The sequence below is a fragment of the Pipistrellus kuhlii genome, unplaced genomic scaffold (assembly GCF_014108245.1).
Source record: "Pipistrellus kuhlii isolate mPipKuh1 unplaced genomic scaffold, mPipKuh1.p scaffold_m20_p_1, whole genome shotgun sequence".
In the NCBI taxonomy this organism is placed as follows: domain Eukaryota; kingdom Metazoa; phylum Chordata; class Mammalia; order Chiroptera; family Vespertilionidae; genus Pipistrellus; species Pipistrellus kuhlii.
Window position 1 is genome coordinate 28725997 of NW_023425404.1, and position 144179 is coordinate 28870175.

At 42.7% G+C, this 144179-nt stretch overlaps 1 protein-coding gene and 1 long non-coding RNA gene across 16 annotated transcripts; one reads left to right on the forward strand and one right to left on the reverse strand.

Annotated features, from left to right (window-relative positions):
- Nucleotides 1–15095: 15095 nt before the first annotated feature.
- On the reverse strand, nt 15096–94351 carry FRMD6 (FERM domain containing 6). 15 transcript variants are annotated; one of them, XM_036436910.2, is made up of 14 exons: nt 94212–94351; nt 54131–54374; nt 47418–47508; nt 44308–44387; nt 43263–43339; nt 40208–40394; nt 36500–36655; nt 33144–33209; nt 32298–32366; nt 28991–29165; nt 23962–24297; nt 22464–22595; nt 20350–20441; nt 15096–17958 (listed from the first exon to the last, which is right to left on the reverse strand). In XM_036436910.2, exons 2-14 carry the CDS (start codon nt 54227–54229, stop codon nt 17674–17676), a joined length of 1845 nt encoding a protein of 614 aa, XP_036292803.1. In that variant the 5' UTR covers nt 54230–54374; nt 94212–94351; the 3' UTR covers nt 15096–17673. The 15 variants fall into 15 exon arrangements, with proteins under 15 accessions (XP_036292803.1, XP_036292783.1, XP_036292793.1 ...); XM_036436890.2 differs by having other exon boundaries at nt 15096–17985; XM_036436900.2 differs by having other exon boundaries at nt 44284–44387.
- An 11535-nt stretch (nt 94352–105886) lies between these two features.
- Nucleotides 105887–106854, forward strand: LOC123652224. The gene is made up of 2 exons (XR_006741431.1): nt 105887–106188; nt 106648–106854. It is a non-coding gene; the product is annotated as an uncharacterized LOC123652224 (long non-coding RNA).
- The last annotated feature ends 37325 nt before the right edge of the window (nt 106855–144179 follow it).

Here is a 144179-nt window from a genome sequence, read left to right on the forward strand (position 1 = left end):
GGTTACTCTGAATTGCCCCCCCACCCCCCTACCTGCCTGGTCACCCTTTACTGCCTCCCCCCAACTGGTCTGGTTGCCTCTAATTTCCCCCACCCCATTGACCTGGTTGCTTCTTACTGCCCTCCCCTGCTGGCCTGGTTGCCCCCAACTTCCCCCCTTTACCAGCCTGGTTGCCCCCAACTGCCCCCACCCCCACCCCACCCCCCCGCCGGCCTGGTTGCCCCTCATGGCTCCCCTACCAGCCAGGTCACCCCATGCAGCCTGCTTATTCAGTTGTTTGGTTATCCCTCACTAACCCCCCTGCTGGCCTGGTTGTAGGCAGCCATCTTGTGAGGGCATAATGGTCCATTTGCATATTATTACATCTTTATTTTATAGGATAGTGATTGACAGTATGGTATTGGCATCAAGATAACAAACAGATCAGTGAAATAGAATAGAGATTATGAAAATAGAGTTACACATACCTGGCCAATTGATAGCCAAGAAAATTGCAAAGGAAATTCAGTGGAGAAAGGGTAGTCTTTTCAACAAGTGATGCTAGAATATCGATAATTAAATATCCATCCATTTTCTAAAAAAGAAAAGAAATGTGGGTAAATAAAAAGAACCTCAATATATATCTCACATCATTTTTGGTTAAAAAATCATAATAACCATAATAAATCATAGGCCTAAAAGTAAAGTCCTGAACTATAAAACCTCTAGAACTTTTTGACTTCATCAAATTTAAAACTTCTACTCTTTTTTTTTTCTTAATTCTCACCGAGGATATTTTTCCATTGATTTTTATAGAGAGGGAAAGACAGAAAGAAATATTGATGACAGAGCAACACATCAATTGGTTGCCTCCTGCATGAACTCAAATGGAGGCCCAGGCCAGGGAGGAGCCTATAACCAAGGTAGGGGCCCTTGATCAGAATCGAACCCAGGACCCTTTCTTTTACAGGCCAAAGCTCTATCCACTGAGCCAAACAGGCAAGGGCTACTCTTCAAAAGACATTAAGAGACTAAAAAAACAATCTATAGAATGTGAAAAACATTTGAAAAATCACATATCTGATAAATATTCATAGCCAAAATCTATAAAGAACTCACAATATTCAATAATCAGCAAACAACCCAATTTTTAAAATGGGCAAAAGATTTATATTGACCCGTCACTAAAGAAGATGTATGAATGGTTAATAAGCTCATGAAAAGACACTTAACATCATCATTAGTCATTAAGAGACTGTAACGTGAAACCACAATGAGATAGTATTACAGACCTATGCAAATGTGTAAAATGGGAAAGACTGACCATACCAGGTGTTGGCAAGGATGTAGAGAAACTGGAGGTCTCATACACTGCTGATACGTGACAGGTACAAGCACTTTGGAAACAGTTTAGCTATTTCTTAAAAAGTTAAAAACATTCCTATCTTCTATCCCAGGTATTCCATTTCTAGGTATTTACCTAAGAGAAATGAAAGCCCATGTCCATTACAAAAACTTGGGCATAAATGTTCACAGCAGTTTTGTTCATAATAGCCCCAAAGAGAAATAACCCAAGTATCTACCATCATGAGATAAATAAGTTGTGGTTTATCGATATAAAGGAATATTCTTCGAGAATAAAAGAGAATGAACTAGTGATACATGCAGCAACATGAATGGATCTCAAGATACATATGCTGAATGGACAAAACCAGAACAAGAAGGGAGCGTGTACATGCCATATAAATATTTTCATTTATATAAAATTGTATAAAATTAAAGTTAAGGTACAGAAAACACATCAATGGTTGTCAGGGGATGGCAGTGTGGGGGTGGAGAGAAAGCTGGGGGTGGGGAAGGTGGAAGGATTCCCAGGAGAACTGAAGACATCTGTGGGGATAAAGGATATGTTCATTATCTTGATTTTAGTGATGGTTTTATCACTTTACATCTGTCAAAATTTACCAAATTTTACTTCATGTGAGCTCCACTGTATGTTAATTATACTTCATTAATGTTGTTTTTAAAAAGGACTGTATTTCCCTAACCGGTTTGGCTCACTGGATAGAGTGTTGGCCTGTGGAGTGAAGGGTCCCAGGTTCGATTCCGGTCAAGGGCATGTACTTTGGTTTCAGGCACATCCCCAGTAGGGGGTGTGCAGGAAGCAGCTGATGGGCGTTTCTCTCTTATGGATGTTTCTAACTCTCTATCCCTCTCCCTTCCTCCCTGTTAAAAAAAAAAAAAATCAATAAAATATATTTAAAAAACACAAAATAATAAAATAAAAAAGGACTGTGTTTAAATCATAGTTGAGTGAACTCGAACAAATTTCTTAGGCTCTCCATACTTGAGTTCCCTCAGGAGCCAAACAGGGACAATAATAAACATCTCAAGGAGGTGGTGCATCGACCCGGCAGTGACAGCCCTTAGGGAAGCTCAGCATCAATGGCCAGGAGGACATCTTGTCCTCCCTGGAAAGGACTTCATGTTCCTATTAATCCCTCAGTCAGGGTTCTCTCTCCAGGCGGTGTCTTTTATGTTTAGAAATCAAAGAACATGAGTTTTCAAGCTTAGGTACTTTCATCTCTTAAGATGCCTTTATAAACAACGTCAGATGAGGGGGAAAATGAGAACACACGTAGAGTCCATAGCTTTGTTGAGTGCTCAGGTGGAGACAGCTTGCCTGATCAGCAAGCGACCCAATACATTCAAGCCATCTGGCCTGGGTGTGAACACCCGTATCCTGCCCCTCCACCACCACACGCACATCCATAGGATCAAACATTATAAAAGTATGCACCTTTAGAAAAAGGACTATATGCTTTGGAGTCAGATCTCAGGTCAGACCTTGACTCATCACTCATGGGGTCTGTGACCTTGGACAGACCTTGGACAGCTCACTCCCCTTACTGAGCCTCAGTTTCCTCACTTACAGAGCAACTGTCCTGTAGGTTGGCTGTGAGAAACTGAAGAACAACCATGAGAAGTACCTTGGACAGCACTTGGCACCAGGAAAGCACAGTGCTCAGTAAGTTTCCCTAAGCCTAAGGTAACACACTGCTTTGTACCAGCGCTTGGGTAGGAACCTCCTGGCCCCAAGCCAATGCCCTTTCTATTGTATTCTGTGGTTAGCTCACCTGTCTGTGGCAGAAGGGTGATTGGACACCAGGGGTCTTAGCGCTCATTCTGCTGTTCTTGCCACTGTGCAAGGTCTTTACTTATTTTTTTCTTTTTAAATAAGCACCACGAATCAGAATTAATTTATTAACGCTGGGGAAATGGCACCTAGAGATGAAATCATACTAGTGAGAGACCAGGAAAAATCCCTTTAGACTATAACCCACTGCTATTAATGACTAGTTCAGCCCCTAGTGCCTCTCCAAGGTGCATTCTCTGATTGCTGTTGCCCCTGAACCAAAACCCTTGCTAGGGCTTTACATCCAGGAAGCCCCGTGCTGGACTGGGCGGGATGCTGTGAGTGCATAACTGTTGTTGTAGCGGCCCTCCACCACAAGATGGCACACGACTCTCTTCTTTCAGAAGAGAAAGGCTACTAGCAAGGCAGTGGAAGTCTGAAGTCAGGCCTGTTTCAAATCAGATGAAAATGCAGTTTGTGCTTTAACAGGTGCTTGCCTCACTCTTAAAATGGTACAGAAACACCAAAGATCATGAAAGGAGACTCTGTGGAGGCTCAGGAGACAGTGGGAGAAGGGGAGACTGTTTGGGGGAGAACCTGGAGAACTGGTTGGAAATTGTAAGATTTGCCATCTTGGTGCTTATACTTGGCCTTATTGCTCCTTCTGTGGCCATATTCTTGTCAGAGCTCTACCTTCAAAACGGGGTAGACCAGGGTTCTCTGTTCCTGACCCAGCGTTTATTTGAACCTTGACTAAACATTAAAACCACCAAATTCCTCCCACAAAATGTGAGTGCATTCCTAAGCTCTTTCCCCACAACGGCGAGGGCACATTGTTCCATGTTCTGCCCTTGCATGTTCACCGAAGGCAACATTTCTTGTTGTTGCTGTGCCAGGGAAGGAATACGGGAGAGGAATTAATTTCCATCTCACTTCACATACACCTGTGCTTGGGTTGCAGGCTTCCTGCCTAGTCTCAGAGCCACGGCTCCATGTAGCCCCTCTACAAATGGGGCAATCATTTCTCTCCATGTCCTTCCTCCTCACATAGAAGCTAAATGGCTTATAAAAAGCATATTACCGAATCTCATGAATTTGGAAAGTCTCCTCCGTAGCTCATAAATCTCACGTTATAAGCAAGAGAATGTCTTGATTGACTAAAGTGAGGAAGAAAAAAACGCAGTCCATGACCTATGCAGCTCTGCAGTGCCAGAGAGTGAGTCACAGAGTAGGCAGTTGCTGGACATGGCCGTAGTGTGCCATACAGAAAGGCTAGGACTCCTGCTCTAAGTGGTGGACAACCGCAGAAGAGTTTGATGAAGGCGGTTCATATTTCCAATAGAACCCCCAAGGTGGAGGACAGGTTTAGGAAGGATATTCCTATAGGTAAGGAAATTAGCTAGGATGCGATTATAGTAATTCAGGCAAGAAAGGATGGTGGCCTGACCAGGATAGGGGGAATGGTAAAGAGAGGAGCATTTACAGGACTCACTCAAAAAGAGCTTATCAACCAACTGAATGTGAGAGATCAAGAATGATTCTAAGTTTCTAGCCTACAGGAATAGGAGGAATGGCAGCAGGCAGAAGAGTTGACTTAGAACAGTGATTCTCAACATTTCTAATGCCGCGACCCTTTAATACAGTTCCTCATATTGTGGTGACCCCCAACCATCAATTATTTTTGTCGCTACTTTATAACTGTAATTTTGCTATGTTTATGAATCATAGTGTAAATATCATGACCCACAGGTTGAGAACCGCTGATGTAGAGCCTAAGCTTATTGGAAAACACAGATATTTACATTACGATTCATTAACAGTAGCAAAATTACAGTTATGAAATAGCAACGAAAATAATTTTATGGTTGGGGGTCACCACAACATGAGAAACTGTATTAAAGGGCTGCGGCATTGGAAAGGTTGAGAACCACTGCCTTAAAAGGAAGGTGATAAACCTGATTTTGTGCCTGTTGAGTTGAACTGCTCCAAGGACATCCAGGTGGGGGCACCCAGCAGGCAGAGACACACAGCGGGAGCTAGGGGAAGGCTCTAGGCTGGCGGTATTTATTGGGGAGACAGCACAGGCAGGTACAGGTCAAACCAGGAGAGTGGCGGAGAAGAGGGAGTGAAGAGGGAGAAAAGCAGTGGAGAAGAAGAGGTTTCTGGGAACAACGACGTTTAAGGGGTAAGTAGCGGAAGGGAGCTGTTGGAAAGAGAAATCCACAAAGGAGACAGAGGAGGAATGGTGGAGAGGTGTAAGCAGAAGCAGGAAAGTGCATTGCCAGAGACATCATGTGATTAGGGACCCCGAGGAAGAAGGACTCAATGGGTTCAGATACAGCAAAGAGACTGGTAAGGAAGAGACTGCCACGCCCCACACTCCGTTGCAGAAGTGGGTGGCCATGGACAGGAGCGAAGGGAAGTTGAGAAAATGGAGACTGTCAGGGTGGATTACCTTCTGGATGGCATTGGGTGAGAAGGGGGGGGAGAGAGATGGGTGATGGGGATAGTGGCTGGTGGGGTGGGGTGGAGGGGTGGGGACTGGACAGGGCTGACCTGGCTAGAGGGCAGAGGGAGCTTCTGTTTGGTTGTGTTTTATGGGTTTCGTTGGCAAAGGAGAGCCTTTATGTTTATGGGCTGTATTGAAAGGAGGAGCAGCGGGTAAGTACTAGAATGCCCAGGAGAGAGGAGACGAGTGGACGGAGTCCTAAGAGGGCTGGAGGAGGTGTGCGGGGTGATGAGTGAGCTTTGACAAGAGGATGTGCCTTATCCTCCGAGACTGGAGGAAAGGGCTTCGGGATGGGTCGGTGGGTAGAGATAAGCTTGTAAGTGAGAGGGTGAGAAGCTGACTGTAAACAAGAGAACAGAGCGGGGACAAGGTTAGAGGTGGAAGACCCTGCGGGACATTGCCACCGGATGGCAGCAGCACGGGCTTGGATTCCAGGCTGACCCGGATCCGGCTGCCGTCCCATCACTCAGCAGCGATTTGACCTTGGTACGCTCTGATCTCCCTGAGGACTCGATTTTCTCATTTATAAAATGGAGAGAGAATAGGGCTCCCTCTCTTTTAGGGTGACCGTGAGAATTAACTATGATTCTATGTACTCTATGCATGGGTGACGCTGGTGATCATGCAGCAAGTCAAAAAGCTAAATATGCCAGATAAATTCGTGGCCCGAACAGTGCGACAAATTTTGGTTTAGATGTCTTTCCACTGCCTCCCACAAAACTGAAAATAACTCGAGGGCAGGAACCATATGTCTTATTTTCTTTGTCTCCCCGACATCCAGTCCAATGCCTGCCTCACGGGGGGCGCCAGTAAGGGGGGTTCCGCGCCTGGGTAAACGGGCGGCGCAGCGTGAGCCCAACGGCAGCTCAGGCTCCCGACTCTCGGAGGCGTTTCCCTCCCACCCCAGTCCATCCTGGTCCAGCTGCCCCTCTCTGTGCTTGCCTCCCTGCGACAGTACTTACTCTGTCTTTGTGGTCACTAGGCCAAAGAATAAGAACTCCCTGATTTGGGCCGAAACCAGTTTGGCTCAGTGGATAGAGCATCGGCCTGCAAACTGAAAGGTCCCAGGTTTGATTCCGGTCAAGGGCATGTACTTTGGTTGCGGGCACATCCCCGGTGGGAGTGTGCAGGAGGCAGCTGATCGATGTTTCTCTTTCACTGATGTTTCTAGCTTTCTATCCCTCTCCCTTCCTCTCTGTAAAAAATCAATTATATATCTATATCTATATCTATATCTATATCTATATCTATATCTATCTATATCTATCTATCTATATATATATATAAATAGATAGATAGATATAGATATAGATATATATACACACACACACACACACACACACTCCCTGATTTGGGCTCTATACAGGCACACTGCACTTTGTTGCACTCCATTTGACTGTGCCTCACGGACGTTTCATGGTTTTTTCACAGATGTCATCCTTTTTAAAAACTGAAGGCAAAAGACCCCACCAGCAAAGAGAAACAACTCAATCTATTCTGATACTTAATGGTGGCGGCCTGGAATGGAACCCTCAATAGCTCTGAGGTAGGCCTGTCTTCAGTTCTGAAAACACAAAACATTATTCATCATCATTAAAGCCAGGAGATCTATTCCAATTAAACCCAAATTCCCCGGATTTAAGAAGGAAGAGAGAGGTGATGGCTGAAGAGGCATCTTTAAATGGCCTGCTTTTAGGACCACCAGCACCCCACGTGGGACTGAGCTTTAGGAGGCTGACCAGGTTCGGGGTCCAAATGCTGAGACCCAGCCCCAGAGGGACAGAGGAAGGGCAGCAGCAGCAGGGAGCAGCCCATTCCACCCCGGGGCGCCAGGCAGGTGAGCAGGCGGGTCTGGGCCCTGAGAAAGGCACTAATCAGCATCACCTGCAGAAGCCACAGGTTATCTGTGTCCAGTTGCCAGTTTGCTCCCCTTGGCTACCCCCTCCCCAAACTTTTATAAAAATTAATGTATTTTGAAAACACTCTCCTCCTCCTCCTCCTCCTCCTCCTCCTCCTCCTCCTCCTCCTCCTCCTCCTTCTTCTTCTTCTTCTTCTCTCTCTCTCTCTCTCTCTCTCTCTCTCTCTCTCTCTCTCTCTCTCTCTCCCTCCCTCCCTCCCTCCCTCCCTCCCTCCCTCCCTCCTTCCCTCCCTCCCTCTCTGTCCTCCCTCAGATGAGATGCAGACATGCAGCTAAAGTGCCACCTACAGACATTCAGAAGTACATGTGCCAACAAATGAGTACATAACGGAGACAAAACAAGGAATTTGGAAAATCCATAACCTGCACATCACTCCCTCCTCAGATCATCCCAGGCTTGGCCACTGAGTCTTGCAAGCGGAGGTGGAGTTTATAAGGGTGTGACTTTCCCCCAGAATACCAAAAAATCAAAGGCTCTGGGTTCTTCATGCCAAACCACTCGCTGACCACCAGAGGTCAGGCTGCAGCTAAGAACAGACAGTGGACAAGCCAAAGCCGAGTGCTGTCCTAGTTCCCGCAGGCCCCGCCCCACATGCCAGCGAGCTCACCCCAACCCAGGCTGAGCCAACAAGTGGCCTGTGGGGTTCCTTTCCCATTTGCAATAGAAGCTGCTGGGAGTTGAGTTAGCCCCCAAGCAAGTCATCCCCTCCTTTCCACTTGTTAAGTTTGGGAACCCCGCACCTCAGAATCATGGAGGGGGAGAAGGGAGGAGCTTATTAAAAACCTAGCTGGTTTGGCTCAGTGGATAGAGTGTCAGCCTGTGGACTGAAGGATCCCGGGTTCGATTCTGATCAAGGGCACATGCCTGGGTTGTGGGCTCAATCCGCAGCGGGGGGGCAGTGCAGGAGGCAGCCGATCAATAATTCTCTCTCATCATTGATGTTTATATATCTCTCTCCCTCTTCTTCCTCCCTGAAATCAATAAAAATATACATTTTTAAAAAAGCAGACACTGAGCCCTGCTTGTGGAGGCCAATTCTGGGGGTGGGGGTGGGGGTGGTGGGATTGGGCCCAGGAATCTGCATTCTGTGCAGACTCAAGCGGTCCTGCTGCCAGTGGTGCAGGACCAACTTCAACAGACGATGCTTATGCAGATGTTCAACTGGGGCAGTCCCAACGCAGAGCCTCTGGCTTTGTGCCATGCCCAGGACTCCAGCAGAGTCCTCAGGGCTGCAGGCCATCAGATGTGCATCCTGAGGGGACACAGCTATAATATTTCTGGCTGCATGAATAGATGTGGGATGAAGAGGCTGGGGATGGAGGGGAATTCTTAATGCCCCCGCAGGATGAAGACCACAGCAGGCTGCCCCGACTACTCCCAGGGCCTTTCCTGCTCCAGTTCCTTCTGGGCGCTGGGCCCATTATTTTTCCCTGTGATGTTCCTCCCTCCTCCTCGCCGCTCAGAAACAGCATCCTGGAAGGAATTAGAGGCAGCTTCGTGCTCTGCTGAAGCAACCCTCGTGTGTTCTTGTTGGTGCTAAGAACCACCTACAACTCGAGCCCCCTGATGTACTCACAGCTTTTTGGGGAGGAGTGAAGCGAAATCCAACATTACATGTGCACACCCACTGGAATCTAGAATCAATGAAAGGTATGTTTTAAAAGTAAGAAAATTCTCTCTTGCTTGGTTCATTCAACTCAAATTCATGGAATGCTGCCGTACCAAGCACCTATGCTAGGGGCTGTGGGAGGGCTGAGTGAGTGTGTGAGGTCATCGCTCTTATCCCAGTGTTACGGTGTAGGAGGCAGACAGTCAAAGAACAATATGTAAGTGACATGGTGAGTCAGTTGGAGAGTAGGACCAGGGCCACAGGTGCAGTGGAGAAGCCAGTTTCAGGTGGGGTGTCCAGGGGTCGGGAGGTGGGGTGGAGAGACAGACCAGAGGAAGAGGGTTTCAGGCAGAGAGGACCACCTTGTGGCGTTTACCACGCCTACCTGGCACCGTGGCCCACGGCTATCGAACTTTCATTCGTTAAGTCCAGATTCCTTAAGCCCCTTGTCTAGCTCTCACCATGCTAGTGCCTCGGGATACAGTTGTGAGCAAGAAATCGCTCTGCCCTCGTGCAGCATATAACCTCGTCCGGTTTTTCGAGATTAGGTTCTCTGAAAGCTCCTCAGTCCCTAAGTTTACCACGTATCTTCATCTTAGAAAATCTAGTCTGAGATTTTGGATGAGCATGGCCTTGGTGAGGAGGCTTTTGTGACGACAAATACCAAACCCAATGGGAAAATCATCTACGGAGGCCCCAACAACCTGAATACAGTTCCTAGTGGCTCAGATTAAAAAAAAAAAAAAATTCAGCCACCATTTCATGCCCTTGGGGGAAAGAGCTTCCGTTTACTCGCTAGGATCCCCGGGGCTCTCTAATGTTCCTCTCACACCACCCCAGTTCTGGGTGAGAAGAAGAAACGGATTCTGAAAGCAGAGCTCAGGTCTTCCATAACTGCATGCAGCCCATCCAGCCATTGCCATTTTGGGTTCCATCTCTTGGTGCTGAACAAAAGCATAGCAGCCTGCCCAGCCAGTGTGGCTCAGTGGGTGATAATCGACCTATGAACCAAGAGGTCACAGATGGATTCTCAGTCAGGGCATGTGGTTTCCAGCTTGATCCCCAGTAGAGGGTGTGCAGGAGGCAGCTGATAGATGGCTTCTCTCTCATCAATGTTTCTATGTCTCTATCCATCTCCCTTCTTCTCTCTCTAAGTCAATAAAAACATGTTGTTTGTTTGTTTTTTTAAATGCACATCAGCCTGGCCAGCCCCGATCCCCTCCCCCCCCCCATCTCAGATCTTTCAGAGGTTCTCACTGAAGATGGATGATGCAGAAAAATGGCAACAATCTGTGGAAGAGCTTAGCTCCTACCCCTCCCAGGATGTACCTGTTCCCTTGCAGCCCAAATTCATAACTGGCAGATGCTGCCAACCACTGGCAGAAACCAGACCTTTACATCTGGGTTTCGGCAAGTTCTCACTGCCTCTGAACTGCTTACAAAGAAGGAAGAAGAACAGCTCAGAGCGGGAGAGGACCGGTTGCTTTAGGATCACAGGCAGGCGTGCTCTGGAGCTGGCCCAAGGTATGGAGTGGGGAGAAGAAGGGAGTGTGTCAGAGTCCGGGGCTTTACCCTTAGAGGTTTTGATCAGCAAGTGTGGTGTGAGGCAGGGAGATAGAGCTATCTCTTTAAAAAGCTTCTTTGGAACTTCTGCTAATCATTTCGGTTGGTGAACCTTTGAATGAGGGATCGAGGGATCGACTGAAGAACAACCTCCCACTTATAGCTATCCTCCCATCCTGACACCCTCTGTGTCTCTACCCGCTCCTCCAGTTCCAGGCCTCAGGCTCACGTCTGCCCCACAGGTTGTCACCAGTCCCCAGGGGCCCGAGGCTGAAACCCAAGCCAGCCCCAGCCTCCTGCCTGGCGGAACAATTGACTTGGGCTGGTTCAGGGAAGGCTTTGGGTTACCAGACACCCATCTGCGGGCTGTTCTCACTGGGGAAACGAGAGCCAGATCACTTTCACTGGGCATCAGCCCCGCACTTCCCAGCGTGCAGGGAACAAGAGAGGTCCTCCCCCCTTCTGGCGCCCTCACTACACACAACTCCCTCGTGGTTCCCCAAAGCTCTTTTCATGAATATCTCAACACCTCCCAGAATAGCCTGCAGGCGTTGTCAGGAGGAGCCCGCTTCCAAAGGCACAGCAGCCTCCCTCTCCCATTCCGCCTCCTGGGCTCGGTGCCCATGTCTTCTGTTCACCGGACACACGTTTCACAGCCCACTGCTCAAAACACCTGGCTTCCATCTGCTGGTCCTTCTCTCTTTATGGTCCCTGGGAGCCCAGGGTTCTATGCTAGTGACTGGAATTTTTGTCATCCTGAAAATAAATTTAAAAACATTTTTTTAAAAAGTAATACATCTGCCCGGCTGGCACAGTTCAGTGGTAGAGCATCCACCTATGAACCCAGAGGTCGCGGTTTGATTCGAGATCCGGGCACGTGCCCGGGATGCAGGCTCAATGCCAGTGAGGGGCATGCAAGAGGCATCTGACCCATGATTCTCTCTCATCATTGATGTTTCTATCTCTCTCTCCCTCTCTCTTCCTCTCTGAAATCAATAAAAATAAATAAAGACATATTTTTTAAAAGTAATACATCTATATAATTTGAAACTCAAATGTACTATAGCCTCCAATAAAAAAAAGAGTAATTTCTTCTCCCTTCCCTCTACAGATACTAACACTTTCAGCTTTGTTAGGCAGGACCAGTACAACTGTCAGTCTTGGAAAATGCCCTTCTGAGAATTTCATAAGATGGCCACAGAGTGTAAAGTTTTTTCACTCTAGCTTGTGGAAACACAAACAATTTCTGGTCCTATGGGAGCTCCAGGGATTGTTTTACTCCTTCCTCGTAGTTCTCTCCCCAGCTCCAAATGCTTTCCTCACATGTGTATGCTGATCAGCATTCAGCTGCGGACTTGAGAAGAACCTATGTGTGCTCTCTCTGTTTCTCCTCTCCCGCTCCCTCCTGCTCTGCACAGCACTCCCTCTCTCTGGTACACCGCCTTGTGAACTCATTACATTGGTCTCCCTAAATCCTCCCCTCTGCATCTCAATTCAGGGATACCACTGGGGTCCATTTGGGTTCCTTTTCCTTCATTGTGCCCTGCAACCTCTCCAGACAGTAAGCTAGACAACAATGACGCCCATCTTGCTCCTCTATTTATGGAGCTTGCTCTGATGCACTGCCTATTGTGAAGTGTCTAAAAGACTTTTTATATACAGCATACATTTTGTTGCCTCAGGTTAGAGGTCTCTATTACTCCATCGTTGTTAAAATATTTCATTGGGTTCTTTAAAATTGATGGGAAAATGTGACATTTACGTTATTGAGTTTTTATTCTGGGAACATGGTATAATATTTCAATTTACTTAGGTCTTTTTTTTCTTTCTTTCTTTTTTTTCAGTTTCTCCAGTGAGTTTTATGATCTTCCCCATTCATACTGGTGTTGTATTTAAAGGCTCCAGTATACTTCGCTCTGATAGCATCTTATTTAGACCCTGAAGCAGCAGCAACGTGGGGTCATGAAAGGAGAACCTGGCTTCTGCTTAATCCTGTGGATCCTAGACCCACCCTCTTCCTCCAACTGCAGATCAGAAGAAGGGACCTGTTACCAGATCTGCTGGCTTAGTGCCTGGTCACTTTCATGATGGCAGGGCCTAGCTGAGTGCTTCGGACTGGGATCTGGAGTCTGGATGAGAAAACACGAGGAGCAGCCATCTTAGAACCCCACGGTGATAGCAATTGACATGGAGCCTTTTCATTTTGGCATGGCTTGCCTGAAGCTTTTCTCTACTGTTATTTGTAGATGGGCGTGGATGAACTCTGAGAAGTAAACCCCAAAGATTGAACTACTGGTCTATTGGGGGTGCCTTCATCTCTGTCTGGTCGTGGGGTACTTCCACCTCTCTTATTTATTCTCTGGGTCACTTCTTTAAGAGATGGTTACTGATGCACAGAAAGCATGATCTCTCATAATCCCTCTGGGCCAAACAGGCATTTGTGAGCTAGTTAGAGAAGTTGGGAATGTGTGTTCTAGATATCAGACAGCAAATTTAGAAGCAAACTTGGAACATAAGCCATTCCTATGCTGGGAACTCTCTCTATTTTTTTTATCACTCCCTTATGAAATGCCCATGTTTTTCAGGAAGAGAAAAAAAAGTCTCTCTCCACACTTTGGCTAGCACTGCTCCCAGTATTTCTTAAGCCCCAGACACATCTTTCCTCTCACACCCTCTTCAGTGGATCCTCCCATCCAGAAAAATCTGTGTCGTCATCTGGGGGCACAAGGCCTTTCATGATGAGACTGGAGAGAGTCTCAGCGAGTCACAGGTCCCTTGTGGGTCCTCGCAGGTCCCTTAATGAGCAGTTGTGGCCACTTCTGAGCCTTTGCCTGGATAGCTGGTACCTTATCCCATCCTGCCAGAGTCCCCGTTCAAGGCTCTTCTTCCAAGTAAAACCTTCTCTGATCCTCCCACTCCTGTTCCCACTCCCTACATCTTCACGGCCTGTGCTAATACCTATATAAACCTTGAGAGTGTCTGCCAGAGTGAGTGGGTGCTAAAAAAAAAAAAATAGTGCATGAACAGACATTTCATTTATCACACCATCAAAATTTTAAGTCTGTCTTCCCCATTAGATTCAAAGTTTTCTCTAGAGCTGTGGGTAACATGGTATGTAATACAAAAAGCAAAGCTTTGGGAGACAAGTTTGGGTTAAAAACTCTGCTCTGTCATTTACTAGCTGTAGGATTTTGGACAAGTTTAAGAGTTTCCTCAGCTACAAAATGGGAGAGGATTAGTTGTGAGGATTAGTCATGATGTGTGTAATATCAGACACATAGTAGGCAAACATCTATTTTTCCCCCTTGCCTCCAATTTACTTAACAATTTACCAAATACTCTGCAAAATTCGTAACACTGCACTAGAAAGCTTGTGTTTGGGATTTTATGCTTCCAGGTGACCCAATGTCTCAATTCTATAAAAGTTCACTGTTCGTCAGATTTGAAAACCTTCCTTTTTTTTCACTGTAGTCATCGAGGGCATATTATACCAATTATTTTAGTCAATCCTCAATAGTTCTTTGAATTATTATTTCCACCTTTTTTTATAGCCAAGAAAACAGGAGCAAAAAGAAGGTAATGCATTTTCTTTAAGGAGGGCTAGGGCATTTCAGAATCCTGTCCATGGACTCGAAGTTCTGGGCTCTGTCCTTCATGCTTATTTCCCTCACACTCAGTCTTATGAATGCTTGCTTTTAAATGCAACCACTGCCCAGCTGGTGCAGCTAAGTGGCTGAATGTCGAGCCATACACCAAGAGGTCATCAGTTTGATTCCTGTCAGGGCACGTGCCCATGTTTGCAGGCTCAATCCCATTGAGCATGCAGGGGCATGCAGAAGGCAGCCAATTGATGTTGATGCTTCTCTCTCGATATTCCTATCTCCCTCTCCTTTCCTCTCTAAAGCCAATAAAAACATATTTTAGAAATAAACAGGTAAATGCAACCACCAAGCTTTTTGAAGTTAAAACTAACACTCCAATGATGATTGTTTTAAGGGCAAAAGTTATAGTAGTTAATTTTAAAAAACTAAAAAATATATATTTAAAGAAGTTTTTTTTCAGCCCCATAATTTGGAACTGAATAGTGGCTGTCCCAGCCTCTCTGACTGGACTCCACCGCTTGGAGCCTTGGTTGCTTCACCGCTAACTTAAGAACAACAATAGTACCTGCTTTCTGTGAACACGAGGACTACACGCTAACAAATGCACTTCCAGCGCGGGCGGAGCAGGCCAGGCACAGGCAGGGCTCAGCATCTATCTGATGGGTACGTGAGGCTGTCCTGTAACGTGCTCTGTCACAGGAAGTAAGACACAGAGGAAACATTCACTCTCAAACACCTCTTTCTTAGTTGAGAACTAATAACAACAAAATCAGCCAAAGACAAATAAAAAGTAACTTTATTGATGTTGATCTTACCATGAAATGCCTAAAAGAATAATTACAAAATAATGCAGTTTGTTTTTTTACACTCTTTTGGTATCATCCCGCTATGTCGATCCTTTCACAGAAAGGATTCTTTACAATTTGTGCAGATAGAAAGCTCACTGTTGCAAATACAAATGCAGAAGCAGTGCATACCAAATCAGTACACGAACTCAGCAATGGACATTAACAAATGCAGAATAAATAACAGCTTTATACTTTTTTTTGTTTGTTTTTTTTTAAAACAATTTCCAAATACAAAAATGTAGGTATTCAAAATGGATTTCCATATACACATATATATAATTCTGCTGCAAACAGTGGATCACAAAACAAAAGTGTCCTCAGCATGTTTCATTCTTGAAAACCTACAAGGTGAGGCATCAATCCAATGAGAAAGAAGGTGTGCAAAACCACCAACTGTGCTGGCAAAACCCTGAAGACGTGGCTCAGCTGGAAGCTGAGAGAAAATAAAGTAAAAAGCGCTACCTAGTAAATACATTTATGTTTTTTGTTTTTTTCCTTGATCTTTGCAAGAAACACTGAGAGCTGAGGAAACACGGCATGTAGTGACCGGGGCTCTTTCCAGTCCAACTTCCCCAGGACCTGTCCCTCCCGCATCCACAGGAAACGGTGAATTCGTGATGGTGTCTAAGAAAAACAGTCACTGGATGATCCTTTTGCACCTTCACCCTTTTATACAGAGGCTGAGATACTTTTATACATTCTGATATCTGAAACTTTGGTTCTTTCAAAACACTGGATAAAAGTACAATGATTCCATGACTCTAGAACTCCACAGAATTTCTCCTTTTTCTTCTGAAGTGTCAAGTTAGACTGACTTGACCAGGCTTGTGTGCGCCCGTGTGTGTCTGTAATACTGACTCCCATCGATGGGTAACAAACACTGCGTGTTCTGCCGTCTCCTAAGTCTATATCTTTGTTACCTGAAAACTTAACTTTGTATAAAAATATGACTGTTTCTTTAAAAATAATAGTGTCGCTTCTTCTTCTTCTTCTTCTTTTTTTTTAATAAAACCTGGTAGGTAGAAAAATGGTATATCAAAATATGGTAAACAAATGCTTTAAATATGAAATCATTAAAAACATCTCCTAGAAAGACACTGTGCTAAAGTTCTCTCGTCAAGAGCGAGCAAGGCCATTACTGAGTTCATTCCCTAGACTCGGTTTCCTTCTATCCCCTAAGGGCAGTGGCAGAAACTGTCTTTGAAATGGCCCTTTCTCAAACACTAACGTATTCTGGATGCTTTTATGTCAACATTAAAAAGACATCCTCTGGATCCGTGGTTTTCAGCTCTGCTGATACGGGCTCCCTTTGGAGAACTTTTCAGGAAAAGGCAGTCCGCCTGGGTCTAATTGAATTCACTGGAGGTGGGACCCAGGCATTTTTTTTAAAAAAAACCTCTCCAAATAATTCTATTATGCAACCAGGGTTGAGGATCACGGCAAAAGACACATGAGAAATAGTCATTTTAAACTACATGAGTCAACGGATTGTCTGTAGGTATCATTCATTCAACAACGCATCCTCCCTGTTCAACAAGACCGGCCACGTAACGTAAGACAGCCACGGAAGCTTTACGCACATAAAAAACACGCACCATCTCATGTATTTATATATGTATACTAACATCTGGGGAGAGTTAGGGCGGTTCTGGTGAAGCAGAAACTAGCATTCCCATAATTTGTTCTTGGTTTATTTAAAAAAACGAACACTAAGCACGAACATTTTCTAAGACGTTTTCGTAGTTTTAACAGAAAACAGAGTTGGAAACTCTACAGAATACACTGTGACATGAACACAGCTGCTCCGTTCCTTTCTGGAAGGCAGGGGGGGGGGGGCGTGGCACTGGGCACGGAGGAGTCATAGGCGCCGCACGCAGCACGCAGTCAGTCTTCAGGTACCGCTTCGCTCACCTGCCGGTCCTCCCCGGCCTGCACTTCCGTCGGGTACATCTCTTTGGCTTGCTAGACGCACTGATCTTGACTGCTTCGCCGGTGTTCACGCTGGGACAGCCCCAGGGAGGCGGCGATGAGTGTGGGCTAGGCCACAGTCTCTCCAGAAAAAACGGAGACTCTTTTCTCCTCCCTCAAAACATGGGCATTTCATGAGGGAGTGATAAAAAAAAAAAAAAAAAAAATGTACAGGCACACAAACACCTAACGCCATCCCCATGATAAAAACCATGATGCTATTCCCTGTGATGGAACTAAAAGGACAGAACGGTGGGCAAACACACCGCGGTTCAACGTCCTGAAGGCGTGGTAAACCAGAAAAGCACATCTCCTCCCGAAGGATCCTGCACTCCAGGCACTTATCTTGCTGTACATTCCCTTTCGCGTCTGTGTGACGCTTAAAGTGCAGTTGTCCCGAGGCTTTGTTCCCGTTGCAAATATAAAGCGAGGGCTGTGTTCTGGGGGAGGGACCTATGGCGCGAGAAACAGGAGGGAACTCATGGCTTTCACGGCCCCCGGGGGACGGCGGGCCGCTGCAGAGCTGCTCGCAGACGCTCTTTATACAACAAACTCTGGAACTTCATCGTGAGTGAGGTCCAGAGAAAAGTATTTGCTGGTTCTTTTGGCGGGGAAGGCGTCCTGGATGTTGACGCACTGCTGGGCCAGGCAGCTGTTGCAGTAGAGGCCTTCCTCGTCCAGCTCGTGGCCGCAGCCAAAGGTGTAGCTCTGCGCCGTGTCTTGACACAGGCCGGCGATGCGCAAGAAGTCTTTCTGGTAAAGCCTGATGTCATCGAGGCTCAAGCTGTGCCGGTCCGTGGAAGTCTTTGGTTTTCGACAGATCGTCTGCAAAACAAGGGAAGTCCGAAACAGCTTTAAGAGGACAGGCTCAAGGGGAAAGGTTAGCAATACCGGCATCTGCCCCGTTTTAAAGAAGAGGGGCTGCGAAACTATTTAAGGAGTTAAGGCAGTGGTCGGCAAAGTCATTAGTCAACAGAGCCAAATATCAACAGTACAACGATTGAAATTTCTTTTGAGAGCCAAAATTTTTAAAATGTAAGCTTCTCCTAACGCCGCTTCTTCAAAATAGACTCGCCCAGGCTGTGGTATTTTGTGGAAGCGCCACACTCAAGGGGCCAAAGAGTCCCATGTGGCTCGGGATTAAGGAACCCCCGCCTGTCAAAGAGGTTTCTCATCTGAAACACCAGAGCCCCTGAGAATAAAAATATCAGCATCACCAATAACAGGAAGAGCAGCTAACGTGTCCTGAGCCTTTAGTAGGTGGCGGTGGGCCCGGATATAAACACACTACATGTATTATCAACTCAGTCTTCCTATGAGGCGGGTGCTTTTATTCTCCCCAATTTTACTAATGAATAATCCAAGGCATAGAGACGTAAGTGCAACAGGAACCCAGCTCTCTCGAGTATCTCAGAAGTCAAGCAATTGCCTTAAAACAAGGCTGCATAGGTAAAGAGGCTGTTTCTTTAGAATACGGCAGTTCGGTGTGCCAATGCTTTCATGCTGAGGTCTGCTATTATGTTAATAGGAAATGGAAAAACAAATTCATGATTCCCCCAGGAACAAAGACTGGAGAACCGTTTTTTTGTGAAAGCCAGAATTCTTGGGGTGGAAGAATAACCGGTGCAGGGAAGGCTGGGAGGCAGGTGCCAGGACGGAGAGGCAGCTCTTGAGCGCCCCAAGGGGCCGAGTTCTGCCAAAGGCTCCGCGCAGCGGGTCACAGACTCCTGGAGCTCCTTATCCCAAGAGGTGGTACCGGTTGAACACATAAATAGTGTGAAAAATGGCTCGGATAATTACATAAGTGGAAGATACTAAATGGGTTATTAATGGAAACGAGGCGTTGTTCTCTCTCACTTATGCTGCGGGACACCACCAAGGCCAACATCGCTGTGAGAATTCAGAGGCAAAAGTACCAGGAGGAGAGAAGAGGGTCCGAGCCCAGAAATATTTTACCAGAAAGTGTCACGTTGGAGCACTCCCTGGAGGTGACCATCCCTTGTACTCATGTTCTCCCAGGCGCCCGTGGGCTTTCACACGGAGAATTCTGTAGGTCACTACCACACGTCCTCAAGGCGGGCACAGGAATGCTCTCCCCACTTTGTAGGTGAGGACTCTGATCCTTCGCGGTGCCCCACAAACATGTATGTACCATAAGAGCTAACACTTAGTGGCCCAGCAGGGTGCAAACCCAGGCAGTGGGACCTTGGAGTTCATTCCTCCTAAGCATGCGGCACATACTGCTTTGAAAGTTACGCAGGAGAGCTTTCAGAAAAATATCTGTTCTTAAATATGTTTTCATTGATTTCAGAGAGAGGGAGAGAGAGACAGAAACACCAACGATGAGAGAGAATATCTGATCGGGTGCTTCCTATATGCTCTCTACTGGGGATTGAGCCCACAACGCAGGAACGTGCCCTGATGGGGAATCAAAGTGTGACCTCCTGGTTCATGGGTTGATGTTCTAACACTGAGCCACACTAGCTGGACTCAGAAAAATATTTAATAAAATGTCATTTCAATCGCTTCTCGGCCTTTTGGCTAAAATCAAGTGTAAAATGTCATTTCACATTATGACTATATAAATGAAAAAAGAAAGGGCAAATAAAAAAAAAAGAGAGAAAAAGGCAATAGGCAGAAATTACCAGAATGCAGGGGTGGGGTGGGGGGGGAGAAATAAAAGAAATACACAGAAGAAAAAAAAAAAGAGAGAGAGAGAACCCAAGAAAGAGATAGCAAGCACTCAGAAAATAGAGGTCAATATGAGTTGTACATTTTATCCAAATACTGCAACCGTGAGTTTTAGAGTATGATTAGGTTATCATTAGTATGAGCAGGTTATCAAATATCCTCCCACAGTATACTTTGAAAGTTTACTCTGAAGGGGAGAATTAGAGTGTGGAGCAACACCTCTACCCAGCACATCTAACCCGTTGTTGTGGTCCATCAACACACACACACACACACACACACACACACACACACAGAGTCAGCCTGAGGTCTGGACACCTGGAGTGTGACACAGGTGCATAATTTATCCAAAATCAAATCCACTCCAAGCTAAATGGAACCAGCAAATCAACTGGAAGTCAGTTCAGAATGAAACCGTAATGCATGTATCTGGTAAGAATCAATTACTCAGGATTTTTAATTTTTGCCTCTTTAGATAAATTTGCACGGTGACTTGCTATGTAGAGTGCTCAGTTCCCTCCATACCTGTGGGAGAGAATCGGTGCTCTGGCCACGAAGTTTGACAACTGTTTCGGAGGAACTGGAGGTGGAAGAACCGATTTCTTTCACAATCAACCCTAAAGTAACACAGAGGAAAAAAAGCAATGAAGATTTCACATTATTCTTTACACATACACTGCTGCTACTGAAAAGGAAAGATAAAATATTAACCATTATTGGAAAAATCTCACAGTGAGTCTTTGGTAGGAGAAACCCATTTGATCCTGTATCTTGTAGGAAATTGGGGTGAAGGGTAGGTTGAGATGAATGTGGGGTTTGAGTATAGGAAAAAATTTAGAGTCTGAATTTTCTGAAATAAACTTCTCACAAAGCTATCTATGACGAAGTTAGAAGTGAAAACAAAGACCGCAGGGTGGAGGAGTGTCTTTGCTAGCTCTCCTGCAATCTTCCCACTTTCCACATAACACCAGCTCGGAGCTTAATCCCAGCCGGACAGTGACTTCTCAGTTTGGTCCACTTGGATGTGCAGTGGGTATGTGTGAGGGCTCTGGTCTCTGGAGTCGCACAGATCTGGGTTGATCCTCGGCCCAGACAAGTAATCAGCTGTGTGTCCTGGCCAGGTACCTAACCACCCTGCGTCTCACATACAGGGGGCTGACAGCAGCACCTACCAATAGTTTTATGACGATCAAAGAGCATGTGCATGACAAGCACGAAGTACCGGGCCTGCACAGGAAACACGCTCTTCTTAACTGGCAGGGACACTGTGGCCCATACCTCCTGCAGCCAATCCCCCTCACTAGTGAGAGCCTGAAATCGGAGGCCGCAGGGAAGATCGGCAGGGTCCCTAGTCACCCCAGTGCTCAGGGGCAACCTGCTGATACTTGGAAACGCAAATCCAGGGCTGACACTTCCTTATGAGACTGCAGCGTGTGGGTGAATCATCCCCAAGAAATGTTTCAGAAGGTAAAACTGCCAACAAGAGCTGGGAATGTATGGGAAGATCACTGACATTTTTCTTGCAAACAGGTGAGTAATTTAAGTACCTGGAACCTTATTAAAAACAAAACAAAACTGGAATGTGATTCTCATTCAGCCGCTGCTAGTAACCTATAGAAATAACTTCCTGTGTTAAAGGCTTCCCTTGCACCCACTCCCCACAAGCACTTTCGTGTACAATGTTTCATACACACACATGCACACACTCACAGAGAGTGAGTGTGCTGTCTGTGCACCTATAATGTGCATATAATTATGAATTTATTTTAATACACATTGAAATGTTACTTGTAAGAAAAACTCAACCCATTAAACAAACGGACAGAAGGGAGGAAAACTGGGTGTAAGAACTAAGCTAAGTGTGCCCGGAGCGCTGGCCCTTGTTGGTCAGGCAGAGGATCCTGCCATCACCACAGGTCTGTTCCTGGCAGAGCACGTGAAGGCCAGGGTGCTGCTAGGCCAGCCAGTGGGATTCTCCCATATGGTCCCTCCTGCTCTTGTAGAGTGAGTGCCAGGGTGGGGGGACTGTGCTGGCCTTATTCATCTGATTCCCTGCCCCATGCGCATGGAGGAGGCTCAGCATCGGGGACTGTGGGTCTTTTTTATTTTTTTAAATATTTTTACTGATTTCAGAGAGGAAGAGAGAGGGATAGAGAAATAGAAACATTAATGGTGAGAGAGAATCATTGATTGGCTGCCTCCTGCATGACCCACACTGGGGACCGAGCCCGCAACCCAGGCATGTGCCCTTGACCAGAATTGAACCCTGGACCTTTCACTACACAGGTCAGTGCTCTATCCACTGAGTCACACCAGCTAGGGTGGGATTGTGGGTCTTGACAGGGCAATAGCAGTCCCTCTAGCCCTAACTGGGTCTCTCACTCAATCAAAGCTCTGAGTGGCATAACAACAAGTGCCCAGGCCACTTGGACAGTACTTGCACTAAGGCTCGTGAGCCACAAGTGGCTCGCAAGCTGCGGTTTGCCACTCTGTTGACTAATGAGTTTGCCAGCCACTATACTAAGGCATCTTTCTCTAAAGAACAGAGATTAATTCATGACATGTGACAGAAACCGAAGGTAACCGAGGTTTAAAAACAAAACCCATACTGCTAAGGGAAACTCCCTGGGAGAGCTCACCAGAGTGTCCATTGAGCTTCCTCGACAGGAGCATGTCCTCCGTGATGTAGATGCACATGTCTGGGCTGACCTCCAGAGAGTCTTCGTTCAGCTGCTCCAGGTCCCTGGGGTCATCAACCAACATCTCTATTTCTGACACAGAAAAAGGAAAAGACATGTAGCGGCATAAAGGGAAATGATCACCATACTGCAAAGCCACATTCTAAGGGAGACTATATGTCTGCATTAATAAGAGAAAGATGCAAATTGACAGTACCTTCATGATGCCCACCAGCCAACCAGGAGTGAGTATGCAAATTAACCCAACAAAGATGGTGAGTTAATTTGCATACACAGGTGCCAAGTGGCCATTGCAATAACACAGGCATTCCACACTGTCCCAGACACTCTGGACTCTGGGTAGTGTGATAAGGCAGAAAGGTGGCTCTGGGCCAGAGCAAAGGCAGTGCTGGCAGCCAGGGGGTGGAAGCCCATTCTTGCAGGAATCTTTGTGCATTGGTCCTCTAGTTATCATATTTGAAAATAAGTTGGCTTATGAGGCTCTACAGCAGTCCACTCTTGGGACAATTCTCAACCAGATGTTATTTGTTCTCTTTCTCAAAAGACTGCTGTGTTCTCCACAGGTCTTCCAACACCATGACTTGTCAACTGTTGTTTACCCTTTAAGAAAGAAGAAAACCTATCCTACCATGCTTCAGTCACAGGGCAAATAGAAACCGATGGGTCATTTGGCTAATGCCAAAGCAGACTGTTGACAGAGAATGAGTAGTTCATGGAGCTCCCCACTGCCCGTAGCTGCTTAGTCTCAGGGAAGTTAGTGACTCAGTTTGGTTACTACATGAATTCTAAAGTAACCAAACATGTTCTGCAGCTTTCCTTAATGGAGTCAGTTTCTCTTCCCCAAACCTGAATGCTATGGCATTTATTTGAGGCGGAAAAATAATAAAAAAGATGTAAACAAATGCTAATTTTGGCTGATACAGGCTGTATATCTTTATCTTATTTCCTTACCACAGTTACATGGCCAGATGCTGTGTTTCTTTTATACTCCCTAGTGTTCTGGTGACATGAGAAGTATTTAAGAAATACTAATTAATCAAATAGCCTGGACTCAAAACTTTTTTTAAGTTCAAGGCATTTATGTCACTATCATTGAATCCAATCTGTAGTCCTAACCAATTTTTATTTCATGTGGAAATCAAAAATGCAGACCCAAGGGCTGTGGGACTAACTTTTCCACATAAAATCCTAAAACCTAGAATCTACAACCACCCAACCCGGTGGTGGCAAAGTTTCATGACTAGAGGGATGTTTTGTTCACAAACAACCCAATCAAGTCATTGGGGAAGGTGGCATGACACTTCTCTATTTTACTACTTCTTAGCTGTTGTGCAGATATCACTTCTGTAGAACCGAAAAACAACCAGGAGAGAAAAAGAAATGAGCCATTAGGACGGGGGCTGTCCTGTCGGCATGGAGGGCCCGGGGGAAAGGTTACCATCATCCTGCGAGTCCTCTTCCAGCCGGTCCTTGCCGCCACTCTCCACCCCTGAGGTGTGGGAGCTGCCATGGCTGGTCATGGAGCTGCAGGTCTTCAGCTTGCGGTGGATGGCGCTGCCCGAGTAGCTGTCCTCCGGCCCCGGGTCCCGGGGCTTGGTGTCCGCCTCGATGCCCGAGGTGTGGGAACTGCTGTGGCTGGCGGTGGAGTGACGAGACAGGCGCTTATGCTTGATGCTGCCCGCGCTGCTCCCGCTGGCCCGGGACCGCTCCTCCAGCTGGTCCATGTCAAGGTCCAGGTTGTCAGTGATGTAGGATTCCCGGTACTGCTTCTTCTCTGCGTGGGAAGAAACAACCGGTGGCCATCACACTCAACCAAGACACGGGGATCGGATGGCGAGCTTAAGTGGGTCAGCCATCAGGCCAAGATCAAGTACAAGTTCACTCTCAGAATCTTCCGACAGGCTCTCCCCTTAAGAACACTGCCAAGTGAACAAAAGCCAGGGTGACACGTTTGAGGGGAGCACTTTTGAATTACTCAGAGTTTTAGAGCTTCAAACTCCAGAGAAAAAGGCTGCTCCGTGACTGACCGCCTCGTGTAAGCAGACTGTCATTGGTCCCACAGTGAAATAAGTCCAGTAATTGAGACTAAACATTTAGAAAGTTTAATTAAGAATAAACATTTGAGCAATCTGACATTGTCATGGCTGCCACCATGGTGATTTTTGTATTTTGCAGAAGTATCAGTCCACAGTGGACTAGAAATTTAAAAAAAAACCTGGTCCTTCCCCACAGGTAATTTCAGAAGCACTACTACAGGAGACTGTTGAATAAACGTAATTATGCTAATTGCCACTCATTTCATTTGTTCATTTGGTCCACTGTTTGTTTAGCTCTAACTTGTTGAATACAATTTAAAATAAAACGGTCCTTCTGAGAATTTCTTTCAGGTAATTCTAAAATTTAGGTTTACATTAGCGAAGACTGCTTTTCTCCATCGAGGCTGAATTAGTGAGACTTTCTCATCTAGTTAGAAAACACAGTGATCACGGCTGGTGTGTCACATGGCTTCTGATGGGTAGACATGTTCCTGAACGTGCCAGTGCTGTTCTTTAATGCAGAGACACGTCACTGAAAGTCCCTGTCATCAAGTGCTAACCTAATATATAAAACATATATTTTTAAAAATTATAAAAAATATATAAACCACATTATAGGTGCATAGAAAGCTAACCTTTCTGCAGTGCTAAAAGATGGAGAGACCTGGCCCCCACGTCCCCACAGTCAAACACAAGGTTACAGCTGAGGTGCAGGGGCACACCTGACACAAAAATGTTATCTTTGTGCTTCGCGTCGGAAATTTAAAACAAAAAGATAGTTTAGCTTCCTTGTATTTTTAATACGGATGAGAAATGACACATTAGAACAATGCTAACAATAGAGAGTGCATCTGGGAAACATTAAATTGATATTATCTCAGAAGCTGCTAACAAGGAGACTAATTGGGTCCTCAGGGGGCTGATCATGGACTTAATTGTCTTGTTTCCTGGTTAGGTTAAAATACTCGCACGGCTGATGTCTGGTTCCAGCTCTGAAGTATCGTCACCACAGGCTCCCGAGAGGGAGTGGGCATCAGCAGAAAGGGAAGATGATGATATGCTTTGCTGGAGGCATAACGGGAAAGATGCTAGGGGAAGGCTGGGCATGCACTTCTGGGCGCCAGCCCCTTCCTGACAATCCTACGGAATCGGGCTGAAACACCGGGTAGGCATGTGTGTGTAGCCACAGAGAAAGCAGAGTGGGACCGGACAACACAGCCCAACACGCACCACTGAGATAAAAGGGCACCCGACCCATTTTTTAGGGTGAGCCTGGGTTCTAATGATTCCTGCTTTCTGCAGGCAACGGGTTGACATGAAGATGAGAGCTGAAGGCGTTTGCAAAGTTCTCATACAATTATTACTTACTGTACTTTCAAAATAATAGATAGCCCGGTGACCCTCAGAAGGGTGGCAAGTGAAGGAAAAAAAGTAATAAAACAAAAATAGGGGAAAAGTTCTATAGAGTATTTATTAGAGGTCTGAGGCAATTGGGAATCATGGATCTGATCATTTAAAAGCTTTTCTAGTCCAGCTGGCGTGGTTCGGTGGTTGAGCATCCACTGAACCAGGAGGTCATGGTTCGATTCCCAGTCAGGGCACATGCCTGGGTTGTGGGCTCGATCCCCGGTGTGGGGCCTGCAGGAGGCAGCTGATCAATGTCAATGATTCTCTCGAATCATTGATGTATCTCTCTCTCTCTCCGTCTCCCTTCCTCTGAAATCAATAAAAAAAAAATATATATATATATATATATGTATATATATTAAAAACTAATCAATTAGCTAACTAACTAAAAATAAAAGCTTTTCTACATCTTTACAAATAGTCTTTTTAACCCCAGCCTCCAAATAGGTTTGGGGCCAATCCTAGTCTCCCATACTCACTAGCACAGTCCCTGTGGTACAAGCAGTTGCCAGTCTGCGCTCCTGCTAGGAGCCTAGTGTACATATTCTTCCTATCAGACTGCACCACGAGGCTCCTTTGAAATGAGTGTTACATCACTTAGACTCTCTGCAAACATTTAAGAAGTTTCACACCACTCAGTTACAGACAGAGGGAAATGCTGAAGTAATGCAGAAATTTGTTCTAAGAAATGCAAAATACAACTTCTCGTCCCCCTAGCAATCACTGGCCTCCACAGGAAGATGGTCGACATGCCAGTGTGCTGTTATCCCCCTGTGGGAAAAGCCCAGCGACCGCAAAGGTTTTCACACATGATTTTAAAATAGAAGGCAGTCGATGTGACTTCTGTAAATATGGCTTAAGAATAAGCTCTAGCTACTGAGTAAAGCTGGCTTAACATGTTTCCAATGACAAAGGCACTTCTCTTTTATGCACTATGGAAGAATTCTTGTGATTATTTTCTGCTATAAAACGCTAAAACGGTATTTCAGACAAGGTGACTCTAAACGAAATGTAATTAAGAAAAATAAGACTCTTTTTGTGCTGCTCCTTTTGCTGAGCCAATACTGAAAAGGGGCTTTAAGTGCGGGTGAGATACGTGGATTCAGGCCAAGGCTGGTCCAGAGGAACTTAGTTCCAGTGTTTCCTCAGCCCTGGAGGGATCTCTAAATAGAAGAAATTAAATGTGTTTTCCTTGGAAGAAGAAGAAGAAAAAAGACTTCCCTTCCAAATCTATTTACACTTGATCAAATAAAAGATCCAATTTACAATTTTTCCATTCCTTCATTGCCCTGTACATGTAAGCCCGGTACCATGCACCCGGTACCATGCTGGGTAGTTTACCTTAGATGCTTTGGTTCATTCCCTCTTCTGGGCTCTGAAGAGCAGGCCCCTAAACAAGAATTTACTGCCAAAACTGGTTTGGCTCAGTGGATAGAGGATTGGCCTGTGGACTGAAAGGTCCCAGGTTCAATTCCAGTCAAGGGCATGTACCCTGGTTGTGGGCACATCTTCAGTAGGGGGTGTGCAGGAGGCAGCTGATTGATGTTTCTCTCTCATCGATGTTTCTAGCTCTCTATCCCTCTCTCTTCCTCTCTGTACAAAATCAATAAAATATATTTTTTTAAAAAGAATTTACTAACAGGCGCTGGTGGAATAAATGAACTTCTCAAGGCACCCACTAGGAACGAGGCTGACTTGGCAGACAATGGGCTCTGCAGCCCCCTAAGTCTCCTCCCCATTCTCGCAAGTTCCTCTGGCACCTTTTCCTGTCTGAATTCTCTTTCATATTCATGTCAGCATCGGAGAGATATATTTGTCATACCGATGAGTCACTGGAAGAAGGACTGGCAGCCTGGCAGCAGAGGAAGCCAATACACCTGACACTTTTACCCACTCTTTCCGAAGGCAGGTGCAGCGTGGTGGCAGACAGTGGGAGATGATTCACGTTCTAGTCGCTAATTAAATGACAGGGACATCTCCAAATGGGGTCTCGTTCAGACAGAGGCAGCTTGGGAAAGATATCAATCAGATGTGCAAACCTCTACAAGGTTTTTTGCTTGCCCGGAGAGAGCAGGCATTGCCTTGTTTCTGGGGGAAAGGTTGGATCTGAGAGGTCAACATCTGTTTCAGACATGGACCTCCGATGTGAATCTGCATCCTAATGATCATGCAAACCCCCACAATCTACTAATCTAATCGCATTACCAAGAATGAGTACAATATGAATTTGCAAAATAAAATGGAAGGCATTAAAAAATAAACAAAAATGCAAAGTAGCATTTTGGGGGATCAGAAGTTGGAGCGTTGAGTGTAGTGACCTCAGGTGTCATTAACTCAAGATAAAGAGTTAACCACGAGCTTAATACTGTAAAGCTGAAGCCAGCCCCTAGAAGCCCTCTCTGCCTCCCTCTTCACCACCCTGTGTCTCCTTTGGCCCAGGACTCTGGGGCTCCTCAGAGACTGCTCTGTTCTGTCTGTGTCTCAGCCCAGCCCCCACAGGACTGGCTGATAAAATCCTCAGATGAAAATTTCTCCCTCCTTTGTCACCCTTGCTGGGGCAGACATGGGGGTCTCTCTGCAGTCAAGAAGAGAGACTACAGTCATTTCTGTGCCCCACTTCATTGGGAGCCATTTCAGATTGCCTGCGGATAATGGAACCAAGGTTGATCCGTGTCTACACGGAGCTCTGAGGTGCAGATACACCTTGGCCTGAACCTTCACATGGTGGCTTTTTCACAAGAATTTTCAAGTCAAGCGTGGGACAGGTGAAAGAGACTACACAAGGGGCAGCTAAATGACGGGGATCACCTCGGCATCTGGGATGGTACAGATGCTGGCACCACAGTTATCCCTTTGCCTTCTGGAACAGCGCTGGGATGGAAAGAGGATGCTGCGCTGAATCTGGAGAGACCTGGCCCCCACTTCCCACCCCACAGGAGCCTAACACCCAGTTCATGGCAGCTCTAGAGCAGGGGTTACGGCGGCAAAGACACCCCCTTCCCCCCATCCGGGAGCCTGCGATACCTTCGTTTTCCTCCAGCTTCCGGATGTGGCGCAGGATGGGCTGCAGGTTCATGTAGAGGCGGTGGCTGTTGCTCAGCAGCTGCAGGAGGTGCCTGGAGCGCAGGGGGCACCCCGTGTAGTAGATGAGCTTCCTGGCTGAGGGCAGGCCATCTGGCAAAATCTCAAATTTCTTACCCTGGGGAGGGAAAACATAAATTAGACTCGGGAAGCGACGTCTCTGATTTGCCCAGGCCCCCTTCGTTGTCTACTTGGTAAGGAAAACTGCAGATTCAGAAAAGGATGGGCAGCAGGGCCTCGGGTAACGTTTCGTCACAAGCGCTGATGAGATGCTATGGGAACGCGACTCTTGTTTCTGTCCATTAGCCCAGTGTTTTCCAACCTTTTTTGGGCAAAGGCACACTTGTTTCATGAAAAAAATCACGAGGCACACCACCATTAGAAAATGTTAAAAAATTTAACTCTGTGCCTATATTGACTATATATAAAGTAATTCTCTTGAATAGGAATCAAATAAACACAAAGAAAGTATTTTATAATGACTTTATTATGAAATATTAAGTAAACAAAATAGTGAAAAATTATAAAATTCTTGTCTTGTCGGCACCTACGGCACACCAGGCAACATCTCTAGTGTGCCGCGGAACAGCGGTTGAAAAACGCTGTATTAGCCTACAGTACAACTGGTTGTGCGATACTACGTCCTTTTGCTTAAAGTTGCAGTACCTGTGGATGACTTTGAGTGAGGACTTACCATAAAAAGCTTTATTCAAAATTTGCTGAGACATAAATCACTGTGTTCCCTTTCAAAAGTGTCACAGACAGAGGTTTACCCAAAATTCAGGAAAGGGTCTGGCAAGGGTCTCCTGGTAACCACTGACTGGGTACGAGAATTGAGGACTATCTTAGGTGTCTCTGGCTGGTCAGGCCATTTATATGATGGAGGAGACAAGGGGCCATCATGCAGCATCCTCAAATGAATCCCAACACTTAACTCAGCAAACAAATTCCAGGAGCAGGATGCATTCAAATATTTGTGAAACACGTGCTGTGTACCGAACCCTACGCTAGAAAGACACAGTGAATGGGACAGACAAGCTCCCCACCCTTCTGGAGACACATTCTGGTGGGACAGATGGCAAATTAACACACACAGAATAATTATAGCTTATGATAAATTCCGGGAAGGAAATAAATAGAATTATGATGCTGAAAAATACTGGCTACCTACTTAGGGTTTAAAAAATATATATAAAATTTCTCTAGCCGGAAGTTACAGAGACAGTGGTGGGATGGGACGAGAAAGAGAAAGAAGAGATACAAGTGTCTATCACTAGAGACATAAGGGATCACATTCTTTAGGTCTGGGATCATTAACATAGAGTTCAAGGATGAGGGTGAGAGTCTGGCAGGGTTCCTTACAGTTCTGGAATATTTTGAATTTCTTTCACTTTCCTAACAATGAAGAAAGCAGCAGAACTACAAAGTGAAGTATTCCAGACACAACGATTCTCAGCGGGAGAGGAGAAGTGAAGCAAAGAGGGAGACATACTCTTAAGTTGAAGTTGGTACAAATCAGGATGGGTTTGTGTAACTCAGACAGCGATAGAATTTTTCACCTCTAGACTTCTTTAAAAGACCACCAGTGGATCCCAATACTAGAACAGTAATAACTGATACTTAACAAACTGTCAGCATTTGTAACTCATTAATCCTCACCATCAATCTGAACTGAAGAAACTAAGGCACAGAGAGATTAAGCAATTTGCTCAAGGGCACACAGCTAGGCAGGGCTGGGCTGGCTGCATCTGGGAAGTCTGTCAAAGTAGATTCCTCCTCTCTAACCCACAGTCACCGAATCAAAAATCTCTAGTAAGAGAGGAGGACGAGGCACAAAAGTCTATAACGTCAACACGCTCCTTGGATGAGTATGACGCAAAACTAGATTCACTGAGCCCAGGACCCTTAAAACACTCCGTTTCAGAAATGCATTTTATGACTACTTAGTGTGGGACATGAAAGGAGCAAGTTTGGCAATAATGCACTCATTTTCAAACAGCTCAGATCCTTTCACAAAGAGCTGGAACAAAGGAGAGCCAGTAGGGAGGAGGCAGGCCGGCCGTGCTTAACATTGAGTAAAGTGAAATCAGATTGAACTGTGCCCAAGTAATTAAAGTAATGTAAAGCCAGGAACAGGTCTTTTGACTCACAGGGCAGCGTGGAATCAGTGCCCAGTGCTGTTTGGCAATACAACCCTTTATTTATATAGGCCATCTTCCTTCGGGGAGAGACGGCCATGTGCACAAATCCTTATCTTCCTCCTCTCTTTGTGTATTTTTTCAGGAGCTTCTGAACAAAAGGAAATTGTGGATTTTCATGACTACTAGACAGACACACTATTAACTGTAATTCTTTGAACTCTATTAAGAAATGGAGATAGCTAGCAAAGTAAAGAAACAGCTGGAAAAATCATGAATTTGCTCTGAGAAAAAAAGGTGACCATCCTCAATATTCTAAAAATAGAGGTATTTGGCCGAAACCGGTTAGGCTCAGCGGTAGAGCATTGGTCTGCGGACTAAAGGGTCCCAGGTTCGATTCCGGTCAAGGGCATGTACGTTGGTTGCAGGCACATCCCCGGTGGGAGGTGGGCAGGAGGCAGCTGGTCGATGTTTCTCTCTCACCGACGTTTCTGGCTCTCTATCTCTCTCCCTTCCTCTCTGTAAAAAAATCAATAAAATATATTAAAAAAATATATTAAAAAAATAAATAAATAAAAATAAAAATAGAGGTATTTTTCCTGGTAAGAACTATAGACCTTTCTTTATAATGATGAGTTTCAAAGAGTCAGATATTAATAGAAACATCTTTTTATATCACTCTTTATTACTTCTTCAAAGGAAGTAACTTCCAAAAGAACTGGCCGGCCCCACACGAAGAAACCTTACCCTGCGATTATGGTTCTCTGTTTTCTAATCCCTCTGCCGAACACTTTTAACAACAATTCTACTTGATGAACTCATCTTGTACTTTTCTCACTACATTTCTTTTGCAAGTAGAGTAACGTAGGGTAGTGTGGTGAAGACCGGGCACACAAATTAAAATTATTAATTTATTTTGCTAGAAAATTCTTTAATTTTAGCTTTACTACTGATGAGTGACATAAGGATATAAGAAATCTATCTTCACTACTGACTTTTTTAAAATATCAACTTTTGGGTCTGGGACAATATTGTCTTAAAAAACAAGAAACGACAAAATTGCAAAAACAAACAACTGAGTAATTTATTTTAGCCAGTTATTTTAAACTTACCACAAATACCAGCTTTCCAACATTTGTCCAGGGGAAGTCATAAAGTAATTGTTTCTCTTCATCTAAATTCTGTGGGAAGAATTATAATGCATATAGAGTTACTGATAAAACTGACAGATACTGAAATTGCTCTAATTTATCTCCCAGAAAACTGAAATATATTAATTAAAATCTGAAAGAGGTCCTCATCTCTCTTTGGAGATGTGCAGACAGTAATTAAAAGATTAGTGATACGATTCAGTTTCCGGTTCCTGAGTGACTACATCATTAATTGGCCTTTTCAAGGCAATCTTTCCTCTTTTGGCCTATCGCTAAATTTAAATAAAAAGTCCGAAAGACTCAGGCATTTGGGAGATGAGACAAGGTACTCAGACTTTCATCCTTGGATATTTTGCCTACATCGAAGGAAAGATATCCTGATACTCTCCTAGCTCTCCAGAAAGAGGCTCTTTCTCCCCCTTGTCAATGGCTGCAGCACCATCCCACCTACTTACTCAAGGGACAAGCTTTATCAGAAAATGAATATGTCATCTTTAGAACTATAAATGCTCCAGAGGACAAAAATACACTAGAGTATACTTAACGTCAAGGACACACACAGGAAAAGGGATGAACTGGGCCAATCTTTGGCTTTTTGTTTTCTGTTCTGGAAGACTTGTTACTACATGGTTTAGACTGGATCCTTTTGTCTATCCCACATCGTCCACATCTGTGCGCACAAACGGGAAGCAACGACCAAACATGGCCACAAAAGGGCCCGCCCAGCTATCACAGGACCACAGAGGCACGCTGTCACTGTGAGCCAGAGCAGTGCCTACTGGACACTGAGTTCTCCCCTTTACTCACCTGGAAAATCTGTATTCCCCGCATGGTTAGCCCGAGGGTCAGGGACGCTTCAATCTCCCTTTTATCCTGGGGGGATACAATTTTATGAAAATGTAACCTTGAATATAAAATCATAGTTACATTCTGAGATGCACCAGACTTGATATATTAAAAAGTGGGTAAATCTCCCAGCTCAGAAGCTAAGATTACAGGCAAGCCTAAATACTCAAGGGTGTCTCATGAGGACAAATAATAAAGCTGTAAAAGTTTTATATCGGTTAATTGTTTTTTAAAAAAAGTATTTATTTTTTAAATGTTCAATTATTACTTACCAAAATGGTATACATTCTACCAGCTAACTCACAAACTATAAACAATAAAGTATAACTACATAAGGAAAAAAATTCTCCAATTAAGAATGTACTCAGGTGGGAAGAGATCAACCAAAGAACTTGTTTGCATTTATGCATAACCCAAGGACACAGACAAGAGTGTGGTGAAGGCCTGAAGTGGGTGGGCTAGAAGGGATCAACAGGGGGAAAAAATGCTTGCAACAATAAACACTTAAAAAAAAAAAAAAAAAAGAATGTACTTAGAACTTGGGCCACATCTTTTTAAGTGGTCATCTGTAAAAGTATGTATAAAATATAAAGTATAAAATAAAAGAGACCTACTATTATTAAGTAACTAAACTATTCTCACCATAAGATTTCTCAGGAAAAAACAATAAATATGTACAGATCTTTATTACAGTGCCATTTCCTCCATGAACATGGTTAAGAAGTATTTTTTGAAAATGCAGCCTCACCAGGCACAGAAAAGAGAAGATATAGCCTATTTTTACTCTTTGGGTTGTTTTGGTCCAACCAAGATATTTTTACATCACGAAAAGCACAGATAGTAAGAGAAACTAATCCATCACTATGAGTTTAGGCCAATTTCCCTTTCAAGGCCGTTCTCATTGTTTCCTGAAGTAAGACTGTGCTCATAAAAACACCGGCTGTGCATGTATGAGGTGTGCAGTGCTGGAAAGAGAGCACAGATTCTTTTCTTTTTTTCTTTTTCAGGACATTTCCTATTGTCCACCTACCTTATTTCTATTTTGTAACCAGGCCTTAAATGAAGCGGTTTCAGTGGCTTCCAGTCGACTTCTCCAAAGAATAAAAATTCTGCCCATGAGGCAATAATATCTATTTCCCACTTCATTCAGTTACATTACTATGATTAATTATCTCATTTTAAGCAGACTAGAGTCATTTTCCATGCCATGTAGAAGTACCACACTTTAAGAAAGTTTGAAAGATTTTTACACAAGATAAATTGAGGATATCTACTTCACTAAATGGCTCTTAATAGGATTTTTAAAATTTATTTTAGAGAAAGAGAAAGAGAGTGAGAGAGGGGTAAGAGAACATCTATTTGTTCCACTTATCTATGCATTCATTGCTTGATTCTTGTATGTGTCTTGACCAGGGATTTGAACCTACAACCTTAGGGGATGCTGCTCCAACTAATTGAGCTATCTGGCCAGGGCCAATAGGATTTTTTTAAATACTAAATTTCTTTATCAAATAAGAATCACTAATGTACTAGACCCTCCACCTGGTTATTTCAGATTCATTATCTCATAGAATTTTCCCCAACCTTGGAAATGTATGGAATCATTCCCACTTAATAGATGGCTCAGGATTACAGTTATATTTACTTAGGATCCAGTAATAATCAGTAGTAATACAGGGTTTTTAAATGACTAGAGGCCAAGTGCACAAATTTGTGCAGGGGTTGGGACTGGCCAGCTCACCCTGATGGGGCCAGGCTGGCCAGGGGAAGGGGACATGGGAGGTTGGCAGGCTGGCCCCAACCTAGATCAAAGGGAGGGGGAGGGGTGATTGGGGGCAGGGGCGGGCCTGGCTGGGGGGGAGAGGCTTTGCGGGGTTCATTGAAGTCCCAGTTGAGGGGGCAATTTGCATATTAGCCTTTTATAATACAGGATATCTGATTCCAAAGCCACAGTCTTTTCAATGCATTCTTAGTACTTATCATACAGTTTAAAATTATAAGCTGATTGTCAAACATGTCATTTATTTGAATTTTCTCCTATAAATTGTCACAAATAAAATTTAAGGAAAAAAACGAACAGATAGCTAAGTCCTTTAGGAATTTAGCCAAAAAGATATGATGGAGCTCAATTATGCCTTTCCAGGATGATGGGGCATTCACAGTGAACCTCTTAAACATGGAAGAGAGAAGAATCACCACCGCTGGTTCCTTGCTAAGTTTTCTGAACCAGGCAACATGCTCGCCATCAGTATATCCAATGGTCTAATCTTACTGCAAAGAATATGGAGCGATACCAAGCATAGTAACAGAGACAAAGGTAACAACTGCTTAAAGAACCTTTTATCCATTGTCCTTTACCAATTCAATGAACCTCAGAGGTAGGCCATTACCATCCCCATCTAACTACGGGAAACTGAAGAAGAGAGATTAAGTAACTTGTCTAAGGCAAGAGGTGAAGCTAGGAGTCAATCCCACAAGTGGGGCTGGACAGACTACACTCTGTACCGCTTCATCCTATTTGGTTGGAGAATATACCCCTGGATACAGAAGTGGGGATTTAGGAGTGAAATACGGCCATGAGTAGGGAGGAGAGAAGACAGGATCCCATAAAGGTAGTGTGAGGGATTCCCTGCAGAGCCTGGCCCCAACTGTTATTTGGGTGTGTGACCTCTGACCTCTGAAACAATGAGGCTAGACACAAAAGGGAGTGACAAACATCAGAGAGTTCGGTGGAGAAAGCACACAGGCTCCGACTTCAAATAGACCCGGGTTGAATCCTGGCTCTGCCACTTACTAGTTTTGTGGCCTTCAGTCTGGTTCTGGTCTGTAAAATTAAGATTATAGTTCCTATCTTACAGAATTGTGAGGATTATTTTTTTTAAAGGATAGATAGAAAGGGTGTCCCATACACACAGGACTCACTAAGCATTAGCTGATGTTGTGACGCTCTGGTCACTAATGGATATGATACTGTATGACTTTACTTTGGGAAATATTAAAAACTAATGATCGAAGAAGTTGCCAAGGTCACTCCCTGAGACAGAAGTGCAGATTTGGAGAGGAGGAAAACAGCCCTGGTGTTTCTTTTCACTGAAAAGCCAGGTTCACAGTGTGCAGCTCCATGTTATCACAACATTAGAATCACCCTTCTTCCAGGCCGAGAGAAAGCATCACCCCCCCGAGGTGGCCTGCGGAGACAAACAGCGGTCACGGGAAACTTTTGAAAGCCCTTTTCTCAGTGAGAGGAGGGGTTCAGTAAAGCCCCCTGTGAGGGGGAAGGAGTTTTCCTCGGAAGCAGCGGGCACGGCCGCCTGTACCTTATACAGCCTGTAGTAGTGAACGGCCACGTCGTCCAGCCGGACGGCCTCTTTGATGTATTTCAGATGAGCCTCGGAAGCGGTCAGTGCAAACTGATCTTTATGCATGTTTGGGATGTGCTTCAGGATGTAGTCCTTCCCCCTCTTGGCAACAACCTGTTGGAATACAACGGGCACGCAATGTGACATTTGTCGGGAGGCGTACACTCCTGCGAGTGACAGAAGGGCAGGGACCTAACTAAACCACATAAACTAGCTAACATCCACTAGAAAATCCCCCCTTTCAACTCTGCTTTCATCGGTGATAGGACTAGGCTGAATCAGCCAATACTCAAAGTGACAAAGACAATGGAGCTGCAGTATTGAGCAGCTATGAAGAAAAAATAATAAGAAATGGGAAAAATATGTTTTCTTGGCTTTCCACTCACCAAGAAACAAACAAACAAAAAAAACCACATCAAACCAAAAACAAAACCATGCAAACTTGCAAAATTTTGTACGCATATCATTCCTTCTTGCAAAATTACTGGTATCATGAAATACATCTCCTGTCAGCACATCTTCAGGTTCTGGATCCTACTTAACTCTTCCAAAATCACAGCCACAGCGTGGGAGACTCAATGTTAATCAAAAAAAAAAAAAAAAAAAAAAAAAAAAAAAAAAAAGCAGGGGACTGCAAGAAATTCTCTGAAACATGCGGTTTTTGCACAAGAGGCTGATATGAACAGTCTCTTAGAACACTTATGAGGAAGCAATTTATTTCATACATTCATTGTAATTCACTGTGACTTATGTTTTCTTCAGACAGTAGTCTGAGCTTTTAGATGTCAAAAGCACACAGCATCCAGCGGCTGCAGGCTAAGACAAAGGTGTCGAATAGTTAAAGGTCCTACCTGGTTTCATAAGGATTATCAATTGTGGGATTACGCAATGTAAACCAGAGTAATGTTTAAAATCATCAGAATAAAAAACAAAACAAAACTAGAGCATTTTAGTTTTACTAGTAAACTGTTTTATAAATACTGACGTTTTGTTTCTATTGAATTAAGCATGATACATTGCTGCCAATTTTCAAGTTTTACTGAGAACTCAAATTACACATTTTTCTGTCTAGATGCCTTTTACATGAACATCATCTATGTCAGTACCTGCCAACCTTGTTCAGGTCAGAGAACACAGAGAAAATAGCATTTGTAGGGCCACTGAAGCAGTGACTTTGGTGACCCCAAGGGTTGAGGACACTGGGACCTGGACACTCTGGATGCCACAGCACGTTGCTGGGAAGCTCCGAGGTAAATGCCCAAGGCTCAGTGAGCACGTGATGACAACGAGGGATGTAAAAGCAGGCTAATTTTGGCCCAACAGGCATGGCTATGTAAAAGCTTGACACCCTTTGCGGTTTCTCTCCCAACAACGGAAGCACTACCGATCAACTGTCAGTCGGTCAACAAAAACCTACACTGAGCACCTCAATGTGAAGCGCTGAGCAAACAGGGAAGGTTACATTTATGTCTGTCCTTTGGAACATACCAAGAAACACTAAGTTTATTGGGGTTGGGCCAAAAGATAAACAGTTATTTGAAAATAAGATGCAAACACCCCCACCCAGTGTCTTGTTGAGCACAGAGGAGGGGTGCTGGCACCGGCCAGGCTGCCCCGAGGAAGCTCCCCCTGAGCTGAGTGCTGGAAGGAGCGAGGTGAGACAGGGAGAGGGGCTGCACAGGCTAAAAGAATTGGAGGAAGACAGGTCGAGTGTGAGGCACCTCAGGTGTGGGGACATGGGAATTACAGGATGAGGCTACTGATAAAATTCAAGGCGTGGGACAGTCAGAAAGGAACCTGGAAAGGCGGGCAGGGGCCACGTCCTGCAAAGCTCCTCAGGCATGCCTGGGAGGGGGCTGCACTCCGCAGGTGACAGGGGAGCCCTGGAGGCCTCCATCGAAGCAAAAGCAAGCCTCCCCAGCAGGGCTGTTGAGAACTCCCAAGAGCTGGGAGGTGGAGGAGCAGTGGAATAGGAAGGGATGTGATAGATAGACAAACATATAGGCAGTTAACAAAAATACAAGATAATTTTAGTTCTTAAGCTGGGTGATGGGTTATCAGCTGTTTGTGTAAGAAGACGTTCTGGTTGAGTGGATGGGATGGGGAGAAGGAAGGGTGATCAGGGAGGGAGCTCTGTGTGACCCTCAAGTTCCTGGGTGCCTGGGTGGACGGCAGTGCCGCCAGCTGAAGTTAGAAACACTGAGGCAGGAATCACAGAACTGAGGTGGTGGGAAGAAGATGAGTCTGACTCTGCACATTCTGAATCTGAGATGCCTCCGGGTGAACTGCTATCTCACGGACACAGGGGAGAGGTGGCTGTTAAAAGCATTCAGTTGGATGAAATCTCCCGTGATCGGGAGGGTTGACGTGTCAAGGGCAGCTGAGAAATTCAGGAAGTGAAAGTGGTCACTGGATTTGGCCATTTAAAGGTCACTGGTGACCTGAGGGACCCATGAATGGAGCGGTGGGGCGGGCAGGCAGATGGAGGTGGGTTGAGTACATGTGGGAAGCAAAGAAGCTAGAACACCAAATAGACGTCACTTTTTCAAGAAGTGTTACTGAGAAGGGAAGCATTTTCCTTTCTCCCTCTCTCCCTCCCTCCCTCCTTTCTTTCCTTCCTGAGGATGGGGATGCAAACCAAGCATGTCATGTATGCTCTGACTGAAGAGCAGAGGGTAAAGGTGAGAGAAAGCAGTTACAGCAGAGATCTGGAGGAAGGACAGGACAGAGCAGACTGGCTGGGGTAGGGAAAGTAGAGTTGAATGTCATGCTGGAATAACCTAAATTTTCTCGCTGAAGTAAGGAGATGGTGGTCAGAGCAAGGAGTTGACTCACACACATGATGGCTCGACTTACGATTTCTTGACTATGGTGTGAAAGCAGAGAAATGAACTTCAAATTTTGAAGTCCCCCCCGCCCCCCAACTAGTGATCTGCAGTTCAGTGTTCTCTTGTGATGCTGGGTGGTGGTGGTGAGCCACAGGGTCACAGAGGTAAACAATGGACACTCTGTGCTCACTGAGTCACCAGCATTTTTTTAATTTTAGTTTTTTTTGCTTTAGTTCAAGGCTTCACACACACTCTGGGCTGTGTTCAGCCTCCAGATGTGCTCACTAATGCTGGGGACCCAAGCAACCATTCTGTTTTTCACCTTCTGTACAGTATTCAAAAAATCACAGGAGGTTACAAAACAGGCTTTGTGTCGATGACTTGGCCTTACTGTAGGTGAGTGGAAGTGTTCTGAGCACATTTAAGGTGGGCCAGGCTAGGCTCTGATGTTCAAAGTTAGGCGTATTGAGTGCCTCTTGACTTAACCATATTTTCAATTTACAGTGGGGTTGACTGGAAAGGAGAAAATGCTGCTCAAATTAAGAATAAAGAAGATCAAGGCCCTGCAAACACCAAACGCGGGCTGGCACCCTCCACGCTCCAGCATGTTTAGAATGGAGAGCAATCTCCTTCCGCACTGACTGCAAGCCAGCCATGTCTACGAAGACAGCGTGTGTCTTAAGATTTACACTTATATTTTGCGCATCATGAAGGGTTTCCCTGGCCACAAAACATCTGGGTTCCCATTTCCTGAAGCAGCGTGAGTCGTGAGTCACAGCACAATGTCGTAGAAGCATGCTAAGAGAAAACACTTTAGAATTTGAAAACAGCGCCTTACCCAAGATGGGAAGTAAGCCTCGGGCTCGAAGTATTTTCCAAAGTGCTTATTCCTTTTGAAGTTCCCAAGGTCAGCCTGCAGGGCGAAGGCTGCCAGCAGGAAGTAGGCCTCCTCGCGGAGCACACACTGAGAATGGAGCACTTGTTTTCTCAGGTGCCAGTAATAATAGAATCTTGCTGCTCTGTCACTGGGAGAATAAAAGAAAACACATTTTGATGGTATGATCCAATGGCATGTAAACAGAACCCAGATCCTGCCACCCGTCTGCTGACAAGGGCTCTCTCTGTGTCTGCCCCCTGCTCCCCGCGCCTTCCCGCTCACGGGAACAAGGGGAGGCTGTAGGAACCCCTGATCACCGCCTCCCTGAATTCTAAGTCAGGCTACCCCGGCGGCAAAAATCACATTTCCTAAGACCCGGAACAGTCGATTCATTCAGAGACTGGAAAAAACGGTCTGAATCCTTCCACTGTAATATTTCATGAAGCAAGGATGATAACAGAAGCCTAGGTATTAGTTAGTTGTAGTAAGATGATTTTATCACAAAATGCTGTACACATCATATAAATAAGGACAAATCCGAGGGGACAACCCAACCCTGGCTTTAATGTTTTGCTATTCTTTTTTGTTTTTCAGCTGAGCACATTACAAATGCTCTACGGTCCCTTTAAAAATGTTTATGAGACTGTCTAGAAAAAAGAAAATTAACTACAAATGGTGTGATTCCCCCCACCCCCTTTCAGAATGAATGAACTGAAAAATGTTTCCCTTAAATCTTTTTTTTTTTATTGTTATTAAGTGGGTGTCACTTAATGGGTGTGCTTTAATAGGCACATGTTATGACAACCACGATACTCCTCAAAAGTGGAAATGCTAGCAGGGCGCTCATTACAGTCCACTGAGGTCAGACATAAATACAGTCCCCGTTAGACATGTGGAGCAGGAAGTGCTGACTGGGGGAAACGTGGTCTAGCTCCAAAAGATGTCACAGGCACACAGGACACTTCTGTGATCAAAGCAGAAATGCAAGAAAAAACGTAGGTGTATATTTAATGCGCTTATTGGCCTCTTTATTACTGTAGGCCGAGTGTTTTACCTTAGATTCATAGTACAATAGCGGATGATAATAAAAACATATGGGTTTATTGGAACCAACATCGTGTTTAAGTTATGAAGAGTTTAAAAATAAAGCATTTGACAGGAACAAACAAAAGAGAATAAAAATAAAACCGTTTATGTAATTTTTTTCTCCCCTTGGCACGGAGTACTTTTCAGAGCACTTCTTTTTATAATGCTGACCACACAGTGTTTGGACTAGTTCATCCCAGCGGGGAAAGGGCAGAAGTATTGGGATGAATTAAACATTCATTAGCCCCAGGCGGTTAATGCCATACTTCATCGGTAAATGGAGTAAAGTGCATTCCATACGTAGTAGGTAAATTGAGTAAGAACTTTATATAAACTGAGAATAATTAAAAACTTTCTCGGTCTTTAAAAAGTTCTTTATGGACCAATATATTTTACTTTGTAATGTGCCTATGGTGATGGTATCAATATTAAGAGCGAATTTTCACATGTAACTCACTAGCCAAATGTATCTGTTGTCTGTTACAAGGGGTTTCTCAAAGTTTAATAGGAAATAAGTAAAACTCAAGAGTACACATTTCTAGTATTTTCTATCAACTGACAAGATCACCTCTGAACGTTTCCAGCACTGACTCCTCCTAAGCTTGCTTTTAAAATAGTGAACTCTGAGTGTGTATCACGGGCATAGTATTATTGTTCAGGCAGCGATGTCCAGACAAAGAATCAATTACCTGCCCTCGCCAAATGGCATCTAAGATTCTCACAGGATGACTCCACCGGGCATAACCATAGCTTTAAAGCTACTGCCAAGAACAGAGTAAGACCCCCACAGTGAAAAGAAAACCAGACTGCAAACACCCATGCGTTTTTATAGGAGAGAGTTCTTGCTGCTGCCCTCGACCCGCCCCTCCTCCCCCCCAACAAAGAGGAATGTAATCCTTTCATCCATTACTCTTCACAAAAGTGCTAGTTCCTTCCTGAAGTATCTTTTTGGTGACTTATGTGTTATTGAAGATGTGAAGTGCAGCCCTAGCCTGGTTTGGCTCAGTGGATAGAGCGTGGGCCTGCAGACGAAAGGGTCCCAAGTTCGATTCCGGTCAAAGGCACATGCCTGGGTTGCGGGCTCTGTCTAAAGACAGGTTCAGACTCTCAGGCAGCCAATTAATGATTCCCTCTCATCACTGATGTTTTTTTCTCTCTCTCCCTTTCTCTATGAAATAAATAAAAATATATTAAAAAAGAAAAAAAAGAAAATGGGGAGTACAGAGAATGTGAGTCAGCTAGCCATTCACTTATCTAACAAGTATTTACTGAGTGTAAACTGTACCTTTATTGGAGGACCTGAGGATGCATGCACATGCAAAAAGACTTTAAAAAATAAAAAAATCCACTGCCCTAGCCACTTTGGCTCAATGGATAGAACTTCAGGCAGGGCTAAGGACTGAAGGGTCGCAGGTTCGATTCTGGTCAAGGACATGTACCTCTGTTGCAGGCTCAATCCCCAGCTCCGATTGAGGCACATGTGGGAGGCAACCAACTGATGTGTCTCTTTCACATCAATGTTCTCTCTCTCTGTCTCTCCCCTTTCCTTCCATTCTCTCCAAAAATCAATGGAAAAATATCCTCAGGTGAGGATTAACAAAAAAATTAAAATAAAATAAAAATGAAACCTATGAGACAGCACGGCTGGTGTGGCTCAGTGGTTGAGTGTCAACATATGAACCACAAGGTCACGGTTTGATTTCAGGTCAGGGTACATGCTCCAGTTGCGGGCTCGATCCCCAGTGAGGGGTGTACAGGAAACAGTCAATCAATGATTCTCTCTCATCATTGATGTTTCTGTCTCTCTCCCTCTCCTTCACCTCAGAAATCAATAACATATATATATATATATTCACACACACACACTGGTTTGTGTGGGAAGATGAGTGCATGGGAAAGACAGGTTCAGACTCTCTCGCTGTCCTCATACCTGATCAGTCTGCCGTTTTCCACATAGTACTGTACTCGGAAGTGGATAATCATAGGAGGTCCAAACTGGTCAATTCCCTAAAACAAAGTCACATAAAAAAAATCAAGCTATTTTTCAAAAGTAATAACTTACCACTATTTACAAGCTACTTTTTAAACACGGAAAGGTTTTATCTACCCCTGGTGAGTGTGGCCTTGCAGGCAGTGGTTCCATATGGATACCAGACTCAGGCAAAACCAGGAAGTCATAAAGCATCATTACTGTATCTGATACTCATTCACTGTAATGCCAATGACAACAGAAGGGGAGATAAAAATAAACGCCAGTGGAAATTTCTAGCTGGGATCCAGCTCCTTTCTCAGCGCTGTCCCCTGTGGTGACCATTTGCTCCTCATTACAAATGTTCTCTTGTGCCTCTGACATTCCACATACCAAATCCTAATATGCTGTTTGTTTACTTAGACATTCGTGCTCCCTGCTTTGTAGTTAGCTTTGAAGTGGCCTTCCAGTTTATTCCAGGAATTCTTAAGTACAAATTGGAGGCTCTAGGGATTTATTCCTGACTTAGGAGGGAGATCCTGAGAACACAAGGTAAATCCCCGTGAGTGCTCCCCCGGGTCAATAGATTCCATGTTTACTGAGGAGAGGCACCAGTGCAATCAAGTAACAAAGTATCAAATGGAAGGGCAGTAAAAGTAGATGCAAAAGTTGTTAATCCTGCATAGAACATCAGTTTGCACAACTAACACAGCCACAGAAGAGCACATGTACCTTTCCATGTCAACGCATTATCCCATGGTTATCGAAAAGTTATTATCTAGCATTACTTAAAACAGATATCCCAAATCTAGTTGGATGCTATTAATACTTCATCGATGTGACATTTTGGATCTTTAAGAATCCATTTCCCTTTCTCATTCTCTACTGCATAAAATGCGGTTTAAAATATTTTTAATGTAGAATAGCTCAAATTAACCTTTTAAAAAAATCAAAGTAATTTTGCTCATAAATGTAATCTCACCCAAGAGACTTCGTATGGTCGTACCTTGCTGGCCTCTTTCTTCCATTCTTTCGGACAATACTTACAAAGCTTCTGTGACAGCTCCATATACACATGCTCATTATCTGCACGTTAAACAAGGAGACAGGTGATAAAAAAAATGTTTATTTTTTTTCTAAAGGAAAAGAATACACAAAGAAACAGGTTTTTCAAAGAAAGCCTCAAGACTTATGAATGCACTCTGAATTCACATACTACCGAGAAAACGCAACAAGATACGAAGACATAAGTCCTGCAAGCTAGACATTAATGAGGCCCTTTATGAATTATTTGCTTATTGTAATACAGCACACAAACTATTAAAGTATGTAATACTTAGAAGAAATACGGTTTCCTATTTATACTTAGTTTTGAGGGTCATAACTTCCAATACTGGACATTACTTGTTTTACAAAAAAACGTGCTTTTGTCTAGCTCTCAGAAGGCGCTTCCCACCACGCAACAATAATGAAATGGTGCAGAAACGCCATCCTCACTGCTGCACAAGAAATCAGATAACGCTGATAATAACCACACGTTTCCAAGCAGGGGGCCTGGCCCCTGCTTTATGAAGAGCAGTCCCCGAGTATATTCTCCCGTAAAACACAGCGTGACAGAATGATGAGCCATTACTCACACTGCCTTTGGGATTGATCTTGTGGGAAGAGGAGAAGAATCTTAGGCAAAACAAGAATGAATGCCAACATAGTTCTTCAAGACGCACAGAACACCAGACTGCTAAAAACCCATGTCAACATGATCTAAACATGTGAAAACAAGCTAATAAAAATATAAGAGTTTTTCAGACTTCTCCAAGAGACTGGTTTAAGGGAGATTTATTTCACAAGAAAAGCCTTCAGCATTCCTATCTTGCACAAAAGTTTTTAATCTTCCCCCTCCCCCCCCCCTTAAAAGCTCATTTCTTCTTCTCTCATCCTCACCAAAGGGGCAGGCTCATGGGAAGCTCCACTTAAAAATGTACTCCTTCTGGAAGGGAAGTGTATTTCTTGGACCCCTCCAAGGAAGACACACTTGGCCACACTGTCGCTCCTGGCTGAAAGCTGGGGTTCGACTAGAAAAGTGCCAGAAGAGAGCAGGAAGGGGGAAACTACTCTCTGTCTATAACTGGCCACATGAAACCAACCAATGTGATTGACGGGGTAGGAAAAAGGTGCCCGAGAAAGAGAGCGATGCTGCTTCAATCCACTTATCAGACTGACTAACAACCATGGCTCCTCTTGCCTGTGTTACTGATTAAACACGAAATGGACAAGATCAGACAACCTTCCCGCTGAACCTGATTTGTTTGGCTCAAGTTCGCGTCTGAAGATGCAGCCCAGGGAGTAGAACTGAGACTGCTGCTCACCACCACAGCACATGCCTAGTTTCCAAGTGCCCCTGCCCCTGCCATCAGACAGTCTGGCCGGAGCTTTGTTCTTTGAGAAATCTGAAGCGCACACACCAGTCCCGCGAAGCAGGTGGCACAGCAGTTCCCATTCCACAAGCGAGAAAACTGAAACGGGGGAAGGCAAGTGACATGTCTGAAGCCACATGGTTAGCAAGCTGCAGAACCAGAATTAGAACCAGGTCATCAGACTCCTGTCCCAAGGTCCTTTCGCCATGTTAGTCTCTCTTTTAAAAAGAACACCTTCCAGATCCTTCTTTCGAATGAATCCAAAGGAAGCTGTAAACTGGTTTTATTAGACTGACTTTGTTCAACAACAAAGACCAACAGTCTGCCTGTGCGGTCAGAAGAATGACCCTCAGAGCGGAGTGAACGTGAAGTTATTCAGAATCCACAGGGCGTCTTATATCCTCCCAGGCTCTTGAAAGAATGACTGAGGTGTGTCCTAATGCTGGGATGGAGCTGTGCATTTGTGTTTTTATTGCAGTAACCACCGTGGGAAGAAAGCGAAGAGCAAATGGTTGATTCGTGGGTTCCTGACATGTTCCCTGCTCCGGCCTCACCTAAAAACACTGAAAACAGCTCATGTTCGGGAGGAGCAGAGCCTTGCTTACCAGTCGATCATTACACACTTTCCAATCTGACAGATCTAAGCATTTTATGGTGCTAACCATTTTCTCAAGATACCGTAAGCCTTAACATTAAACTAATTCCTGTAGCAAAAAAATAATTTATAGCCAAGTGTACATACAAAAACATTCCACAAAAAATTTTCCTCAAAAAACTGAACAAAGATATGAAAGGTTTTTGGTATCTAGAAGATTAAATTAGAGGGATTTTTTTTTTCTTTTAAATTTTAGAAAGAGAACGGGAGAGAGAGAGACCTCAATGTATAATAAGAAAGAAACATTGATCGGTTCTAACGGAAGCTCTAACCATTTAGCAACACCAGCCAGGACCTAGAGAAACTTTAAATTACTCTTTGAAAGAAGAACGTTTATAAGAAATGGCTGCAGATAAACCCTGGGACCTAAACTCTACGGTGGCAGGGCAGAGAAGCCCTTTCCTCGACCACCTTCTCCACATAAAGTACAAAGAAGAAAACGATCCCGTCTCTCAAAGTTGTAGATTCCAACTGGAGATAAGAGAAGGGATAAGGAGGAACAAACAGAAAATAAGAGTAAATCAATAGAACACTCTGTTATATAGTCAATGGCAAGTGAATCTGAATTAGAGGGAATTAATAGGACACTTTGTTATACAGTCATTAGCAAGTGAATCTGAATAGAGGAAAGTCAGTTTTATTGTGTCTACATTTCTTTTCATGCCCCAAATTATAAAACAAATTAAATTACTAAAATATCCAAGCTAATTTCCTACTCGCTCCAGCTGCTCCCTCTGTGCAGGGAAACAAAAATCGAGCTTTACAACATAAAAGAGCAAAGTCATGAAATCCAGACTCCTAAAGAGGAAAGAATGTTTAAGTTCAAACTATAATAAATGCATGATCTAAGATTCAAAATCTTGTAAAAAAAAATACACAAGACTTTACTCATTAAAAAATGAATATTAGACAAAAAATGATGATCAGTTTATGGGTATTTTTGGAATCACAATTTCATAACATATGCCCAACTTAAGTGACAGGTGTAAAATGTCACTTCCTTTGGGACAGTTGGCTGAATCCATGAGAGATGAGGGTAAGACTTACTCTGTATAACACTGAGTCCAAACAGGTGACAGTCCTTTAGCCTGAGTAGGTCACACACCTGGACCAGCAACTGGTGACACAGAATTTTAACCTACGGGGGAAAAAATACAACTTGAGATAATAATTCAACGGCATCCACACAGTGAACCACAATTGGGCAATTTAATGCATCCTAAATAGATTCCTTGAAAGGATAAGCTGACACTAGCAAAAGAACTGTTAAGTTTATTGAAAGTGTCTACTTAGCCCTAGCCAGTTTGGCTCATTGGTTACCACACTGGCCTGCAGACTAAAGGGTCCCAGGTTTGATTCTGGTCAAGGGCACCTGCCCAGGTTGTGTGCTCGGTCCCCAGCAGGGCGTGTGCAAGAGGCAGCCGATCAATGATTCCCTCTCATCATTGATGTTTCTACCTCTCCCTTCCTCTCCCTTCCTCTCTGAAATAAAAAAATAAATTAAAAAATACATACGTATATATAATATATATTATATATATAATATATATTATATATATTATATATATATATTTAGAGGCCTGATGTATAAAATTGTCTAAGAGTAGGCCTTCCCCCAGCTGTCGGCACTGGCTTCCCTCTGGCCACTGGCAGGCACCTGGGAACCAGGCTTCCCTCGCAGTCCTGATTTTGTCCGGAAGGATATCTGGTCTAATTTGCATGTCATGCTTTTATTATTATAGATACATAAAAAATCGTCCACTTTAATCCATGGCTGAGTTTTAATAATGATTATCACAATACAAATTTTTACAACATGGTAATAAAAGTCCCAATGCAATCTGTAGGAAACTCATAAATTTCATGATACATTGGGCAAGGCCTTAGTCTAAACCCATTATGGTATGCGATAAGTATTTCGGAAGGAACCCAAAACAGCCTACTCAGATGATCAAATTTAGCAAGTATCTTTATAAGGAAAGTTTTCCTCGTGACAGCCTAAGCAAAATACTCATATATTATACAATACATGAATGCCTAGCTCTTATTTATCTTAATTAATCATTTTATTGTCTTACACTTTTAGGTACCTAAACCAGGCCCCCTTTCTGAATTCTACTTTAAATCAAACATCATTAAACCACATTAATCTGAAACCCTGGGAGTAAATTATTCTGAAAAGTCACATGTTGAATGATAAAACAATCCTTACAAGATATAGTTTTAAGACTTCTCAAATATTTAATGAAGTGTTTTGGGAGATAGAAATTGTGCTGAGTATACTTGGTTGAATTCAGAATGACTGAAGCTCATTAGAGTTGGAACTGACTTTAAGAGACCCTATTGGTCATTACTTCATTTTATAGAAGTAAAAAAAATAAGACCCAGAAAGCTTAAGGTCAAGTGACAAAGGCAGCAATTCACAACTCTGCTAATCTGTGTACTGCAATATTATTATATGTGTATGTTAAAACATGTGCAAAGTGACAGTTTATCATTTCAGCTATTTCCATTACGGTGGCACTTCACTTCTCATTTGTTCTACAACTTGCAAATTCTGTCTTCAATGATAATTACTATAAATTCTAAATTGGTTCATTCTGAATTCATGACTTTTTACCATTATTTTAATATGTAACTCAGATTTGGAGAATAAAAACATGCTGAGATTCCTCAATAACTGACAGCCCAACAGTTCAGAATGGTGACAATGACCAATGGGGTAAGGAAAGTTAGGCGCACTACTCTTTTCCACAGTCATTACTAGCTGACAATTAATCTAAAACACTTTATCCGCTGGGAAGTGCAAAAGGTCTGTATGTTAAGGCCAGAGACAAATTTGGGGGGTTAGGAAAGATGTCCTATTTATATCCAGGACATACCGTAGGCTCTCCGTAAATACTTGATGAATAAAAGCCAGGAGTGTGATTTCCCTGTGGCTCCTTTAGCTCTGTCCCACGACTCCAGACTGCTCTCGGACCACTGAGCAGGCAGACCATGTAGTAAATGGGGAAATGTATGAATGCAAACCCAACACCACTGGGAGGACACATGTACCAGTAGGAAACCATCATCCTCTTCATTCATTAAAAGGGCTTTGGATTTTGAGTTCTTGAGCACCGTAATTGCACTTTAAAAATAAGCTTCAATAAACAGACTAGTAAAGGAAAAAATATCAGTTGTTACATAAAATTGAACTATATACTACAAATTTGAGTCTTAGAATGTCATACAGTGTAGGGCACCTCCAATTCTTAGTTTTGACTGTAGCTAAAAATGTCAGACACAGAGCACTTAAGATAAAAAATGTGATAAAAAAAAATGTGATGAAAAGTTCACAGAACAATTCTTAAACCACAAACTGTCCGTGAGCATAACCTAGGCTGTATTGTGTAACTGCTGTTCAAATAATGCTGTACATTTCCTCCGTACTTCCCCTATAATTATTATCACTATTGTTCTGCAGGTTAAAATCAAGCACTTGGAGCCTGCTGATAAAGCTCTTTAATAACTAGCAGGTAAGCACAGTGTTCTTGTTTAAAAATTGCAATTAGCAACGCTGTGCTTTGTAGACTCACCTGCCGTGAGAACAAGCTTGTTCTGGCTTAGTATGAATCTTCTATGACAACACATTAGCTGTTGTGAAATTTTTCATTATTTAATCTTTAGGAGCAATGGAAACTTTATTATTATTATTTTTAAAAAATATATATTTTATTGATTTTTTACAGAGAGGAAGAGAGAGAGCTAAAGAGCTAGAAACGTCGATGAGAGAGAAACATCGACCAGCTGCCTCCTGCACACCCCCCACCAGGGATGTGCCCGCAACAAATGTACATGCCCCTGACTGGATCGAACCTGGGACCCTTCAGTCCGCAGACCAACACTCTACCACTGAGCCTAACCGGTTTCAGCAGCAATGGAAACTTTAAAAAAGTGCTATAGAGTATGAGGTAGTAAGAATTAAGGTAGTACCTAAAGGTATACTCTGCCATTGGAAGTTTTTAATAAAAACAGTATTTGATCCTAAATATCAATGGTTTGTTTTGAGCAGAAATGTTGTAAATATGTTCCAGAAAAGAAACCAAAAAAGCTCTTCACTCTGGTCTTAGCGAAGAGGTGCAAGCTCTTGGTCACAATTTACACCACTCAAAACTTTGGTGGTCCTTACATTTGGCATGATTTTATTTCCCATGTTTTCCAAGTTTCCACGTTTAATATTTATCTGCTGGTTAAAATAATTTAAAACAGCTCCTTATCAGTTCAACTCATGGAGAATTCGGAATCTTCAAGACACTAAACTCACCCCACCCGCAGAAGATAACATCCTATCAACTATGCCTGTCAGGGAGTAAACTGTCTTTATGTAAAACACTATTTACAAATGATGAAAAAGTAGACCATTCATGAAATAGATTTTGCTACACTTAATTTGTGATACCACAACTCTAAGACATCAACTGCTACTTTCTGGCAACCTTGAATGGGGTTGCTGGCAGTGAGGAGTTGCCACACTCCGTAGCCCAGCCCTCCCTCCTGGGGTCCAATGGCTTGATGGAGAGGAATCTGGACATGGCAAAGGAATCTACACCCCCTGGAAGAAGAACAGGCCTAACAGACTCAGACTCTCCCTGTGAGTTTCATTAACAAGGCGCCCCAACTGAAACAGCAAACAGCTCAGAGTGCCTGGGCACCGTCCTTTATGCAGGTTCCATCTTTATTTTTCTTTTTCATAAGTTTTTATTGATTTCACAGAGGAAGGGAGAGAGAGAGAAACATCAATGATGAGAGAGAATCATTGATCGGCAGCCTCCTGCACGCCCCCTACTGGGGACTGAGCCCATACACACCCACTGATGGCGCCGGACTCACTCGCACCTGCTGCTGGTGCTGGCCCCAATCGCTCTGTGCTGTGCCATCAGTGGCTGCAAGTGGGGCTGGCGCTATCAGCATGTGGAAGCGGCAGTGGTGGGAGCAGGGCCGCCGGCAGACAGGGGACCAGGGGCTGCGGCAGGAGGGGCCAGGCGGGGACACAAAGGATGGCTGAGACCTGCCCCTGTGCCCACTGCAGCCTCGAGGCCCACAGTTCCTTTGAAGGTGCACCAATTCATGCACTGGGCCCCTAGCGGTCTGAATATTTAACAAGCCCACCAAATAATTCTGATGTACATTAAAATTTTAAAGCCACTGATGTATAACAATGAACAGATTGACTATCTTCCAATCTGTTTTCTACAATTATCTTCCTCACCTGAGATTTTAGTACAATTTAATTTCCTAGAAAATTATAGTCAGCTTTTAGTATTCCTTGTGAAGTCAGATTAGTCTTCCTTCCACTTAACTGAGATCAGTGAAGTTTTGTTCCATCTCCTGTATGTGTATATATAAATACACATAAACTCATGTATACATATTTCACCAGGTAAAATGATAGAAATGGAATTGAGAGAAGTATCTTAAGTGCTTATGCTATATGAGTATGCATATTTTTAAAATTTAGTGGGTACATTTTTATATAACTGTGTAAAGGAACTGAAATAGCATACTCACATATATAAATAAATTACATTTTAATATATATTTTGCCAGTGCCCACAGTGAAATAGAAATATATATTGCCAATTTTTATTAGGTTTTAAAAACCAAATGCTGCAAAAATAATAGTTTGTCATTTCACACATCAAAAACAGCCAGGTACGCTGAGTACCTCATTAATACAAATTCTGCCCAACAGATGATAAAGTTAACTCAATAGGCAGGTTTGATTTTCAGACAACCCTTATAAGCAAAAACAAGGTTGCATTAGTAAATCAAGAAACTGTAGTGATTGTCAGGATAAAGCCAAAATAGTTAATAAGCAAGAACCTTTTTCCATCTAAACTGCTTAGTGAGGCTTTTTAAATGCCATATGTATTCAGTATAACATTTAGAAATATTCTTTTATACAGTAATTGGTTTAAAATATAGTGGTATAAAGCAAAAACAAACAAACAAACAACAACAAAAACCCCAACAAATTCAAGGCATATGCTAAGGCAATTTCCCCCCTTAATTCCATTAGAATACAATTAATGAAAGTTGATAATAAGGAGAGGGAATGAAAAATGCTAGGCATGCTATTGATTACCATAAAACTGTTTGGCAGTCTCTACCAAAGCTAAACATATGTATACCCTGGGATCCACGATTCCACTCTTGGGTATAAGCCCAGAAATGTGTACATGTGTGCATACACATAAAATGTTCGTAACATTTTTATTCATAATAGTCCTAAATTTAAAATAACCCAATACCCATCAACAATGGTTAAAGATATTAGCATATTCACACAACAGAATATTATACAACAACGAAAAAGAAAGAATTACTATTACTTGCAATGAAATAGATGAATTTTACAGGTCAAATGTTGAGTGAAAGAAACCAGATACAAAAGAGTACATCTATATAAAAGTCTAAGCAACCGGTATGACCAAACAACTGGAACTGGTTGACCAGTTGCTATGACGTGCACTAACCACCAGGGGGAAGACGCTCAACACAAGAGCTGTCCCATGATAGTCAGTGCACTCCCAAGGCCCCTCCCTATGGCCTTTCCCCATGGCCGGCCCCTCCATCAGCCCCAATTGGGGGGCCGAGTGGCCTACCTCCCAGGTTCCCTTCCCCCTGCCAGCTGGCCCCCTAGAAGGCCTCGATCACCAGCCAGGCCGAGGGACCTCACTCGTGCATGAATCCGTGTACCAGGCCTCTCTAGTAGCACATAATTTCTGTGGCATGGAGTTCAAAAACAAGCAGAATTACTTTATTGTGATAGAGGTGGGAACAGTTGTTACCCTATGGGTAGAGATTATTGATTAGGAAGAGTCACAAAAGATCTTTCTGGGGTGCTGGAACTGTACTATATCTAAGTTGGATGATGATTACAAGGATGTACACACTTATAAAAATTCATTGAGCTGCATGCTCAAGATTCCTATACTTTGTTGCATGTAAATTATAACTCAATTTTTAAAATTAAAAAAAAATGTCATATTCCTTAATCTCCAGGGTGAACTAACGAGAATTAACTTTGATTCATGAAGCACAAGCAACAGTTTAATGTTCATAAGCACAACCTGTTCATGAAATTGGCTAGACTTAGGCTACTATTAAAACATTCACCAAAACACATTGAAAAGCTAGCAATTTATTACTATTTCATGTGTGTAGGTACAACTCAAAAGTATTTAAAAAGAAAATTCATATTATCTTTTATAATAATAAAAGTGTAATATGCTAATTAGACCGAACTGACGAATGACCTTCCAGACATCCTTCCGGACGAAGCCACAGCAGTGGGGGCTGAGGCAGAGGCAGTTAGGGGCAATCAGGCAGGCAGATAGGTGAGCATGAGGAGCCAGCAGGCCGGACTGAGGGACCACCTGCCCCCCCATGCACTAATTTCATACACCAGACCTCTAATATATCAATAAAAATTATATTTCTATAAAACGTTTAAAAATACCAGTGTCGGTTTTGCTAGAATATAGTAGCCAAAATTCTCTAATTTTACCCCAAGTGAGAGAATATTGAAGTCAGCTGCACTTCACCCATAATTCAGAGTTCATACCTGTGTGGACTACTTTAGCACCCAACCCGCCAGATTATTAATGGTCTCATTCTGTAATAGCTTCACCCCTTAACTAACCAAGTCATAACTAGAATGCGGTCACTGGTGGGCACACAATTATTTAAACGTTTCTAAGGTGGGACCCACTCACATTTATGATGATGTTCAGAGACTCGTCGTTGGGAAGGAAAATGCACACACTCCGGCGGTCTTGCATGACTCGGTTGTTGTGGAAGTTCAGTTTGTTCATCGTGTGGGGGCTCTCCAGTGGTCAGCGCTGGGCTCCGCGTCCCCAGCAACGCCGCTGCTTCCGAGAACTCCACAGCCGCACGCCGCTCCTCATCACACACTCCGCAGGAGAAGCATCATGAGGTGCCACGACGGAGAGTTCACAGCTGGAAAACAAAAAGCCCCATCAGGCGTAAATAACGGCGGTGAGATGAGAGACAGAGAGAGGAGCAGCACAGCATGTCTCATAGCTAGGGCTGCTTAGACCTAACCAGTTTGGCTCAGTGGATAGACCTGCAGACTGAAAGGTCCCAGGTTCAATTCCGGTCAAGGGCATATACATGGGTTGCGGGCACATCCCCAGTAGGAAGTGTGCAGGAGACAGCTGATCGATATTTCTTTCTCATTGATGTTTCTAACGCTCTATCCCTCTCCCTTCCTCTCTATAAAAAAATCAATAAAATATATATTTTTAAAAAGATAGAGCTGCTTAGAAGAATAAATGAGAAAGCCCTGAAATTCATCCTACATCTTGCCCACTAACGACTGCCCTAAAACTTTCATTCACAATCATGAATTAAACATAACAGTCATGCACTGCAGGGCTCACAGAGGCAGAGCCGCCTCTGAGATGTTTTCAGCCTCCCAGGACAGATTAACAAAGGGCGCCCACAAGAAGCAAAATGACAAAATAGTAACGACAACAACACAATTCTAAAACTCCTTTCTTCCATTACAAAGTCAAATAAACGTCTTGGCCCTTGCATGCCATTCCTTCTTCAGTCACTCTGGTCTGGCTTTCACCTCCTCCACGTCACCTACCCGGCTCAACAAAGAAGCCAGTGACTCCAGACCTGTGGTCAGCAAACTGCAGATCGAGAGCCACATGTGACTCTTTGGCCCCCCCAAGTGTGGCTCTTCCACAAAATACCACAGCCTGGGCGAGAGTCTATTTTGAACAAGTGGCGTTAGAAGAAGTGTAAGTTTAAAAAATTTGGCTCTCAAAGGAAATTTCAATCGTTGTACTGTTGATATTAGGCTCTGTTGACTAATGATTTTGCTGACCACTGCTCCAGACCATTGGCGATATCTGAGGAGTCACTGTGCCGGATGCCTCTCTGACATTTACCGCGGCTACTATGCCCTCCTTGTAGCGTTTTTCTCCCATTTTATGGCACTGCCCTCTCTCCTAGTTCTCTCACTTGACATTGCAAACAATTTTTCTATTTGTTATCTCACTAACCAATAAAATACAAAGAAACAAAACTGTATAGTATATCAAACTATGTTTGTATGCAAAAGAAATGTGGGTTTTGGATATCTCTGACTTCTAATCAGTTTATTAAACATATTAATTTTTATTTTTTAACTTCTCTCAGATCTTCAATATATACAAATTTATTTCCAAGTAATGAAAATTTTCTCTCCAATTTTCAATGAAGGTCTTTTTATTTCTGTTTCATGTCTCATTGCATTGGCAAGGCCTTGTAAGGTAATTTTAAAAGTGGTGGGTATTTCCTACTTTTAAGGAGTGTGTTTAATATTTCATCCATTGCTAATGTAACACTAGTCAACAAAGATATGTTAAGACTCGTTGCCTCTCAAACCATTAGCAATATTTATAGTGTTTCTTATTTAATACCGTTACATGTACATTGTTCCTAAATATGTGAGAAGCAAAAGAGAATTTCCAGGAATAGAGAACTGTTTTAACAGGCAGAGAGTTACAATCACATAGTTTTAATAGAAAAGCTATTATCAGTGATCACATAAATCAAAGCATAAAATGAGACAGAATCTTGGCCTATTTGCTTCTTAAGGTTAAATGTCCATCTGTAATCAGCAGGAGGGTGGGAGAGAACATATTCTTTGCTATCAGCAGGAAGGTGGGAGAGAATATACTCTTAGATGACACCATGAATAAACATAAACCAGTATTTCCTTTTAAAGTATTGCCGAAACCGGTTTGGCTCAGTGGTAGAGTGTTGGTTTGCGGACTGAAAGGTCCCAGGTTCGATTCCGGTCAAGGGCATATACCTTGGTTATGGGCACCTCCCCAGCAGGGGGTGTGCAAGAGGCAGCTGGTCGATGTTTCTCTCTCATCGACGTTTCTAGCTCTCTATCTCTCTCCCTTCCTCTCTGTAAAAAATCAATAAAATATATTTTAAAAAATAATAAAATAAAGTATAAATGCCCAGCCAGGGTGGCTCAGTGGTTGAGCACTGACTCATGAACCAAGAGGTCACTGGTTCAATTCCCGGTCGGTCAGGGTGCATGCCTAGGTTGCTGGCTCCATCCCCAGTAGAGGTGTACAGGAGGCACCGACAGATGTTTCTCTCTAATCGATGTTTCTATCTCCTTTTCCCTCTCTCTCTAAATCAATTAAAAAAAGATGTCTAAAGTATAAATAATATACAATCCAAAAGGAAGCGCCTCAAACTAAGTAAACACAAATGGTAATCTTATTTACAGTTTTCCCTCCCTGGGACGGTGACCAAAAGATCCCTTAGAAATGTTCTGCTTTTCCTAAAGGATAGCAGCGACTGTGTTCCATTAGGTTGTAGCCAGCACATCGCCCGACAGGGTCCCTGGAGATCCTGCTGCATCCTCTCCACGCGGGGATGGTCGGCCCACATGTTCTATGGCTACAAACTCACTGCACCCGAATCCCATCGCCGATCTATTAGGTCTAGTAATAATTAATGTCGTTTTCTAATACTTTTTTAAATTGAATTTATTTAAACAATACAACAAAATTTAATCAACAATATAGTTGCCGTTGTTTTCTACTACTTGTGCCCAACGCTCAGGAAGCATTTTAATCCCTCTGTTGTAAAATTCTTGTGATTTTGATGCAAAAAATTCGGTCAATGCATTTTTGAGGCATTCTTCATTATTACATTTTTTTCCAAGAAGAAAGTTTTGCAAAGAACGAAACAAATGGTAATCGGAAGGGGCAATATCAGGAGACTATGCAGGTTGAGGGAGAACTTCCCATTCCAACTGGCGCAGTTTTTCAGCAGTGATTCTTGCAGTATGCGGTCGTGCGTTATCGTGGTGAAGAATTACGCCCTTCCGATTAATCAGCGAGGGTTCTTTTTCTCTTAAAGCTTGGGCTAACTTTTCCAATTGGGCACTATACACTGCACTTGTAATGGTTTGGTTAGATGGTAAAAGTTCATAATGAAGAATTCCTTTAAAATTCCATCAAACACACAACATCACTTTTTTCGCATGCAAGTCAGGTTTTGGCGTGGGCTGCGGAGCCTCATTTTTGTCCAACCATTGAGGCCGCCTTTTCAAATTAACATACAGCACCCATTTTTCATCTCCGGTTACAATTTGCTCTAAAAACGGCAAACGGTTTTGACGAGAGAGGAGCGAACTGCAAATTGTGACTCTTTGATTACGGTTGTTGTCGGTCAACTCATGAGGAACCCATTTTCCAAACTTTTGGACTTTGCCAAGTGCACGCAATTGATTGGAAATTGTTTTCTGTGAACAATTTAAAGTTGTCGCAAGCTCTTGTTGGGTAATTTGAGGATTTTGCACCAAAAGAGCTTGAAGAGCTTCTTGATCAAAATTGGACACACGGCCTCTACCACTTTGTCATCTAACGAAAAATTTCCCTCGCGAAATTTCTCAAACCAACGCTGGCATTTTCTGGCGCTAACTGCATCTTGACCAAGAGCACTACAGATGTTTTTTGCAGCCTCACTTGCTTTTCTTCCTAATTGGAACTCGTAAAGCATGCAGTGCCGAATATGCTCTTCATCCGCCATCTTCTTAGCCCTAGTTTTGCAACAAAAAACAAACCAAACACAAACTTTTTCAAGCAAAACTTGTTAATTGCACTTCACACGTTCTGTAGATACCACGTGTTTGAAGGTTATGTCAATACAAGTCAACGCCAAGCAAGATTTTAAACGAATGTTTAAAAACGACATTAATTATTACTAGACCCGATAAAACATGCGCACTTTTACCGAAACAGGTTTGGCTCAGTGGATAGAGCGTTGGCCTGTGGACTGAAGGGTCCCAGGTTCGAATCCGGTCAAGGGCATGTACTGGGGATGTGCAGGAGGCAGCTGATCGATGTTTCTCTCTCATAGATGTTTCCAACTCTATCCCTCTCCCTTTCTCTCTATAAAAAATCAATAAGATATATTTTTAAAATAAATAAAATAAAACATGCGCTCTTTGAGCTCAGCAGTTCCAAAGCGGCCACTGTAGGACCAGCGCTGCCTGCGGCTGGGCCACCTGGACATCTGTAATAAACACAGGTCCTGGGCACAGGGACGTCTCTACTCAATCAGGATCTCCAGGGTCAGGATCAGGGCCCAGAAACCTCAATCTTTTAGAAACGCCCCCCAGCTATTTCTGATAGACAGTCACATTTGGAAATCACACTTCAGCTAACAGAAGGAAGCACGGGGTTGGATATAATGCCTCCATAGTACACATCAGGACGTACACATCTGAAGTATAAATTCCTAAAACAGGTCACACGTCTATGTATACTCAGAACATTTTCCTGAAAAATGTTACTCGGTGATGCAGAAATAAATAAATTGGCTAAGCAGGGTACCCTGTATGTACTCTCTCAGAGAAATTCAGAAATCGTTGAAAGCTCTGGTAAGTCCTGCAGGCAACTTTTCAAATTTGTTCAACTTAATATTTCTCAAACTTACTTGGGCAGAGAATACTCCCCCACCCACCACATATCCATTAAGGTCATGCAGAATAAAATTCTTAGGCGTACTGTTTAAGAAACACAGTTCTAAAATGATTTCCTTGTCAAGTATTATATTTCATGGCAAAATTTCCCCATCTGTATTAATACATTACAATCCTCTCTTGTTATTAAAATCTTTTAAGAAATGATAAACTATTCTTAATGCATCTTATTTAAATTCAAACACTTGTGATATTAATCCCAGTATATTTCTTCTTATTTAAATCTACACTTCCAAATGAGTTCCTCCTATAATTCTCCATTTCTAATTAAACCAATTAACTGGCAGTATTTCTACTGACCTACTTTCTAGAATGAAAAGAAAAACGTAGGGGAAAAATATATTCTGAGGTTTGGGATGTTTCTAAAGCTTAGTTAATAATAAAATTTTATTTGAGTACAACTTTTATTTATTTCTTGGTCCAAATCATGCAGTAAAAACAAAAGACTAAAAGAGGTTTACTGAAGAAAATGTAACAAAAGCAGAGTGTTAAAGAAGCAGTAATGCGCCAAAACCGGTTTGGCTCAGTGGATAGAGCGTTGGCCTGTGGACTGAAAGGTCCCAGGTTCGATTCCGATCAAGGGCATGTACCTTGGTTGTGGGTACATCCCCAGTAGGGGGTGAGCAAGAGGCAGCTGATCAATGATTCTCTCTCATTGATGTTTCTAACTTTCTATCCCTCTCTTTTTCTCTGTAAAAAATTAATAAAATATATTAGAAAAAAAAAAGCATCAGTAATGCTTCATTGCTGCTTTTTCTAGAAAGCTTTGAGGATGGCAAACTATAAAAGCCCTAAAAGAGAGATAGGATTAAGTTTTTAATTTACCCAGGACTGCATTAAAGCTGATTAAAAGGTTCAACTGAAATAGCAAAATTACCAGATCTCTAATATGCTCCGGTATAAAATTTAATCTTAAATTGGACAGTCCTGGGGAAAATAATTAGAATAAATTGATACCAATCTGAATTGTGGAATTAAGCCTTTTATCCGTTGGCCACTTATTCTGTGTCCTAAATTTCAGCTCCTTCCTGGGGGGGGGAAGGGGGGAGAAAGAAGAGGGGGCACATTTTCTATTCCAGGGAAGCCTTTTTTCTGCCCAATGTTCTTAGGGTAGATTATCTACAAAGAACAAACCATAATATCATATGTCATAATATCATATTCCCCAGGCAACAACAAAACAGCTTTACTAGTGATCAAACTCTACCTTGCCATCTTTACTAATAACCAACTTACAAATAAAATGTTAAGCTATAAGATTCCCACACTTGGATTTTAAAGTCATATTGTTTATTATATAGCCCTTATTTCCGGAGGAGCGCCATTGATTACAAAGTTACTTCATTTCTTTTAAGAATCAGGAAGCCACTACGTAGTGTGGACATTTGGTGGTGATTTCCATTTTTTGGAAATTACCTTTAAAACTGGGTCACCTTGAAATAAAAGTATGGACTTCAGTTCATCCTACAGGGTAGGGCAAAAGTAGGTTTACAGTTGTGAGCACAGGAAACAGTGTTTATTCTTATATTATTTATTATTGTATTATTTTCCACTCGAACTGTAAAACTATTTTTGCCCCCCTCTCCTGTAATAAAGCAAGATTGGTTCATTAGCTGTGACCAATGCACCATAGCCATGAGGGTACATGTGGAGTATACAGGAATTCCCAGTACTATCTTTGCAACTCCTGTGTATGTAGAAGTACTCTACAATAAAGAGGTTTTGTTTTGTTTTTAATTAAGTCAACAGAAATTTCCTACCCACATTATATAATCTCACTTTGAATGGAGGCAAAGGGAATTCTTAACTTTGAGATTGTCAACCTAAAAAAACTTGAAAGGATGATAATTTGGTAAGAAGATTATTACAAGGCGATCCAAAATACCTCCAGACACTGCCAAATGTTCACAGGTGCAAAATCACCCATAGTAAGAACAGATATTGTAGCAGGCATGTCAAACTCCTGGCCCACGGGCCACATGGGGCCCACAACGAGTATTTTTGTGGCCCAGCCAATATAACGGTATATAAGAAATGCTTCAATAAAAATTCCGTGACTTAATTTTTACGTTATCCTGTTATACATAATTATTAATAACAAACTACAACATTCGCTAATGACTAATTACTATAATCGTGTTGCAGCTAAACTTTGGGGGGTCTACTTTGGGGTGGGGAAGCTAAATGTATTGTTTGTTGTAAATGGGACAGTTTCATTGTTAGGTGGTGACTCCTTTGAAATGCTATTTATGAAATTTATGAAAAAGAGAAAGTATGTATGACTATGTGCATTCAAATATGTGCTGGCCGACCAAAGAACGGAATGTAGACGACATCTGTTTTAATCTACGTGGCGCCATCTTCCCATTGAAGAGTGCTCCTCTCCCCTCCCAGGTTTCCAGGGCGGCTCTCAATCAGAGTGTTTCCTACTGGGAATGGGCGGAGAGATGATGGAGGGTACGGATGTGACCCAGGGCTGGCCCAACAGGTGCCCTATTCTCCCGGTCACAGTGCTGGGTGTAAAGGGTGGACAAACAGACCAAGCAAAGTCGGAATTCCTCCATGAAATCTGTTACACAAATGTTGGGAGGGAGAGGGCTGCTCTCCTTTTTGGATTCCTATGTGTGCGGATAATTTGAGCCTGGGGTTGCTGGCAATCATCTTTCCACAGTAGGAATTTTCCTGGAGAAGGAAGACATCACGGAGGAAAGTGAAGCTCAGGAAGAATCATTTTAACTCCTGTATCCAGCTGTGTCGGAAACCAGAAACCGTTCCCAGGAAACCCCATTTGGTGGCCAATGAATTACCTGTCCTCTTCCGCCAATTCTGCCACTGGTGGCCCAGTCCTCTCTAACAGAGCTTATTCAAACAAGAATCGGATTTACTACTCGACACACTTATTCATTGATTCATTGCAAGTTTACTATCACCGGCTATGAAGATTGACATTGGCATGGAAAAAAACCCATAATGCTCTAAGGTTAAAAGTTTCAACACTCGGAAAACCGATCACTGTTTCACTAATAGAAAGGTGTGGAAGGCTGGTCAACCTTTAAGCTCGGAAAGGTCAGAGCCAACCTTTAAGACAATGGTAACTGAGGCAACTTCCCCACCAAATAATCAAGTAAATCCTTATTGAAAAAGATAATCTGTCTGTTACTGGAATTACCTAAGGGCTATGGGTGTATCCAACAGTCTCAATAAAAGGGATAGCAAGGCCAGATGCTTGAGTAGTTCTCTGGCTACTGCCTGGCCCCCATTTCCCAAATTAATGCTTTTCTAGTCTCTTCCATTTGTGTGGGCCTTCTCCAGAACCCGAACCCTGAGTCGGAACCCTGAACCACACAGGACGTGAAAGGGGCTCCCACAACAACAAAGCAGAATCATCACTCTGATGAATATGCATCAATGGCAAAACCTTCTGGGTAGAAAAACATCTTAGTAACTGAAACGTTCAGGTGAGTTGCTTGCTGTTCAAACACCACTGTTTTCTAAGGGGACTGCTGCAAGTGACTTATAGGGAAATGCATAAATTCATGTAATGCAAACAAAACACAATTAATTCATGGCAAATTTTCAGCAGCAAGAGAATATCGTATCTTGAATTCTAATTTGTGGGTGAGCGGTGCTGTCTTAGTAAAGACCACAGGTTTTTTTTTTTTTTTTACAGAATGTGCTTTTACTGTGTTGTCCATTTGTCATATATTATAGTGGCTGGAAAAAAAAAAAAAGGCATTTTCCCACAGTTTTGTTCAAGTTCACCAATCCCATCCTCTAGCTGCGGTAAGAGTGTGCACTCTGTGGGACTCTGACTCCCAGTCTCCCAGGTGCTGTCCTTCTCTGGCTTTTCTCGTGCGATGACCATACTCCAGTTCTTCACTGTGAGAGAAGCACAGTGGTACTCAGGGCAATAAAACCACCCTTTTTTTTTTTTTTTTTTTACATTTGAGATTAAAAACACACTTCTCCAAAGCACAGTTGTGGTATGTTCTCTCTAAACTGGACAGCAATAAGCATTCCTCTGTTAATCAACAATTACAGTGGCTTCCATGCTGGAGTTCATAAAAGAAATAATGGGGGTCTTCCGAGTTATTTTACTAGAAAATATTTCAAAATGCCTGATAAAACTGGCACATTTCCCCATGGTGACACCCCAAGGGAAACAAAAATATCATTTGCCGAAGTAACTTCATCTCATTTTAAATGCTTATTCTGATAGCACATTTAGTTTCACTGCCGGATTTAAAAAATGAAAACAAGTGACATAAGTTATTTTGCTAGACAATCTTCCCAAACACAAGCCCCAAGGAAGGCGAAGGAGAGGAAGGCTAATAAAAATGATCCTCAGTGATCGAAAAAGTTGGGATAGATTTAGTTGCTATCTGTGTAACAATCTTAGTAAGAAAAAAAAAAAAATCTGCCGAAACCGGTTTGGCTCAGTGGATAAAGTGTTGGTCTGCAGACTGAAAGGTCCCAGGTTCGATTCCGGTCAAAGGCATATACTTTGGTTGCAGACACATCCCCAGTAGGGGGTGTGCAAGAGGCAGCTGATCAACGATTCTCCCTCATTGATGTTTCTAACTCTCTATCCCTCTCTCTTCCTCTCTGTAAACAATAAAATATATATATATATATATTTTTAAAAATCCATCCTTCTGCCTAGTCTGTTATCCTAGTGGCCTTCTCCTCTCCCATAGCTCCGCACGTGTTCGCACCTGGATTTCTAAGTGTGCTTGTCTTGTCCTTTACGTCTGCCGCCCCACAAGGCCAGCAGCGTCACCTCGTGCAGCTGCACCTCCCACCTGGCATGTCACACCCGTTCACATGCTCAGTGCCACAGCCCTTGCACAGGGTAACACCTACCCTCCAAAGCACAGAAGGATCTTTCACCACCGGGCCCCCTCCAGCCTCCGTGTCTCAGGGTGACCATTCTGCAGCTCATGCTTTGCATTCCTGCAACGCTTTCCCTCACCGTCTCCCCAACAAGCCTTGCTCTCATATGCCTATGCTTTTGGCCACGCTGCTTCCTCTGCCCGCAATATCCTCCCTGGCCTATTATCTCACCCACCACCCACCACCCACTTCCCAAAGAACAAAGGACACTGGTACACCCTGGGGCACTCAAGCCACCGAAGCATGTCTCCCCATCGGTGGGCAGCTGAGAGGCAGTTCTCCTGCGCTCTTTTTTTTGTTTGTTTTAAACAGGAGAAAATCACATTTTAATACATGTGCACAGGGAATTCACATGCATGTGAAAATGTCAAGGACTGTGAGGTAAAACTGGGTGACTGCATGATTTGCAGATAATTTAGGAAGAGTGGAGCATACATGACAGGTTATTTTTTTGTTAGGCAACCAGGAAATAATGGGAGGGGGAGGGGGAAAGGACAGTTAATAGGCTTTTGCTGGGAGTCTCCTGTCTAATGCTTTCTCCTGCACTCTTTATCAGCGTTGTACTTGCTGGCAAGTCTGTCTCCCCACAGAGGACTGGAATCTCCCCAAGTACACGATCCCCCAGCATCTTTATGCCTTTAATCCTGGGGCAGCCCTAGGTCTGTAAGAGGCACCCAATAAGATATGCTGAGTAAATTATTTGGAAACTCATCAGAAATGTGAATACATTTCCTGGCAACTAAGATTAAAATCATGTTCTTTAAGAAGCACTCCCCCATCCCACAGCTTCTTGAATATTTCCTGCATGTTATTTAAGGGGAAAGGGAGTATATTTTTTCTTATCTTTCAATTTAGTGGACAGACATAATGGAAGAATACTATTCTCCAACACCGCCAACAACATAGCTTCTAGGAAAGCCTCCATGTACATCAGGTTCAGCCAACTGGTGTAAAAGCAAACATAGAAAAAGATATATTGGTTGGGATGCGGTAAGCTGAAAGGAACAAAAACAGTCGATTCCAAGTTAGACTCTGGAGCCAAATTGCTCGGGTTTGCCTCTGAGTCAGCTATTTACTAGCTGCATGACCTCGGACGGTTCCTTCGCCTCTCCACACCTCAGCTTCCATAACTGCAAAATGGAAATAACAGCAATATCTGTTTAACAGGAGGTTGTAAGTGCCAACTATTAGTAGTTACACTAGTTAAAATGATATAAGGGAAATTTATAAAAACCAAAGGAGCCGGAAGCCTAGAAGAAGGATGGGTGGGCTTGTGGTTTGATGTAGTAGCTCACGCTGTCATCCAGGACCTACTTTCCTTTTTGGTACCTTGAAATCACTGTACTTGAAGGCTGAAAAGAGTACTGAAACTCGCCCTACTGGATGGCTCAGATCTTTTTTAAATTTTTTTAAATTTTATTTTATTGATTTTTTACAGAGAGGAAGAGAGAGGTTTAGAGAGCTAGAAACATCCATGAGAGAGAATCATCGATCAGCTGCCTCCTGCACATCTCCTATTGGGGATGTGCCTGCAACCAAGGTACATGCCCTTGACCAGAATCGAACCCGGGACCTCTCAGTCCGCAGGCCAATGCTCTATCCACTGAGCCAAACCAGTTTCAGCTGGATGGCTCAGATCTTAAGCCGCCCATCACTGGGGCATGGAATTGTTAGGTCAGCTTTTGTAGCCCAGGGACTGCCTCTAGAGCTATAGCTAGAGTTGGGATTAACTCTCCTGAAGTATGTAGCCATCAAAACAAAAACCTGGGTACCCTTGGAAAGCTGGGAGATGAGGGAAAATGCTAGGTAGACAACAAGAATAAAGGCAATGATAAAATTCATGAGTTTTAAACCACAGAAACTACTTCTGGTCAAGATGGCAGGTAGGTAAATGTGGTATTGGTCTCCTCCCACAACCATTTCAAAATTATAATTAAACTACAGAACAATTGTCATTCAGAACTGCCTGAAATCTGGCTGAATAGAAGTCCTAAAAGTAAAGAAGCATAAAAGATGACATTAAATAATTACTAAATCAAAATAAGGCAAAGGGAAGGGGGGAGAATATAGGACAAGTAAAAAAGAAATAGAAAGTTGGTACATTTAAATTCAACTATATCAGTAATCAATTAAACGTAAAATTTACATAAACGTTTATAAGGAATAGCCAAGATTTTTTTTTGAAATATAACCCAATTAGAACATATTTACTTTTCCAAATGCAGATCACACTGTAGAGTGTCTGTTATCAATGATACTGACTCAAGGGTTGGCAATTTTTTTCTCTAAAGAGCCAAATAGTAGATATTTTAGGCTTTGCAGGCCAAGTGTTCTCTGTTGCAACTACTCAACTCTGCCTGTACAGCATGAAGCAGCCAGAGATAATATGGAAACAATTGAGCATGGCTGTGTTTCAATAAAACTTTAATTATCAGTCAGGAGGCTGACTCAGGCCACAGAATGTGATTTGCCAATCCTGATTTAGAGCAACATAATAGACCAGGAGCAGACAGTATGTGAGAGGGGATTTAGGTGGCATTTCAAATCATAGGGGAAAGAATGGATTATTTTATCATTCAGAAAAATGATCTATACTCTTGAAAAATAAAATTAGATCTCAATTTTATACCATTCACAAGTATAAGTTAAATAAAGAGCTAAACAAACTAAATTATGGGTAACTGAAGAAGGGAGTGATTAAAGACAGGGGAGAAATGGGGACGTGGTTTGTTTGTTTATTTCTTTGTTTTAACCCCAGTAGCAGCTTGGCCTTGCCTGGTACCCTCCATTCAAGAACGGGTGGACTCAGTAGGCACTAGAGGTCTGCTGAAATAAGTCCTGATCTGCATAGCTGATTAGTGGTCACAGCCAGACTTGCAGCTGACTGGCCTGGGGAAAATCCCTCCCACTGACATGCCAACAGTAATCAAGGCTCAACTACAAGAGAAGGGTATATAGCCCACACAGGGGGCATACCTCAAGTACCCAGCTTGGGTGATTAGGGAGGCTGTGCCACTGGATCCTATAGAACACTTGCTATATTAGGCCCCTCTACCAAACTCTGGAGACTTAGCAGCTCTACCTAATACATAGACACAAACACAGGGAGGCAAAGAACAATGTCCAAAATGAGAGAACAGAACAAAACTCCAGAAAAAGAATTAAACAAAATGGAGACAAGTAATCTGCTAGAAGCAGAGTTAAAACACAACAACAACAAAAAACACTGGTTATTAGGGTGCTCAATGAACTTAGGGGGAGAGTAGATGAACTTGTGAGAACTTCAATAGAAAGATAGGAAACATAAAAATGGAACTCGAAACCATGAAAAAGAACCAGTCAGAAATACATTAACTGAAAGGAAGAATACATTATAGGGAATCAATAGTGAAGCAGATGAAGGAGAGGATCAAATCAGAGATTTGGAAGATAAGGAAGCAGAAAACACACAAGCAGAACAGCAAAAAGAAAAAAAGAATTAAAAAATGAGAATAGTATAGGGAGCCTCTGAGACAATTCCAAGATACCAACATTTGCATCATGGTGGTGCTAGAAGGAAAAAAGAGAGAGCAAAGAATTGAAAGCCTATGTGAAAAAATAATGACAGAAAACTTCCTAACCTAATGAAGGAAATAGACATACAAGTCCAGGAAGCACAGAGAGTCTCAAACAAGAGATGTGAGTGGGGTTGTGGGAAATGGATGAAAAGGTGAAGGAACTAAAAAGTCCAAATTGGTTGTTTCAGAATAGTCATGAAGATGTAAAGTACAGCACAGGGAATATAATATAGTCAATAATATTCTAATAGCTATGTTTGTCTTCAGATAGGTGTGAAATTTATCAGGATAATCACTTAGTAAATTATGTAATGTCTAATCACTAGGTGTACACCTGAAACTAATATAATAATGTGTGTCAACGGTAATTGAAAATTTTTAAAATGATTAAAAAATAAGATAAATTTGTAGTATGGTTTTTATAAATAAATAAACCAGAGAAACTATTTTTTTTTTTTTTTTGCAGCCATCTGTATTCAAAAGTCATATCAGGCACAAAAATTCCTTTCAACCAAGATGAATTTCTAGCAGTACATCGCCAACAAAAAGTGCTGTTCTCGGGGAAAATCCTTCAACTGAGAAGCATCTGCTTCTAATTTCCACAAAGAAATCTTTGATTCCTTCATTCATGGGACTTGCACTCAACTACCTGACACAGGAACTACAGTTTTCTAGGTATCAATTTTGCTGTGAAATTCTCATCTGGCAGTAATATCTAAAATATTAACATTAACTTTACTTATGTTTCCCATGAAACATTTCCTCCCAAAGAGTGCATAATGCTTTTAACAAAGATTGAATTAAACATTCGGAAAGCTGCTAGCTTTCTTGTAACATTGCACAAGAATTTTCCCATGTCACTGAATGGCTCTTAACAACACAATGATGATGAGATGCAATGTACAAACCGGAAATGGTTAAGTCCATGGGCAGTACAATATATAATTAAAATATGGCACATTAAAACAATTCAGCAGTCAACATTAAAGTACCACAGCCACATACTGACAAATACAAATCTCAAAAACAATCAGCAAAGAAAACAAGAAGCAGAATATGGATACGGTATGATTCTTTTCTATGAACAGAAAGTTCAAAAATAGGCAACTATAAACGATGATTCAATTAGGGCTACATATATGGTAAGACTATAAAGAAAGGAAAAGGGATGATTAATCTCAAAACTGCAAGAGTGGTGCTGGGGGTGCTGACTGGAGGAGGGGTCTTAGGAAAAAGGCAGGAACTTCAAAGATGCTAGAGAAATATTCTTTTTCTTAAGTTTGGTAGTAAATCCAATGGTGTTCTTTTATTACTATTATTGTTTGAAATGTACAGAGACATAATAACCATTCTTCTATGTGTATATTTTACAACTTGAAAAAATAAGTCAGATGTATTGATGCTGAAAATGCTTGTAAACACATACTACGTATTAAACTTAAAAAGATACAGAAGATAGAATATAAAGTCAACTTTAACCATTAAAATAATCCTTGTAGCCGGGACCGGTTTGGCTCAATGGATAGAGCGTCGGCTTGGGGACTGAAGGGCCCCGGGTTCGATTCCGGTCAAGGGCATGTACCTTGGTTGCGGGCACATCCCCAGTAGGGGGTGTGCAAGAGGCAGCTGATCGATGACTCTCTCTCATCGATGTTTCTAACTCTCTATCTCTCTCCCTTCCTCTCTGTATAAAAATCAATAAAATATATATTTAAAAAAAAAAAAAAAAAAAAAAGAAAAAAAAAAAAATAATCCTTGTAAAGTATTATTTTGCCTAATATACAATTATTTCCATGGCCCTAAAACTGACACACACACAAAAAAGCCTTAAGATATTTTGGTGTTGTTAATGAATTCTTATGGGAGCCTTTACAATTTAATGGCATGGTATATATTAATTCCTGGCTTTCTATTTATTACTAAATGGAAAAAGTAATATAATAAAGTGCTATGGAATCAAAACTTGACCACTGTATCAGATATTAGAGATGATCTGGTCCAACCCCGTAATGTTACTGGTGAAGAAACCAACCCTTTGAGCCAGTGACGGCAAGAGGACACCAGTTAGCTTTAGGCAGGCACCCGTGCGTTGTTCCTTCCAGGATTTTTCGTCTCTAAGTTCTTTTAAAAAATTCCCACAGGTAGGAAACTCAATCTAGACTCTTTTAAAAAAGTTCATGTTTTATGTATTTAAATAGTATAGTCAAGAAACATGCTAAAATGATATACTAAAGTAAACATACCCAACTGTTAATAAAACCTGCCTCCTCCGGTAGTTGTAGAATTATATGCAAAACACAAAAAAGTTCATGAAGCCAGGAAAAAACTTTAAGGTGCAAGGAATCCAATGTTTCACCCCCCCCCCCCCACACACACACACATAAAATTACGGGCTGAAATTATTTTGATAACCGGACACACCCAAAAAAGTAGCGCTGGCAGCGGGCCACACCCTCACACATACACATACTGTGCATGTGCCAAATGTGTACAATGGGGTGAAGTGAGACTCAAGGTGCTGGCACTCTTTACAGGAAAAGATCAAAAGCACAGTCTATAGACTTCAAAGTAAAAGACTCCTCTGGACATTCTAACATGGCTTTCTATTACTATAAAAGTCCTCATTTAACACCCTTTGGGGGTCGGGAGGTTGCTGTGAATCCATAAGTTAAAGACAAGTTGTCTCATGAACTTAAGAAGACAGCTGAAAATATTCATTTTAAAAGTCAGAGAAAAAAATGTTTATTTTAATCATAAGAAAACCCTAGAACTACTTCTTACAGTTTTAAAAATCCTTGAGAAAAATGATGAAAATGTTTGTCTTATATATGGCTTCTTGAATTATAGTTTCACAAAATATTTAATGCTGTTATTGTCGTGTACTGTCAACTCCAACTCATGAAGACACATATATTCAAACAAAGAATTGGATGAAGATTAACCAGAGACCAACAGTCCTAAGGATCAACCCTACATACACATACACACACACACATACACACCATTCCCTTGGGACATCATCAAATCATTAGTCAATCTATTCTAAAGAGATGGAGATAATTTGTGTTATTCTAGAGCAGTGTTTCCCAAACTTTTGACATATGTGTACCCCTTCTATAATTTTCATAACGCTGAGTACCCCTCGTACTCATGAGAACGTAGAATTAGGTGCAGTTAAGCACGGTGCAGTGCATATCCCCACCAAACTCCGGTGCAACGTGTACCCCACCAAATTCTTCCTGTACCCCTGGGGGTACACGTACCACACTTTGGGAAACACTGTTCTAGAGAAACATGAATCCAATCTGCTAAGGTCACGTGGGGAACATTACTGGGATCTGGGAGAATCTTCAGTCAGAAGCTGGCTCTCTCCTACCTGCCATCCAGTATTTAATTCCCTTAAATTACTTCAGAAAGATAACTATGTATCATACAATTCCACCAAGTGTGAAACCTCATTTTCAAGTGGTACTTATGCAGTAACATTCTATTTCCCATATACCAATTCAGAGTCTCATTTCTGGAACTCTTCTCAACAGGGGTTTTGAAATAAGATACAAAACAAGGTCAATTCAATTGTTACCTATGTACATTCCCAAGATAATAGAAATAAAAGCCATTTAACAGTGAACCTCTGGGCTCGCTGGTGTGTGAAGTCAACAAAATCCAATACTGAGTCACGGAATAGCCCAGTCAAGTCGCCTCCTTTTGACCTGCCTGCTCATTGGATTTTCTGGCTCTCTGATGTATAAATACATCTCCCCTGCATACTGCTAAAAGACAGCATTCCTTCTTATAGGAGTCATCCTCTAAGGCTTTGAGGGAGACTTGAAGTCTGGTTTTTAAGGGTGTGGATGAAGGAAATCAGAATTACACCTTAACCCTGTGCTAACAGGGCTAATCCTCCATGAAAAATGGAACCACAGCTCAATCTTGGAAGGTTAGAGTTAAAAACAAACAAACCAATCAAACAAAAAAACAGAAACCACCCTCCTTTGCTCAGCCCTGCTTTTTTCAGCTCTAACCATGCTGGGAAGGCCAGTCCAGAGCTGGCTTCCAGACCTCTCTCCTGGGGAAATCAGAGGAGCAGCCTCATTCCAGGTCAGCCATCCCTCAGACAGGACCACTGCCAACACCAATGGTGCATCATTGCATCTTACTTCCTCACCCCCAACACCAAATGGCTAGATCCTACCAGCATCTGCCTCCGAAGCATAGCTCAGGTCCAAAGGCAAAACTATTCAAGTATTCAAAAAGTACTCAGGAGTGTCAATGTTCCTCATGGCCTTCACAGCTGGAAAAGTAAGTTAAGAAAACATGGTCTTGATCCCAGTCATGGATTTTCTAAGGAAAGCTGGATAACAATTCGTTTTCAGATAAGGTTTGCAAAGTTATAAGTTATCTACTGGCTTTTCATGGGGCTGGTGCAGGAGGTAACCAGTTGAGAGACAACCAGTAGATGTGCCTCTCTCACATCCATGTTTCTCTCTCTTTCCCCCTTTCCTTCCTTCCACTCTCTCTGAAAATGTGAGGATTAATAAAAACAAACAAAATATACACAGCTAATATTACACTTAAAGTAAAGTGACCAGACGTCCCGCTTTTGGTGGGACAAATTGTTAAAAATTGGGACTGTCCCGCCAAAAGCGGTTCTCAACCTGTGGGTCAGACCATTGGGAAACACAGATATTTACATTATGATTCATTAACAGTAGTAAAATTAGTTATGATGTAGCAATGAAAATAATTTTATGGTTGGGGGTCACCACAAAATGAGGAACTGTATTAAAGGGTCGCAGCATTAGAAAGGTTGAGAACCACTGCTCTAAAGGGTACATATAGTAATCAAAACAGTATAATATTGTATAAATGGAACAGAAGAATCCAGAATTAGAACCATACACAGTCATTTGATTTTTGAGAAAGGTGCTAAGGTAAAAAAACTTACCTGATTAAAGACTTCAACCCAGAATACATAAATAGCTCTTACACCTAACAGAAGACATCTCTTAAAAATATGGAGGAAAGACTTAAACAGTCACTGTGTTAGGACGAACTACCCTTACTCTCTCTCCTGCGTGGACATGTTTTCTGAAATATATATTGTTATAAGCCATTTCCCATAGCTTGCGGCAGACAACCCAGTGCCTGCAAAAGCAAGATAAGAACTCCCCTCTGCCTGACCGGCCTGAGCACTCTCCCCCTTGGCCAACTTGTGCCCTCCCCTAGGCTTGACTTGCTGGTGCACCCACTTCCTGACTCTATAAGAGATCCTCCTCATCCCTCAGGGCTGACACGGACACACTGGTCTCCGCCTGCTGTGAGGGAACGCAATAAAACTCCTTAGACTCTCACTGCACCTCTTGGCCTAGCTCCTTTCACTGCGGACCTGACAACATCATCAAAGAAAATATACAAATGGCAAATCATCATTTGAAATTATGCTCAACATTAGTCAATAGAAAAATGAAAAATCCTATAAGTGAGATACCATGATAACCCTATATAATAAAAGGGTAATGTGCAAATTGACCCTAACGGCAGGGCAGAATGACCAGAACATCCACTCTACCAGCCACTGTGAGGTGCACTGACCACCTCTTGTTTCCTTTTCCTGGCCGGCAGGCTCCAATTGCCCAATGGTGAACAGCGAACCAGGGGTGGGTGGCACCAGGCCAAGGCCCTCGCCCCACCAGTCGCCCAACACACAGAGGACAACCCGCAGCAGGGGTGGGGCCAGCGAGCGGGTGGGAACAGCCGACCTTTCCTCAGTAGCCAGGCTCTGATGGCCTGATGGTGAATGCAGAACCGGGGTGGGTGGCGAACAGAATGGCTGACCTTTCGGTTCCTCCGACCTACCGACAGGCTCTGGCAAACGGGGAGTCGGGAGTGGGTGGCGGAAGGGGTGGAGCAGGCTGGGGGCAGCCGGGGAAGATGGCCCTGATCACAGGCCAGGCCTAGCGATTGCACCCATGCAGAATTTCATGCACCTGGCCTCTAGTACTTAAAATAAAAAAGACTGGTAATACCACATCTTGGTGAGAGTTTGGAGTAACTGGAACTCTTAGACACTGCTGGAGGGAAAGTTAAATGATACAGCTACTTTGGATAACAATTTGACAGTTTCTTAAGAAGTTAAACATTAATTTCTCATACAACTCAGATATCTCATTCTTAGGTATTTGCCCAAGATAAATGAATAAATATGTCTACCAAAGACTAACACATGAATATTCATAGTAACTCCACTCTTAGTAGCTTCAAACTGAAAATAATCCAAATATCTATTAATAATCATTAATAATAGGTAAGTGAATAAACAAACTGTGAAAACTGAATACTACCCCACAATAAAAAGGAACTACTGATAATGCAACAAAATGTGCTCATCAAAGAAAGAAAGGAGAAAGAAAGGAAGAAAAAAAGAAAAAGAAAGATATTATGCTAAGTAAAGGAAGCCAGATACAAAAGCAAGGCACAGAAGATGACATGTTATATGATTCTATTTATATAAAACTAGAGTCCCGGTGCATAAAATCCATGCATGGGTGTGGTCCCTAGGCCTGGCTGGCAATCAAAATGGCAGCATCTGGCATGGAAGGGCAGGTCCCAGCTGACCTCTGGGCCCTGGGCTGCACCGGGACCTTGGTGCCCCCACACGGCCCTCTGCCTGAGCAACAATGCAGAGATGTGGTAAGCGCAGTTGGATGCTGCAGGAGCAGTGTTGGCCTCCACACGAAAGCCAGGCGGGCAGCACACTCTCCCCCAGCTGGCCTCGCAGACTGGCTCCTGTGTGAACCCATGGGGAGCCTGGCTGTCCCCTGTGGTCACAATGGCTGTGGCCCGGCTCACCTGGAAGATGCCATGCTGGTGCTGCGCGGGCTCCTCACGGGCACCTGGCACCTGAGCACAGGGGCTCCCCTGGCGCATGAGCCCTGGCATCCTGGAGGAGGGTAGCAGGGGGGGTGAGAGCAAGCTCAGGGTCACCCCACATTCTCACCGCATCTCCATTCCCATCCCCCGCATCCCCAGGTAGCTGGCGAGAGGTCGCAGCCCCCTGCCTGGGTGCCATGGGAGGTTGGTTCCCTGCCATCCACCCCCAGTTCCCCTCTCAACCTGGGCCCAGCTCCAATCAGGCAATCAGGGCCTGCTGGCTGCTGGTCATTGTCTGTGGGGTGATTGTTTGGGGCCAGGGTCTGCCCGGCTCCCTCAGCGCCACTGCTGGCCACTGTCTTCAGGGCATCAGCAGGGCGGTCAGGCCCTGCTCGCCCCTGCCTTGGCCTGGCATCACCCACTCACTTGCTCCGACATCCTGCCATGGCCCCACTTTTGTCAGAGCCCATCGGGGCTGGCAGCGCCTCCACTGCCACACACTCCCAGCACCGTATCACTGATGCCCACCATGTTCCGTGCTGCCCCCTGACGTCAGTGTACGTCATAGCGAGCAGTCGAATTCCCAGTGGGACGACTGCCCACGGGGAAAATATGCATACTAGGTTTTTATTATATAGGATTCTATAAGAGGCAGTAGTGTCAAGAATGGGGAGGTCGAGGGAGGGGTAAAGGGGAAAAGAAAGGAAAGAAAAGAGGAAGTGAAGGTGGAGAAGAGGTTTGACCAAAAAGTGGCTGTAGAAAATTTTTTGGTAAGATAACTATGTTCTATATCTTGTCTGTGACACTGCTTACATAATTATATACATTTGTCAAAAGTCACCAAACTATCTATTTAAAATTTGTGAACTTTATTTTTATTGTATATAATTTATATCATAAAAAATCTGATATAAAAAACTTTAATGAGCCTATATGCTCATTTAAGTGCCTTATATATTAAATAACACATTACCTCAAGCTCTTTGCTGCATGACAAGGACATAAGCACAAGTCATAAATATCAGCTAAGCTGACTAAAACCATGACTTCATAAAGTTTAAACCAAACCTTGGAATTAAAATGTAGGAATTCATGGTGATTTAGAGGATTATAACTTTAATGAATACTAAGCAAAGCCTGGCCAGTGTGGCTCAGTGGTTGACAGTCAACCCATGAACCAAGAGGTCTCTGGTTTGATTCCTGGTCAGGGCATATGTCCAGGTTGCGGGCTCAATCCCCAGTAGGGGGCATTTTGGGGCAGCCGATCAATGAGTCTCATCATTGATGTTTCTCTCTCCCTTCCTCTCTAAAATCAATAAAAATATATATTTTTAAAACCCCACAAACTGAATAGCAGAGTTTTAAATAAGTAGGACTTCACTTGTCACATGGTATAATTGTTCATCTGTCTGTCTGTCCCCCCTCATCAACCAGACTCTGGCATAGGCCCATGCCTTGTTTCAGCATTGAATTTCCAGCAAAATGCTTGGCACATTAACGACTGTTGAATGAAAGAATGAATTGAGGATGCTCTCATGCTAACGTTGGTCTCATCTGCAAAATCCACATGTAAAATACACTTCTATAAAACACTGGCACTATTTTGTTACAGCTTGAGAGCCTTCTTAATTCCAATTTAAAAATTACAAAGTTCTAATGTGAAATCATTTAAAAACACCTTTTTTTTTGGGGGGGGGGGTAATCCTCACCCGAAAACATTTTCCCCCCATTGATTTTTACAGAGTGGAAGGGAGGGGGAGAGACAAAGAGAGAGAAACACTGATGGGAGAGACACACCGATTGGTTGCTTCCTGCCTGAGCTTCTTCCAGGGCCAGGAATAGAGCCTGCAACCCAGGAACCTGCCCTGGACTGAAATCAAACCTGAGCCCTTGACTGGAACTGAACCCAAGACCTGTCAGTCCTCAGGCTGATGCTCCAACCACTGAGCACAAACCAGCTAGAACAAAGCACCTTTATTTTAATTTCACTAACCAAGCCTACAATTAAGAGACTTTTTCAAGGTAACCGCTGCTCTGAACAAAGGATTGATAGTGTAAAATTTTAAACATATCTTATTTCAGATAAAATCTAATAATTTGGAATTTTGTGCCATGTGAAGTGCATTATCATGGGAAGCACAATATGTTTGAAAAGATGACCCTGTGTAGTTCAGACTGACACAAAAATCCTCTGGTTTTATCAATGTAAACTACTTAAGGAACACAAGTTGATTCAGTATCTGTCAAAAGCTAAAATGGACTTTAAAAGGTACTAAAAAAAAAAAATCAGTTTTGCACCATACTTTGCAAATTCTCTAAAAATATTTTATCGACAGGTTAACTGTGACTGGTGGCAAGAAAAAAAGCACAGGCCCACAGTTATAAGGGTATCATGTTCTGGTTTTGTCACAAACTGTCAAATAAAGATGTCAAATCATACAAGTCATTTAACCTCATCTGTAAAATACAGACTATTACTTTGAGGATCAAATAAAAAAAAATTTGTAGTTCCAAATTTCTTTTAAAACTACAAAACATCTTGTCCATATATAAAAACTCCTTTTAAAACTATGAAATGCCTTATACATATAACTTATGCTGGAAAATCTAGTTGAAGGAAATAATCCCACCCTATTTGGCTAAGTGGATAGCAAGGGTCGGCAAACTGCGTGCTGCTCTCGAGCCACATGCGGCTCCTCTTTGGCCCCTTGAGTGTGGCTCTTCCACAAAATACCACGGCCTGGGCAAGTCTATTTTGAAGAAGCGGTGTTAGAAGAAGTTTAAGTTTAAAAAATTTGGCTCTCCAAAGAAATTTCAATCATTGTACTGTTGATATTTGGCTCTGTTGACTAATGAGTTTGCCAACCACTGGGATAGAGCATTGGTCCACGAACTGAAGCGTCCCAGGTTCAAGTCCAGTCAAGGACACATACCTCGGTTGCAGGCTCAATCCCCAGCCCCCGTAGGGGTGGGTGGAGGAGGCAACCAATGGATGTGTCTCCCACATCAGTGTTTCTCTTTGTTTTTCCCCTCCCTTCCATTCTCTCTAATAATCAATGGAAAAATACCCTTGTGTGAGGATTAACAACAACAAAAATCACAGATAATTTACTAGCATATTGTTATGTTTTATGTTAATATTTAAAGTCCAATGTAGTAAAAATTGTTTTTAAACCCTAACCAGAGGATATATTTTTATTTTTAACTGATTGAAGGAAGAGAGAGAAACATCTATGTGAGATAAAAACATCAACCTTTTGCCTCCCATCCATTCTGACTGGGGATTGAACTGCAACTAGATATGTGCCCTGAACGGGAATCGAACCTGTAACCTTTTGGTGTACAGAACAATGCTCCAATCAACTGAGCCACCTTGCCAGGGCAAAACTCCAATTTTTACTTAGGGTCTTTCGAGAGTTTAAGGAACAAAATTTGTATCTTTCATAGCCTTTTGAATATTTAAGCAACCAGGTGTGTTTTTTCCATGCTTATGTTAAATCTGAATATATATTACTGTCTGGGAACAGTTATATTTCATTTGGTAGACAGGCATCGGAGTTTTCCTAAGCACGCTTCTGTCACGTCTTTTATGGGTCAAATGCCTCACTGACTTGCTCTAGTTCTAAATCTAGATGACGAGTCTGTCACCTTAGCCAGATCAGAATAAAATAAAGCTGTCATACTGTTGGGTTTAACAGTCAAGAGCCAACCGTGTTCTAGGAACTATGGAAGAATTCAGGAGAGGGAGATGGTTGGGGGGCAGAGGGGAGGTGGAAGAGGATGTAGAGGGGATAAATGGTGATGGGGGAAAAAATAAAATAAAGAATAAATTAATAAACAAACAACATTCGGTGTGTCCTCAAATGGCTTATTGCCCACCTGGGAAGATGTGACTAACTTCTGTAACACAGAGAATAACATCATACCAGGAAAAGATATGTAATCAGGAGTCACCACTGAAGCATGTCAGGATTCAAGCACTGGGAAATGGAACTCAGTTGACCATGAACCAGGCCTCCCAAGCCCCCAACAAAATTTCAGACCCTTTCCCATCCCCTTGGCGATTGAGAATACATTTCAAAGTCTCCTCAGTAGAAAACAAATTATATATTAATTTAGATTCTATATCAATAATATACTGATTACAAATTTCCCTGGAAATTTCTTGGTCAGAAACATAAGTCTAGTTAAAAAAAAATCCATATTGGAGAACATCATGCTGAGTGAAACAAGCCAGTCAATGAAAGAGAGACACCACATGACCTCACTTATTTATGGATGATAAAGAACATTATAAACTGATGAACCAAAAGATAGATAGAGACAGTAAAGCAACAAGCAGACTGTCAAATTACAGCGAGGAGGTTGGGGAGATCTGGGGGAGACAAGAGATCAACCGAAGGACTTGTATACATGCATATAAGTACAAGCAATGGACACAAAACTCTGGGGAGGGAGGGTATGTACGGGAAGGGTGGACATTGGTATATGTAAAAAATAATAATTTAATAAAAAAACTATATAAAAACTAAATAAATAAAAATAAGTTTAAATTAAAAAAATCCATAAGGCAATTATTGAAGAAAATGTTATATTATAAAGTAGGTAACTTATAATAGCTTTCCCTGCTAAGTTTTACTCTACATCTAAAATTCATTAAAAATAAATAAATAAATAAATACATAAATAAATAAAATTCATGGGAATTTCTCTTTCCATTTCTCTCAGCACTGGTAAAAAGTAAAATACTTCAGTATATTATAAATTATCAGTTCAACATCCTTTTTTTGCAGATTAAAAATATTTTATTTGGAATGTATGACACTTGACATTTCTTAAAAACTATTCCCTGATCTCATTTCTTAAATTCCCTTAAAATCACATTTGGAAATCTTGGGCTTATTTGAAAACTTCCTTACTTATGTTAATTTTTGTGAATCTCATTCTATAATTACAAGTAACATGAGATTCTCAACAGAAATTTCAAAAATGGCATGACTGCAGCTGATCTTTGTTTCAGTTTGACACTAAACTATGCAAAAAATTAACTCTATATTTAGGTGGGTTTAGTTAAGTATAGAATTCTATTTTTTTGGGGGGGGGGGAAATACTTAAAGCATTTCTGATTGTTGTGATAAAATATATTCACCCACACAAAATTCCGCTCTATTTTTTTGGTTCGCTCACACATGTCACATAAGTTTATTTTTTTATAGCCATAAGAAAAGTCCTCACTGCAAACATCTTTTTTAAAAATTATAGTTTCATAAAATAAAAGTTTATTTGCAAGTTAGCTATATCTGAAATTTCTAGCCCAATTTCCCTTTTGTTCACATATTTAAACAGAGTGCAACTCAGGTAACAAGCAAAAGGCACTAAACTCTAGAGTAGGGGTGTCGAACTCAATCAGAGGAGGGGCCAAAATCTAAAATCCAGCCTAAATCGCAGGCCGAATGGTTTACTGAACAGTCATAAACTGTCATTGTGATGGAAACGCAGCGAAGTACAGTGATGACAGCGCGGTGCGGGCCACATTGCAAGGCCTGGCGGGACGGATTTGGCCCGCGGGCCTTGTGTTTGACACATGTGCTCTAGAGCTATAAATTATAATTCTTTTTTAATCAATAATGCAATGAGTATAGTAGTCAATGGTAAATTATTGGGGAAAGTTTTAAAACACTTATTTTGTTATAGAAATTATCTGTTAATCTGTTTGTTTCTAAGGTTAAATTTTTACATTCCGAATATTTTCCGAACTGCTGTGGAATTATGAGAAAGTCAAGGAGTTTGGAATTTTACTCCTACAGCCCCACCCTCAGACCAGAGCGCTCTTTCATAAGGGCTCAGAACACCGCCTACTTTTTAGTAATAATTATTGAAACTGAACAATGATATACTCTGTCATTAATATCTGCCTTTCCAGCTTCCTGAAGGTAAAAAGCTTCAGGAAAGCAGTTACTACCATGCCTGTCAAGTTCACACTTTCTCCAGGTGTTCTGTAGAAAACTGTTTGTCAAATGAATGGGGGGGAAAATAAGACATTTAAGAAAGCATGAGCCATTAGAAAGAAGCATATCTAAAATAATAGAATGGTATGCAGTAATACCTCATTTATTTGGAAATTTCATCCACTAACCGAATCAGAGAATTGGCAAAAATGAGGTCTTTAGTAAATTAATACTTAGATTACATGAATGTTACTGTGAAGCTACAAAGGAAAGGATGCAGTAAATTAAGAAAGATCTATTGAGGAAGTATTAGATTTTACACAAGGTTTTTATTTTTCAACTAGAAGCCCAAGGCACAAAATTCGTGGGATGGGGGGAGGGGGTACCTCAATCCAGCCTGCAGCCTCTCGCAATCTGTGATCCCTCTCACAATCCAAGACCCCTGGCTCCTAACCACTCACCTGCCTGCCTACCTCATCACCCCTAATCCCTCTCTGCCTGCCTGATGCCCCTAACTGCTCACCTGCCTGCCTGATGCCTTAAACCCTCTGCCTGCCTGCCTGATGCCCCTAACCACTCTAATGCCTGCCAGGTCACCCCTAACCACGCCACCTGCCTGCCTGCCTGATCACCCCTAACTGCTTGCCTGCCTGATAACCCATAACCACCTCTGCCTTGACCCCCGTGGCTTCGTCCAAAATGACATCCAGAAGGTTGTTTGGCTGTCTTGTCTAATTAGCATATTACACTTTTATTATTATAGGTTCTTCCATAGCATCATTATAAAAACAGATTACTGGCCACTGGAAGCTAATTCTAAACAATGGTCAATCTGGTAAATCTAAAATAAACCAGCTAGGCACTGATAAATTATAAGATACAATCACTGCCCTCATGAGGCTTATAATATAGTTGGGGAGCTAGAAAAGATATATAAAGAGACGTGTGTACAGGAGCATGTGCTGCGTTCCAGTGAAGTGACACAGGCAACAGGCAGCTCAGGTCAGTGGAAGGACAGGAAGCGTGACCCAGACTAAGCGTGTATGTGCCTGATGGGACAATGGGGAGAACAACTGGGCTAGACTTAGGGAGGCTTGCAATGACACTGGAAAATAAGTCAAGTAAGGACAACACCGGGATAGCACACTCGCCTGCCCGCAGGAGCAGGTAACAAAGAAGTGAAGCCCGCAGGATGCAAAGTGCCAACAGCCACTTGGTCTCAATGCTGGGAGCCAGAGGATCTCTGCTGGGGATTGTGGGCAACTACAGAACTCTAACTCTCTTTAACTCACTCTTTCCCTCTCTCCCCCCTTCCTCCACATGAAAGGGGAAGCTGGGCCACCAGTTTGGCTCAGCATTTGAGCTTCAACCTATGAACCAGGAGGTTTAAGTTCAATTCTCTATCAGGGCACATGCCCTGTTTGCAGACTCAATCCCCAGTGTGGGGCATGCAGAAGGCAGCCAATCAATGATTCTCTCTCATCATTAATATTTCTATTAGCTCTCTCTCTCTCTCTCCCTTTCTTCCTGAAATCAATAAAAATATTTTTTAAAAATACATAAAAAGGAAGTTGGTTTATTGCTCCAAAACATCATTGTCACACCTTCCAGTTTTTCAAAAGGAGGTGTAAAATTAAAAACGTTCAATGTAGCCTCACTGATTTGGCTCAATGGATAAAATGTCGGTCTCCTGACCAAAGGGACCCGGGTTCAATTCAGGTCAAGGGCACGTACCTTGGTTGCCGGCTTTTCCAGCCCGGGGCCCTGGTTCGGGCTCATGCAGGAGGCAACCAATAGATGTGTTTCTCTCACATCGATGTTTCTCCTATCTTTCCCTCTCTCTTCTACTCTCCCTAAAAGTCAATGGAAAAATATCCTCAGGTGAGAATTAACACACAAAAAAACCCTCTTAAAATAAAATTCCTCAATTTTTAATGTTGGCAAATAAATGTTTGTATCGCTGTGTTAAAAACCAAAACATGTCTGCAGCCAACCTTCCTGGTGGGCCACGGCCTTGCAAGCCTGGTCTGGAATGTTGAACTCCACACTGAGAGATCTGGACTTCATCCTGCACTCACAGACTTAAAAGACTTAACACGCATTTCAAAATTTGCTTCGTTCTACACCTCCGCACACCCCAGTGTTTACCGTGTAAAACGCTCAGCGCTGCCAAATTACTTCACAGTGGCCTTGCGTATTTCTGTTACAAGCCAATTACGTTCATTGAGCTGGCTGCGGAGTGACTTACAAGTTTCAGCTGAGAAAACATTCGGAATGATACCAATAAAACAGTGTTGACAGAGCGGTACCTGAGAGAATGCTGGCATGGTGTGTGGATGCCACAGCACACCGGAGTGCCACTTCTCAAAACACGTGCCGTAACCCACTGCCCAGGAAAGCCTGTGCTCTTTCCAGCGTTTTTCCATAATTATCAACTTTCTAAAAACGATTACTATACTTTATTACCAAACAACACTCAAACACGTGTAGCAAAGTTTTAATTCTACGATCGCTTTAAGCTCTTAACTACCCAAAAACAATATTTAAGCATTAAAGGCCTATGTGCTAGCATTTTAATCAGCTTAGGGAAAGAAAAGGTAATTAGTATCAGAGGCTTGCTGATTTGTTCTGATGATAGTGGTATAGAAAGTGAGCATTATAACTCCAAGGTAATTCCCAGGAGGGAAAAGTCCTGGTGCGTAATTATGACATAAAATACAGAGTTATGAAAATTGCTTAATCACATGCTCTGAAAGAATATTCGCAACGAAAGTCATCCACAAAGTTAAAAAGAAAGATGAAGCAACCGATGTGTCTGTGACTTCATTTGCTCTGGCTCTGGAGAGCCGCAGCCCTGAGCCACCCGTCCCCTGTCCCCTGTGTGAATGAAGGCGCCCAGGCTTGTGGGCACTGCCATGTGTGCGGGGACTCCTCGGCTCAAACCCATCGCCACTGCGGACACAGAAGCCAACTCAAAGCACATGTCTCTCCAGCATCCTTTTCAAATAAAGGATCAGTGGCTTGAACTAGAAAACAAAACAAACAGGAAAGTCTTAACAAAGAGACAGTGTTTCCACTATGTAGTTCTTATCCAAAGGGATGCAATTTAAAAAATAGAAGGAGGAGGAGGAGGAGGAGAAGAAGGGGGAGGAGGAGGAGAACCTGCTGTAGGTATTTTTTTTATTTCAAAGAAATATAATCCACACACTAGATTTTACCAATAATAACTCAGGGGAAGCTGAAAGGCTTCCCATCCCTGACAGAGCCTGCTGAAGACACTCACAGCCCCTAGCATTCTATCAGACATGTTAAATGTACCAATGAATATTAATGAGAAGTTGAACTGAAAATCAGAATTATGTTTCATAAGCTCTTATTTAAAAAAAATGTTTTTTAATTTATTTCAGAGAAGGGAGAGGGAGATAGAGACAGAAACATCAATGATGAGAGAGAATCATGGACCAGCTGCCTCCTGCACGCCCCCTACTGGGGATCAAATCCACAACTTGGGCATGTGCACTGACTGGGAATCAAACCTTGACCTCTTGGTTCATGGATCAATGCTCAACCACACACATTCTCTCTTCAGTCCACTCCAATGAGGTTTTTGTCTCCAATCCTCCACTGATACAGCTCAGGTGTTCTGTCATGGCTCAGATCAATGTCACCAATGACTTCCATTGCTAAACCCAACAAGCACCTCTCAGTCCTCATCCTGCTTGATCTCTAAGCAGCCCATGGCACCACTGATTCATTCACTCCCTCCTCCCTGAGACACTTACTTTATCCTCCAGAATTCCTTCTAATTTCCCTCCTATCCTCTGGCTGCTCCTTCTCGGTCTTCTTTACTTCCTCCTTGTCAGTTCAACCTCTCAAGGCTGAAGCACCTCTGGCTCAGCCCAAGTACCTTATCACAGAAAAATAAGTCATCGTTCCTTCTCCCCAGAGTGTGGGTGAGCAGAATTAACAACATCTTCTAAAAATGACACTGTTAGTTAGGACATGGAGACCATTCTGTGCACTATGTTAGAAATGTGTGCGTAAGTCCTTAGGCTTAAGATAGTCTCTTATGAGTTTACTTTCCTTCTCCAGAGACTGTAAATGCTGATATGATCCAAAGCTTGATCCATGGACTGCTTTCCCTGTGTATACACATTCCCCAAGTTATCTCATCAAATGTATATCTGCAATCCAGACCTCTTCTTTAAACTCCTGATTCCTACACCCAACAACCTCCTTAACTTCTCCACTTGGAAGATGAACATAACATGTTTAAAACAGCTCATAGTTGTTCTCCAAACCAGCTCTTTCATGAGATCCCTATCTCGGTCCATGGCAACTCCATAATTAAGCAAAAAGCCCCTGTGTTATCCTTACTCTGATCTCTCTTTCTCATACTCCTCAAACAGTTGGCCAGGTACAACTGACAAAATAAGTCTTGGCCATCTCTCTTCCCTTCCTCCTCTGCTATTGGCATCTCTCAGTGGATCACTGCAACAGCTGCTAACCTGTATCCCAGGTCCACCCTTGACCGCCTGCTCCATTTTCCTATCTCAACACCATAGCCAGTGATTCTATTAAAATAGAAGTCAAATCACCTTACTCTGCTGCACACAACTCCCCAGTGATTCCTCATTTCACTCGTGGCTCCCCATGCAGGCCCTACATGATTTGCTCTCAAACCTCTTTGACCTCATCTACCACTACTCTGTGGCCTTCCTAACTGGTCCTGGGACACAACAGGCTCACTTCCACCTGAGGCCTCGGATAGTCCCTCTGCTGGAACACACCTTCCCCAGATGTCTTTGTATGGCTGACTTCCTCCCTCAGGTCACCTGAGTGAGGCCAACTTGACCACACTACAGGAAGTCCTCATTGAATGTTGTTAATACACATATAAGCAAAGACCTATAATGAAATCAATTTACTGTAGGACAACTGATATAAACAAGTTAAATCCCAACGGCATCTCATCAACATTACTACGAAATGACATGAAACAAAACGTTATTTGAGAATCTGCTGTACTTCAAATTACCAATGCTCCTGCTTCCTACCTCCTATACTCATATAGAATTTGTTTTGTTAGGCTTACTGTTTCAAAATTTGCTTAGTTTTCAGATGTAAGGCCCTAAAACTTTTTTTTTTTTTTTTTTTTACTTTGTTCACTGGTGTATCTCTGGGGCCTAGATAACTGCCTGGCACATAGGAAGCTTACATTATGTGGAATAAATGAATTTAATGAAACATTTAGTAATTCCAATCTCATAGTTTTCTTTTAATATTTGGGACCTTTACCAGGTCATAAACATTTCTGTTGTTCTTAAAAAAATCTCATTTGTACTTGAAAAGTAAATATGTCTCAGCCTGAGCCCATGGCCCAACACAAAGTCAGAGGCCCCAGGGCAGCTGGGAGCATTCTACCTGGGCCCTCACTGATCTGCTCCCTAAAACCAGGACTCTACTTAGTACGTGTCTGACCCTCCAATGTCTTCCCACTGGGACAAGAAACACATTGGTAGGACTTGTACAAAGTATTCAGCGTAGACGTGGATACGTCACAAGATGTAAAACCAGTTTTTTGATGGACTTAAGTGAACATTTTTAAAGCATTAAGTTTACTAAAAGTTCAAAGTATTACACAACACATAGCAGGGAACAGGATTATCTGAGATAGATCCCTCTTTTCATGAACAGATCAGAATGACACATCTGATCACTCCGAACAGATGCCTATGTTGACTGAGCTTGTAATTATGCTGTTTAGATGTAAATGCGTTCTAATGTGCTTAAGTTTTGTTTTCCTTAAACACTTCCTTTGAAACTTTCAGACTATTAATTTCCTTTGAACGAATGGTTTAAAATCTTAAGCTCTGGGCCCCATAACAGAAAATTATGAAGGGGACTGACCCATATTATGCAAACTGCCAATGGTGGGGAAGGGAGCTGAGAGGAATTGCCTTATACTGTACCAATAATAGTGGCTTTCTCTTAAAGGGTTTGTGAAATATATAGGGTACAGGAGCAAAAGACATGGGCCACTGGTACTCTTTTAATTTTAAAACTACTTTGCATAACATTAATCATCATAAAGAGAATTTCTAAATCTGTAGAATTACTTTTTTGGCATCTAGAAATAAATAATTATCCAGTAGGTAGAAGCTGGGCAACTGAGACAGCTAGGAATTAAAAGAGAATTAGGAAAAATAATTTGATCAATTAGCAGTCAGTGAAATGGGCCAGCTGCTCTTGGTGCAGCAATACAGACTGTAACTGAGAAATCCTACCCTGTTTCCCCCAAAATAAGACAGTGTCTTATATTAATTTGTGCTCCCAAAGATGCGCTGGGGTAGTTACTATTATTGTCGCCATTTAACAGATGAGGAAAAAGGTTCAGAGAGGTTAAGGAACTTCCCCAAGGCTGCCCACTGCAGGACAGTAAAGTGTGGATCTGGGCCCCCGAGGACTGATCTAAAAGACCTCATTCTGACTGTCATACTTCACTGCTTCTCTCCCGTGTCCTCTTCATAGCCCATGCCTCTTTTCTGTAGTCACTTCCAAGAGCAACTTGTCAGAACTGTGGCCCTATAGTGAACACATTTTTTTATATTTTCTGAGATTGAACATGCTACGTTTTTGCTGGTATAAGCAGTATTTCATTCGAGCAGAATCTACTACCCATTTATCAAACGTCTGCGGTTTTACCTGGTCTTCACCGTTCTAATGAGCCTAGGTTGAAATTCTGAACCATGTAAACGTCCTTTTCCTCTTTGGGGAAGCATGAAAGAAATGATCTATAGCAACGGTTATCCTTCCCGAGCACTTTGTTTTATCTATTAGATTTCTCAGCGAAGTCATAATCCTGTGTTTTACAGTAAATGCTTCCTGGGTACTGCCACAGCCTACAGCACCAGAATGTCACTGTTGTTTTAGGTATAGAGACCGGATGTTTCCAGGGATATTTAAGAATTAAAATAACTTGGAAAGATGGACTGGGGGAAGGGGAGGAGGCATAATGGCAGAAAGAGGTAAAAAAACAAACAAACTCTTTTTTGCACCATTTTCTTAAAAATGAACTACTTTGCCCTAACCAGTTTGGCTCAGTGGATAGAGTGTCAGCCTGCGGACTCAAGGGTCCCAGGTCTGATTCTGGTCAAGGGCATGTACCTTGGTTGTGGGCACATCCCCAGTGGGGGATGTGCAGGAGGCAGCTGATCGATGTTTCTAACTCTATCCCTCTCCCTTCCTCTCTGTAAAAAATTAATAAAATATATATTTAAAAAAATAAAATTTAATTTAAAAATGAACTATTTTAAGAGTATTTAGAAAGCGGTCCTCAAGGGTCCACATCCTAGATCATTTATGCATCAATGAAACAGGAGTCAGGAGGGACCTCAAGAAACCATCTACTTGGCACTCATCAATGAAGATCTCACTGGAGAATCCTAGGAGAGAGGTAGAGGAGAAAGGGAGGAAATAAGTCCCAAGGGTTGTAGATGGAGGTAGAGGTAGAGCAGGCTTGAGGAGGTAAAATTCTGCCTCACTGGGCTGCCCCTCCATTTTCTCTGGGCAGGTCTACGTCTGTCTGCCCACAGTTCACCTGAGTGAAACAGGGAGGGGTTCCCTGTCCTCCAGGCTCCTGGACACAGCTAGGAGCTGGCTTTCAGTGCTCAGATGGCACTAGCCAAGACTAGACAGACTGTCTCTCTGTATGAGCCACTCAATACCAAGGGACCTCAATCTCTCTAAAGGTGATGGGGCAAGCTACCCCTGAAGGTGCCCTCCCTCTTCCCAGCTCTCAACTGAAATCTGGCATATGCAGTGGGGTACTGCAGACTGAGGCCCTGAAACACTAGGATTCTGTGGACTGAGTTGAGCCTTTAGTGTTTTCATGATATTACATTTCCCAACCCCCCCCCCCCCCACTTTTCTGAAGCATTTTTTCTCTTTTAATCTTAAGACTATACTCTTCCTTCAACACCAATAAGTTTTTTGTTGGTTTTTTTTTTTTTTGAGCCATCAAAAGTTCCTACCCAACTACTCAGCCCAAACAACTCAAATGCCCAACAATAGGATGGATAAACTGGGTATCTTCATTCGCAGAGATAAAAAAACATCTACTGCTACCTGCACCAATTTGGACACGACACTATGTTGAGCCAAAGAAGACTCAAAACAGAACTCGTATCAGATTTCATGTCAATGCAGTCCAAGAACAGGTGAAAAGCAAGCACTGGCAATAAAGGTCAGAATAGGGCTACCCCTGCATCAGACGTTCTGACTAAGGAGCAGCTTCTGGGACTGGAAATAGTCTGTTTCTTGATCTGGATGCGGGATGCCTCGGGATGATCACTTTTTGCTTACTCTGATGTGTGCATTTTTCTGGTGTATGTAACTAGTCAATAACAAGTTCATTCAAAGAAATTATGCCATGGGAACACCCCCCCCCCCAAAAAAAAAGCAATCTATTAAAACTAGACAGCTACCTACAGGAAGAAAAATAATCCCTTTTCATTTAGTATTAAGTAGACAGGGAACCACCTGAGAAGCTAAGTAGAAACTTCATTAATATCCTAATATATTAATACAGAATTTGCTTGATTTTTATGATTTCTTGATTCACATGAAACTATGGCAAAAAGTTAGTCTAAAATATTGCTTCTTCCTGTCTTCATATACAAGTAAAACACTACTGTTCGAAGTTCTATTATATACAGATATAGAGATAGAGATAGAGATAGATATATAGATATAGATATAGATATAGATATAGATATGTAGATATAGATATAGAGAGAGGCACAAAGTTATTAGAAAATATCTAAAAACTAGAGGCCCAGTGCATGAAATTTGTGCACTGGGGGGATCCCTCAGCCCGACCTGCATCCTCTCCCATTCCAGGACATCAGTGGGACATCCTTAGTGCTGCAGCAGAGGCAGGAGAGGCTCCCTCCACCGCCCAGCTGTGAGCCAGCTGTGAGCCCAGCTCCTGTGTTGAACACCTGCCCCCTGGTGGTCAGTGCGCATCATGGTCATTCTGCTGTTCAGTCGATTTGCATATTAGCCTTTTATTATATAGGATATGATACCTCAGGATAATCAGCTCAGAATATTGAGGTTCTTAATAGATGCTTTTGGCCAGAATTATCCTAATTATCACATTAACAGAATTATTTAGGTAAGGCCCAGATCTCCACCTAGTTTCCTGCTGTACAGCTCCAACTCCACAGGCAGGGAAAGGCCTTCAAGAAGATGCTGTATTTTTACAGACAACTCCAAGGAAACTCCTGCAAACCCCACCTTCTCCTTCAGCCTGTAGGGGTTCATCTGTGAATTCCTTTCAGCACCACCTTTTTCTCTTCCTCGGGTAATACAACCAGCTGTCAGATCAGTAATTTCTTTTCCCTTCCCAGTGTTCAATAATCCCTCTTTGATTAACGTGGTACACTGCACGATCGATCACTCCGTTTGATATACATAAAAAGTGGTAGTATGCAAACTTGCATTAGAAGTAATTATATCACTAATTCCTATAAGCTAACTGGAAGCACAGCTTGCTTGTTTTCACTCAGAACTCCGTGGCAACGTCTGCCGTTACTTCTGTAGAGCTCCTGTGGTCCCAGAGCATGGGGACAGGTCGTTGTAGTTCTCCCAAATGCTGGGGCACAAATTAAATGTTTGCAGAATCATTAGAGCTTAGCCAAGAAAAAGAAAAAAATGTTTCCATTCTTTGAAGTGGGAAGTGGAGTGGGGTGAGGTGGGGAGGGAGAACAATCATAAGCATCCAGCTCCTGAACACTAGTGAACACCAAACCAGTGGTTCAGCACCAATGCAGGCACAGTTTCCACGGTAAGTATCACTTAGCACTATTTCATGTTGAATACAGTCCTTATAGAGAACCTTAATTCTAATCCTTTTTTCTCAGCTAAAGAGATCTTAATCTTTAATTCCTACTTTTAAATAGAGAGTTCTCCCGACTTCAGCCTTGTTTTAAATATTCATCCTTCTAAGTTTAGATTTCCCTTGCAATTCAATGCCCAGCATTCTACTTCCTCCTTCCTCTCAAATTATCCCTTTAACTTTTTTTCTCTTATTTTTACCGGCCCCCAAAGCCTCTTCCTCAGGATAATGTGCTATTCAAAAGCCTTCTCAACTACCCCTGTATCAAAGTTTAACTACAGAGGCCAACAATGCCATTTTTCCTGTTTGTGTTTTAGGGAAGACATAGTTTAACTAAAATTTCACCATCTTAAAATCCCTTCACTACATCTTTCCTCTCCACTCCCTCCTACACTTGATTGCTTTATACACATTCACAATGTAATCAAACTCCCAAAATGTGTAATTATATCATCATACCAAGACTTCCCAAAATATATATAATTTTAAGTATGTAACACACACCCTTTATAACTCTGGTGCTGGGAGTACAGGCTGAAAAATTTTGGCGTTTTTCTTATAAATTGTGTGTATTGTTTCTTGTTGGCATAGAGGAGAGGGGAATAAGAAGATCATCATACTAGGACCAAATGCTGTATCAGAAAACATAATTTTTGTTCCAGTAGGATTCTACTGAAGGTTGTAAACACACTTAAAACTTTTTTCTTCTTTTTAAAAATATATTTTTCTGATTTTTTACAGAGAGGAAGGGAGAAGGATAGAGTTAGAAATATCAATGAGAGAGAAACACCAATCAACTGTCTGATGTACACCCCCTACTGGAGATGTGCCCACAACCAAGGTACATGCCCTTGTCTGGAATCAAACCTGGGACCCTTCAGTCGGCAGGCAGACGTTCTATCCCCTGAGCCAAACCAGCCTGGGCAAAACTTTTTTTTCTTTTCTTTAAAAGAAGAGAGCTGAAATTGGCATAACTGAAAGCCAAACCTATGCTTTGCCCATCAGGATACACAATACTGAATTCCTTGTTTCCCCACTTACGAAATAGGCTTCCTCTACCAAACCAGAGCATTTATGAGGTTTGTATTAGTGAGTAATTGGAAAAACCCATCTCTGCCTAAACGCAGAAAACTTTCTGTTCTCTGGAATGCCTAAGACAATCTTAAAATGACTGCGGAACAGGCCCGTGACGTCTAGGTCTGAACCCAGAAAACCACCGAAAGGACACTTTGTGCATGCCATCTGGGATCCAGGCAGCCTCATCAGCAGAGGGGGGAACTTGTTGAGATCATCCAAACCTAAAACTCACATACATTTTTACATCTGGACTGAATTAATCTTTTCTTGGTACTGGCTTTCATGTAATAAAATAATTGTTTGCAGGTTTCAGATTTTTTTTTTTTTTTTTTGTAAACCCGTGGCCTTAGGAATCAAAACGTGCAACATCCAAGCTGAACACTACAAAGAATGCCTTTATCAAAAAAGTTCGTTGTGCGAAGGGACTCATTTACACTAACCTCTGAACTTGACAGCTCAGTCAAAAACAATTCCGTTTGAAACTTTCGTTTCAAGCATCCGCCACAAAGAAGGCTACACGGCCTCTATGTCATTGGCTCTGAAAGCCAAAACCTTTACAAGTGAAGTTAAAAGTGGAAACAAAGTACAGAAACCAGCAAAGCTCTACAACCGTGCCCCTTCCCCCCACATTCAGCTAGCCTAGTTGAATGAGTGTTTAAAGATCTTGTAGCTAAAAATGATTACCTAACAGACATGTTGCTTTCAAACGCAGTCTTACCCTGGCCTGTTGTATGGTTTTCCTACGGAGCTAGGAGCATCTTCAATCTCCCCATTGAAATTATGTATGTGAAACTGGCAGGTTACCTCTGTTGACCTCCTAAAAGGAGGGGGTGCAAATAGAGAAAGAGTTCTTGTTCCTTAAAATGTTTTGAGCGCTGCAAGAGCTTCTGCTCACTGGCCAACTGTGGTCCATAAGAGTCAGATCGCAGGCATTCTTATAAGCAATTCAAAGGTGAGAGGGGGAGAGGGCGCAGGGGACAGAAGGGGAAATTAGTTCATATTACAGTCAGTCTGCTTTCTGGAGAAGATACCCTGCAGATAACTTGATAGGAGATATCCCCTGGAGGACCCTTTTCATCCAATAACTCCAAAGGCCCGTTTTAATATGAAATATAAATCCAGTATGTTTACAAGTACACTAAAATGTCAGCTGTCTCACACTGTGGAGTATTTCCACTTTTAACATAACACAGTTATGTTATTTCCCAAAACCACATCCTAGGAAAAGGATTCCGTTCTAGAGGTTTTATACTGCAAGGAACAACAGCACAGGCAGCATCTGTTTCCCTGCCTCTGGCTTCTCCCCTCCCCCACTCTCCATCCTGCAGGCTGTTTGTAGGTCTCCGCGGTTGTTAAAACGACTCTCTACAGTGGTCTCAAAATGCTGTGGATCCTGAAAAACTTCTTATCCTTGCTCCTTGCGGAGCCTAAATGTAGGCGCTGCTCAAAAGGAGAAAAATCCCAAAGTCAAAAAAGAAAGAAAGAAAAGTGTTTCTAATGACAGATGCATTACGGAAAATTTTCCCCCCACAAAGTTTTGATGCTGTGAAATATCAACTCCCTGAAATCACAGAAAGGAAATGACTTACATTCTTGGAAAATGAAGCCACTAGCAGCTTTCTCCAGCAGTATTTTCTAATCCGTAAACTACACCCTGTGGCGAAGGGGAGTATTTCCTGCAAAAAAAACTAAATTTAAAGAGATGCTTACAAAACCTGTAAACAAAAAACGGCGGGTTCCAGAGAAGAGACTGAATCATACGTGGAAGACCCGCCAAGAGATACTTTTTCTGAACATTTAAAAACAAAACAAAACAAAACAAAACAAAACTGGAGAGAGAGCAAGGGCTGGAAGTCAAAGGCAACCCGAGAACATTGCTGAAGTTTCCTCCCCACCCCCCACCCCCTGGTGTGGGCCACGCACAGCCCCCCGAAGGAAATGACTGGCAAACAGATTTGTGCTAGAAAGTAAAAAACAAAAACAAAAACACCGAAAAGGGTGTCCAGAAGCTATTATTTCCCTGTACAAACAACTGCATGGCCTGAAAACCTGCCAGCTCTCACTCAAACTTTAAAATATGCTTATTTTGACAGCTTTCCATTTATTCGTGCCTTGAAGAAAACGCCCTCACCATTGGATTCAGCCGTCCCGGGACTCACGGTGCTGCCTCAGTCCCTGTGGACCGCACACCGGTGGCCCCCACGGTCCATCCCCGACAGCCCCCGGCCATCCTGGGGGAGAGGCTGGGGGTCCCCTCCGCCTCCCGGGGCCGGGCCTGCGCGCCGCCACAAGCTCCTCCGGGAACCCACAACCTGCAGGCTGAGCCCCGCTCTCGCATCCCACCGAGGCCCCCTTCTGGCGCAGCCAGGCTCCAACACAAGCTCCCGCTCCCTCCCCGGACTGGGCACTCTCAGGGGCCGCGGGACAGATGCTGCGCGCGGGTCCCTCCCCGCAGCCCGGCAGCCCGGCCGGCCCCGCGGCGCGCACAACAGGCGGCGGGCACCGCACCCGGGAACGCAGGGCTCGGGGGCTGGCCCCGGCGCCCAGTCCCAGAGACGGGGCGCGACGGACAGGCGCCCCCAGAACAGGGCGCCGGGGTGCGCCGGGGTGCACCGGGGTGCGCCAGGGAGCCAGCCGAGCTCGACGCACGGAGCCCAGGGCGCAGCCAGCAGCCCGGCCGGCCTCCCTCCCGCTCCCGCCGCCCGGGCAGCCCCCGGAGCCCCGCGTCTCCCTCGCTGCCCGGGGCCCCGACCTCCCGCTCCGGCGGGGGCGCTCTCTGACCCGCAGATGGCGACCTACCAGCCCGGTGCCCGGCGCCTAGGGCCGGGGGAGCCCGGAGGAGGAGAAGAAAGACGCGGAGAAGGGGACTCGGCTTTCGCAAGAGCTCGAGACTTTCTGAAAGCCTCCCGAAGCCCGTCCCGCCGCCGCCCGGCCGGCAGGGGGCACCGCGGGCGCCGGGGCGCAGGGGCCGGGGAGGGGGCAGCGGGGAGGCCCGGGGCTCCGGGCTCCGGCTCGTACCTGGAAGAAAAGTCTGGAGCAGCGGGTGTTGGACTCACAACAGCGATCGGTCCCCCTTCCTGCCAGCGCCGCGCTCACCCCGATCTCCCAGCCCCTGGGCCCGGGCAGGCAGGGGAGCGCGGGGTGCCGGCCCGCCCCCCGCCCACGCCTCCGCCCTGCCCCCCGAGGCCCCGCCCCGCCGCCCCGAGCTGGGCGGGGAGGCCGCGGCGCCGGGGAGGGAGCGGAGCGGGGAGATCGCCGCCGCACGTGCAGCGCCCGCCCACCCCGCCCCGGACCCAACCAAGCGCCCCGCGGAGGGGTGCCGCGGGCCGGGGGCGGGAGGAGGCGGGGGGAGCCGCTCCTCCGGGGTCCCGGGGATGGGGTGGGGGGAGCTGCTGGAGGTGTGCGGACCCGGCGATCTAGGCCTCTCCTCGCGCGCGGAGGGTGCGGGCGCGAGGGGACCCGTGCGCGCCCCTCCTCCCGGCCCGGCGGCGCCCTCGGGCTCCGGGGCCCGGCTCCCCGGGACGCTCCCTTCCCAGCGCGGCCCGGCCGGCCGGGGCGGCTGTTTGGCCTCAGTATCCTCTTCCTAATTCGGAATGAACGATGGAAGGCAGGCCACTCGCAGGGGAGGCGTTTCCAGCGAAGGAGGAGGCTTCGTGACTCCTGGCTTCCTGGCTGCCCCCCCGTCCCGGTCCCGCACCCACCTGCCCACCCATTCATTACTCGGGACGCCGCGCCTTGGAGAGTTTTTTTTTTTTTATTCTCGACGGGGCGCTGCTACCGCGGAAGCCGAGCCCCCAGCTGGTCAGCTCAGCCTCTCAGGTTCCTCAGGTGGACCACAGCCCATGTCTGCTGTGTTTTCTGTGCCTGGGACCGCTCTGAATTATACAGATGGTGTCCGGAGAGAGACGGATGACGCAAAGGGCCGGTGGAAGATGTTTTTATGGTGCTGAAATCCAGGATTTTTTTTTTTCTTCCATCTGTTGGGTCCTGGGAAAGTGGAGAGCTAAGCCTCTCCTGTGAGCCTGTGCCCACTGGGACCTACAGCTAGGGACCTGGGGGCCGTGGGACAGAGACCCAGCCTGTGGCCTGGCTCCCAGGCCCGCCACAGAGGCTCCTGGGCTGGCTGTGGAGCGGGGGTCAGTGATGCCGCACAGGGCCCCTCACCAAAGGAGGGAAAGAGGGTATGTGCAGGGTACATACTGGAAGGGAGACAAGGAGACGGAGGAGGACCTGAGAAAGGACACTACCTACAATCAGATTTATGGCGATAGAAGCTAACTTTAAAACTGCCCTGCTCTTTTGGTCAAAACAAATAGGTAAAATTAGCCTTTCTTGGTTTAAAGCTGTGATTTTTTTTTTCCCCAACCATTTTCATCTCATGGCACACATAAATGAAATACTAAAATAATGCGGCACACTAAAAAATATATTTTTTGCCGATCTAACAAACAAACAAAAAAGGTATAATTTTGATGCACTCACACCAGACGGCTATTGTTGTGTTGGCTGTTGTCATTTTGAGGAAAAAAGAGGCCGATGCCCCTGACTAAATAGTCAGGCATTGCATGGTTTAACAAACTCTTGCAGCACACTGGTTGAACATCACTGGTTTAAAGTACGCCAGTTTGTGTACCTTGTTTTCTTGGCAAAGAAATTCAGTTTTGTGTTCATTACTACAGAGGCTCCCTTGGAATAGTCTCATTCACAGCATATACATTTTAGGAACCATGACATTAGAACTGAGTTTTAGAAACAGTGATCTTTCCTTTTCACAATTGGTATTACGTTTGGAGCTTCTTTCTTTTTTAAAAAATATTTTTATTGATTTTTTTTATATAGAGAAAGGGAGAGGGATAGAAAGACAGAAACATCAATAAGAGAGAAACAATGATCAGCTGCCTCCTGCACACCCCCCCTGGGGATGTGCCCACAACCAATGTACATGCCCTTGGCCAGAATCGAACCTGGGACCTTTCAGTCCTGGGACCTTTCAGTCTGCAGGCCGACGCTCTATCCACTGAGCCAAACCGGTTTTGGCTGGAGCTTATTTCTGATAAAGTAGAGTTGTTTCTAAGGATATTGCACCTATGAATTGGAGTCATGACTTCATTATGGAAAGGACAAGAACTATGTTCCAATTTCTGCTTTTTAAATTAGTTGTAGTTAATTAAAATCCTAAATTAAACATTGGTTAATAGTAGCTGATTACCATATAGGCATTTAAAAGTGGAGGATTGAACTTTTTTCCCTCTCATTTTTAAAAAAATTTAGCGAATAAAAAACAACATATTGTTAGTTTGGGAAACATTGCTGCAATATAAAATAAATTAGGCAATCCAAGGAGCAAAATATTTTTAAACAGCTTTTTAAAAACATGATTGGGCTTATTGTCTATAATTAGATTGTGGCAAAATTTTACTATGTGAATATTTTTATCATAGTCATCATATTACCGAGATGAGGAAGCAGAGGATCTAAGTATTAACATTGTAGTACAGTGTGAATACTACAATGAACATAGATTGTTACATAATACTTAGGAAACTAAGTACTTTAAAACTCTTACAATTGGTTGTATAAACCCCTGAAACATCATAAAATTCTGAAAGGATTGCTTTGGAAAACAACACATACTATCACTTTCCCAGGTCCTCCCCCAGGAGTGGGGCCAGGATTTGGTAAGTGGTGCTGGACAAAAGCTTTTATTGCATTGTTGTCCTGGGAGTGTGCCCATGGCAGCTGTCACTCAATGACACAGAGGGGAGGGGGGGGGGGCTGAGAGAAGAAGAAGAAAATGAAAGAAAACATAATTCCATTTAAGATGGAAGCGGAACTGAGAAAGAATGGGTTGTTTCATTTTATTTTGTTGTTGTTGTTAATCCTCACCTGAGACACTTTCCCCATTGATTTTTAGAGAATAGAAAAGTGGGAGAAAGAGAGAGAGATAGGTGAGAGACTTATGGATTGATTGCCTCTCATAGTCTCACCCTTGACTGGGAATTGAACCAGAGACCTTCAGGTCCTGGAGCCAACACCCTAACTACTGAGACATACCAGCCAGGGCAAGAATGGATTGTTTTATTTTTATTTTTTAAAATATGTTTTTATTGATTTTTTTTTTTTTTTTTTTTTTTTAGAGAGAGAGGAAGGGAGAGATACAAGGGAAAGATAGAACCATCAATGAGAGAGAAATATTGATGGGCTGCCTCCTATATGCCCCCTAATAGAGATTGAACCTACAACCGCGGGCATGTGCCCTGACTGGAAGTGGAACCAGTGACCTCTTGGTGCACGGTTCGATGCTCCACTACTGAACCACACTGGCAAGGCAAGAATGGGTTGTTTTAGATATTTATCAAAGGAAATGTCTTTCTGTGTTTAAAAGATGTAATTCTGTAAAAAAAATATATATATATATATATATATATATATATATATTTCATGATTTTTTTGACATTGAGATAGTTTTATTTTCATTGGTATGGGATATTTTCCTAAATATGAAACAATGCCCATCAGTGAAACATCATTCTAAACGCATCTTAAACTATTACTTTTTCGATGGCATATAAATATCTATATAATAAAAGCCTAAGTGACCTTTAAGGGGGAACGACCAGAATGACCTGGTCCCTATGATGCTCACTGACCCAGGGGGCAGACGCTCAATGCAGGAGCTGCCCCCTAGTGGTCAGTGGTCAGTGTGCTCCCATAAGGGGAACGCTATTCAGCCAGAAGGCCGGCTCACAATTGGCTAGCACAGCGGCAGTGGTGGGAACCTCTCCTGCCTCTGTGGCAGCACTAAGGAGCAGCAAGCCGAGCTATTATAGAAGAAGCTAGCAGGTGGGCAGTAAGGAGCGAGGGGTCACAGACTGCGAGAGGGTGGAGGCGGGGCTGAGGGACTTGCCCCCCCTTAAGTGCACGGATTTCCTGCACTGGGCCTCTAGTCATAATTATAATTTTTCTTTCGACCTTTTTAGTAAGAAGTTATTCATTGCATGAATTTATCAAATACACCCATATATCAGGCACAGAGTTAGATTCTGGGACTCAAAAATAAAAATATTGCTGAGTCTTATAGTAGTTTGAGAGACCAGGTGTGGAAGTAAATAGTTATAATAGACTTTAATGCTTGGTATGGTAAAAATAAATAAATAAATAAATAAATAAATAAATAAAAAAATAAAAAAAAATAAAAAATCTGCAGGGGAAGTAGTGGGAAGGCTTAGGACCTTCCTGGAGGATATCAGACATTCCCTATAACTAGAAGGGAAGGTTAAACAAAAGTTTGCCTGGGAACCAGTTGGTTGAGGTGGTAGTTCTCAAATTTCTTTGTATATTGGAATTTGGGGCTTTCAAAAGCTATGGATGCCTGTTTCCCACATATGTGATTTCGTCGGTCTGGGACGTGACCTGACTTGGGAATGTTTTCAAGATCTCAGATAATTCTAACATGAGTCACATGTGGCAACCATGGGTTATGGTATCTCATGTAAAAGGCACAGAATAAACAAGTCCACAGAGACTCTTTTAAAGTATTAGGTGTACCAGTTAGTAATGCAGATTTTTTTCAATAGATCTTGCCAGGGAAGTATTAACCCACCCGCCATATTCACCAGAAATTGCTCCTTCAGATTACCACTTGCTCCGATCTGAGCAACACTTCAAAACATACAAAGAAGTGGAAAATTGGGTCTCTGAATGGTTTGCTTCAAAACAAGAGTTCTATTGGGATGGTATCCACAAATTACCTAAAAGATGGGGGAAATGTGTAGCTACTGATGTAGCTATTACTTTGTATAGCTACATCAGTAGCTATTACTTTGAATAAAGCATTTTTGATGTTTCTCTTAAAATTATCAAGTTTTCTTTTATTACAAAATCCAATATTACAACCTCATGTTGTAATTCAAGAGGCTTAATCCTTGGTAGGTGATATGCACACACATTTTGAAATAAGGAACACAATTATATAGAAAATGAGATATGAACTGCTATAATTCACATTCTTTAACAAGTATTTTCCGAAGACCAAATAGTATGTTGAGAATTAAGGTTATTTCAATGTATTAGAAGAAAAAACATTAGTTCTTTTTCATCTCTTATACATAATTGAAGGTTATTTGGGACTCAGAGTATGTTTTAATGCTAAATATACTAGTAAGTTTTAGTCAGTGTGGACGAAAGGGGCCACATGCTAACCTGAAAAGCTCAGGGGATGCCTGCATGGTGGTCTTGCAAGCTCAGACCTAAGTAACCACAAAGGATGGTCTGAAATTAAACTGTAACTAAAAGCAGTTATGGCCAAAACTGGTTTGGCTCAGTGGATAGAGCACATGTGTCAAACACAAGGCCCGCGGGCCAAATCCGTCCCGCCAGGCCTTGCAATGTGGCCCGCACCGCGCTGTCATCACTGCACTCCGCTGTGTTTCCATCACAATGACAGTTTATGACTGTTCAGTAAACCATTCGGCCCGCGATTTAGGCTGGATTTTAGATTTTGGCCCCTTCTCTGATTGAGTTCGACACCCCTAGGATAGAGCATCGGCCTACGGACTAAAGGGTCCTGGGTTTGATTCCCGTTAAGGGCATGTACATTGGTTGCAGGCACATCTATGGTGGGGGGTATGCAGGAGGCAGCTAATTGATGTTTCTCTCTCATCGATGTTTCTAGCTCTCCCTCTCCCTTCCTCTCTATTAAAAAAAAAATCAATAAAATATATTTAAAAAAAAATAAAAGCAGTTATGGTGGGTAGTTATATCCTAGGCCAGTATCTTCCCTGACAAGGTCAACCTTTACCTTAACTGAGCCTGTCTTTTATATATTTATATATATTACTGAAATTCATTTAGAAATCAAAATAAGCAGCCAGTGTGGTTCAGTGGTTGAGTGTCAACATATATATTGATTTTTTACAGAGAGGAAGGGAGAGTGATAGAAAGTTAGAAACATCAATGAGAGAGAAACACGGATCAGCTGCCTCCTGCACACCCTCTATTGGGTATGTGCCCGCAACCAAGGTACATGTGCTTGACTAGAATTGAACCTGGGACCCTTGAGTGTACAGGCCGACACTCTACCCACTGAGCCAAACCAGCCAGGGCCCTATCTGTCTTTTTGCATCTATAATAACATACCCTTTGAAAAGTCTGGGTAACTTGTAACTTCCCTTTTTCTGGACCCCTTGGGGCACAACCTGGGTGCCAGGGCAGATACCACAAATTCCTTCATTATCATGTTAATTGATCCTGCACCCACCTAAGAATGAGTCTATCATTTTACTTTTTAGCCAATCCCAGGGGTTTCCCCACTTTGCTTTCTCCCGCCTCTCTAGTCTATCACCCATAGATTTCATATAACCCACCTATGTCCCTTTCCTTTGATTGCAATGTGTAAATACAGATATAATCTGACAATCTCCGGAGCTTTATCTCAATTCATTGAGGTTCTGCTTCCTGGCATATGTTGACAGTTTGGCTCAAATAATCTCACAAAAATTCTTTACAGATTTCAATTTTTTTTTTTTTAAATGTTAACAAGAGAGAGAAGTCAGTAATTTGACATACTGGTTTTTAAAGAATACTTTCCCAAAATAAATACTGTTTATTATTTTGGCTGAAAAACATAATAAAGAAATTAGTTTCATTTTTCTTTTTGGCAATTACTGAAATTCATTTAGAAATCAAAATAAGAAGCCAGTGTGGTTCAGTGGTTGAGTGTCGACCTATGAACCAGGAGGTCACTGTTCAATCCCAGTCAGAGCACATGCATAGGTATGGGTCATCCCTGATAGGGGGTGTGCAGGAGGCAGCTGATCAATGATTGTCTCTCTTCCTTAATGTTTCTATCTCTCTTTCCCTCTCCCTTCCTCTCTGAAATCAATAAAAATATATTTTTTAAAAAGAAAAAAAACACAATACGCTTTTAAGTCTTATTCTAAGGTCATAAATGGCCATTTAGCTAATGTATAGACTTTGAAAGACAAAATATTGGGTCGGCAGCTAAGTAATTGCGGATTTTTTAAAGAAAATCAAAGACAATTTTTTCATGGAACTAAATAACTTTATTCTGTAATGTATTGCCCATTTTGATCAATGACCTCTTGCCATCTTTCAGGCAGCATCATAATCCCACGTTCAAAAAACTTCTGGTTTTTATTAGCAAAAAACTGAATCAGGTACGATTTGACATCATCATCATTATTGAAATTTTTACCATTCAAGGAGTTTTGTAAAGATCGAAACAAAAAGTAATCAGATGATGCAAGGTCAGGACTATATGGTGGATGTGGCAAAACATCCCAACCAAGCTCCATTAATTTTTGCCGAGTGACCAAAGATGTGTGTGGCCTTGCATTGTCATGATGGAATACAACACCTTTTCGATTTGTCAATTCGGGCCGCTTTTCTTCAACTGCATTGTTTAATTTCGTTAGTTGTTCAATGTAGACATCAGAATTGATCGTTCGGTTGGGTGGTAAGAGTTCAAAGTAGACAATTCCTTTGTAATCCCACCAAACTGATAACAAAACCTTCTTTTGATGAATATCAGCTTTTGATGTTGTTTGAGTTGGTTCACCTGGCCTGCTCCACGATCTTTTCCGCTTGATATTGTTGTAAACAACCCATTTTCATCGCCAGTTATCAGTTGTTTTAAAAATGGATCATTTTCATTACGTTTCTTTAGCAAATCGCAGCTGCTAATGCGTTGCATTAACTCTGATTCTTTCAGTTCGCGAGGAACCCATGTATCGAGTTTTTAAACATAGCCAAGTTGTTTTAAGTGATTTTCAATGCATGTATGTGATACATGAAGCTTCTCTGCAATCTCACGTGTTGTACTGTGACAGTCCGAATTGATTATTGCTTTGATTAGGGCATCATCAACTTCAACTGGACGACCAGAGCGTTTTTCATCTTTGAGTGAAAAATCACCAGAACGAAATTTGGCAAACCAATTTTGACACTGCCGTTCTTTTAAGGCTTCGTCACCATAAACAGCACATAACTTTTTATGAGCTTGTGATGCGTTTTTCCCTTTGTGGAAATAAAAAAGCAAAATATGACGAAAATGTTCCTTTTGATTTTCCATTTTTCAACAAACGCCAAACGAAAACTACAAAACAGATCAAAAAACTTTTTTTACTGATTAACAGCTGAATAGCCAACTATCAAATAACAAAATGTGTTTTACATTTGTCCTACGTCTGCAAACCTAAAAATTCAACTGAAGCCATATATGTGTGAAACCAGCAATTACTTAGTTGCCGACCCAATAATTGCTTATGGAAGCTTCACAGTGCAGTGACGAAGTACTAGTTTTTTGTTTTGTTTTGTTTTTTAATATATTTTATTGAGTTTTGTACAGAGAGGAAGGGAGAGAGATAGAGAGTTAGAAACATCAATGAGAGAGAGTCATCGATCAGCTGCCTCTTGCACACCCCCTACTGGGGATGTGCCCGCAACCAAGGTACATGCCCTTGACCAGAATCAAACCCTTCAGTCCCCAAGCCGATGCTCTATCCATTGAGCCAAACTGGTCCCGGCCGAAGTCCTAGTTTTTTGTAGTCTAACATTTACTAGCAAAGTGCACTTTTTATTATTCACAGTTGGTATATTACTGTGTTCTATAAAATATGAACACAAAAAGAGATTTAAGGCTCAAGAAAAGTCAGGGGAATTTATTATCAGCCATGTACTTGGTCTCATTATTGTGTACCATGAATCCCTAACTAGGAATAGGAATCATTCATCCCTGTGCTGTGTAGAGCCAACACAGCACTGGGATTAATATTATGTAGCAAAATCCAACTCTGGAAGATCTACCTTTACCCAAATCAGGGACACAGTTAAAAAAGTTAAGTTCAGCTCTCTTGGCCATCAAATGTTGAGAGAATATTTAAAAGTAAGATAACTTGATTCTCCTGGAACAAAGTTTGGTTTCAATACAGCATGTTAAACTTTCTTTCCATTCTATTAGTTTTAGTTTCACCATAAACATCACATTCCAGTTCTCTGAGGGCGCTAATACTCCAGACTAAGGGTTTGATAAGACTGGGTGGGCCAGGCCAGGCCCTTCACTCTTGAGGAGACACAATTCTAAATGGTGCTGCTAAGATGTTAGCTGCACGTGGCTGGATAATGCCTGCACTAAGGTCTTGGTGTTGAAAGGCGTGGTGACGCTCAGCTGGTGTGGCTCAGTGGTTGAGGGTCAACTGACCCATGAACCAGGAGGTCACAGTTCAATTCCAGGTCAGGACATATGCCTGGGTTGTGGCTTGATCTCTAGTAGAGGGCATGTGAGCAATGATTCTCTCTCATCATTGATGTTTCTCTCTCTCTCACACACCCTTCCTCTCCGAAATAAATAAAAGCATATGAAAAATAACTTCTGTGTTAAAATCTGTTTTTAAAAAGGCACAGTGTCAAAGGCAAGTGCTCGGTTGAGGGATGCTGCTGCTAACTCAAATGTGGTGAGGAATTCAGTGTGAAAATTGTACAGCTGCCTTATGCACGGGGCTTCCCATTATAGGAAAGAAGATGGAGGACAGGTAGCCGGATCCTCATACAGGAAAATGTCTAGCAGAAGGGATGAGACAAGGGGTTGACCCCCCAACAGTGTAAAACTGCAGGATGTGTGTGCCCATGGTGTGTTTATGCAATGGGTGGAGCTGGTTTTCCAGCTCAGATTCCTTGGGGAGATAGAAGAGAAAGGAAAGGAAGTAGGAATCTGGAGATAAGCTGGTTGGTCAAAGGCCCCAGGTACACTCTGGTTATATTTATCTGATAATGACCTTCCAAGAAGAGTCACTTTCTGACACAAACAATAACACGATGCCACTGAAATTCTCTAAAGTATTTCATGACATTTTATCTATATGTACCTTAGGTACACCGAAGGGGAAGAGGTGAACATCCGTCCTCCAGAATGCAGGCTTACAGCCGGGCCCACGTGGCTTTCTTGAGAACAACAACAAAAGTCCCATTTATAAAGAGGGTTTATGAAGTCTTCCATTCGGTTTGAATTTGATTACCTTGAGTAGGTTGTGCGCATAACAAACATGCACGTAAGCTTGTTTTTAGTTGCTTAAAAGAGAGTGATAAAGAAAAGTGCAAAGAGGATGAGCTAGTTTGGAATTTCACAGGAAGTTCCCTGCGGCTGTAGGACTCTGGTGGTGGGGTCTCCAAGGGATACTCCAAGCATCTCTTGGTGGTTGGGATTCTGGTTATAACACAAGGTTCTGATGTGCTGGTTATATTAACTGACTGGATGAAAGGGAAAAAAAAAATACTTATGAACACTCACACTAGGTCTCTGTTTTGCGCTCACCTGATCCTAGGTTAGAAACAAAATCTACATTCGCTCTTGTTTGGCGTGGCTGTGGAGCCAAATGCCAGAAAACCTTAGGAATTCTTCTATAGGCAAGGCAGCGGTCACATTTCCCTTTTCCAAGGGTAGCCTAATGATCCGTCCTATTAGCCTACACAGAATTCTTACGCTCTAGTTCTTTGAAGAAAGAACACTGGTAATTAGACCATGGAATTTGATTTGGAAATTAAGGATTGCGAGGTTGTTGTCCAAGGCCCTCAGCCCCAGAAGCTCAGTGTTGAGGGGCCTGGAGCAGAAAGTGCTGTGTGGGAGCTCTCTGGCTTTGAAGATAAACGAGGGTGGTGGGAGGTAAGACCTTCTTAAACATGCTTTCTTTTTAAAATGTTATTGTGTATTTGTGATTCATATATGATTGAGCTAAGCATCCTATGTGATCTCTTGAGCAGAAATACCAAATCAGCAAATCAGTGATTTTCTGTTCAGCCAATAGTTCTATAGTGATTGGATAATAATTTTTATCACTTACACCCTAATTTATTTTTATTTTTATTTTAAAATATATTTTATTGACTTTTTACAGAGAGGAAGGGAGAGGGATAAAGAGCTAGAAACATCAATCAGCTTCTTCCTGCCCACCCTCTACTGGGGATATGCCCCAACCAAGGTACGTGCCCTTGACTGGAATTGAACCCAAGACCCTTCAGTCTGCAGGCTGACGCTCTATCCACTGAGCCAAACCGGTTAGGGCTACACCCTAATTTTTTAAAGGATAATAGGGATATATCTCTAAAATATGATACTTTTATGTACATATAGACTTAATATGATATATAAATCAATATAAAATAGTTTATTGTCACATTGCTTATTCTTTCATAGCTCTTTTCACTATCTGAAATTGTTTATGAATATGTCCACTTGTTTGTTAACTGTCTCTCCCTTTATTATTATTATTTTTTTGAATTTTTATAAGAGTTTATTTGAGCCAAACTGACAGCACATGCCAGGAAGCAAGGTCTCAGGTGTTCCCTGTCTCCCCCTTTAGTTCACGCTTCATGTGCGCACAGGCCCAATCTCTTTAACTGCTGTGTTTCCCAGCATCTAGAACAGCATCTGGTGCATATTTATTAAATGAATAAATCCCCCAAATTATGTGTAGGGAGTGTGTGTGTGTGTGTGTGTGTGTGTGCACATGAGCATACTAAGGGTAGGGTGGAGAAAAGAGAGGCACCGAGGTGACAATGGGAAAGGACTGACATATTTTGAGGTGCGTTTTGGACAGACGTCCAGGTGATAATGAGAAAGGAACTATCCCTTAAGAATACTTTTGGTTAATTTGAATGGGGCACTATGTGCCAGCCAGTTTATACAATGTTTAGATTTAAAGTATAAATATCTGCTATAATTATTACTATTCTTTATCGACTGATATTCCTTAAAGTATATTGTATTTCTCTTTGCAGCCTTCCCCTTCCTTTAACTACTCACCCTACAGCCTTTTGAGATACTAAGAAGACTGTTGGAGGACAATTCATAGATCATAGAATTCCTTGCCAACAAAGCGTTTTGATGGGGTATCCTTGGGAGCAGAGTGGTTTGAGTTGATCAAGAGGAAAATAACCGGCCTTTCTCCCATCGGCTCAGTGCCCCCACCTCCATGCGAAGGTTAGCTGAGCCTTGTGTTGCCCAAAGCTGCTCCACCTGTGAACACGTGGACTGGTCACTGCTCTGTCCCCCACATCCGTCCTCCTACCTTTCCCACCAGAGCTGTGTTTTGACCTTGAGACTCTCAGTCACTGAACCCCTCCCAGATCTTTCAGTTTATGAGCTGATTTTGGCTTCACTTATTTCCTTTTGCATTTAATACCTGGGCTCACCATTTTGAATACTCTCTCCCTCCTAGTCTCATGCCCTTCCAATATAGTTTCTTAATGTTCCCAAATTCAGGTCAATGCAATGGGCATTTTAGTGCATTTTGCTTTAGAGTCAGTAAGGATGACTAAAGAAAATAAAGCGGTTGGTTAGTCACATTCCCAGGACAACGGTTGCAGCGGTGGAGTAGGCACAGATGCTCAGTTAACCTTTTATTCATTCCTTGTTGGCTCTCTCTCCCTTTCACTACAGTGGCGGCTCAGACTTTGGTGGCTCTCTTCACGACCCTGGTCCAGCTCTGAAACCCTGCCATGCTCAAGGCCCAACCTAGCTTCACTCAGTGGTGGTCACTGGCCTCAAAGGTTTATCAGTATTTCCTCTTTGAATCCTCACAGATGCCATTATTTCTGGTTTACAGGTGCCTTAAAGAACCTAAGTGGTAGTGGATGGGTCTGAATTCAGGAACTCAGACTCTAACCACATGCCCTTTCTCCCTACACGGTTTTGCTTCTGGTCAGAGTTGATCAGGCATTTTCTCACGAGGGCTTTAAGTTTTCTCCATCTAATTGTCCATTCTGCCTCTAAATATCCAATATCTAGCCATCTCCTAGACCCTTCTTTCCATCTACAGAATGCTGACATCACTGTATATTTCACACTGCCTGATGAGGCACGAGGTACATGTTCAATGGAGGGATAAGTTATTTCAGGTAAGGTGATCAAGGTTTGGAAGTTTGTCCCTAGTCTTCTTTTTAAAAAGTTGGCATTTTGGGTGGGCTTTAGCTCTTTCATCTTTTTGTCCGAGCAGATCTGGGAAGGTTCTGAAAACCACTAGTTCACTTTACCTGACATGTGTTCCCACCAAAGTTACCTGAAACTGGTACCCGCCATTTAAGCCTTGTAATCTATGATTGTGGAAAGACATGTGACCTTATTAAAGGAATTTCAGCATTTTTAACGGGGGTGGGATATTTGTGAGACAAGTTACTTTTCAAACCCATATTTTGCTACATCGAATCTAGTGGTTCTCAAGGGAGTGTAATTTTGTCCCCAAAGGAACGTGACCCTGTTCAAAGACACGTTTGGTTGTCACAAGTGCCTGGGAAAGGGTGGGGGTGGGGACACCCAAAGCTACTGTTGTGTGTAGTGGATAGAGTCTAGAGATGCTGCTAAATATCCTACGGTGCAGGGCATCTCATAGCAGAGTCATTGCTGCTAGGTGAGAACCACTGGTCTAAAGGAGAACTTGACGGGCACATCTAGGTGCCCTGTGAGTTGGGTTAAAGGGAGGGTCTCATCTGGGGATGTTGGCTGAGTCTGTTGAAGAGAGTTTCTGAAGGTGAAGGCTCATTTGGGACCTACTATGTGTAATATCTGGGCTCGGTTCCTCCATCTGCTTTCCCTCTAAGTATACCTGGGTCTTTTTGTTGGCCCCAAGACATTTGATGCACATTTTATGTCTTCCTGTATCACCTGGTAAAAATAAATAGGATAGTCCCATTATCTGACAAAAGCATTTTTTTTTTCCATTGGTGTAATTACTGCCTCTGGCTATAAAACTTCTGATGTGGTGGAACACATCCTCTTTGTCAACAGAAGTATTGGAACACATCTCAGTCCAAGGTAAATGATAGTGAAGTTGAAGAAAAAAGAAACACTAAGGCTTTTCACTAAGCGAAGAGTCAACTTATTGAACTAAGGTTAGTCTTAAAGAAGAGTTATGTTAATAAATTATCAACTGTATAGTTTAACCTGTGATTAGCTCTCACAATGAATAAGAATTGTAATTACTTTAAAATTTTCCTAAACTTTATTCTAAAGTAGTGTAATAGAAATATATTTAATAGATTAAATAATGTGTGTTCTAAGCTACTGCCAAACATATAGAAATAAATTTTGAAAAGATTGATAGGGCTATGAAAAATAATTTTCATAAATCATATTTATCACATTCAAATTGACAAGCCATTTCCTCATCTTTGTATTTTCATTATTTATATTACTAGCATTTAATATATGAATATGTGTGTATGCATTAACTATATACATATTTTCATGAAACCCAAGAAGAATAGGTATAAAAAGTACATCATTACACTTCTTTGCCTCTATAACTTGTTTCCTAAGCCTATTTTTTTAATGAATGACTTCTTCTAAATAAAAGTTATCTTTAAAAAAAAGTACATTATTAATTACCTTTCTCAAATATATCCTGATTTCCACTTAGACTTATTAGCTGATTTCTTTTAGGTAGTGGCTTCCAAACACTTAAATATATCAGAACCATTTAAGAACTGATGACAGCCGAAGCCAGTTAGGCTCAGTGGATAGAGCGTCAGCCTGTGGACTCAAGGGTCCCGGGTTCTATTCTGGTCAAGGGCATGTACCTTGGTTGTGGGCACATCCCCGGTGGGGATGTGCAAGAGGCAGCTGGTCAATGTTTCTTACTCTCTATCCCTCTTTCTTCCTCTGTAAAGAATCAATAAAATATATGTTGTTTGTTTAAAAACAACATCTGGTGACAGGGCAGAGAATCAAAAATTGAAATAACAGAAACTCCCCAAATCATTCTAACACCCACTTGTGACTATATGGGTAATTGCTCCATTTTTTTTTGAATTTTTTAAATTAAATTATTAATGCTTATGCTAAAGTAAGCTATAAATGAAGAGGCTAGATTACAGATACTTTTGAAATGTTTAATTGGAGCCCCCAAAATACTTTAAGTATTGTAACTCTACCATCTCCTTCCAATGACTAAAAATGGGGCGGGTCCCTCCCCCCACACTGTACTCCTCCTCTCCCCCTTCCCCATGCTCTCCCTCCAAAGAGCAAGCCGGTGCCCTGCCTCCCCCCCAACCCCCTCCCCAGCCCCAGGCACACATTACCATTAGCTTCCTCACACCCAAGCTCCAAGGGCCCTTCCTTTACCTCTATAACTTGTTTCCTAAGCCCATTTCTTCTAGGAATTACTTTTTCTACTGTGTAATTTACCCAATAAATGTTCTCTTACAAAAATAAAAAGTGAAGGGGGGTGGGATGGGGGAGAATGTGTTAAGATGTGATTAGTAATGGCTTTATCACAACAGGACATTGATGTCAGTGCATCCAATTCCAATTAGGGAAGGGCTGCTTATTTTTAATTTTCTGTGATATGAATGTAGTGACTAAAACTGTGATGATTAATTTGGTCAATAAGAACCCATTGGACTAAAGATAAAGCAATGGCGCCTACCAGTCTTAATGAATAACATAGTCCTCTGAAACTTCCACATCAATGTAATCGTGTGTAAATGAATCACAGTCTTAGCATTTCCATAAATATGCTGAAGGGCAGCTCTGAGAAAATGGGATACAGACTGAATAGGATGAGCAAGCATCCCAATTTTACATCTTCCCATTTCTTAGCTTTTTTTTTTTTTTTCTTTTTTTCTTTTTCCCCCCTGTTAAATGCTGCCTAATAAACATCTGTATATTTCATCCCCACTGCACTGACCCATTCAGGGCTTTGCAAGGTGACGCCTCATAGATAAGAGAAGGTTTCATGGGTAGGTACCATTTTGTTCTGTGAATGACACGTGACTTCAAAAAAGCAATTCATAGGAATGCAATGCACTTAAAATAACGACGGTTGCTTGTTGATCATGTGTTTTAAGTTCATTATCTTATGCAATCATAATAGCCACTCTGTGAGATTAGTACCATCAGAATTTCTATTTTTACAGACAAACCAAGGCACAAGCAATGTACCCAAATTTAAGTAGCCCACTAATACTGGAACTTCTAAATCACTTAAAAAAAAAGAAAAAAAAGAAAAGTCACATGAAAATAATGGAAACATCAAGATTTAATAAATTTTTTAAAAAGCCGAAGCTGGTTTGGCTCAGTGGTAGAGCGTCGGTCTGCGGACTGAAAGGTCCCAGGTTCAATTCGGGGCAAGGGCATGTATCTTGGTTGCTGGCACATCCCCGGAAGGGGGTGTGCAAGAGGCAGCTGATGTTTCTCTCTCATCAATGTTTCTAGCTCTCTATCTCTCTCCCTTCCTCTCTGTAAAAAAATCAATAAAATATATTTTAAAAAATTAAAAAAAAAAAAAGAAAAAGAAATCTGACACTAGTATGCCCACTTTTTTTTAGCAGAATGTCTGATTTTCAGGCTACAAGGTCTGGTAACAGAGAACTTTGAAAAGTACCCAAGCTATGTGCTCACTCAAATGGATTCAAACCTGGATTTGCATACGGGACAGGAAGGGCTGGGGACAAAATTCTCAGCCCTGTTCCCAGTGGCAGATGCATGTAAGAACAATTACAAAGAACTGCATGAGGCTATTTGTCAAGAAGGTGTCACAGGGCAGCGCTGGATGATACCCCTTCTACTCTAACAGCTCAAGTTTGCCTGTGTTTAAATTGATCAAACTAAAGGAAGATGGATAAAAATTCTCAGGGAAGTTGTATACCTTCTGCCTCTATCAGTAAATCAGCTTTTTCCCTTCCAGTCTCCAGTGACTTCATCTGAGCCATACACATGGCACAAAGGAGAGATTAAGACAGTTCAGGTTATTTATGGGGCAGTGACTGCAAGTCACTGGAATTACCTTAGCATTTAGTCTCTGTGTTTTTGTTTGTCATTGCTGGAGCCAGGTTGTAAAATCCGGCTTGTGACAAGAGCCTCCTCCTCTGTCAGCTGTGGCTCCAGGACAGGGGCAGTGGCTGTCAGCCATGAGCCTCTCCAGGAGGAATTCCAACAATGTAGAACCACCCACAGCGGGAGGTCCCTCCCTGGCTGAATGGGGTGGTAGGGACCTAGTTACTATTCCCAATGGCACTGAAGATTGGCCACCACGCTGTCTCACTGGGCTCCTTACTCAAGCAAAGAATTTGGCAAACTTTTGATTTCTTAAATTGAAGCATTCCCTATTACTTTCGCAACTTGGAGAACTCTTAAATAAACCTCCTCGAGTTTCAAGGAGAGCCACCCCTTAAAATCTTTCAGGAGATTTGGGGAGACATAAGTTAAATTAGAATGACCTTTTAAAACTTTTAGCTGGACTTATGGAATACGTATGGAAAGATATCAACTTGACTTGGGTATTTTCTCTCTTTTTTTTTAAAAAAAAAATATTTTTATTGATTTTGTACAGAGAGGAAGGGAGAGAAATAGAGAGCTAGAAACATCGATGAGAGAGAGTCATCGATCAGCTGCCTCTTGCACACCCCCTACCGGGTATATGCCCACAACGAAGGTACATGCCCTTGACCAGAATCGAACCCGGGACCTCTCAGTCCCCAAGCCGACGCTCTCTCCATTGAGCCAAACCGGTTTCAGTGGGTATTTTCTCTTTATCTTTACCTGAGATTGCCCCCACTCTTAGTAATTTCTACTTCAATATAAAATCCCTTTAGCTTTGTGACTGGCTATGCTAATTGACAAGAAGAAAATGTTTTCCATGTTCTCCGTTTCTCTTTTGGGAAGTTTGGTTTTTAGCTACACAGCACTGCATGTGTGTGTGTGTGTGTGTGTGTGTGGTAGAGCAAAATGTGGTTTCTAATTGTGCTGTTCTGTGCTGATAACATGCCATTTGCTTTATGTCAGTTTTTTTCACCCCAGCAACTATTTCTAGCCTGTGGCGTCACTCTTACATGTTACACTTCCAAAATATAAATTTGCAAACGTGTGTTTCTAAAATAAAGGAATGACACATATATTTAACATCATCCATGAATGTGCTAAATAGGGACACATCAATTATAGAGTAGAAACAGTTTTAAAGGATTTTTATTTAGTGGCTGTTATTTAAAATGTTATATTTTCCCTTAAAAGGAGGCATAATCATATAAATAAAATTTCTTCCTAATTATTTAAAAAAGACCAAAAATATATTTTTTAATGTAAAATGCAATTACTATTTATTTTAAATGTTTATAAACATGAGCAGATAGTTTAGAATGAATCTGGCCTTTTCTTGCCTACAGTTGCCTCAGTCTTTTCTTTCTCAGCCCCTCGGGGAAGGGTCTCTCCTTTCCCCCTCAGGCCATCCTCAGAGTGCAGAATCAAGACACATAGAACAATGAGCATTCATCCTTGAAGAACATGGGGATGCGTGACACCAACCCTCTGGCATTTGAAAAATCCATGTATAACTTTTTAAAAAACATATGTTTTTCAAAGAGGAAGGGAGAAGAGAGAAAAACATCAATGATGAGAGCGAATCATTGATTGGCTGCCTCCTGCATGCCCCACACTGGGGGGTCAAGCCTGCAACCCAGGCAAGTGCCTTGACCGGTAATCCAATCTTGACCTCCTGGTTCATAGGTCAAGGTCAACGCTCAACCAGGGAGCCGTGTCAGGGCCCAGTATAACATGGACTTCCTCAAAGCTTAACTTCCATAAGGGACTTGAGCAGCGATGGTATTTGGTATCCACAGGGGGTTCTGGAACCAACACCCGGCAGATATCGAGGGAAGACTGTGAGAAAAGGGTGTAGAACAGTGCATACTGGACTCCAGGAGCTGTGGGAAATGAGTATCTTATCACAATGAGAGACCTTCCAGGGGTCACAGCCCACATTCTGGCCTTTTCCCATTAGATCTTATCTTTAAATTAGACAATTGTATTTGAACTGCATTTTTTGCAGTTTTTAAACCACAAGGCTTTATCTCTTTAGCCTCACAAAAACAGTACAGGGACTTCCTGAAATGTCTTCAATAGGAGCCAGCATTTCACATGGCTGCTGCTTCATCACTGCCCAGAACAGGTCAACAACACATAGCCAGACAGAGCAACAGTCAATCTTAGACAAATTTGATGAATTAAAGCAATTTAGTCAACGGGAGAGCTGAACAGAACTCTAGGGAAGAAGGGATGGGGAGTAGTCAGGATAAGCATCCTGCCTTCCTTCCTTATTCTGCAGATGGGAACATAAATAGGTCATAGTGAAGAGCTACACACATACCAGATGAATTTTTTTATTGTGTTCTTCAACAGGAAAAAAAGATTTCTCCAGATAACATATTTGGAGAAGATCAATTGTAGCTGCTGAATTAAGCAGTTATTAGGTATGAGGTATATTCTCCTAAGTGCCTTATAAGTATTTTTTTAATTTAGTTCTTGTGCTTCCCACAAGCCTGTAAAGTAGGTAGCATTATTATTTTTTTCTTATCATCACTTAGAAAAAATGAGGTAAGTAAGTCATACAGAAGTCCCTTGTCCTAAGATCTCCTCCCCATCCACCCAACTTTATTGGGATATAATTGACAGATAACATTGCAAGTGCGATGACTTGATACATCACATATAGTGAAATGTTTACCACAATAGGATTAGTTAACACATCTATCCCTAACACATCTAAAGCAGTTCTAAAGCCAGGATTCAAACACAAATAATCCACAGAGCATGCACGGTGGGGCAAAAGTAGGTTTACACTTGTAAGTATAGGAAACACAGAGTTTATTCTTGTATTATTATTTATACATTATTGTATTATTATTTTTTAATATTATTTTATTGATTTTTCACAGAGAGGAAGGAAGAGGGATAGAGAGCTAGAAACATCGATGAGAGAGAAATATCGACCAGCTGCCTCCTGCACACCCTCCACCAGGGATGTGCCCTCAACCAATGTACATGCCCTTGACCGGAATCGAACCTGGGACCTTTCAGTCCGCAGACCTACGTTCTATCCATTGAGCCAAACCGGTTTCGGCTATTGTATTGTTTTCCATACAGAACAACCGTAAACCTACGTTTGCCCCATCCCATATGTTCTTGACAACTAAATATGTGCTGTGATAACCTTTATTAAACTGTTAAAGGGGACGAGAGCATTTAAGCTCTTTTTCTAAATAAATCTGTGTAAATGTGAGTAACCAAAAGCTTTTACCTATAAGCCAAAGATTTTGTTTGTCAGCACCCAGGCCCATGTCATTCAGAACGGCTCTGGGCCCATGCACAGGGCCATCACTGTCTTTGCTGGCCTGATACTGGAAAGGACCCTAAGCTTAACACAAAGACTGGGCGGAGCCTCTGGGGGAATGATAATTAGAAACTGGACTCAGAATTTTAGAGAGAAAGAAAACTCACAGATCATTGAATCTCACCTTCATTTTATAAATAAGAAAACGAACGCTCGGAGAGATGGACTACCAGGTTATACATTGTTAACGAGTGGCAGAGCCAGATTCAAGACCAGGCTTTCTGCCTGCTTTCGTTCTTTACAGCAAGCTGCCTCCAAATTCACAAGAGAGACTTTCCATTTCCTTTCCCAGTGTTTTCAGAAATGTCAAACTAATACCCATGTATTTAAGTCATTTTATCTACATTTTTTATAGACATTGGTAAATGGAAATGTGTTTGGATTCCCCAAGCGTATTTGAGGTTCATGATTTTACATTTCCTACGAAAGGCAGGCTCGGCAACTTAATTTTCCTGGGCTAAGAGCTCTGATTAAAGCCTTCACCTTGACAAGTAATTGGTTTTGAGAATAGGGGACAGAGATAATTCGAACATATGATAAGCATTTATCCATTTACTCAAACAGATGTATATGGCATGCCTATTGTGTTTTTGACACCATGCTAGGTATAGGTCATCCAAATATAATTAGAGCATACTTCTATCCCTTTAGGAATAATTTCCCCTTTCTTTTCAATTAGCAAAGGATCTGATATATTCTTGCTGCTCTTAAATTAGGCTGATGTCTCCCAAGGTGTATTAAGAGTACTGCTTGTGGTATGCCACATTATTTTAGAAGGTATCAAATAAGCATTAAAAAAAAAGTGGTGTTCATTTCAATGCATTTTAGAAAAACCAAAACAGCTAACTATCCCATATTTAGCAGATACTATAGCTTAGGACATGGCTAGTCACGCTGCAGACTACATGAACTCTAGGCATGATGTCCAGGCATGTTTTGTGAACCTTCTGCAATAACATTTCAAAAGTATGATGATATGGATTAATAGCATGGATTCTGCATGTACTGAATTTCTATTTTCATCACTACATTAAAAATTATTTTTATTGAAAAAAGGGAGAAGGAGAGAGAGAAACATCAATGATGAGAGAGAACCATTGATCAGCCGCCTCCTGCATGTCCCACACTGGGGATTGAGCCTGCAACCCAGGCAGGAATTAAATCATGATCTCCTGGTTGATAGGTTTGATAATCAATCACTGAGCCATATCAACCAACCATTAGTTTTTTTTGTTTGTTTTTGTTTTTGTTTTTTGTTTGTTTTAAGAATTCCCCTCTAACATGAATCCACCATTAACCAGTGAGTGCCTCAATCAGGCTGGTCCCCTAGGCTTTGACGAGACAACTCATATTTAGATGAATATCACTCCTCTTGCAATATACTTCTGTGTTCTAGGTCCTTATTGGTGATATTAAAGGGACAGGATGTGAGATGAAGAGAGCTGCCTGGGTATGTAAACTTTATTTAAAAAATATATATATTTTTAATTGATTTTTCACAGAGAGGAAGAGAGAGGGATAGAGAGTCAGAAATATTGATGAGAGAGAATCATTGATCAGCTGACTCTTGCACACCCCCCACTGGGGATGTGCCCACAACCAAGGTACATGCCCTTGACCGGAATCGAATCTGGGACCTTTCAGTCCGCAGACTGACACTATCCACTGAGCCAAACCGACTTGGGCAGGTATGTGAACTTTAGACAGACAAGAAACTATATTCCTAAAGCAACTGCAAATATTTTGTGCTATCTTTCTGCATAATGTTTTACAAAATATTCCTGAGATTAAAAGTTGTTCTTTTCAAGCAACTCAGGAAATACCCCATTTTGGAGGCTCCCCCACTTGGAGGCTCATAGTGCACATTTAATGTTACTAAAGGCTCTTTGGGGTCGCACGTATTTCACTCAGTGTTTCCCAAACCTATGAAGTTGGGTTTTCCCCACCACAGGTCACCTGTGAACATCTATTGGAACATGGTTTGGGAAGTGCGTTGATTTATGCTATTATTATTACTGATTGTAGTAGTTACACCAATAAGAATTTGTTCTGGCAAATATCTTGTAATCACTTTTGCTATTTTTTCTCACTCTTAGATCTATGGTATAAAACTGGTATTTTTATTCCCATTCAAAGATAAGTGCTATTAAGTACATAATATGAGCTGAGGAACAAGCTACTGCCAGAGACAGGATTTAACTTAAAGCCCTAAAATTCGAAGACTTGGTTGGTAAAAATCCAAATAATCCCTAATTACCAGCATTTGTGCTGGCTGCTGTTAGAGAAAAGTAACGTCACAGTATATTACTCACATCCTCGTTTCCTATCCCCTGTCTCTCTTAACCACATTCCTAACCTAAGCATGAACAACCCCTAATTAAATGCTTTAAGGAATAGGAGAACTATAGGGAAACAGCATCATTTCTCTCTTAAAGCTAGATATCCTAAACATGAATTATCTTTTTTTCTTTCATGATGGCCATGTAAACATTGGTGTGGGGAAAACGGAGTAAGAGACACAGAGATCAAATATTCCTAAATTCAGAGATTAAGAAGGCCTCCACTGGGAAATCTGTGAAGGTGATTCTTTGAGAATGTTCCTTCAGTTCTCTGTAATTCCTCCTAATGTTGTACTCTGTCTGTGAGTTGCTGCCACAGCCACCAGGCAGGGATAATAGGGGTTGGTGGGTAGAATGACATCAGTAAAGATTCCGCTTTCCCAAGGGAAGCAGAACGAGTACTCAAACAATGTACCAGTTTAATGCTGGAATTTCTTGGTTGCTCACCCTGGCTGATAAAAATGTCTCCGTGGATTTTCCTTGCACTATCTGGGCAAGTGTTCAGAATGAACAATCTTTTGGCTGGGAGAAAAATCAAAATGCCTTTTCAGCCAGCAGGAATACAGCTCCTCATTCCTTCAGTGCTGCCAATTGGGCCCTTAGTCCCAGAGTTTGAACTTGGTATGTGCATATGGCACCAAAGTGTGGACATAACAGAAAGCCTGTACCACCAGATCATTGTTGGCAGTATGATCTATAATAATAAAAGTATAATATGCTAATTAAACTGGACATCCTTCTGGACAACCTTCTGAACAAAGCAGAGCCCCTTGCACGAGTTTTGTATAATTGACCATTATAAAATGGTCTCTGGTTTAGGTATAATTGACCATTATAAAATCTAATTGTTATATTTCATTTACATGAAATCCCCCCACTCATTCGAATTTTCCTCCTTTGTTTATTTCTTCTCAGTTGGCATAGTGAAATAAAATTGGCTTGGAACTAGAAGACATGGGCTTGAATCCAGCTTCATTTACTATTTATGCGATCCCATGCAGTCTCCCTAACCTCTCTGAGCCTTCACTTCTTTACCTATGAAATGGTGGCTATTGTACTATCTCAGGGGTGGTGAGCATTTTATGATATGAAAGAAAAAAAAAAAGAAAGAAAATGCTTATCTCCTATTCAATGTGTGGGAAGTTGGGTTCTTTGCTTTCTTTTCTTCTGCCTGCATCCATTGTCTATCATCAAATCCCATTGTTTTGGGAAGAAAATAAAAAATAAACAACTTCCCTGAATTTGTTGGTTTCCTTGGAAATAACCTCATGGACCTGAGAGACTTTTCCTAGGGATCCAGTTCAATTTGCTGGAGCAGAGGAGGACTTGTGTAGGAGAACCAGCTGGACGGTTGGCTGGAGGAAAAAGACCAAGTCTCTACCCCTGCCTACATCAAGTGATAGGTTGTTATTAATTTTTTTTTAACTTATTCTAATTGGCCCAAACAAGAAACAGCAGCTAAGCATTCCTTTTCTGCTTGTACAGACACCAAAGGGATTGTTTCAAGTTGATAACAGTTGAACTCTGGTCACTGTATAATGCTTATGATCCTACTTGAATGGGTATAATTAAAAAGACAATAGTAAGTGTTGGCAAAGAGGTGGAGAAACTGGAACGCTGTTACGTTGCTGGTGGGAATGTAAAACATGTTTCCCTTTGAAAAAATAATTGGGAAGTTGCTTAAGAAGTCAAACCTACCATCCCACCCAGCAATTTTGCTCTTAAGAATCTACCCAAATGAAAACATATCCACATAAAGACTTATGTGAATGTGCATAGCAGCATTCCTTATAATAGCAAAGATTGGAAACAATACAAACATCTATCAAGTGGTATGTGGACAACGGAGTACTATGAAGCAATAACAAGGAACAAACTACCGATGCAAGCTACAACACGGGTGAAACTCAAACATGTTATGGTAAGTGAGTGAAGCCAGATGCAAAAGACATTGTACAATTCTGTTCAAATGTACAGAAACAGCAAATCTGTAGATAATATTGGTTGTCACTTGGGACTGGAGTTAGGGATTGTGATTAACTAAAAATAAGCATAAGGGAACTTTTTTTGGATGTTGGAAATGTTCTCAAACTAGGTTGTAGTAATGATTATACGACTCTATAAATTTATTTAAAAATCATTAAATTGTACACTCAAAATGGGTACATTTTGTGGTTGTCAATTATACCTCAATAAAGTTCTCTAAAAAGCATGCTTATTATGAAATTCATGAGATGATCTCCATATCAACAGTTCTGGAGGACATCATAATCAGGCTGTGGTTTTGGAATTAAGGCCACAGCTATCTTTCAGTTCTGATATTCATTATTCTGTGATTGATGATAAACAACCTCAGTGCTCCACTCTCCCAGGTGGGTAAGGCATGGAAAAGTGAGCAAAGGGGAGGAGCAGGATTGGATGATGGAGGCCATGGGAGAGAGGGCACAGAGAGAAGGTGAGCAGGCCAAAAGCTACTTCTTTACCCACATCAGGCTTGGAGATGGCAGGACACCTGCATGGCAGGATCTTTTGAGAACCAGGACCCAATATGCCCATCCTGCCATTTCCTGTCTTAGCTGTTGTCCCTCTTCGCCCCAACCTCTCCCATTTCTGCTTTTTCTTGATTCCAAATCTCCTCAGGGCTGTGCTTCTCCATCTATTAGTCCCTCAGTCATTTGTGCACCAATGTGTCCTATCTGGCTTGACTTTCTTCTAAAGTGTTTTAACCCCTGTATGCAACAGTTCAAAACAAGGAAATCCTACCTTGTAATTATTATTGTTCAGTTTTGAATAAGTCTCATTCATAAACATATACCTAAGAAGCTAAGACCCTTAATTTTCAATTTACCTTGTTGAGGAAAATGAATGTGGGTGAGAATCTCAAAGAGTAGTAAGTTTGACTAGTTTGGGGCTTGATAATTCAATAATTTTCCCTTTCACTTAATTTAGTCGTCTGTATTTTAGAGTGGAATTATCAAGAGAGAGGGAGCTCTGTTATCATACAGATAAATATGATACATCCCTGATACTGATGATTATAATTCTACTAGGAGCCCAGTGCACGATTTCAAATCATGCAGCACCACCCACCCTCAAGCCGCTGTTCCAGCCTTGCCTTGCTCCCCGGCCCCACAGCAGCAATGGCCACGGCCAGTCCGGCCCTGCTTCCCTCTCTGGCCCTTGAAGCAGCCACGGCCATTGCTGATCAGGCCCTCCCCCAGCGCAGGCATCTGGAGGCCCCTGCCACCCTACCCCCTGCCACTCTGCGGGCTACCTCCTCCTGTCCGGTCAACCGGGTATGATGCCCCGGTAAATTAGCATATTCCTCTATTTTACATATATATATATATATATATATATATATATATATATATATATATATATGCATTTATATAATAGAAATTGATGCAGAGTGTTCATTTGGCATAAAGCTTATTCAAAATGTATTTAAAATGGAAAATGCTCTCCCAAACCTATCTGCCAGTTGAATAATTTGGATTTTGAATTATATGGTGCATTTGTTTGTTTTTTAAAATAAGCAGCTTATGATACTTTACAAATAATAGCTAAAATTATTGAGTTCTCCATGTGATATTCCAGGCACTTTATTTAATCTTCATAATGACTATGAAAGAGGGACGATAATTACCCTCATTTTACAAAGGAGAAGAATAAGACATAAAAAGGCTCTTTGCTAGAAGTGACAGTGGATGAGCAACACAACCCAGATCAGAAAGACCAAGCCCAGGTCTTTCTGACTCCAAACCCGGTGTCGTCAGTCCCAGCATTGTGCATCTAACAGCCCTCAGGATAATATCTTGTAAAAACCGTTGCCAACATTTTTACAAATGGGGAAGCCACAGGGAGACAAGGACATCTGACTCATTTAGGAATAAGTAATGCTGGGCTCTTTGAAGATTTGCTTTATAAAATAAATTGTTCACCAGGTTATTCTAAGACTTGAACAGAACTCTCTTCTCTCACAGGGTGCTCACCTGAATCCCAGCTACAGGTCCTCCAGACAGCAGGGCACTTCAGACTCTTCCTCTGCTGGAAACCAGTGGAGGAGCTGAAAATACAAGGGCCATTCATGTTTAAGTTAGAGCTAATTAACTAGCAGTGTGTTTGGTTACTTTTAAAATTTATTTTTATTTAAAAATATTTTTATTAATTTCAGAGAGGAAAGGAGAGAAAGAGAGAGAGAGAGAGGGAGGGAGAAGGAGAGGGAGGGAGAGAGAGAGGGAGAAGGAGAGGGAGAGGGAGAGGGAGAGGGAGAGGGAGAGGGAGAGGGAGAGAGAGAGGGAGAGAGAGAGAAAGAGAGAGAGAGAGAGAGAGAGAGAGAGAGAGAGAGAGAGAGAGAGAGAGAGAGAGAGAGAGAGAGACAGACATCAATGAGACAGAAACATCATTGATCTTGGCTGCCTCCTGCACATTGCACACTGGGGATTGAGCCTGCAGTCCCAGCATGTACCCTTGACTGGAATTGAACCCGGGATTCAAACCCAGGACCCTTCAGTCCACTGGCCAATGTTCTATCCACTGAGCCAAACCAGCTAGGGCTGGTTGACTTTATTTTTTATTTATTTATTTTTTTAAAGAACATTTGTCTAGGAAATCACAGAGGTAGAAGTAATTTGTAGAAGAAATGGGCTTAGGAAACAAGTTTTAGTGGCCAAGGAAGGGCCCTTGGAGCTTGAGAGTGAGGAAGGAAATGGTAAGGGGCCTATGGGGAGGGGGAGGAGAAGGAGGCGGAGAGGGAAGGCACATGAGAGCTCCCAGGAAGGGGAGAGCTCCTGGTTTGGTTTACATTTAATGCAAACATTTTGGCATTCATTCCACTGAGGAAAAGACAGAGGAGGTGACAGATCAAGAACATGATTACACAGCGGATAGAATGCATATATATTTATGTGTAACTAAAACTAGCCATTTCACTCAAGGTAAATCATTACATATCAAATTCCCTTATAAATCTCTCCTTGGTATGTTTCAGACATGAAGATGTGGCTGCTGCTAAAGTTACTATGCAGAAAACCTCAGTCCTGACCCTCAGGATGAAGAGCAAAGACAGTCACACAGACAAGCCTGTAACATACTGCAGCCCTTCCCACTTCCCCTCTATAGTTCTCCGATCTTGTGTTCAAGTAGACTTGCATTTTCCTCCAATAAGGGAAATCTAGAAAACCTTTCATCTGTTTGACAAGCTAACACAAACTAGGATAATCATTTTCCAGGCCTTGGTATATAACCAAGAGCAACTTCCATTTATTAAGAGCCCACTATAGAGAAGGCACTGTACTTGGCATTTTCACATTTATTGTTTCTAATCCTGATAAGCTGGCAGTTAGGGCTTCTGATTCCTGTATTCGGGAAAACATAAAACAAAAATGGAACCAAGGGAGATCAGAAAATTCTGTCTGACTCATCATACTCTCTTGCTCTTCCTCAGTCCTTGGAGCACCACCAAGAATTAGATGATTTTTTTGGGAGGCAGGAGGAGGGAAGCTTGAACAAACAATTATCAGTTGCCTATTCAATGCCTGACAACCCCCCAAAATAAGGCACAAACCTTGTTCTTCAGGAGCTCATGATTCAGGAAAGAGAAAAGGAGAACAGAATTAAGTTTTAAGAACTGTGAGTGCTGGGGGAATGGAGAGAAGGACATGGTTATGAGGTGCTGAGAGTGGAGAAGCCTCCTCAGATGAAGAGAGGCCGGGTGAGCTGATAGAAGGCTCGGTTTGGGGAAGAAGAGAAGAAAGGAGCATTCTGCGAAGACCTGGAACTGGGCATGGACAAGCCGCCTTGAAGATCAGAGAGGACCCCCACCAGGTGGATGTGGTGGGAGTTATACTGGGGAACAAAGAGATTTTAATGTAGCTCCCTGTGACTCTAAATAAATTACATCCCAGTCCGGGTCCAGGGAGTAGCTATCCAGGTGCTGCTTCCTGTCATGAGCAGAAATACGTCTATTTTTTGCCATCAATAAGGAAAAATGATAAGGTGAATCCCAGAAGGGCTACAGGGCTCGTTTCAGTCATTTATTCTCTAACAATGCAACAGTAGAAGTTGTCAAAGTTCTTCTGAATTAGTTCCTGCTAAATGAGAAACTAATATATGTGTAACTACCCCCGCAACCAGCATCCATAAATTCACCCCATTCTTAATGTGCCGAACGTTGGGAGTAAGATACCAAGACTTACAAGTACTGATTTCTGGTCATGAAAGTGCCCTCAAACTGCCCTTTTTCACTTCTTTTAGCTCATACTACGCTGGAGACACAGTGGGCAGTAAATGATGTTGTTTTAAAGTTAAGACCATGTTGCCATCTTTAGTACAACAGGGCAGAGAGTGTCAACTGTCTTTAGAGTTTTCAAGCATAGTTTCTAGACAGAGGGTAATTTTAAAATTACAATTTTCCTGCTATCTGCAGAACTCGAACATTTTCCGATGGGTTTAATTACACAGCTTTTAATTTGTGCAAGGCTGTGGTGAGCAATTATTCTAGTGAGTGTTAAGAAGGCTAGTTATGCTTCCAGATAAGTTTTCCCATGCTCCCTCAGCTCTAATTTGGATTAAAAAAATAATTTTACTAACTTACTGAGCATAAAAGATTTAGCTCTCTCAGTACCACAGTTCAGAGGGTGAACAAGACATCCCTCTGGGCTCCTGGGGCTGGACGGAAGCAGCAATGGGGATGCTCACATCCATTGACTAAGCAGCGCCTGGCAGAGGCCCAGGTGAAGGGGATCTAGATTCTCACCGTAACTCACTCACACACACTCGCCTTACAAATGCACCTTGCTTTCAGGAAGGCGGTGGTGTTAAAGGGCAGGAATGAAAGAGGCTGAAAGGGAAGGCTCAGAAACTGGAGAGTCCAATTTACCCTTTTGTATATCACACCAGGGCTCCCAGACCTTGAAATTTATCTGAATCTGTGACTAGTATTTCCCTATGGTGTTCCCAAGGAGGACTACCGTTTCTACAGTGGCAAACACCAGGATGGTCACAGGGAAATTATTTGAATCTATTTCCAGAACCACTAACCCACATTTCTTGCTTTAGGGGTGCTCTACAAGGCCCTCTCACTTTCATTCATTTGTTCATGCACTCAGCATTTATTGAACGTCTACTACAACCGTGGTAAGCACAGCCCTAACATTGAGGTTGCTTAGTCCCGTGGGGGAAACAGACACCTCAATATATATATATATATATATATATATATATATATATATATATATATATATATATATATATATTTAAGTAATGTTTATTTATTTATTTTTTAAATTTAACTTTGTATGTATTTTTTTTTTAGTATATTTTATTGATTTTTTACAGAGAGGAGGAGAGAGGGATAGAGAGCTAGAAACGTCGATGAGAGAGAAACATTGACCAGCTGCCTCTTGCACACCCCCTATCGGGGATGTGCCCGCAACCAATGTACATGCCCTTGACCAGAATCGAACCTGAGACCTTTCAGTCCGCAGACCGACTCTCTACCACTGAGCCAAACCGGTTTTGGCAACCTCGATAAACCTTGATGGTGCAGGGGTTAGGAAGTAGGTGCCACGGGGCGGGGCCGAGGACAGCAATGGTCAGGGAGTCTTCCAGGAAACTGAGGCGGGGAGACTATGAAGGATGACTTGGCATCGTCAGGGTGGAGAGTATGTAAAGAGGATTCTACACAGAGAAGCCGCTTGTCCAGAAGCACAAGGAAATGCATGGTCTTTGCAGAAATATGAAAGGTGACAGAGCTGAAAGAGGGCTGAGTCACCAGCCAGGGTTGTAGTTTTCACACTCTAAAGTAGGGGTGTCGAACTCAATCAGAGAAGGGGCCAAAATCTAAAATCCAGCCTAAATCGCGGGCTGAATGGTTTACTGAACAGTCATAAACTGTCATTGTGATGGAAACGCAGCGGAGTGCAGTGATGACAGCGCGGTGCGGGCCACATTGCAAGGCCTGGCGGGACGGATTTGGCCCGCGGGCCTTGTGTTTGACACATGTGCTCTAAAGGGTTTGAGCATTTGCACCCGTGGAATTCAGGAGCCCGGCAGAAAGGGCATTTTCTTGATTGGCAGTCAGGAACCGTGATGGAGGACTGGTTCAGCCTGCATTGCTCCCAGGGCAGCGTCTGCCTTGCAGCCAGCTGGTGATAAGACAAGAGTCTCTCATTTCATTTCTGAGTCTGATCAGGAATGCCAGCAAGATCATTTTGGTGTTGTTTTACCAATCACCTATTCCTTCCTCATATTCTATACCACATGTGTCAAACACAAGGCCCGCGGGCCAAATCCGTCCCGCCAGGCCTTGCAATGTGGCCCACACCGCGCTGTATCACTGCACTCCGCTGCGTTTCCATCACAATGACAGTTTATGACTGTTCAGTAAACCATTCGGCCCGCGATTTAGGCTGGATTTTAGATTTTGGCCCCTTCTCTGATTGAGTTCGACACCCCTATGAATCTATACTCTTAAGGTGCTGCTGTCACAGGTGCACAGAGAACAGCTGACTTTAAAATTTGATCTCCTTTACAAAATTTTTTATTTTGAGGAGCAAGTATTGATTATTTGCAGCGTACATATCCAAGGAAACCCAGCACCAAATGACAAAGCCACAGACATGAGTCAGTGCAGAGAACGAATCAGATGGAAGGCCCCCCGTAGCTGGTATGGATGACCCTGTAGGTGCTGTGAGTAGGAGCAAATGCCCCGGAGCCTGAGGACAGAGTGTGAGTTGGGGGCTGGGCAGCAGCAGAAGCTGGGGCAGGGAGTGACTCAGAGTGCAGCAGTTCACTCCAGGGCAAGAAATAACTCTACCCATGGAAACCGTAAAAAGACTGGAAGCTCACAAACATACAATGAACCATGTCCTCCTATTTTCCTTCCTATAACCAAGGACCGGGAGTCAGGACTATGGCTACCCTTTTCTCTCACCTGTGACCTTCAGCTGCTGCTGGGAGATTGACTTTCTTCTCTAGAGCTGCCCTCTGTGGTCATTTTATCCTAATTTCATTGACATCGATGTGGTGAGGGTAAGAACTGGCCTGATTTGCACCCTGTTGGAATAACGTTGAACCTTGCTTCTCTCCCCAGACTACCCACCTATCAGGTGCCCCCAGCACAAGGTGTGGAATCTGAGGCTTCAACAATTTGGGTGAAGGTTAGGGGGTGAGAAGAGGGATGCCCTTGAAGGAAAAGAATACAAAATTATGCATGCACCCATAAGTACAAAAATGAATAATTAGGAAAGAAACAAAAAACAGGTAAGGAAGCCTTGGAGATGAGGGACTTTTGCAAAAATATGTTAAGGGGAGTTGCTAGTTATTGTGACACAGAAATGCTTCCTGATTGCAATCTGGCCTTCACTCCACACCTACAATGCCCTTGTCCCAGCCACTCCCAGCACCCCCAGGGTCCCGTGCAATAAGGGGCGTGGCGCTGGCACTGCACTGGCTCCATGGCTCACCCAGATGTGGTACTGCCGATGAAGGCTGCAGGAGCATGACTTGGATATACTTCCTGGCTTGCCAGAACGTCCCAGCATATGCCTATCATCCTTGTTTACATTTTAATAATCCCTTTCCCTTCTAAAGACAACAGCCAGGGTTTCCATAATAAATTATAGGGTCACCCTGTTTCTGTCGTTCGCCTCTGTGACCACACAAGCTGGGTCCAGGTGGGAGGCTCTCCGGTCTAACTTTAGCATCTTCATTGCCTTTCTGAGCCAGCCAAACCTGACAGGATCTGCTTCCCCATCTCCACGCTGACCTAGTTAGGCAGGGCTGCAAGGAAGGTTCTCCTTGTGTGGGTTTCTGTCTTCAGAAGAGTCATTATGTTGGTGTGTAAGTCTTCTTTCATTTACAGATCCAAGAATCTGTAAGTAATCCAGAAGATTTAGTCCTTTCTATTATGCTTCATGAAGACCCACCCTTCTTCTTTTTTAAAATATGTTTTTGTTGATTTCAGAGAGGAAGGGAGAGGGGGAAAGAGATAGAAACATCAATGATGAGAGAGAATCATTGGCTGGCTGCCCTCTGCATGCCCCACACTGGGGGTCAAGCCCACAACCCAGGCATGTGACCTTCTGGTTCATAGGTTGACACTCAAGCACTGAGCCATGCTAGCCGGGTGACCCACCCATCCTCTTAAATAATCTACAGGGTGGAGAACATTCAAGCCTAGTTACTATGATCACCTGGGTGCCTGACCTTTGGGTGAAACATTGCATCTAAACGTGCTGTGGAGCCAAGGTAGTGCTATTGGGCGATAGCCTGGCCTTGGATCCCGCTGCGCCAGTTCATCACTATTAGAGAAAACAAGCAGGGAAGCCAAGCAGAAAAGCACCACCTCCACCGGAAGCTGGTTTGCAGGCGGGACCAGTGAGTACAGGAGGCTCCATTGTGGGCAGGCTACTGGATCCACCGCACCACTTCAAAGCCTTGGAGTCATCCATCAATCACAAGATACCAGGCTTATATCCCCCCCCCCCCCCCACCAAAGTCACATGCGATGTGGAGGCAACATCAAGACTTGAAGGTTTAAAAGGCAGTTTCCTCTGAGTGCTGATTTGGGCACGTCAACAGTGGCGTGGTTAGATGCCACTCTGTGTTTAAGGTAATTATATCCCAGCCCTGGCGGTGGTGATGTGCCAGCCCCATTGCAGCAAACAGACTCTGGTGAGTCAGCTTCCCCTGCATTTACTACTTCCTCCTCGGGAACTGTCTCCGGGAAAGCCAGAACTTGGGGACAATTGTGCACTGCCCAGCTCTGTAAGGCTGGTGCCAGCTTGCAACCAACCATATGTCTGTTTGCAAGATGGCCCGGGGACCTCGCCTGTAGCAGCTGTGGTCACTCATGTCCAGAGGGAACCCTTGGGCAATAGCTGAGGCCTGTGGGAAGGGCAGTGGCCTGGATCTGGCATTACTGTGTCTTGCCCTGTCCTCCTGGGGCTGAGCAGCCACTGCCCAGCAAGCCAGAGGAATCCAGCCAGAGGGAGGCTGGTGGCGTGGGCAAGGCTTCGTGGGAAGGAAGAGGGGATGACGCCTGCTGTGCATGCAGAAGCCCTTCTTTGATGGGTCCAGGCTGACTGGTGCCTAACTTTGTCCTAAGCAGAAGGACAGTGGGGCTGGTTTATCCATTTCCACTGTGGAAACACACCTTTCTCAGGGAAGAAGGCCATGTCACCACCTCTCTGCCCTATGTCTCGGCACACGCACGTGCCAGATCGGTGGAATTTTTCCAGTGTCTGGGGAGGATCACCTCCCTTTATCCTCACAGAACCTCCTTCTTAAGCTGCTGCTGGCAACGCGATTGCTGCTAATTCTTTCATCTAGTTGTACATTTTAGAGGAGACGTTCCCAGGCCAACTTAAGAGGAGAATTCACAGAGCAAGCTGAGTGGAAGCCAGGTTTGGATGACCTCCACAGAGCAAGTCAAGCCAGTTCCCGTGGGGTTTGAACACAGCATTCCAAGGGAGGCAAGTTCAAGTCGCAGGACAGACCTCGAAGTGTCCTGGGGACCATTTAGGTCCATCACTTCATTTTTACAAATGAGGGGCCTGGGGCTTATAGACGTGAACTGACCTGCCTTATCACACAGCTGTTGACTGGTCGCCTCGGAAAGGGGAGAGGATGTGGGCGACGTGCTTGGCAACAGAGGAAGTCCCTTTGGGGACAACTTGAATAGTTGTCATAAGCAAAGGCCTGGCCTATTTCTCTCAAGTTCATCTTTCTTTTCACCTCCTAACTTTTATTCATGGAGTAATGTTATATCCCTAAAGGAAACACGAGAAATCCAGCTGTCGAGATTATTTTGGATATTCCAAAAAGTATACAAAATAGTTGATGTAGTATTGGTAGGTGCAGTGGACCAGCTGTTGCAAAGTGCGAAGTTCCCTGAACATCTGGACTGATCTGTGTCCTAGGTTCCAGTTGTAAATTGTCCATTAGCTATAAACTTTTATGCTCTGAGTCTGAAATAGTCTCTGTTCTCCCATCTGTCTCTGGTACTTTAACAGTAGTTAGGGAAGGTGCTGGGAGGTGGTGATGGGAGGGAGATTTGGGAAGAAATCTTTCTTGTCATATTTATGACAATTTGCTCAAATGTTATTTTTTTAAAAAATTTATGTACTGACTTCAAATTCATAAGAAGTGAAAGTCAGGATTCTCTTTTCTTTCTCCTTTCCTTTCTCTCTCCCTCCCCCTTCTTTCCTTCCTTCTCTCCCTTATCTTCCCCCTCTTCTTTGCCCTTCTTGTCTTCCTTCTTCTTCTCTTCTTCTTTTCCTCCTCCATCATACCTCAAAGCCCAGCTGTGCTATTTAATAAGCAGTCAATCGCCCATAGTAGGTGGTTGTGGAAGAGCTTCTGTAGCAGTTGGTCACTTATTGAGCCCTGGCCTCCGATGCATATATTAAAAACTAGAGGCCTGGTGCATGAAATTCATGCACTGAAGGGGTGTCCCTCAGCCCAGCCAGTATGCTCTATAATCTTGGACCCCTTGGGGGATGTCCGACTGCCAGTTGAGGCCTATGAGATCAGGCCTAAACCGGCAGTCAGACATCCCCCTCACAATCCAGGACTGCTGGCTCCTAACCATTTGCCTGCCTGCCTGATTGCCCCTAACTGCTTCTGCCTGCCAGCCTGATCACCCCCCCCAACTGCCTTCCCCTGCTGACCTGATGGCCCCAACTGTCCTTCCCTGCCAGCCTGGTTACCCCCAGGGGTAGACTCCCGGAGCAGCAGTGGGAACTCAGCCCCTCAGCAGGGCTGAGGGAACTCCAGCAGCAGATGTACAGAGCAGCTGTTGGACCTCCTGCCCCCATGCAGGGCTGCAGGAACTGTGACAGCAGGCATGTGGAGCAGCCGGCTCTGCCCCTTCAGTGCACACTGCCATCTTGTGATGGCATTTACGGCGTGAGGGTTAATTTGCATACTACCTCTTTATTATATAGGATAAGTCTTCCTTCATATTGCTGAGCTATCATATAGATACTTTGAATATTTGTGTATTAATATAAATACTCGAAAACTATTTGTCTTACAGAATTAAGACCCAGAAGTTTTAGTACATAACTATCATGAGAAATCAGGTATTTGTTTCTTTTTTTCTTTTTAATTCTTACCCAAGACTATGTCTTCCATTAATTTGAGAGAGAGGAAGGGAGAGAGAGAAAGAAAGAAAAAGAGACAAAAACCTCAATATGAGAGACAAACATCAATTGGCTCCAGTATGTGCTCTGACCAGGGATCAAACTGGAAGCCTGAGTATATGGCCTGACTGGGAATCAAACCCTCACCTTTCAGTGTACAGGATGACAGTCCAACCAACTGAACCACCCAGTCAATTACTTAAAATTCTGTAAACACAGGGAGTCCAAGCATCATCTGGACTTCCTTGACAATATAAATGTACATATTTGCATCAGATGAAAACTTTTGTCAATTCTTCATAAAATGTCCTCTATAATAAAAGCCTAATATTCAAATTGTCTCCTTGACTAGGAGTTTGAACGGGAGTTCGACTGCTCACTATGACGTGTGCTGACCACGAGTAAGTAGTGTGGAACATGGTGGGTGATGTGGTGCTGGCAATGGGTAGCAGTGGAGGTGCTGCTGAACATGATGGGCCCTGACAAGAGTGGGACCTTCAGGCAGGATGGTGGAGCAGGTGACCATGATGGGCCCTGACAAGAGGGGGACCATCAGGCAGGTTGGTGGAGCAGGTGAGCAGGTGGTGCCAGGGCAAGGCAGGTACAAGTGGGGGCATGATTGTTTTGATCGCCCAGCTGATGATGACCAGCGGCAATAGTGGGGGGCGGCACCACTGCCCAGCTCCCAGGTGCTGAGGATCCTGCTCCAATCGATTGCCCTGCAGGTGGGATGGTGGAGCAGGTGAGAGGGCTGGTGCTAGGCCAAGAGAGGATGCCAGGTGGGGCTGCGAGGTGGGGGGTGCGAGCTGGGGCCCAATCACCACAGGCCATCCTGAGGGACCCCACCCATGCACGAATTCATACACCAGGCCTCTAGTATATTTATATTTGTATTATAATAATTTTTTACTGATTACAATGGCTTAAAATATTTTGCATTTCAATTAAATGATTTGGAAAACCAATGAGAAGTAATCATCATCCCCACCAAACCTGTTCTTCCTATAGCCTACATCGTCATCAGTGGCTACACCATCTTCCTACTATTTTGGGCTAGAAATCTGGGAGTCATTCTCTACAAGTCTCGCCTTCACCCTTCACAGCTGACACATCACCAAGTCCTGTCAATTTCTTTTCCACAATATATTTTGGCTCTGCCTATTTTGCTTCCATCCCCATTTACCCTTCATTTCATTGCTGGGCTGCTCATTAATAACTTCTTATTGGTCTCTGTTCTTCCACACTTTCCCCTTTCCATCTGTTCTGCTCACTGCAGAGTGACCTTCTAAAGAAGTAAATATGAACAATTTGTGCTATTGTCCCAAATGTGGGTCCAGCTCTCTTGCATGTTTTCCTTAGTTCCCTAAACCCTATCTCCCTTCTTTTTGGTCTGTAAAATGATCTGGATGAGTTCCTCCTTCTTCCCTCTATCTGCCCTCTCTCCCAGACAATGATTAGTCTCTTTTCATCCTCAGGCAGGACTTAACAAAATGTTAATTCTCAGAAAAGTTTTGTATCCAGACTAATGTAGTTTCCATTGTTATTCTCAAACATAACAACTGGTTGTTCTCTTTCAAAATCCTCACCACAATTGTGAATTTTTATACTATATATATATATATATATATATATATATATATATATATATATAATATTATATAAAATATATAAAATTATATATATATATATATATATATATATATATATATATATATATATATATATATAAAAGTCTAGGCGACCGTCTGACCATGTGACTGGCCAGTAGGTATGATGGGCACTGACCACCGGGGAGCAGACACTCAACGCAGGAGCTGTCAAGCTGTGGTGACTTGGCAGCAATGCCAGAGAGGAGGGAGCCCGATACTGGGGTGCATCACCTGAGAACAGCCCTCTCGCAATCCCAGAACCCCTCAGGGGATGTTGGAGAGCTGGTTTTGGCCCAGTTCCTACAGGCCAAGCTGAGAGACCCCACCTGCTGGAGGACCCCGTTCACTCCACCAATGACCTTTGAGTTGCAGCAGCACCCAGGTGGGGCCGGCCAGGGAGGGACTGAGAGAGGTTGGCTCCAGAGTGTATCTGCCCATCTTACCCACTCCTGCCCCACTGGCCACCTTCTAATTAATTTCTTTTCAAACCTATGCACCAGGACACTAGTAGTATAATAATATTATTCTTGTGTTATATATAATGCCCAACTTCTGTAGAATGTAAGTTATATGAAGACAGTATATCCTGGCTCAGTGCAGGCACATTCAAGAAATACTTGTGGCTCTAACTGGTTTGGCTCAGTGGATAGAGCATCAGCTCACAACTGAAGGGTCCCAGGTTTGATTCTAGTCAAGGGCACGTACCTTGGTTGCAGGTTTCCTGGCCCTGGTCGGGGTATATGTGGGAGGCAACCAATCGATATGTCTCTTTCACATTGATGCTTCTCTCTGTCTCTCCCTCTCCATTCCACTCTCTCTAAAAATCAATGGAAAAATATCCTTGGGAGAGGATTAACAACAACAACAACAACAACAACAACAAAATACTTGTGAATAAATGGATCCTCATTATAATGCATTTGTACATTCAATTTTTTTTTTTTTTTTTTTTTTTAGTTTAAAGGACATGAGTGTTCTAATTCTTTTAAGTGTATGTACCTATTGACTAAGATGATTTTGTCCCCTTGCTCAGAGAGTCAACAGGCTAAAGAAAAATAAGTTAGGAAAGGTAGTTTAAGGTCCTCAAGTTCAGAGCTGCCTAATATCTATAAAAATAATTGTATAAAAATAATTATAACGATTGGCATTTATTGCTCTGTTATGATGTGCCAGGAACGTTCCAGCTACATTAACTCATGTAGTCCCTGTAACAACATGGAGGTTAGGTAACTTGCCCAAGGTCTCAAACATATACACAAATCATATTAAATATTTTTTACACAATAGGCATATATTCATGGTGGCATTCTCACTGAAACATTGTCCTACTACAGAGAGCTCTACCCAACCAAGATTCCCATACTGAGGAATATTGCGGGTGGAAGAATGGTTTTGGTTCCTCTTGGTCACCATTCTCTCTCTCCTCTCTACACCCCCCATCATTGCTCTTTCTTCCTTCCACTTCCCTTCCCTTCTCCTGTTCCAGGATTCCCCCCTTGCTGTTAGGTAGGAACATCTCTGACAGCCACTTTTCTGTCAGGCTGTCATCTACAAGGTCAGTGTTCCCACATTCCAAAGGCAGGTAGAAATGTGTGTGGAGAGCAGGACATCCGCCAGAACAATGACTCACTGTGTACATGTAAACGGTTCAATAATAGGTCACACCTCAGCCTCCCATCTCCCTGGAGAGTGAGGGGGCCAGCTCACAGCATTCCTATGATTTGGAAAAAATTTCCTATGACACATGGGAAAGCCATACCCCTCATAAAGCATGTCCTGGCTTTTTATTTCATGGGCATGAGAGGTGATTTTTCTGAAAAGGATAAGCATGGAATGAGTTCTTGACATGTCATATCATACATAGTCATAGTAAGCATGGACAGTCACCTCTAGGTCATTCAGCAACCAGCTACATTGGTGGTGGAATGTTTGGTACCCTCGCTTCTCCAGGGGTTTGTTTACTTGTGTGTTTTTGTTTTTTTTGCCCTGAGGATTATGGTGGAAGTGGATTGGGCTGGTCTCTGTCCCCCTTCCAAACTCAGCCTAGACTGCATGGAAAGGACCCCGTGCCTCAGTTCCCCTGAGCCTGTGTAAACCCACCCCAGTCCCACTCCTCTGCTGATATAACACTGCTGCTGGGGGAAAACCAGTCCTTTCAGATTGGGGCTGTTAAACATTTATGATCTTAAGTCTCACCTGGTCTTTAAGATGGCCTCACAATGATTTTGCTCATCCTCAGCTCCCTTTTCTATTCCCCTCAGCAGCTGTTCCAAACCTCTTCACTACTTCCTCAGCCCTCTTCCTCTGTCAAAGCCAGTAGTTCTCAACCATGCCAACCTGCTAAAATCACCCCAGGACCTCTTAAAAACCCCAGTGCCCAGGCTGCATCCCAGACCAATTATATGAGCTTCTCTGGCAGTGGATCCGAGCATCGGTATTTTTAAAGCTCCCCAGATGATTCCAGTGCACAGCCAAGAAATAGAACCATTGCTTTTAAGCATATAATTTCACTCCTGCTTCCTCAGAAAATGGAAGTCGGTAAAGCATAACTTTTTCAAATGCCGACCCGCTCACAAGCTTTTCCCCAGGCACCCTCACCCTGTTGTCCTTCCCTCCAGTCTCAGAGGCGGAGGCATCCTCTCTTTCAAACTCTCTCCTTTATACCCGTGTCTTCCAATATCTTCTAAGACCTGCTTGTGTCTCCAGTCTCTTCCTCTCTACTGGATCTTTCCCTTCGGATTATAAGCAGGACTAAGGCTCCCCCAACTTTGAGAAGGTGTCCCTGGAGCTTGTCATCTTTACACCCCCCACCTCATACCCATCCACTCTCCACTCAGTTCTCTGTATTCTGGTAATATTCTCCCTGAACATCAAGCTTTCTTAGCTGCATGAACTCTTACTCATCCTATATAATAAAAGCCTAACATGCAAATTGTCCCCTTGACTGGGAGTTCTGCTGGGAGTTCAACCACTTGCTATGACATGCACTGACCACCAGGGGCAGCACAGAACACAGTGGATGTTGGAGTCATGGTGCTGGCAGTGGGTGGCGGTGGAGGCACTGCTGACCCAATGGACCCCCACAAGAGTGGGACCCGGACAGGGTGAAGGAGTAGGTGAGTGGGTGACACCAGGCCAAGGTGGGTGTGAGCCACTGGTTGCCAGGCAGGGGCCAATCTGATCGCAGGGTATAGGGCTTCCTCCAGGCTCCCTCAGCACCTGGGAGCCAGGAGGCAGTGGGAAGATTGGTGGGGTGATTGGGCCCCACAGGCTGTGACTAGCAGCAGGGAGCAGGAGGGGAGGAAGAAGAGGGGAGGAAGGTGGCTGTGGGAAGGGAGGGAGTATCCCAGCCTGCAGCCACAGCTGGCAGCTGCTAGAGGCCCTGTCATTTCTCAAATGTTGTGCACTGGGCCTCTAGTCTTTCATAATTGGGCCCAGTCGCTGCAGCCTCAATGAAAGGTTCCCAGATTCACGGGCTGGACGAAGAATGCCCTGGCTTTTTATTTCATGGGCACAAGAGGTTGCTGGCTTCTGCAAGCATTCACCTGGGCTTCTTGGACCGAAAACCACCTTCCACCCAGCTTCTTGGGCAGAGCGACGTGGTCAAACTTGCGATAGGTGAATTTCATTGAACCAGGCCTCTGTGTGCTTATTTCCATGAATAATTGCCATAGCAATTATTTGGGGTAACTATTGGGATGTTCTTTTGAATTTCATGCTATGCCACAGAATAATGTCATTTATTTATTTATTTATTTATTTATTAATATATTTTATTGATTTTTTTACAGAGAGGAAGAGGGAGGGATAGAGAGTTAGGAACATCAAGGAGAGAGAATCATTGGTAAGCTGCCTCTTGCACAACCCCTACTGGGGATATACCCGCAACCAAGGTACATGCCCTTGACCGGAATCGAACCCGGGACCCTTCAGTCCGCAGGTCGATGCTTTATCCACTGTGCCTCCACTGCTGCCCACTGCCAGCACCATGACTCCAACATCCAAACCCCGTTTCAGCAATAATGTCATTTTAACATGTTTAAGATGAATTTTTAAACAAATCCAACACAGGAATCCTCTCCTCAGCATTTCCACATTTTCCAAGGCCATGGCCCCAACAACAATGCTCATTACTAAGCAAAGAATCACAATGTGGCTTTTAGAAATTAAGATGAGTACCCCAATGCAGTTCATTTTATTTACTTTTAAATCTTTATTGTTGAAAATATTACCCCTTTTTCTCCTATTGACCCCTATAGCCCACACCCATCCTCCCACCCCCGGCCTCCACCACTCTATTGTCTGTGTCCATGGATTATGCATATAATCATATAAGATCCTTGTTTAATCTCTTCCAATCCACCCCTGCCTTCCTGCTGAGATTCGACAGTCCATTTTATTTTAGAATCTAGTACCATTTCTTTGCGGAGGTACAGCTGACTTAACTCCACAAAGCAGCCAGAATAGGCTGAGTTGTTTTTGTTTGTTTGTTCTAATATTTATTTCAGAGAAAAAGAGAGACAGAGATAGAAACATCAATGATGAGAAAGAATCATTGATAGGCTGCCTTCTGCATGCTCCACACTGAGAATCAAGCCTGAAACCTGGGAATATGCCCTGTCCGGAATCAAACCGTGACCTCCTGGTTCACAGGTTGATGCTCAACCACTCAGCATGCTGGTCAGGCTAGGCTCAGCTTTCAGTGGCAGCAGCTCACTCAAGTTTTTCTGTTTCCTTTTGTTTTTCTCTAAAATTCTCCTTCAAAAGTACAGGCTACTCCTCCGTCTTAATCCAAACGCTAAACTCCCTCAACGGAGTAGCCAAGTCCCTACCCAGCCTGATTAATTAGCTGATAAATCTAAGAAACTCCTCAACCATATGGCCCTTCCTTGCGCCAAGTTTTGTATAATTCATAGACTGTGTGTATTCGTAAACATCAGAAAACACCTGTGAGCAATTAACCAAATACCCTTGATTTATTGTAGAGGCCTTGGAGATATGCTGATGGCCCTTAGACCGTTGGCACAGATCTGTAATTATGCGAGGCCACAACCAAATCATCCCAACGACCAATTACAGGAAGGGTCATTCTTTCAATACAACATGATTCTGCCTCTAAAAATAATTCTGTCTGAGATTCGGAACGAAGTGTCCTTTAGAAGGGTGCCGCTTTACAGCAACAACACATGGAGTTTGGAAAGGGACTGGTGCCTCAGGCTGTTTCTTTAAAATATGTATATAACCACGACAAGAAGAAAGGAAACCACCAAAACCAATTTTAAAAAATGCACTAAATTTAAAACTGCGTTTAAAATTATCCACCTGGAAAATAGTGCATATAACGCTTTGTTTCTGTCTGGCCTAGAAACAATATCCACAGAGTTAATAAACCAAGTCTGCAACCGACCGAGAATGTAAAAATCCATCTCTCGAGTCGACAGTCTACTGTGGCATTATAAAACAAAAACGGTCTGCTTACTTCTTTCTTCACTTTGCAAAAATAAATTCCTTTCACTCTGCAGTGTATGCTATCTCATATCCTATGTGACTAGAATATATAAAATTAAATCTCACAATATTAAGGAAAGCCATTCTTTTTCGGAATCAGTCTCAAAAACTCAAAAAAATTTACAGAAAATTGTGTGTGTATGCATATTTTTCAGGGAGGGAAGACAGGTATGTATGGCTACACCATCTAATTAACTACATATATTGTAGCCTCATTTGGGGTGTGCTGGAAGTATAAAATTTCCCCTGCATTTTGAAGATCTAGAGTGATTAAAAGAATGAAAAACTACTGCATTTACAATGATTATATTGATTATTATTGAAATGATAATATTTTGTATGTGTTAAATTAAAATATATTATGAAAACAAATCCTACCAGCTACTTTTTGTTTTATTTTTTTAAAAAAATATGGCTACTAGAAAAACCAAAACTACAATGTAGCTTATACATTCCTATTGGGTGGAAATGTGTCTCTATAGAGCTCCCATCAGTGTTCCGAAGGGCTCTTGTTCTTAAAGCCAAGAGGGACTTGGTCCTCTCTCATACCTCCAGAGTCTGTCTCCGAGGGCCCTGGGTAGAAACCAGCCCCAGAGGCCCTTATGCAGGCAAGACTGCCCTTGGCTCACTTTTGGAGACATGCTGCCATGGAAACCTCTAACACTGCTGGTGTTTTCAGAGACAAGCTTTGACCCACCCATCACTTCACCATTGGCACACATTCTGTAATCTCTCCCCCTCCAGTCTTAGAGGTTCACCTATCAGTGAATCTGCACTGTCTTTTCCGGGATGCTCCATCTCACACTGAATGTATTAGCACTTCTCACCCCAATCCTGCTCCTCCTGAAGGTTCTGTCTGGGTCACGGGGATCTTTGAACCCCCTCCTCTCCACATTCCTTGCCCATGTCAGCACCAACAAACAGTCATTAAAGCCTATCAGTCTTTCTAACACGCCCTCTGTGTTTCTTTATACCACTGCCTAGATTATTGTCATAACCTCTCACCTCACTTTCCTTCCTTCAAATCATCTTCCTCATTGCTATTAGAGTTAATGTTAAAATCCAAATCTGATTATATTGCTCCCTGGCTCAAAGATTATATCATGAAGTCCTCATTATAGTCAAGAAAGTCCTCCCTAAACTGTATCAGTCTGGGTTTCATCTCTATTATGCTCCCCCACCCATACTCCTCAGCCACACCAGACTTACAGTCTGCATATCTACAAGTCTTTGCACATGTGCTTCCCTCTGCCTGAGTGCCTTTTGTTCCCCTCCTTCTCAAGACCCACATTATCAGCATCTCTATGACATCCACTTTTTGACCTTCATAGCACTTTATATATCTCTCCATTGTGGCACATATCATACTCTATTGAATTGTTTGACTGTGAGCTCCCTTGAGTTATTCAGTTTCTGTCCTGGCTGCCAGATACAGGAGGACCTTATTTGATATCCAGAGAAATTCCAAGTAATCTTTCAAAAAGTAGAATTCTCTAACCTCATAAGCTAGAGTTTAAAAGATCCCTAGAGACCTTCTAGATTACTCCCTAATTCCTTGAAGTGGAAACCAAAACTTTTAGAGGTTACACAAGTTATCAATTATTGAGTGCCTGCTATCCCATTTCATCTTCGTGGTGACCTATGAAGTAGGCATTTCTATTAATACCCATTTTACAAAAGAAAAATGAGGCCTCAGAGAATTTAAGCCACGTGCTCAAGGTCACAAAGCTAATTGATTACCTGGCAAGGTTAGACAAGACGTCAGGTCTCCTTGTACTTGGTCTTACTGTCTTTCCCTTGTCTCACATGACTACTTACAATCTGGGGTGCTCCCTGAGTTATTTATCAGACACAAAGATAACATTTTATTAACTTTAAATAATTTTTTAAATTACAGTTGACATACAATATTATATTAGTTTCAGGTGTATGCCCCAATGATTAGACATTATGTAAGTTACTAAGTGACATCACAATAAATCTAGTACCCATCTGACACCATACAGTTATTACAGTATTATTGACTATATTCCCTATGTGTACTTCACATCCCCATGACTATTCTGTACTTACCAATTTGTACTTCTTAATCCCGTCACCTTTTCACCCATCCCCCCAAAATTCCTCCCATCTGGCAGCCATTAAAATGTTTTCTGTATCTAGCCTATTTCTGTTCTGCTTTTTTATTTATTTTGTTTTTTAGATTCCACATTTAAGTAAAACAATATGACGTTTGTCTTCCTCTGTCTGACTTATTTCACTCAGCACAATACCCTCTAGGTCCATCTATGAAGTCATATTCCATTAAATATATACATCACTTCTTTATTTATTCATCATTTGACAAACACTTAGATTACTTCCAAATGTTGGCTATTGTAATTAATGCAGCAATGAACATATGGATGTATATGTCTTTTTGATTTAGTGTTTTGAGTTTCATTGAATAAACACCCAGAAGTGGGATTTCTGGGTTCTTCTTTTTTTCTTATTATAAAACTTTTGTTTTAAAGTCAATTTTGTTTGTTTATTTCTATTTTCATGAAATATCTTTTGCTATCCTGTTATATTTAGTCTGTGTGCATCTTTCAATCTGAAGTGAGTCTCTGGTAGACAGCATTTGTAAGGGTTTTGTTTTATAATCCATCCAACCTCCATATGTTTTTGATTAAAGCATTAAATCCATTTGTACTTAAATTAACTTTTAATAGATATGTTTTTATTGACATTTTATTAATTATATGTTTTGTCTTTTTTTTCTTCTTCTAAAGAAGACCCTTAACACTTCTTGTAATACTGATTTGGTTATGATGAACTCCTTTAGCTTTTTATTGTCTGGGAAACTCTCTATCTGTCCTTTGATTCTAAATGATAGCTTTGCTAGGTAGAATAACCTTGGTTGTAAGTCCTTGTTTTTATCACTTTGAATATTTTGTGCCATTTCCTTCAGGTCTGCAAAGTTTCTGTTGAGAAATCAGCTGACAGCTTATGGGAGCTCCCTTGAAGGTAACTAACTACTTTTCTCTTGCTGCTTTTAAGATTCTCCCTATATCTTTAAACTTTGGCATTTTAATTATAATGTGTCTTGGGTTGGGCTTTTTTGAGTTCATCTTGTTTGGGACAAATATGACATTTTGCACAGAGAGATAGAATGTTTTAGTGGAAAGAATCACACTATCACCAATGGGACACTTTCAGCCTCCATCTATCTCTTTTAGAGTTTCTTATGTATTAAGAAGATTTATACTAGCTATACTTATTAATATAAAATATTATGAAAGTGTCTACTAATGGATGAATAGGTAAAAAATGATGCATATAATGGAATAGTATTCATCCATAAAAAGAAGGAAATTTGCAACAATATGAATAAAACTTGAGGGCATTATGCTAAGTGAAATAAGTCATACAAAAAATGGCAAATACTGAATGATGTAATTTATGTATAGAATCTAAAAAAGCCCAATAGAAACAGCGAGTAGAATGGTGGTTATCTAAGTGACATCACAATAAATCTAGTACCCATCTGACACCATACAGTTAGTGTTTAATATATCTATATTAAGCTAAATAGTATATATCTATAAACTATATCTAATAAAAGTAATATAATAACCATATTATTTTAACTTGCAAATGTTTAGGCATTTATTTTGAAACCATTCTGTTCATTATAAAAATAATTGGAGTTCATTATGGAATACTAAAAAATTATAAAAAATAAGTAGAAGAAAAATATCAGCATCAAGATCACTGTTAACCTTTGACAACTATTTCCAGTTTTTCCTATACATTTTTTATTTGTTTGACCTACTTGTTAATATATAACATTTTATGTGACTATATTCTTCATTTTTCATCATGACATAAACTTGCCTCTTCATTACTATATAATCTCCATAAGCATGACTTTTCATGGCTGCATAATAGTCTACCCATTACTGATGCCATAATGCTTAGAGTTGTCTGAGTCCAAATAGAATGATAATTAAGGGCACAAAATTTAGGAACCTGGTAGAATGAGCATTAACAGCTCAAAGAAACTTCAGATATCTCTATTCCATTGTTTCTAGAAGTGTGGTCCTTTGACCAACAGCATCACCTAGGAGATTGTTAGCAAGGCAGACTCTTGGGCCCTATCCCAAACCTATTCAATTTTAATCTGCTTTTCAACCAGAGCCCCAGGTGATTTGAGTGCACATCTATACTAATAAAAGGGTAATATGCAAATTGGTCATGGCACCCTCACAGTAACAACCAAACACAGGCTGTGTGGGGCAACCAGGCCGGGAGAGGGCGTGCAGTGAGGGATGACCATGCTGGCAGAGGGGGGCAGTTGGGGTGACCAGGCCAGCAGAGGCGGGGGGGGGCGGGGAGAGATAGTTAGGAGTAATCACGCTCGCAGGCAGAGGCAGTTAGGGGCAATCAGGCTGGCAGGCAGAGGTGGTTAGGGGTGGTCAGCTTGGCAGGCAGGTGAGCAGTTAAGAGCTAGTGGTCCCAGATTGTGAGAGGGATGTCCAACTGTTGGTTTCAGCCTGATCCTTGAAATCATGCTGAAACCAGCAGTTGGAAATCCCAGAGAAGTCTCAGATTGGAAAGGGTTTAGGCTGGGCTGAGGGGGGACCCCCTCACCCCCCATGCACAAAATTCATGCACTGGGCCTCTAGTTAATATATAAGAGGCAGTGACTAAAAACCATCTCAACCTTGTCTGTACCTTAGAATCACCTGAGAAGATTGTTAACATCATGATGCCCATGTCATGCTAGAGACTAATCCAGAATCTATGGGAGGGAGACTCAAGCATCAATCTTTTATAACACTGTTCTGGTGATTTCAAGGTGCTCAAAAGCCACAGGAGAAGAAACTGAGACCCTGTCACAAACTGATTAGATGTTTATATAGCCTCTGTCTCTAGTACTGGAGTTGTTTTAACAAAATCATTCTATAAATGTCTATGAGAAAGTCTCATAAAACAAGACAAAGCAAAACAAAAATAGATCAACAACAATGAAAACAAAATAATACCCAATGGTGCTTTTAAGAATATTTAAATAGAAAATTTGCTTTAAATTTCCCATTGCATTTTTCTTTCTGCCCCTCCCTAGCCTCTTTCTCCCATTTTCCCTTCTCCCAAGATATTCCTGGCTGTGATATTCTCTGGAGATGCCCAAAGACCACAAAAAGTGGGTTTTCTGAATCACAGAGTCAAAAAGCAATAAAAAGACTACTTGATTTCTCCTCAATAATTTTGTGTTGGCACATTTTCCCACTCTCAAGCCCCAAATCGAATTTCTCTTATATGCCTGTATTTAAGGAAGCTCTTGGATTTTGAAAGTCTGGCTCTCTCCACAAAATGTCACAACCATAGGTTGACAGAAAAGTCAAGGTCACAGTCATACATTCTTTTCAATGAATTAACCACTTCATTAAAGAGTAAAGGGAGCCAAATATAAGGTGATGGAAGATAATCTGACTTTGGGTGATGGGCACACAACGTGATATACAGATAATGTATAATAGAAATCTACACTTGAAACCTATATAATTTTATTAACCAATGTCACACCAATAAAGTTAATTTAAAAAAGAATTAACTACTTGAAAAACAAATATCTTGGAAGCCTTTGGTCTCCTAGTCCTGCAGAATGTTTCACCATTTCAACCCTGGGACCAGGAGGAGATACACATTTCCAAAAGTAAAATTCAACATTTGTTTACTTTTTTAATATAAACTAGGATCATGGCACAGACTCTGAGTGTTTTGACCTTTGAAGAGAATGTGATAATGGAACACTGGGCCCATGGCTTACCCTTGATTAATTAAAACTGATTTTTAAATTATTTAATCTTTAATCCCAGCTTTAGGGACTTGAGCCATTTTGGTTCTAATTTCTTCATTATTTAATCCCAATTTAATATCTGTTTTAAAATTTAATGTATTTTATTTTATTATTTTAAATTATAGTTAAACAATTTTATATTAGTTTCAGGGGTACAACATAGTACTTCAACATTTATGTACCTTAAAAGTGATCACCACAATTAGTTTACAAACTTAACATTTATTTGAAAAGTTTACATTTTACCTAGCTGGCATGGCTCAGTGGTTGAGTGTTGACGTATGAACCAGGAGGTCAGAGTTCGATTCCTCGCCAGGGCACATGCCTGGGTTGGGGCTTGACCCCCAGTGTGGGGTGTGCAGGAGGCAGCCAATCAATGATTCCCTCTCATCATTGATGTTTTTTATCTCTCTCCCTCTCCTCTCCCTTCCTCTCTGAAATCAATAAAAACATATTTTTTTAAAAAAAAGTTGATATTTTAAACTTTTTACTCTAAGTAGTACAAAAAAATTTAAGATGTCTTGCTAGTAATTGCCAACTGAGTAGAAGCACTTAGCGCTTTTTCCTTTTGACAGCCACTATACATTAAAGATTTTTAAAGAAATGCTGTAAAAAGAGAATGGGTGGGGTCTATCAGCTTGTGAGAGATTTTGAAATTCTCTAGAAGACAGAAAGTGGTTAGAGGAACAGTGGCCTGGAAAAGGGAGGGCTGGGGCATTTATGCACTGACCCCTCTCCCCTCGGTCCCGAGGTCAGGGCTGCCCTGGGACAGGGCCTGTGGAGATCCACAGAGCAGGTAACTGACTGCCAATGTGGACACACCAGTGTTTGCACAGAACTGTCCACCTGGACTGCCACTGAAATCCGAGGTGGCTGGGGGGAGGTCAAGGTGGCACGGAGATGACACTACAGCCACACACTCCAGGAAGAACCAGAACTCAGCCCCTTGTCTGAAGGTGGCATCCCTGCTTGAAACTTCAAGGGGCTCTTCACTGCCTGGCTCCAGGGACAGGAATGGGCTCCTGAGCCTTTGAAACCTGCAACTTTGCGATTAGGTGCATTCTGGGGGGTGAGAAGGCCCGAAATTTTCATCATATTTTCCAAAGGGGCCACGTTGAGTGTTTGAGAACCATACATACAAAGCCCTAATCCTCAACATGACAGGTGAGGCCCTGCACAGTCCAGACTAATCCACCTCTCGGGGCCTCACCTCCTTCCAGTGCCTTTGCCCCGGGCCTCCCTGCTCTGCAAACTCTATTCCAGTCACAGAAGTTCTCACCGTCTCAAACAGGCCATAAGCCCTTTAATACCTCTCTGATT

Coding starts and splice junctions, on each gene's coding strand:
- FRMD6 (XM_036436882.2), bottom strand. CDS start 54,229: ATGAACAAACTGAACTTCCACAACAACCGAGTCATGCAAGACCGCCGG. Junction 43,340..44,283: donor GACCATACGAAGTCTCTTGG/GTGAGATTACAT, acceptor ACTTTGTTTTAG/GGAATTGACCAGTTTGGACC. Junction 33,210..36,499: donor ACTACTACAGGCTGTATAAG/GTACAGGCGGCC, acceptor GTATCCCCCCAG/GATAAAAGGGAGATTGAAGC.